Here is a 118,088-nt window from a genome sequence, read left to right on the forward strand (position 1 = left end):
GTGTGTGTGTGTGTGTGTGTGTGTATATGTGTGCGCACACGCCCATGCTGGGTGAGTGAGGGGGGAATAGAGAGACCTGTGACTCATAGCATATCAGGGGCTATTTTTACTTTGGTCCTCCATCAACTCTTGTTTTAGTACTTAGCTGTATCTGTTCATAGCCTGTGCTCACATCACTGCATTTTGTATTAAACACCTCCTACCTCCTACCTCCTACTTTTTATTTTCTTTCAAGAAGCATGTCTCTCTTGCCTTTGACATTTGGCTTCATTTTTCCTAGAGATTTTTCTGTCAATTTACTTCTAGATCATCTGCTTCTGAAGAAGATGACAAGGAAGATAGTGTGTGGGAGCCCCAAAAGAAAGTCGTCAGAAGTCGCAAGCAGCCTGTTCCCAAAGAATCCAAACCAAAGAGGGTGCCACGGGTAAAGAAGACCACACTACAGATCCGCGATGGCTCAGAAGGCATGGCTGTTAAGGAGGAGCTGGTAGGCGCTTTAGTTGGGTAAAGGGAACACTGTAGTGCCTTCCTAATTGGTGATGCTACTTTCTCCTTACAGAGAGCAGGACAGAGTAGGTAGTTGACAAAAGTACAGGGCAGTGGCATTCTCTACCATGGGCTCTAGTAGTATTTATCGTTAGACTCACTGTGTTCGAAGGGAAAGAATATTTGTCAACTGACATATTGATGTATTTTGCTATAAGCAAATGCTGTATCTATACAAATCTGGATTAAAACACAACAACAACAACAACAACAACAACAATAAATTATAGGCTTTGTTGCATTACAAAGAGTTGTGCATTTCCAAAATTATTCTCTGTGGTATTCCTTTAAGAAACTGCTTCCATGGTACATTTGAAATAATACTCTTTTAATATGGTTTAGAAGCCTGACTTTTCAGGGACACATTTATTGTGTACAGTAGAGGACATTATATCGTACCTTGCTCTGCTCTTAGATAGGGCTTTTATTTAAATCAGTCTTTCTCTTGTTATCCAGTACTTCTGTTTCTTCATCTTTATATACAAGCTTCTTACTGAACACATTTGAATGGGTGAGCAGGCTTTACCTAGAGCTGAGAAAGTATTGACTTCTATTATCTTATTGGCAAAATTTGGAGGTTTTTCATTAAGCGTGGTATGGTTGCACCTAAAAGTAGCTTGATTGCCTAACTTACGAAATATCTCTTAGTTCCGTGGTTTTTGGCATTAGGACCATAAAACCCTTGAGAATCTGATAAAAGTTATGAACCCTCTCTTCAGCAGAATGTACACATGCCTAGCTCCTAAATACTAACATATAGCTCAAGAAGGTATAGCTTAAGAACCCTTGTCATGGTGATTTCTTGATCCTTCCAGTGATGCTCAGTTATATGTGTATAAAAAAGAATTAGAATAGAAACTCTTTCACTTAAGAAACATTCTGGGGGGTTTTTAGAATTTCTTTCAGAATTGCCAAAATTCACACATTTTATACCTTAGCAAAAGCACATTGAGCATGTTAGAAGACTTTATTCCATTAGGTTTGGCGCTCTGATCTGCTGTAGCCACCACCGAACAAGATAATTGAAAACCTTATTTTGGGTAGAATGAGAATCAGTAGCCTCCTTTTAACTTTATTTTTAGCAAACATCACAGACAAAATTAATTGTTAGTCTCTTCCTCTCTATGTTGCTGGCATTTACCAACCTACTCGCCACACTGGTCACTGAAGACATTTGCTCAGCTCCATTTCTTATCTCCTCTCTGCCACTTTGTGCTGTTGTTCTTCGTGATTTCTCCTCCACTGGGATGCATTCCCTGATGCCTTTGTTCTTCGACCTCCTCATCTCCAGGGACCGTGTCTTCTTCTCTGCCTTTACCACCCCTCTCGTGAGCTCAGCCTGAATCTTGCCATCATCAGAAACTGTGCTATTGTCATTCCTTTCCAAGCATCCTGTGTTCGGAGCACCATCTCACCATTTCCTGTTCTCCTAGTTCACTGTTCAGGTGCCATCACGGCCACACTTTTATAGCCTTGTCACATCTTCTCCTTGGTAGCTCTCAACCCGGGGAGCTTGAAAAAATGCCCCTGTCCTAGATCATTTAAATCTGGAGAGAATCCTGAGGGTGGGGATGGGCCCAGGCCTCAGCGGTATTGTTTGCCTGAAGTTCCTCAGGTGACTTCTGTGGACAGCGGGGGCTGAGGGCTACGACCCAGTCCTTGGACTGTAGTGCTTCCCCAGATCTGCTTCATGGATCACCATCAGTCAGCCCTTTTCTTTTCCTACCCTACCTAGTCTTGACCACATAACCTCTCACTTAAACCACTTTTTATTAGTCTCACCAGTTTTGCCCTTCTTTCCTTCAGTCGCCCACGGCTGATCAGACCTGACACGGGGTGACCCGTTGCCTCTGCTCTGCCAGCACAGAGCAGCTGACTCTTGCTGAAACAACCTTGACCTAATTTGTTTTTCTTTATATTCATAATCTCAGACCTCAAAATTACACTAAAAATACCTGGTAGACCCATTTTTTTCCTCCGGCGGATTTGTTTTTCCAGTTTTTTCTTGTTTCTTAAACTTCTAAATTCCTTTCTCCCTCTCAGCTGATGACATTGCTTTTTACATACTTAAAAATTCATGAAGCTCCTCATTATCTCACAACCAGGCTAGCTATATTTGCGTTTTACGGTGGAGGAAATGTCATCCCCCCCGTCCAGGATTAGTCCCACCAGTGGGCTGTCATTGCTGTCCCCTCTTGCTCAAGGTCTGTGTGTCTTTAGTCATCCCCTTTCTTTTCTCTCGTCAACTTTTCTTCCAGTGACTCAATTGCTAAAGAGTATGAAAATGCTCTTTTAAATCTAATTTTTAAGAAGCCTCCCTTCAACTCCTTATCCCTCTCCAGTTATCTGTCGAGCTCACACAGTACAACACAAGCCAGGGCCAAGGCCTGCTGACTGATTTGACTGGAAAAGACACAATGAGCCACTTTTTTGCTTTAGACAGTTGACTGCTTTCAGAGATGGCAAAAAGAAGAATAGTCAAATTCTTCTTGGAGTCTTGGGTTTAGTCATAGGCTACATAATAACCATGTGGAGTGTTAAGGCTGATTAAAAAAAAAAACAGTGAGGGCAGAAGAAAATGAACTTTGATTATTCAGTCTGCCAAAGATTCAGGTTGAACATAAGGAAGAAAAATGTTCTCATGGAGGCTTACTAAACTTGAGATAGTTATAGAATCTTAGAAGCTTCATAAAATGGAGAGATATTTCCCTATGTTTTCAATAGTTTAGATCTACCTTTTTCAAACTTTTGGTCTTTGAACCCCTTTATACTCTTAAAACTTACTGAGGAACCCAAGGAACTTTTGGTTATGTGGGTTACTGATACTAATATTTACCATATAAAAGTTGAAAATGAGAAATTAAAATATTGATGAATTTTTTTAAAAACCTATTACATGTTAATGTAACTAAATTTTATTTTAATGAAAAATAAGTATATATTTTCCCAACCAACAACAAAAAAAATTAGTGAGAAGAATGACATTGTTTACATTTTTGCATATGTCTTTAATGTCTTATTTGACTTACTAGAATATAACTGAAATGTAAAAACAAAACCTGCTTCCACACAGATATGTCTTTGCAAAAGGGAGATGCATTTTAAAAGCTTATGTGATGCGGTACCAAAATTCAGTGAGTGGTAGTTTCTTAAAAGTTTGTTTCATTGTGAAATCTGAAACCATGTTAATGAACTTCTTGTACTCTACTACATTAAAATCCATGGGTTCGTGTTATTTGAATGGGTCTTTTACCCATGCATGATTTTGTGACATATATTGATCATTTGGAAAATACCGGTTCACTGATTTATGGAGATCTTGCGGATTTTTATCATCTTTCATTACCTGGTGTCAAAAAACCACATTTGTTAGTATAACCTCCAGTCTCATCACAGTGTTGGGAAGCTGTCAAGTTCAGAGAGGATACAATTTCCAAAATTCTAATTTTCACTATTAAAGCCTGAAATTTACTGTTAGTTGCAAATGTCAGGTGTTTCCTACAGGTGACAGTCACAGGTCATTTCTGGAAAAGTGTCCCAAGTCTGAATAACCATAGTTTTGTCAGTAATTATTTCAAGTAAAAATGCCTCTTTTTGGAAAAAGAAGCTGGTTCAGTTCACAACTGAAATGGTGCATGTGAGGTTTTGTTCGAGATGACCACTGCACATCTGTATGCCTTGGCGTGCAGCTTAAGTGTTCTATGTGTACTCACCATTCCAGCATGGAGTATTAAAAAGGTGTGTTTTCAAGGACTGAAACTATAAAAGTCAATAGTTTTTATCTATTTGTTTATTTATTTAATTTATTTTAATGTAGGCTCCACGCTCAGTGTAGGGCTTGAACACACCACTCTGAGGTCAAGAGGCATGTTCTCTACCAACTGAGCAAGCCAGGCACCCCTAAAAATGAGTAATTTTTAACTGCATTGTTAAGTGAAACTCACATCGTTTTACTCTAAGAGTGTGGCGGTGAAGGGAACAGTGACTTGGCCTTATTATGAATAGAGTGTGGCCTTGCAGAGCCCCTGAAAGGCTCTGCGGACAACACTGAGAAACAATAGGTAAATCTTGCCTGAAGACTCCAGAGAGGGTACCTTTCAAGTGTCTTTATGATTGTTGACTTTTCTTATTTTTCTCTCGGTCGTTGTACTTATTCTTCATTTCTTTGTCTAATTCCTTCTCTCTCTCCTAGGAGGTAGTCTAGATACGGTAGCAGTGGTACTGATGGTGGGATCTGCAGATGTTTTTGTGCTTCCTGTCAGCCAGGCAACATGCTTCACACTACGGCTGTGTGAACTTACTCAGTTCTCACCACCACCCCTCGAGGCGTGTGCTATTACCATCCTGATTTTATAGATGAGAAAGCCACAGCAAGAAATGTGAAGTGATTTGCTCATGGGTAATAGATAGTATGTGATGGAACTGGTTTCTAAGTTAGTGACATGATTTTGTCAGCATTTCAGAAACCGAAACATCTCTCGTGGGTGGTTTTACCTCAGCTGTGCTCGTAAGAGGGGTGTGCAAAACCAGAGTATTGATTTAATAATTAACGATTTGATATAATAATCACAAGGACATGAAATTTTTCTGACTGGTATTGTCTCTCCTCAGAGGCTGAAGTAAGTAGGCACTTAAATAAGAATCCGAGATTTACTCTATGAGCATGGATCCAGATTGGGAGAATTAGATAAATCCATTCTTTCAGATTTATTGAATGCCTCCTGTGGTCTAGGCCTTATGTTTGTCACAAGGACATCAGATGTTTTAAATGCTCGAATCTAAGGTCGTGTGATGGATTCATCTCAGGAGGGCTGTCTTACCATTGCGACCAAAATACTCAGAGTCTGTTTGCTAAGCTATCCTCTTCCTTTTACATTGCTTAGAAGAATGCTGATCATATTTGCTTTTTTACAATTCCTCTTGTTCTGCCCCTCTATGGTTGCAGCCCTCTGTATGGCTGACACCTTTCTTTTACTGTATCAAGTCATTTGATCAAGTTATTATCAACTCTTACGAACCTATGCGTCATTCTATTTTTATATCTCTGCTCTTATCCATTATGTTTCAGCTAAAAATGTAATACTCAGAGGGTTTCTAATGTACATCATCTCCAGGTTAGGTGGTGGTGGGTGAGTTTAAGGATGGGGAGGGATGTTGTAGTTCACAGTATTTTCAGTAGTCAGTAATTCTGGAAAAATACTTGATAGGAGAGAAAATTGAATTTTTGACTAAAAAATAGTTTGGGAGTAATTCTTTTAGTTGAGTTGGCACCATCAATGTCTATTTAGGTAACCAGAAACAGGCCGGCCTGTGAAACTGTGAACTCCATGCAGGTAGGGTCTTTTATGTTATTTATCACTCCAGTGCTGAAATGAATGCCAACTGTCATTCCTTCACACCTGAGCTGTTGCAAAGGCTGGGGGTGGTGGAGAGAGTGGCTCCTGGACACTAGTGTGGACTACTGTGTAGATTCCTCCTTAAAAAAATGCCTGACACCACTCTGCTGTCACGCTGTTTTCTGTTCCTAGTGTTCTGCATAAATTGGTGGCAGGTTTAGCCTGCTGTGTTTCCTGAGTATGCTAGTGTTACTTTTTTCCCCCAAAGGGTTGACTTTTGGTTGCAAGTTTTCTTTTTTATTTTTAAAAGATTTTATTTATTTATTTATTTGACAGTGAGAGACAGTGAAAGAGGGAAGGCAAGCAGGGGAAGTGAGAGAGGAAGAAGCAAGCTTCCCGCTGAGCGGGGATCCTGATGCAGGGCTCCATCCCAGGACCCTGGGATCATGACCTGAGCTGACGGCAGATACTTAATGACTGAGCCACCCAGGCGCCCCTCATTGCAAGTTTTAAATCTTGGGTTTTTTTCTAGCTTCCATAAACTTATCCTTTACTCATTTTTAAAAAATGAGACATTTTATTTCTAGATAATTATAGATTCACATGCAGTTGTAAAATATAATCCAGAGATTGTTGTACCCTTTAATTTCTTCCAACCGTTACATTTTACAAAACTGTAGTAAACTATCATAACCAGGATATTTACATTGACAAAATCCAGGGACCTTATGAGATTTCTCCAGTTTTTTTTGTATTCATTTATTTGTGTATTTCTGTATGTTTAGTTCTGTACAATTTTATCACCTGTATGCGTATGTGTATCCACCATCCAGAATGGTTCCATCACCACAAGCATCCCTAGTACTGCCTAGTATTTGCCTTTTTGTAGCCACACCTACCTCCCTTCGGACCCTTACCCCCCATCTCTGACCCTCCAGTAATCACTAATTTTTTCGGGAATGCTAAATAAAGCATTAATCATTAATGTTATGTAAATTTTAAAGTATGTAACTTTTTGCAATTGCCTTTTTCTCATTCAACATAATTTCCTTGAGGTTCTTCCACGTAATTGTGTGTATCAGTAATTTTTTTATTCCTGAATAATATTCCAGGATATTTAGTTTTTATCTTTTAATTTTCATGTTTTCTGTTTGTGGTTTGATAGAATAACTCTGTGGCTATTGCTGATGTTGATTTGGAAGACAGAAAAAATAAATTGGATAGCACGAAGACTCTGAAACCAGCAAAGACAAAACGGAAGAATTCAGCTCAGTCATCTTTGGGTCAGAGGACCAAAAAGCTGAAAGTTGATGAAGAAACCGACATGGCCAACCGTACAGAGATGCCATCCACGAGCACCGTGTGGGAAAGTGTGTGTAAGAAGGAAGAGAATGAAGATGACTTTACATTTGGTCAGTCCCCTTTAAAGAAAGTGAAGACTGAAGCATGTCCTCAGGGGCAGCCTGTGAGGTTTCCAGCAAATACCAACAGCATTAAAGAGGAGGTGGAAATGAACTGGGACATAGTACAGGTATGTGCAGTCATTTAGTTCGTGGGGTTCCTTTCTTTTTGATTAGGATAAGAATGGCATTGGCTAAGAAAGGGTTGGGAATTTTCAGGTCTCTTTTCAGTTTTTCTAGTGATTTCTGGAGGCTTTGGCCACTGATTCTTATCCTAGGTATGTGTTTCATTTTATAGCTCATCATCATCAGCTCTTGAGCTAAGAGCTGTGACTTCAGGCAGGGTGGGTTTCTGCCGTGGTGTTTGGGTGAACATGCACTGTATAGAGATCTTGCACCAACAGACCAGGCCCTCGTAAGTTCATTGTGAAGAATTTGTTTTGAACTTGGACTGTTTTTCCCGATCAAAGTAGTGTGAGTGATTAGGACATTGACCATTAGTACAGCTCCGATTCTTAATGTGATCTTATAATATACTGTGAACAGGGTCTAGAAATTTCTTAGGAAAAATCTAGCTGAATTCCAACTTGAGCTGCCTTGGATTTCTCCCAGTTTCTTGTTTGGCTTTGGGGATGGCAGAGAAGACCTGAAGAGTGACTTTTAAATGGTGATTCTCAACTTCTGTCTGTGCCAACACACTCTGGGGACATTTCACACTTAATTATGGTAGTGCCCTTCAGGGCAGATGCGAATGACCTCCCTCCCTCTTGTCTGTTTCATGGTGATTCTGATGGGTACTTCTTCCCCTTCTGTGAATTACTGCTCTAGAGCCCAGGGCCTAGGCTTGCTCCAGCTGCTACTTCTCAGTCTGGGATTAGCTGTGTGTTAACATTTTACTTCAGAGGAATTTTTTCCCCCGTGTTGTCTCTTCTGTTACCTGTTAGTAGGACATCACCGGTAACTTTTATTTTTGAATTTTCTCTTCTCTGGCCGACTAAGGAGTAGAATGTTGCCTCAGAGTTTTCTTCTCATCCTTGTTCCTGAACTAAACAGTCCAAAGTTTCTTGGAAAACAGTATATCATTAGGCTCCTTTCTGTACCATCGTTTTCTTTATTCACTTAGGCCTACAAGGACATGTTTTACTTTTTTTGTGTTTTCTCCCTATCCCCACCCCCTAAAAGGACATGTTTTAAAAGAATGGTCATGGACCACCTGCATCAGATTCACCTGCAGGCTTTCTTGAAAGGCAGACCCCTTGCTTAGTTCCAGTCCAGACTCAGAGGGGCAGGTGGGTGTTTCCCATTTCCCTTTCTTTTCACTAAGACTTAGAAGCTGATGTCTCTACTATTGACATAAATCTGCTTCTAATCTTGGACAGGCAGCAAGAAGGAGGGAAGAAGGTTTCAGAGACCACGAAATCTCTTGAAATACAGAGATAAGTTCTTCAAGGTTAAGGGCGGCTTACCCTATGACACTTTGCTTCACACCCATCCCCTAAGCTGAGTAACAGAGAAAGAGATGAAAATGGTCCTGCCTTAGCCCATTATCTCTTAATTATAAGTGATAGAAACATACTTCTAATGATTTGAAGCAGGAAAGAGTTTATTACCAAGGACATGGGGTCTTTCAAAGAATGGAAGGGACAAAGTGTGATCAAGTCTCCCAAAGGCCTTGAACCAGAAATTGGAAAACCGTGAGGATTCGAGGAAGGCTATTTCTTAGTTTTCTCTTTCTTTTCAGTTCCAAGTATTGTTTTCTCCTCCTCCTCCTTATTGGAAGTGATTTTTTGACAGTTCAAACAGGACTGCTCTTGGGATCTGGCACTCCTTGCTTGTGAGTTGGGAGAAATGACTGCTACAACTTCCACCTTCACCAGGCACCCTGACAACTAGTAAGCTCAGCATTTTCGGATGGCTTTAGGGGTTGCCTGGGAAACTTTAGGTGTGATTTGCATTTGGGTTTTTTTTGTTTAACCAGCTACAGTCTTCCTTGTCCAACATTCAGTTATTTTTTCAGACAGTTCTTGTGGTATATGTGGATTTCTTTTTCTTTCCTTTCTCATTCTTCCATAAACAGCAAAGAATACTTTTATCTTGGCACTGCATTCCTGCTTCCAAACATGGTTGACAGCAGTGGCAGGTGGCAGGTGGTAGGGGAGAGGAGACAGAAGAATGAGAGTCACCAGTGCTGAGTACGACAGTCAGGAAGGCCTTGACCCTTTGGATGAGGATTAGACTCATTGAAATGCCTGTGATATGTGTATATGTGGCCAAGTTCTTTGGGGAAATACTGAAAGATACCTAGTTAATAAGGTATTGTCAATGGAAATTAATTGTATAGAGATTATTAATCATTACTAATTGATCATGTGGGAGATGTCATTTCTATTTCCTTCATTTTGTGTGCAGTTCCCCATATCTGCTGTCCACCATGGGGTCATGATCCTTTGTTTTTTCCCTTCACGGTGTATTTCTCAACTCTGAAAATTCAGCTGCTTTTTCAGGAACATCACCATCTTGTTTGGGGAGAGAAAACTGCATTGCCAATACTTAAGTACTTAAGTTACTTATAGACTTTATGTGTAAACATACTTTGTGTCCATTTCTTACTCAGAAACAGGGATTTCCAGATCCCTTTGAGCAGACGCAACCTATTCTTCAGCCCTTTTCCCCAAACTGCAAATGTGTGGTCGCGATCCGAAATAGTTTTTGTTAAAGAACATTGTATAATTATGCAAATGTGATATAAATACCGTGACCTTTTTTAGAATTTGAAGAGGTGACTAGCTACAACCAGTTTTTGAGAAAATTAAATGCTTCAAAATGGTGATTGCTATTAGAGTCTCTTTATTTTGAGGGGGCTGGGAGTAAGAAGTGGAGTAGCCACATATGTTAGTAAGGTTTGCCAGATTAGAGAGGAAAAGCAAGCCAAACTCTCTTTATTAGCTATATTTCTTGCAAGAGATGATGGGAAATGGTGTGGGTGAAGAAGACCAGGGGATGACAAAATTAGGGAAAGAAGTGGGACTGCAAGGAGGTGAGTATGTCTGAGCTGGCTTTCTCACTGCAGGTCTGCATGTAAGCACACACCATCCATTAGGTTACCTGTTTGTTCCAGGAGTGATTAAGTGAAACAATTGCATTAGCTCTTTTTGTTTTTATGATTTAGCCGGTATTTGTTATGGGCTTTAAAACACATCTGTTTTTTTTTTTTTAATGATTTTATTTATTTGTCAGAGAGAGAGAGGGAGCACAAGCAGGGGGAGAGGCAGGCAGAGAGAAAAGCAGGCTCCCCGCTGAGCAGGGAGCCTCATGATGTGCGACTCAGTCCAAGGCTCTGGGATCATGACCTGAGCCTAAGGCAGACACTTAACTAACTGAGCCACCCAGGCATCCCCCCCCAAAAAATCTATTTTTTTTTTAAGATTTTTATTTATTTATTTGACAGAGAGAGAGAGATCCCAGGTAGGCAGAGCAGCAGGCAGAGAGAGAGGGGGAAGCAGGCTCCCTGCTGAGCAGAGAGCCTGATGCGGGGCTTGATCCCAGGACCCTGAGATCCCGACCTGAGCCGAAGGCAGTGGCTTAACCCACTGAGCCACCCAGGTGCCCCCAAAAATCTATTTTTGAGGTATATATACTTCTACTTTGAAGTATATATGCTATTTTGGAGTATATATAGCTTATTAATGTTCAAAAGTAACAAGCTTCCAGATGAAAAAACAGAACCTGATCAGCACCCTATAATCCCCTTTATATGGTTTTCCAGTCTCCTGTCCCCTTTCCTTTAACCACTTGTTTAACTTCTAACAGCATAGTTTTTCCTTTTGCAGTCTTTAAGGAAGCTTCTGCATGTGATAAGATAATTAATATAATAAAATAAATAGGCAGGGGTAAAGAGAACAGCAGGAATCAAAAACTTTTGAGAAAGGAGGTGTCGAACTGCTGATTGGGGAATGATTTTGAGTAGAGAGTTCTATCTTTCAGTTCTACTCATTAGAGTAGAATTTAATATAATTTTAGTTCTATTAAAATATAGGTGCTGCCAGGATGATTAAGGCTATAGTTTGTTGATACTCAGATACTTTCTTTTTTTAACTGAGGGAACTGGGATATAGAGGAGTAAATCTCAGGACACTTTGGGAGAAGTCCATTTTGTTGCAAGTTTTAGACACCAGAGGGCAGTATGAAGGCATGTTTCATCTGCAGTGGGATTCAAGAAGAGAAGTGAGGTTATTGTCTAACCTGTATTTTTGCCTGAAAAAAAAGTCATCTTGCTTTGCACACAAATCAGATTTTTTAAAAAGTAATGTAACTTGTGGTCCTTTGGGCAATTTACTTAACTTTTGGGGGCCTTAGTTTTTCTATCTATAAAATGGGAGTAATAATAACCTAGGCTCGTATAATTTGAGTTAATACTGAATATGTGAAGTGTGGAACACAGTAATCTCTATACAGGTGTTAGCTTCAAGCAACAGTCACAACAAGTGCCTCTCTTATTTAAGTGTTAGGGTTGAAAAAAGTCTTGAGACTGCCTTCCTTTTTACTTTACTCTCATTCCTAACCAGTTAACTGCAAATATTATTAAAGTAATAAATGAAAATCATTTAAAAGTAAAAACTGTAGTAGTTCTCTGCCTTACTCTTACACATCCCTAAAGTTTGATCTCTGCTTTTTTATGTCTTTGTTGTTTGCCTCATTTTTCTAGGCCCTACGCCAGAGGCGGTTCTTCAGTGGATCTGGGTGGGGCTCAATAATTTGCATTTCTGACAAGTTCCCAGGTGACGCTTATGTTACTGGTTTGGGGACTACACTTGTGAGACACTTTCTCTAGTCCACAGAGCTCATTGACTTGTAAAATGTCACAGGGAGGTTGACTCAATAGCTAAAATAAAGTAATGAGCAAATCATAACTGAGTGGCTTAATACTGAGTATAGAATAAAGCTCAAAGTCTACATGGAATTCACCATCTAGCTCTATCCACCTTTCCATTTCTCACCTCATCTCAATACCCCTTGTACGTTTTAGCATTGCTGAACTTACAGCAACTTAAAAAGTGTGCAGTGGTTTCTCATCAGTGTTTTTTTTAACTAATTAACTTATTTAAATTTTTTAAATTAACATATAATGTATTATTAGCCCCAGGGGTACAGGTCTGTGAATCGCCAGGTTTACATACTTCACAGCATTCACCATAGCACATACCCTCCCCAATGTCCATAACCCCACCCCTCCCTCAACCCCCCTCCCCCCGCAAACCTACGTTTGTTTTGTGAGATTAAGAGTCACTTATGGTTTGTCTCCCTCCCAATCCCATCTTGTTTCATTTATTCTTTTCCTACCCCCCAACCCCCTCCCACATTGCATCTCCACTTCCTCATATCAGGGAGATCATATGATCGTTGTCTTTCTCTGATTGACTTATCTCGCTCAGCATATATATATATATACATATATATATACACACACACACATATATATGTATATATATACACACACACATATATACACACAATGGAATACTATGCAGCCATCAAAAGAAATGAAATCTTGCCATTTGCTACGATGTGGATGGAACTAGAGGGTATTATGCTGAACGAAATAACTCATGAGTGTTTTTTGATATGCTGTTCTTTCTTCATGGAATTCCTGCCCCTATTTGGCTGCCTGGAAATACCTTCATTGTCTTTGTTGCTTTTCCATCGCTGCAGAATTAGATGTTTCTACCTCCCATGTGCTCTTGAAATAATCTATAGAAACAATCTATGTGCTTGTTGCAAGAGTACAGATCACAATATATTTTAACTACTTGTCTGTCTTCTTTCTAGCTTGTAAGCTCCTTGGAAAGAGGGACTTGGCATTTTACATTTTGTTTTCACTGGCTTGGTATGGTTATTGGCATATAATATGAGCTATATTGGCATATAATGTGTCAAATAAACATTTGACTAAATTAAGACAGGGAATTGGATGATCTGGAGACCCAAAAGTATAGACTGCTTATATGGGGTTTTGTTGTCTTCAATTTCAAGGAGCAAATCTACATAAGCAGCGGCGTACACTCCCTTAACATATATGATGCTTCTGGATTTGTTAGGACCACATATGACCCACATGTGGACCTTGGGCTATGTTTGAGCCCCTTTCAGTTAACAATAGCTGAGATAGTTTAGGCTGGTGGGAACCAATGGGTTTCTCTAACAATCACACAGTTCCAAAATGATGAGCATTTTGATCATTTTCATTTTTCATATCTGTCTTTTAGAATCTGGCCTGTCTTTCAAGGGCCAGTTGAAATGCTACTCCTGTAAAAAGCCTTCCTTGATTACCCCTGCGGGACCTTTCTCTTCCCTGAAAACAGTGTATCACTGGCACATCCTGTTTTATTTGTATTTATTTGCATTAACATTTACTTTCCCTTCTAGATTGTTTACTCCTATAAGACACTGCAATTTGGAACCACACTTAGGAAAATATTTTAAAACTATGCCATGGTGGTTGAACTTTTACCAGTATGTAGATAAAAGTTATTGGAGCTTCTGTTCAGAAGAAGAAAAAGAGAAAAAATACCTGATTTATTATATCTGTGTTTTAGAAACATAGTCAACAGTAATGCAGAGAGGCTGGGTGGAAAGCATAGAAAACAGAACTGCTCTGTGGTTCAGATAAAAAATGATATTAGCAGAAAGGGAACTTGAAGGGAAAGAACAGACATTTTAGAAATGCAGTTTGCTTCCTTAATGATAATTTATATGGTCATGATAGGGAGCTCACAGTGATACTGAGGACATCGACTAGAATGCTTTTTGGTTGCAGTAAGAGAAAACCCGTCTCAAACTAGCTTACACAATGAAGGTGATTTCTTGACCTCTGTAACAGGAAAAGTTTGATCAGTGCACTGAAACAGTCTTTCCATGATTCTCTTAGTACTGCCATTCTCAGCTTTAAGAGTCTATGTGTATAAACCATGTTTCTCTAGAAGAAACTGTACCTGGGTCCAGAGTTTCAACCCAAACCTTGAACTTCATGCTGACTGGACCAATCTTTCTGGCCACACTCTGGCTATTATATATAAAACAGTTGGATACTGAAAAAAATGCTGTGGAGGTAGAGTTCAAGTTAAGTTCTTTCAAGGTGCATAGCTAATACATAGTGGGAAGGTGGTGTTGGAGGAGATAGCCATAATATTCCTGAGAATTTCTGTTGTAGAAGACAATGTTAGTTGGAATAAGAAATAGGAAGAGGTACAGGTTTGAGAAAATACTAATGAGTCTGATTTTATAGGGGTCAGGGAAAATTACAAGCAAGAGCAGCATTTCTGGATGAGAGAGCAACTTCAGAAGGTCTCTAAAGAGGGAAACAACTGGGCTTGTTCTAGGAAATAAGATAAAGTCATTGGGACTGGCTTCTTTTTCTTCTTCTTCTTTTTTTTAAATTTTATTTATTTAACTGACAGCACAAGCAGGGGGAGCAGCAGTGGGAGAGGGAGAATCAGGCTCCCCACTGAGCAGAGAGTTCAGTGTGGGGCTCAATCCCAGGACCCCAGGATCATGACCTGAGCTGAAGGCAGATGCTTAATCAACTGAGCCACCCAGGCCACGCCCACTGGGTCAGGCTTCTAATGAGAGGAGGATTAGATAAGATGAGGTTGGCAGTAGGCTGATGTCTTTGGGTCATGGTAAGGAGTTTAGATTCTAAGTGCAATGGGAAATCATTGAAAGGTTTTAACTAGTTAAGTGACATGATTCAGTATATATTTTATCTTTTTTTTTAAAGATTTATTTATTTGAGAGAGTGCACACACGTGTGCATGCAGGCGGGATGGGGGGAGGGGCACTGAGGGAGAGGGACAAAGACAACCTTAGGCAGACTTACCGCTGAGCGTGGAGCCCGATGGGCATGGAGCGTGGGGCCCGAGCTCAGTCCCAAGATCCTAAGATCATGACCTGAGCTGAAATCAAGGGTTGTAACCCACTGAGCCACATAAGCACCCCCCAATATACATTTTAAAAAGATAATTCTTGTTGGTTTATGAAGACTGGAATAGATGGGATTGGAATGGGTGCAAGAATAGTTACAGGCTGTTGAGTAATCCTTGCTTGAACTAGACAGGTGTGGGGAGGAAGAAATGAAGAACAGTAATAGACTACAGAAATATTTTGTAGTTAGAGTTAATTAGTTCTTACGATAGAGCAGATTAAGAATTGAAGGAAACAAAAGGATTAGACTCTTAGTTTTGTGGCTTGAATTACTGTTTGGACATAATAAGGGGGAAAACTGGAGAAGGAATAAGTCTGAGAGGGAGATGACTTTGCAAAGCCAAGTTTGAGATGCCCATTATGTTTTCAAGAGAATATCGCAGGTAGTTGTCTAAATGAGTCTGGAGCTCATGTGAAAGAGAGCCAGGGCTGGAGATGTCAAGTTGGCGTTCTCACTCATCAGAGAGATGGTATTAATGCATCAAAATGTGGGAAGATGTGGGCCTCAGGATTTGAGATGGCTAGGAGAATGAGTACCCTCCCTCGATAATCTCTGGATTTCAGCTTCTTATTTCATCTGTAGTTTTGAAATTCATCCTGTTTTATATATTGACTTGATTTTGTTAATTAATTGATTCTGATAATTCTTTAAGTAACTTTTCTAGTTTTTTTTTCCCCCTTCCAATTTTGGCTGATCATGGGTATCAGGATTGAAATAATAATAAAATTTATGTCTTTTGTGCTGTACTCGAAAAATCTGCTTAGGTTTTGAGATCAGTTACTGAAATTGCCTTTCCTTCTTTCTCTTCTTCAGGCTGACTTCTCTAAACTTTTCTGCTTATGTGTACATTCTCCTGAAACCTATAGATTTGCTTTTTTAAAAATTAATTATTTTAAATATGCAGTATATGTGTATGATATGAAAATCGAAAGATACAGAAAAGTTTTCCTACCCTTACTCATCCATTACCTTTTCTGAAAGTAAGCCATGTTCCTAGGTCTCGTGAGTCATTCCGTTATCACTTCATATAAGATTAGTTGCATGGTATTCATTCTACTCTTATCATATCATGATTTATTTACCAGTTTCCTAGTATAGACTTAGGTTTTCGCTGATTTTTATTATGCTGGAAAAGGTTCTTCAAAAGATATCACTATAAATAGTATCATTTTCTAGGAGTATGAATATACCAGGATAAATTCCAGAGTGGAATTGCTGGGTCAAAGAGTTTATGCATTATAAATTTTGATAGATACTGCCAACTTGTTCTTCCTGCAGAGGTTATACCATTGCACTTTCTCACTAGCAGTGAGACAACACAGTGTCATGTGTTGACACTTGTCAACACAATGAGTTACCAACTCCTTGATCTTTGCTGCTAATCTTGAGAGGTGAAAAATGAGTCTTATTGAGTCCTGTAGAATTTGAATGATTACAGAGTGGCTTTGATTGGATTTTACTGAATTAATGAAATGATGGTTTTATGATTGTTAGTACATGTATGTATTTTTTCAAACCACCACAAGTGTTCCTAAGTGACTGAAGAACATTATTTGATTATATTTGAACCAGACATTATCATATAAATGTTTAAATCACTAAGTGTCCTTATTTGCAGGTTTTATCTGAGAGAACTAATATTGAACTTTGGGTTTGTGCCAACATTATTCGTCTCTTTAATGATGACAACACAATTCCCTTCATTATACGGTATCGAAAAGAGCTTATTAATAACCTCGATGCTGATTCCTTGAGAGAAGTTCGACAAACCTTGGAGGAGCTCCGGTAAGAAACCTGGGAAGGGAGGAGCCTACTATGAGTGGAAAGAGGCCTTGTGAGCCAGTGAGGAGAAACAGTGAGGAAGTGAATGACAGCATATTTCAACAGTCGCATTGTTTTGTCTTCTTGAATTATTGTAATTGAATGTAGTCGCCTTCTGACAGAGGAAGTCAGGTTCATTTTACTTCTTTAGGTGTGTACAGAGTCCCTCTGCTGGAGCATTTATGAATAGCTTGGGCACACATGAGCAAGAAGGAGGTTTGCCTTAAAAGTGTGTGCTTAAGAGTTTGACCTTCATATTCTCTCGTAGAAATAGTTGTGTGTAATGGCAAAGGAAGGAAACAGAAACAGAATCTTCCTCTTAATACTATGAAGTCCCTAAATGGCGAGCTTTTTCACAGTATAGAGTTTGGTGGCAAGTATGTATATTTCCTTTTTCTGATCTTTTAAAGAGCATGGTAATTTGATATTAGTGGGTTTTAAGTTTTGTATAGCTATAGAATGAAAAGCATCCTTTAAAAAATTATACCTCTGGACTTACTGTAATGACTCAGAAATAAGCATGCAAAGACTATAAGATTAACTGTATTTTTCAGTAGAGTTTATTTAAACATTCTTCACCATTCATGCATTTTTTTGCATGTCTCGTACATGCCAAGCACTGTGTTGTTAATGTGTTTGTTCTTCAACTCTACGACAAGGATCTGATAAAAATTGGATAGAATCTTACCTTCAAGCCATTCTAAAAGTGCTAAAAGTTATTTTTTACAAGCAGCCTAATAATCTTGTTGGGTGGGAGGAACCTGCATGTCACTAGTATTTCTATATCTTTTGTTGAAGTTCTTTTAGTGCCAGGAGGATTAAAATGCTAATAAGTGGAGAGTTCTATTTCCTTGAGAGGCAAAATCAATTAGCCAGCTCAGAAGTAAATAACTAGCTAATCAAGTGGTTTCAGATTTAAGTCTTCCAGGCCCAAGTTAGTATAATAAAGCATCAAGGGATACAAACTAGAAATCCTAACTCCTAAGAGGGGAAGCATCTACTCCAGCCAATGACTGACATGTGGGCTTCTCCACGCAGTTTGCCAGCTTGTCCTATTTTTTTTCCCCCCCAAAGAACCTGGTAATCTGAGTTTTTATATAAAAATTTTCAGGGCCAGGTGAAACCATCTACAGGCCACAAAATGAAGGCCAGTAGTTTACGAATTGGGAAGTAAACTTTCTGTTTGGTTGAAGGCAAGATAGTGAAGAAAATCTGAGGATTTGGGGATCTGAAATTGAGGAAAGTATCACAAACAAGGATAGTTTACTTTAAAAATTAAAGGTATTCTAATAATTTTTGGTTGTATGGGGGACAAATAGAAGCTTTATGTCAAGATTACTATTATTTCTTTTTCTGTTAATAAAAAAGCACTTCAGAAGTGTTCATTCCCTGGATATCTGTTAGTAGTGAAATACTTCAAATATTAGTGGAGGATATTTCTCTGAGTAAGTGGGGGCATTGACTGGGTCTTGGAAGATGTTTGTAGACCATGCAGAGATTTGGAAATGGGATATGGTCTCTATTTTTTTCTTTTTTTTTTTTAAAGATTTTATTTATTTATTTATTTGTCAGAGAGAGAGAAGGAGAGAGAGAGAGAGAGAGCGAGTGCACGGGAGAACACAAGCAGGCAGAGACAGAGAAAAAAGCAGGCTCCCCACTGAGCAAGGAGCCCGATGTGGGACTCGATCCCAGGACCCTGGGATCATGACCTGAGCCGAAGGCAGCGGCTTAACCAACAGAGCCACCCAGGCGTCCCTCTTTTTTTTTCTTAAGCTCAACATTTTCTATAACTAGAGCATTGATTTTCAATCTTTTAATTGCTATCTGTAAAGGAGCAGTGAAACTAATGTAGTGGGTCATTACCATTTTAACAAAAATTAAATAGAGAATAGAAAATGTAAGAGTATGATTTATGTAGTAAAAGTAAATATTGTTTCATGAAAATATTTACCATATGCTTATGTAACTATTACATATATTTATGTTATGTTTCTATAACTTTATCTAAAATTATTTACATGTATATGTGTAGTAGGTTGCAAGGTGAAAAATTTTTTACTGAGGGTCACTGTTAAAAATGTGAATAACAAAGGTTGATTATATATAGTAGGAAGAGCTTCCTATTTTCTCTAAAGATGCCTTTCCTCTTCCATATATGCAAGCCAGTAGGACACTGGCCTTTTGTCAAAATAACTGTGGTGGGCTTCAGCCCCTGAAAACGGTCTTGGACTGCCAGGAATGTAAAAGATACACAGGTTGTAATCTAAGTACTGCATATGCTTCCTATTTAATTTACAATCTTTTTTTTCTTTTCTGTAAGTAGATTTAATTTTTTTCTTATCAATCATTTCTAATAATCTATATTTTCATCTAACTTTTTCCCATCATTTTAGCAGTTCCAATTAGGCAGATGCTGTAAGTAGTAACAGGTATCAAAATAAGATGAGAGGCATTAGATATAACGATAGGATTTGTATTCATAGTACAAAATCATCATAAAATGGTGGTATGACTGTGCCCTTGCTCCTGCCCATGCATTGATTCCTGGAATCAGCTTTTTTTTGTGAAATCCTGGCTCTCTCCATTGGAGAATGGTATTTTGAAACCAGGTATGGGTGCTAGGTTTGCTGGTCCTGAGTGGTGATACCCAGTAGCAATGAGCACATCTAGCACCCATAACTTGGTTTCTATGTACTATTCACCTGATTCCAGGGCTGGGGCAAGGAAAGTAAAAGCCTGGAATATTGGGTGCCAGAGAATAAGGAAGTGCTCTAAGAATGATGGGGATATGTTAGAAGAACACAGAAACTAGCCTGGAGGGGTTACTTCCAGTCAAATTCAGAATAATTGAGCGTCAAAGTAAGTGTTCATAATGGATTATAACCATTAAATTAAAAACCCTGAGTTTGTGGTGATATAAATAAATCAGCAAATAAATTGAAAGTTTAATAAGGAGTGGGATAATTAAATAGTTTTCGAGTACCTTTCCAAAAAATACTTAATTATAAAGAAATAAAGTGGCTGCATGATAGAGAAACCCACAGACACTATCAGATGATCTAAGGTGATTAGTAATGTACAAGTGAAAACCATTTGCCCCCTAAAGTGAGGGGGTGATAAGAACACGGCATTACTTCTATAACATCAGAGAAACTCAAACTAGGACATTCTACAAAATAACTGGCCTGTAACATCTGAAGTATCAAAGCTTTGAAAATCAAAGGGACACTGAGGTACTGTTTTAGCTTGAAGGAGACCATAGACACATGGCAATTACATACAAGCCACTCTTAACAGAATTTGCTGTCAAGGACATTAATGAAACAGTTGGTGAAACTTGGGTGAGATCTGCGGATTAGAATATAATAATACATCTATATTCATTACCTCGTTTTGATGGCTATATTATGTAAGAGGAGATTCTTGTTTATAGAAAATATACACTAAAATATTTGGGTAATGGTAACTTATTCTTAAGTGGCTAGGAGGAGAAAAATGTTTTTAATCTCACCTACAACATTCCCGTAAGTTCGAGATAGCTCAAAAAGGAAGTTTTGACACATAAGTCTTGTATATTACAAAAGTTTTTATTTCCAGGGCTGTTGCAAAGAAGGTTCATAGTACAATCCATAAAATTAAGAAGGAGGGGAAGATGTCTGAGTGCTTGTTAAAAGCCTTGCTGAACTGTAAAACTTTTGAAGAACTAGAACATGTGGTAAGGAACTCTTTTAATGTTTTTTTTTTTTTTTTTAAGATTTTATTTATTTATTTGACAGAGAGACAGCAAAAGAGGGAACACAAGCAGGAGGAGTAGGAGAGGGAGGAGCAGGCTTCCTGCTAAGCATAGAGCCTGATGCGGGGCTCAATCCCAGGAACCCTGGGATCATGATCTGAGCTGAAGGCAGGTGCTTAACGACTGAGCCACCCAGGGTCCAGGGAACCCTTTTAATCTTTTTTTTTTTTTTTTTTAAGGATTATTTATTTATTTATTTATTTGAGGGACAGAGATCACAAGTAGGCAGAGAGGCAGGCTTGCTGCTGAGCACAGAGCCCAAGGCGGGGCTTGATCCCAGGACCCTGAGATCATGACCTGAGCCAAAGGCAGAGGCTTAACCCACTGAGCCACCCAGGTGCTCCTCTTCTAATCTTTTAATATAATACCTACCTAATTATATTATGATTTCGATCATTTTATAGTTAAATAAGATCTGGAAATAGAAAGCTAAAGGCATCAGCCATCATTATTTAATTCAATAAAGTGCTTATTCAGTAAATATCTATCAAATGCTTTTTTGTATGGTTTGCTAAGATAAATAATACAGACTTCTTGTCTCCAGGGCATTCTCAGTTGAGTGGGGAGACAAAGGAGTGTAGGTTATGGAATTGAGAATCCTAAAGGAGAGTGCTCAGCTGGAGGCCTAGCTGTGAGGGTCTTCAGCATGTAGTTGGTCTTTAGAACCATGAGAATGGAAGATTTCACTCTGGGAGAATTTGTGGATAACCAAGTCAGGATAGACCATTGAGGAACACTAACTTTTGAAGCATGGGTGGAGGAAGGGAGAACTGAAGAAGGAGACATGGAAAGAATGGTTAGGGAAATAGAAGAATCAGGAGTAATGACACCATGAAAAACTATAGGGAAGAGAGTCTGAGAAGAAGGTAATCATCATTTGTTAAGTAAATAAATGTAGCGGGAGATTTGGCAAGATAAGGACTGAAAAATGTATATTTGGTAAGTAGGGGATCATTGTGCCGCTTTGGGATACTGCTTTCAGCATGGTGTGAGGAGAGAAGCCCAATGGCTCAAGTTGAGGAGTGAATGTGTGTTAAGAAGTAGAAACATTATGTGTCGGTGGCTATTAGCTATTAGAGGAGCTCCCTTGGGTTGAGCAGAGGACCTTCTAGTCCTTATAATCCAGGCAGAGTTTTTAAGGTGAGTGACTACAAACAAATGACTAATGTGAAGTGAATAGAAAAGTGTAAAGAATCAGATAAGGAATGACCATCTTTGTTTAGCTGGTAGTCTCTGGTTAGTATTAATTCATCTCTGAAGGGAGAGGAAAGAGTTGAGAAAAGGATGTCTTTAGCATTCCCATCGTGTCTTCTAATTTTGTGTTTTAATTTTGACTTGCTTTTTAACTGAATGATATGGTATGTTTTTTGACTTTTTTTCCCCTTCTAGTCAGCTCCATATAAAACTGGGAGCAAAGGCACAAAAGCCCAAAGAGCTAAGCAGTTGGGATTAGAAGGAGCAGCCAAGACATTGCTTGAGAATCCAGGGGAGCTCAATCTGCTATCTTACATTAGACCCAATGTGAAAGGTACCAGCTTTACTTCAAGAGATTATCCTTGTTTCTTTTTCTTTTTCCTTTTTTAATTTGAAAACTATGTCAAAAAAATTGTTTCATTATGTAATGACTATACAAGAGTATTATAGCACATAAGGAATAAATAGCTCTAATAAAATAAACCCCTGTATACCTCCTGCCACCATTCAGCTTCCTCTTTTGATGAAGTGCCTGTTCTAGTCTTTTGCCCATTTTTATTGTGTTGTTTCTCTTTTTTTTAATTAATTTATAAGTACTTTTTAAGATAGTCTTTGTGTTATATGTATTACAGATCTTTTCTCCCAGTATGTAACTTCTTTTCACTTTCTTTATGCTGCCTATTAAATAAATAGAAAATAGAAGGTCTTAATTTTACTAGTTAGTTTATTAACCTTTTCAATTTTGCTAATCGTTTCTCTAAGATACTTGCTTTTTTTTTTCCTTTTTAGAGAAATTGCTTCATTTCCCAAGGTTTTAAAGAATGTCCTATATTGTCTTGTAAAACTTTGACTCTTTCTAAACATTTATTTCATTATAAAAGTCATCTGCTTTTTAAAAAGAATTTCAACAATTCTGACATAATTAGTTATAAAGTGAAGTTCTATTTCCACACTTCTACTCTCCAGGAGTAAAGGGTCCTTTTTCTGAAATGTATCTTCCTAACCTTTTATGTATGTATGCACAAGAATAAAAGAGATGGAAAGAGAGTAGGGGAGAGAGAATTTCTAAGAGAAACCCATGGAAAGTGACTACTGATACATGTCAAAATACATTGGTTTTATTGACAAAATAAGCCCTAGAGTGAGAGCTCTTTGAGGAAGAGTGGCTTTTTATAGGAGTGCTCTGACAGGATAGGATGGATGGGAAGATTGGTGCTCTCCTAAGTACTATGCTCATTCTAGTTTCTTTAGCCTTCTGTTTATTCTTTTGGCTAGGAGAACTAAGTGTCTATAGGGGGCAGTCTCTGATAAGAATATCCACATTCTGTACTACACTATAGAGAATGCTAGCATATTATAACCTGCTTTCATTTTAAACTATTCAGCAGTGTGAGTTTGCAATTAAAAGATTAAGGATGAGTGTCTAAAAATACAAATGTCTGTTCATATACAAATATACTCATCTTAATATTTGTTTTGAAAATGGCATTAATTGAAAGAAAAAGCACAGAAGTATTGAATTTAAAGATGGATTGAAATGAGTAAAACTCAAGTTTGTTTAATTTTTTAATGTCTATTTTTAATTGGATTTTCCAATGATGCAATTTTAATGTTTTACTAGTGGCTGAGACTGTAAAGCCAAGCATTAAGGTCAGCCACAGTGGGGACTTTCTTGCCCAGTGATAGTATGGTTTCTTAGAATCAAATACTGGAGTTTTCAGAATATCAGATACACAAAAGTGTATTGTCTGTTTTTACTCTTTTATGATTGATTTCCTTTCCTTTCACCTCCTTTGGTACAAAGTTTTCCTTAGTTTGCACACATACTGAGTTCCTACTGGGTAGGTTTGATAACTCTGCCTCTTTAAGGCATGGCTCTGTATGGTGATGCTCATGAACTACATGGCGATGGACACTTGGTGATACTTCTGATAATGGGGCTCCATCAGTGCTCAGTGCAGTTACGGAAGTACTAGCGCATATATTGAACTTCCTGTTTACTTTATTCCCTCCTCCTTTTACTCTGATCATAAATGTCGAAGAATTACAATTAATTCCAAACAAGTTAGATACTGGTTTTTAAGTTTGTTTGGATTGTTTTTTCTTTTCTCTGTCCCTTCATTGCTTGGGCTATACACATACTCATGATCATCCTCAATTCTCTTAGTTTTCTAAAGAAATATTTTTTATCATTCCTGTCATGTCTCAAAGAAATGTTTAAGAAACCAGCTATTTCACCGTGAAGTGGAGGACACCTCTTACTTGCCACAGACCAATAAGAACTTGGTCTGAATCAAAGAGATACACGTGCCACAAATGGACTATATCCTAGAATTTTCAGAATATCTCCATGTTGTTTAGAAGGAGGAGTAGCTGATTGCTCTGTTGTGTGGAATAAGAGGTATCCTTATTGCAGTTAAAGTGAAAAGAAGTGTTTGCCCTTCAATTTTCATTACAGTTGTGGAGCTTTGAAGAAACTGGCTGGGAAGTTTTTACTACAACAAAGGAGATACGATTTTCTGCTTCTCTGATCCTTATTTTCTCCTGATTTCATTGAGGTTCTAAACTTTTTGAACTCTTATTATTTTTGGCTGTCTTAAGCCCCAATGATCAATTCTGTGTGATGGAAAAAGATGCTTATTCAAACATACAAGATTCTTCCCAGTCCTTTCTCTTCCAAGTTGGGACTGAGAGGGAGGTAATATAATTTGGATGAGCTACCCAAGTGACTCTGATCATTTCTACCTCCCATTAGGAACCTCTGCTCTAGAGGTAGCTCAAGGTACCTCCCCAGCAGTGTTTTTTTGTTTTGTTTTGAACTTTAGTGGGTATCAAAATGATCTGGAATGCTCTGCAAGACAAAAATCCCCAAACTATACAAAATGTTGCTCTAGAGCTCTAGTGTAATTTTAATTATATAAGGTTTATTAATTATAAAAAATTTTCAAGTTGTATTTGCCAAAAATGATGGGGGCTTTTTAAAGGTCTCTTACTGTCATAATAAAATATGTAACTTCTTTTTTCTGTTCTCTCTCATTGATAATTCTCATTGGAGATACATTCCATCTTTACTTCTGACTTATTTCCTGGTATTTTTATTAAATTTTGTGTAATGATGCTGTAAGGTGCTTTGGAACTCCAGGAATTAGCGCATAGTGACTGGTTTTCTGAGATGAAGCCTGATAATAGGGAGAACCTCACCTGAATAGACATTTATTTACTGCTTACTATATGTCACAGCTGTTCTAGGTCCTTTACATATACAACCTTCTATCTCTCAAAAGTAATTCACTCCTGAAAATCCCCCTATAGGGAAACTCTCTTAAAATGTAAACAGAATTTGGGATGCCTGGGTGGCTCAGTTGGTTAAGCAGCTGCCTTCGGCTCAGGTCATGATCCCAGCGTTCTGGGATCGAGTCCCACATCGGGCTCCTTGCTCGGCAGGGAGCCTGCTTCTCCCTCTGCCTCTGCCTGCCATTCTGTCTGCCTGTGCTCTCTCGCTCTCCCTCTCTCTCTGACAAATAAATGAATAAAATCTAAAAAAAAAAAGGTAAACAATTTGTAGTAATTTTAATGGTTAAATTTCTTTAAAATAATTGTAGTTATTTTAATAGTTAGGATTAGTTATAACAAAATCCAACAAGGCATATCTCTTTTTTTTTTTTTTTAAAGATTTTATTTATTTATTTGTCAGAGACAGAGGGAGAGAGAGTGAGCGAGCACAGGCAGACAGAGAGGCAGGCAGAGGCAGAGGGAGAAGCAGGCTCCCTGCCGAGCAAGGAGCCCGATGTGGGACTCGATCCCAGGACGCCGGGATCATGACCTGAGCCGAAGGCAGCCGCTTAACCAACTGAGCCACCCAGGCGTCCCGGCATATCTCTTTATTAATGACTCCATAAGTCTGTCTTCTTACTCCCTTTGTCTTTTATATCTATTACTCATTAAAACTATGCTCTCAGAAAAACATTGTGATAGTTAGTGCTTGTGTATTTCAAACTTTAATACGAAAAGAAAAGCTTTAACGGATATAGAACTAAGACAAAATGGAAAAAAAGCAATGCAAATGATCTCTTTCAGTGTATATAGAAGTTGATATCACAGGGGCCATAATGTTCAAGAGTCACTGCTATAAATTAGCAAACCAGAAGCACTTGGAAAGAACTTAATGCACCATTGGTAGACAATTCAACTATGAAGATGAATGACATAATGGCTCTTGTTTGGTGCTCATGAGATTTGAGAAATTCAAATGGGTCATTAAAAATGTGAATAAATGCCTCATAAGTCAAAATAAGAATATCAACAAAATTACTTGTAAAGAGTAGTTTTTGTAACTGGTATGAAATAGTATACCTTAGGTTATAACTCTGCTAATACATATTTCCCATAGCACATTTATTCTTCATAAACACTTCATGAAGCAGGTGCTGTTATTCCATTTTTATAGGAAACTGAGGCACAGAGAGGTCAAGTAATTTTGTCCAAAGTTACACATTTGGTAACTGATGAAACTAGGATTTGACCAGGTGGCTGGCTCCAGAGCTGCATTTTTTTGCCACTAGGTTATATGGTATGTAAAGGTCTTGTGTTACTGCTTTAGAGACTTGTTATGTTTTTGCAGAGGTAAGCTAGTCACTGCTATGATACTTCTCTGTCTTAAGGTTTTCAATTTAAGGGTTTATTTCCACTGAAATAAATTTATTATGATTTAATTATCGACTTAAAAAACCAATCTGTAGTTCTTTCTTTGTTTTCCTCCTTACCCTTCTCCTAAAGGACTTTCAGCACTCCAGGATATTGAAACAGGAGTGCAGCATATTTTAGCAGACATGATTGCTAAAGACAAAGACACGCTTGACTTCATTCGGAAATTGTGAGTAACTCTTTTAGAGACTTTTCTGCTTTGTGGACTCATGCTGTTAAGGGTCATATGGTTAGTGCTAACACTAGTGTTCATTAAAATCTTTATTTTTAGACTCCTTTTTTGGTAGCAGAACTCTTTGTTCAAGCAACAGAACCCTAATATGTAAAACAGATAAAAGTAAAGTTGCTTTAATTGAATTCTAGGCAGGGAGCCTGGAACTCTGCCTGCTCATCCTCCTTATGCTGACACACCTCAGTGGAGGGCTCTGAGGAACAGTTGAAAAACCATTGCACTATACGATGTATGCTAGAGAGAGAGTCATATCCATTTAGACTGAGTGACATGCTTCTTAGACATACTGTGATGTATGTACTTTACATGTATTATAATATCTCATTTCTGGTATTAATAAGTGATTGAGTTAACTTGAGAATGCTTAATATCAGGTATAGATAAAAGTGCTGACCTCAAAATGAATTTCAGCTGATGGAGAGAGCTGCTTATCCATGGTATCATGGTCCATTTATAAGAGATTAAAACCTCATGACCTAGGCCCTACTTGGGCTTTTGGATTTTATGCCTCATTAAAAAAAGATATTATCTTAAAACCCTATTTTAATATGTTTTTTAGCTGTGTATCAGCAGAGAAGACAGGGTCTTGCCAGCAGTTTGCTCTTATTTCTCCATATCTCTGAGGTGTGCAGAGAGGAAAGTTAGAGATGAATCAGTTGACTGCAGTGACTTTTCAGGGTTTTTGTTAATACAGGGAGAGAAGTTTCCTATTTCCTCAGTAATAGTAATTCTTAGTAGGAATGAGTTAAAGGAAGAGAATCGCCTAGGTTTAAATGTGTTTATAAGTAATTATCCTCCCAAAATTTGTTTCAGTTTTATACAGCCTCCCTGGAAGCTGTCCTGCCATATCCTCGTTTCCCTTCTTTTTAGCTTTTACATGGCTCTGACTGCCTAACTCAGTGGTTAGAAAAGGTTGATCTCTAGAACAGAATTATTGATCTGGTATTTGTAGTTTTGGTCTCTTACATGACTGCAGATGAACTGATTTAGGCCTTGCATAGGAGGATTGGGTTGAGATATATAGATAGATAGATAGATAGATAGATATGGAGGACCTGTGCTAGCAGAGTCCTCTTTTCATGGGTCAATACGTTTTTATACTTGGGCATCATTAAAAAAAAAATCTCATTTGGTAATAGCAGAAATTTTTTGCTAACATTATTTCCATATAATGTGTTTCTTTACTAACGCACATATTAATAACTGCTTGCTTTTTGAATATTTGTTTATCTGGACAGGTGCCAAAATAGGTATATTTGTATCCAATCATCTCTGGCAAAGGTGTCCTCAAAAAAAGTAAATGAGAAGGATGTTGATAAGTTTCTGCTGTACCAGAATTTTTCATGCAACATAAGAAACATCCAGCATCATCAGGTAAATAAAGAAACTGCTTATCAATGCTGATAGTAATAATAATGATGATACTTTGGATTTGCCTATTACTTTACTTATTAAGGAATTGAAGAATTTTAAGGCAACCATTTTCTTCTTTTTTTTTTTCATATAAATTCTTATAATGTCCCATTTTTCCCATTTCACAATTGCGGAACTTAAGACCCAGAAAAGTTAATAAAACTGAGTATTATTAGCAGAGTTGACAATATACCACTTCAGATATCTTGACATTTTGGCTGGTGATCTTTCATAGTAGACTTTGCTTCTCACTGTGCTTGGCTTTGAGCTCAATACTGGATCTTTTCCTTATGACATACAAATTAGAGATAATCTGATTTAGAATAAAGTGTGAGATCTCACTTAGTTGTGTAAATTATAGTTATATATTTCTGTCCCTTAATATCATTTTTCAGTTTACTAATTTTTTCCTAATTGCTATATCTACAATGTGGAAAGTGGCTTTTATGTCATATAGGGGGGAAAAGATGATTTACAAACTGAAAATAAAATAATACTGGCTTTACATTTACTTAATTTTACCAGTGTTCTTTATTTCTTTGTATGCTTTTGAGTTACTGTCTACTGTCCTTTCATTTCTACCTGAAGGACTTCCTGTAACATTTCATGTAGGGCTGGTCTACTAGTGACAGACTCCCTCAGTGTTTATTTCTAAGGTCTTAAAATTTGTTTTTTTGAATTTATTTTTAATTGTGGTAAAATGCTAATGTATTTAACTTATAACTTTACCATCCTAACCATTTTTAAGTACATAGTTCAGTAATGTTAAGTATATTTACATTGTTGTGCAACCAATCCCCAGAACTTTTTCTAGGTGTAGAATTCTAGGTTGACAGTTTTTTCTTTCAGCTCTTTGATTTTATCATCCCACTGTCTTCTGGCCTCCATGGTTTTGATGAAGTATCAGCTATTAAACTTACCAAGTCCCTAACACATGATGAATTACTTCTCTTACTTCTTTCAGGATTCTCTGGCTTTAGGTTTTGACAGTTTGATTATAACGTGTCTCACTGTAGATCTCTTTGAATTTAATCCTTCTTAGGGTTCATTCTGATTCTTGGATGTGTTGGTTGTTTTTTATCAAAACTGAGAAATTTGGGTCATTATTTTTTCAAATATTCCTTCTGCCTCTTTCTTCTGTCCTGGGTCTCCTGTTATACATACGTTGGTATACTTGATAATGTCCCACAGGTTTCTTGAGCTGTTTCTTTCTTTCTTTTTTTCTTTCTTTTTTTTTTTCTTTTTCTTCTCAGACTGAATAATCGCAATTGACCTATCTTCAGGTTTGCTGATTCTTTCTTCTCCTTGCTCAAATGAACTATTGAACCTTTCAGTAAATTTTTCATTTTAGTCATTGTAGTTCTCAGCTCAGAATTTCTATTTGGTTTCTTTTTGTAATTCTCAGCTCTTTATTGATATTCTGTTTGTTGAGACCACAGTCTCCTGATTTTTTTTAAGTCTCTGTCTGTGATTTCCTTGAACTCTGAGCATATATAAGATAGTTGATTTAAAGTGGTCTGGTCGGGGCGCCTGGATGACTCAGTGGGTTAATCCTCTGCCTTCAGCTCAGATCATGATCTCAGGGTCCTGGGATCGAGCCCCACATTGGGCTCTCTGCTCAGCAGCAAGCCTGCTTCCCCCACTCTCTCTGCCTGCCACTCTGCCTACTTGTGATCTCTCTCTCTGTGTCAAATAAATGAAATCTTTAAAAATAAAATAAAATAAAATAAAGTGGTCTGGTAAGACCAATGACTGAGTTTCTTCAGGGATAGTTTCTGTTAGTTTCTTTTTTCCTGTAAATGCGTCATACTTTCTTGTTTCTTTGCATGTCTTATAATTTTATATTAAAAACTTGACATTTTGAATATTATAAGTTGGCAATACTGAAATCAGATCCTCCCCCTCCCTCAGTATTTGTTGTTGCTGCTGTTGGGGATTTTGTTGTTTGTTTAGTGCCTTGTAAACTATTTTTGAAATATCTTTATTCTTTGTTGTGTGATCACTGAAATCTCTTCCATTAGCTTAGTGGACCGCTAGTTATTTGATAGAGATTTTCATAATGCCTACATAGGCAAAACAAAAAAATACATTCTCCTAGTTCTTGCGGATTGACTCTTGGGGGGTAATCCTTCCACATTAGTATAGCAAGGCTGTTTACAGCTTTGCCCTTAACCTTCACTTCCTGTTTGCATGGTGCCCAAAGGTTAGTCAAAGGTGAAAGCTTAAGGTCTTTTCAGAACATGTGTCTAGACCCAAGCATGCATACAGACTCCCAAGATTCTCTGATTTGTGGAGGAACTTTAAAAAGCCCCTTTCCCCTCAAGTATCTAATATTTAAGCTTCTCTATCATCCAGGTTTTTTGGTCTGTTTGACTATAATCCCTGTAACAACCTGCTGTTGTTCCTTACCCCTCAACACTGTGACTAATTTATTTGCCTTTAAAAACTTTTGACAAATGCCACTGAAAGAAATGGCTTCTGTCCTGGGGAAACTCTGAGACAGGCAAAACAAAGGCAAGCCCTTGAGTCCATCCTTCAGGGAACCATGAGATAGATCAGAACACACAATCACAAATTTTTGAGAATAAAGTCCATGTTGCTCCCTTTGGCACTAGCAACCTGTGCTAGGGATGTATGAGCCACTGCTCATCTGCAGAGTAGAGGATGGCAAATGGGTAAATTAATTTTCTTTAAAAGTTCCTCTGATGGTTGTAAGCTTTTTGTTAGGTCCCAAAGTTCTGAAAAGGTTGATTTTGACAGTTTTGGTCAGTTTGTTACTGTTGTAGAGGGATAGACTTTTGGAGTTCCCTTCTTTATCGTGTTGGTGATGTCACACCTAACAGCATCTTTAAAGTGTGCTAACAGTCCTTGCTCTATTCCAAGACCAGAATGTGGCTTTACCATAAACTGTCTTTCTTTATCTTGTTTAATGGTTTTTAGGTTTAAGTTTACTGTGGTATCAGCATTGCAACCTGTATTTTCTTAATGGAAATCGCTTCCTCCCTTGTTTTAATCTTAGCCCTACAGTTACATGAAATGCTTGCCTTTAATCCTTTTGCCAGAACTTTCCAGTCTTTTGCTGTGATGAAGCTTATTCTTTAGTCCAGTAGGGAGTTGGCCAAGCTTTGCTGTAGAGGACCAGAGAATAAATTCTAAATTTTCTGAGCCAGCTAGCTTTTGCTGCAGTTACACAACTGCCATTGCAGCTGACAGTAGTCATAGATAATATAGAAACAAGGGCGCATAGATTTTAATTGAATTATATTTATGCAAGCAGAGGTTTGACTGGATTTGGCCCATGGACCATAGTTTACTGACTTCTGTATTTCTCAAGGAGGATGTATGTGTACAGTATTCTCTGAGTTTTAACACATTCACAGTTGTTTCCAATGGGTTTGATACATGAACCCCTTAGATCAGTATAATATGTTTTGTTTTTACTTTCTTTCTTTAACTTTCTTAAATATGTTGGTCTGTTGTTGCCTTGCTTTATATGTTGCTTGAGAGAAATCAGATGGCAATCTAGTTCTTTTCTCTAGAAATGCCAAAGATGTAGGTCCATGTTGTTTTATTTTCTTTATTAAGGTTTCATAGGAAGATGAGGGGGAGATTTGGGATCAAGAGATTGCCAGTGTTCTCCAAGCCTGGACGTCCTCAGTATGGCATTTTTAAAATTAATTTTTCCTTCCATCTGCATTTTACTGTTTAAAGAAAAGATAATGAAAAAAATTAGAGTGCATTACCTTTCATGTGATATTTTCCATCATTACAACTATTAATTTTTTAACTTAAACAGTGATATACAGACGTGAAAAGGTTTTTGTTTGTTTGGTTTAAGGTAACATGAAGAGTCATCAATTATCCCAAAATTTTTCTTGGACACTTACTATATATTGGTTCCTACTTGTATGGAGGTGACATGGCCTTTGCTCTTATTAGTTTTAAGAGTTACCTATCTGTTCTAGATCTAATTCTTTTATGTGATAAATGATTTGCAAAGCTTTTCTCCCATGCTGTGTATTCTTTTTTTACTTTCTGAATGGTGTCCTTTGATGTGTAATTTTATTGAAGTCTAGTCTATTTATTTTTTCTTTTGTTGATCATGCATGTAGTGTTACATGTAAGGTGTTACCTAACTCATAGTCATGAAGAATTTCTCTTACATTTTTTCCTAAGAGTTTAATAGCTTTATGTCTTATGTTAAGGTCTATGACCAGTTTTGAGTAATTTTTGTGTATGAGGATGTAAAGGAGTCCAGCTTCATTCTTTTGAACATAGCTATCCAGTCATCCCAGCATCACTTACTGAAAAGACTGTTTTTCCCAATGAATTGTCTTGGCATCCTTGTTGAAAATCAATTGATTGTAGGTGTATGGATTTATTTCTGAACTCTTAGTTTTATTCTGCTGATCTATGTGGCTGTCCTTATGCTAGTAGTACACACTTGTGATTACTATAGCTTTGTAATAAGTTTTGAAATCAGAAGGTAGGAGTACAACTTTTTTCTTCTTTTTCAAGATTGAATCTGGGTCCCTTGAATTTCTATATGACTCTTAGAATTTGTCAATTTCTGCAAAGAAACTAGGTGAGATTTGGTAGAAGTGCTTTGAATCTGTAAATTATTTGGGGTAGTATTTCTATTTTAGCAATAATTAAGATATTGCTAAACATGGGATATTTTTCCATTCTTTCAATTTCTTTTAGCAGTGTTTTGTAGTTTTCAGAGTGTGTGTTTTCCACTTCCTTTGTTATATTTATTCCTGAGTATGTTACTCCTTTTGGTGTTATGGTAAATGAGGGGTTTTTTTTTGTTTTTTGTTTTTTTAGAATGCTTATTGCTAGTGTATAGAAATTGATTATCCTGCAATCCTGCCAAATTCTTTATTAGTTCTAATAGTTCTATAGTGAATTCCTTAGGGTTCTCCATATATAAGTTCATATTATATGCAAATTGGGATAGTTTTCTTTCTTTTCAATCTAGATGTCTTCTATTTCTTCTTCTTGTCTAATTGCCCTGGCTATAACCTCCAGTATGATGTTGAATAGAAGTGGCAAGAGGAGACCCTTGTTATTTTAGAGGGAAAGTATTCAGTCTTTCACCATTAAATATGATACTATCTGTGGGGTTTTTATGTGATCTTTATCACATTGAAGAAGTTGTTTTCTTTTTCTAGTTTGTTGAGTGTTTTTGTTGTGAACAAACCTGGAATTTTGTCAAATATTCTTTCTGCATCTATTGTGTAAGAAGATTGTATGACTTTTCTTTTTTATATTATTGGTATGATATATCATGTTAATTGATATTTGGTTGTTAAACCAACCTTTTATTCCTGGAATAAGTCCCTCTTAGTCCTAGTGTGTAATCCCTTTTATATATTATGGATTTATATATTTATGGATATATATACATATATATATATATAAAATATATTTTATATATTTTATATATTTTTTTAATTGAGGATTTTTATATTTGTATTCGTAAGAGAGAATGGTTTTCATTTTTGCAATGTTCTTGTCCGGTTTGGGTATCAGGGTAAATGGAGTTGAGAACCTTTTTCTTCTATGGTATATTTTAGAAGAGTTTGGAAGAGTTGGTATATTTTAGAATAATTGATGTTAATTTTTTAAATGGTTGCTAGAATTCTGTGGTGAAGCCATCTGGGCTTGGACATTTTCTTGTGGGAAAATTTTAAATTACTAATTTAGTCTTCTTTACTTATTGTAGATCTTTTCAGATTTTCTGTTTCTGTTTTATTCTGTTTTGGCAGACTGTCTTTTTAAGAATTTTTCCATTTTATTTAAGTGATATAATTTGACATATGTTATTCATAGTATTCTTATGATCCTTTTTATTTCTATAACTTCCATAGTAATGGCCCCTCGTATTTTTGATTTTGGTAATTGGAAAGCTCCCCCCTTTTTTCTTGGTTTAGTGAAAGGCTTTTCAATTTTGTGATGTTTTCAAAAAAAAATTTTTGGTTTTGCTAGCATTATTTTGTTGTTTTTCTGTTCTTAATTTTTCCCATGTTCTTTATTATTTCCTTTATCCTACTTGCTTTGGGTTTGTGTACACTTCTTTAAAGGAATGTTTTTAATGTATCTTAAGACATTTGCTTTAAAGGAATGTTTTTAATGTATCTTAAGACATTTGCTTAAGAGACAGACAACCTGATCTGATTTTAAATTTTTATTTCACCTGTTATCTTTGTTATTTGGGATAAATTAGTTTAAAAAATTAATATGTAAAGTGAAGATAATATATATCCCCCTGTTAGCTTTGAAAGTTAAATGAGATAAATATTTAAAGGGCTGAGATAGTCCTCACAATTAGTAAATGCTTAATAAATGACAACAGTTAGTAGTTACTATTCCACTTGGGAATTTGCATGCATCCTTATCTTAGCAATATATTCTCACAAATATAGAAAGAAAATTTTGTAACTCCGGGTGATCAAAAATTTTTGATTAATCAAATCTGAAAAGATTTTTAGATCACCAAAGTCTCTTCCTGTGAATGTCATAGGCTTTGTACCTGTATTTTATTTAAAAAAAGACTTTTTGAAAAAAGTTTAAAGAAATGATTATTTTTAAATACATGTTTGGTAAATAAATTAATAAAAAATTGATACAGCTGTAGGCTGGATAACCACTCTGTTTATTTCACCAGTGTTGACTGGTTAAATTGACCATTTACCTATTTAGTAGATCATCAGTCTTTGCTATATATGTGTGCATTCAGATTCTGGCAATTAACCGTGGAGAAAATTTGAAGATACTGACTGTCAAAGTCAACATTTCTGATGGAATAAAGAATGAATTCTGCAGGTGGTGCATCCAAAACAGGTCTGTTTATAGAGGTTTACAGAATTTTCTGTCTTCCATTTCTAACATACCATACTGAGATCTATATGTACTGATACGGGAAATTGTCCATTCTGTTAAACAAATAGATACTGACAGACAATGGATATGTGTCCTTTTTACATTAAAAAAGTAGAAATGTTGTGTATGTTTAAATAGGAAACAGGATATATTAAATATTAAAATAAATTATTAATAGTGGTTATCTCTCGGGAAAGGGACTTTTACATTAATACTTTTTTGTACCATTAGAACCATATACAGAGTGTTTTCTCTTATGAAAAGCTAAATTAACAAAAACATAGTGCATATGGCATATCTGTAATCTTTTGATCATTAAGGATAATTGAAACAATTTATTAGATATGACAATATAAGTCTCTAAACATAGATGCAATTTACTTAAAAGTTTTGTACATTAAGGATGATTGAAACAACCATTAAGTTTATTGGATATTTCAGAGAATTGTCCAAACATATAACTCTTTATTATTTTCATTTGCTAAGGGAACATTTTAAAATAGCACTACAGATTTGTATAGAACTCCTAACTTTTAGTTTTGACTTTTCAGAGTGTATTTGATCCTTACAATAATCTGTTCAGTGAGTAGAGCAGATTTGTAGCTGCCATTTGACCAATGAGAAAATTGGTGCAAAGGTAAAAAAGCTTGCCTAGAAGTTACGACGTGTAGATTTGGGGTATGCCCCTCAAAAGCTAGTTCTGTGTAACCTTAATTTAGGGAGATTGCTGGGAAAGCTCTCTGAAGAGGTGGATGAATTTTTCTTTGGGAGGAACAAGTGCTATATTTTTTGGAAGTTAGCTCTCTTGTCCAATATTGTTCTTTCATCAATTGATTGGAAACCAGTTTGCCAAAATCCAATTCCATGAAGGATCAGCTTGTTTAATGACCAAATAATGCTAACCAAGGACCCATCAAGTGAAACAACTATGTCAATATTAGTCAGTACATAAATTGTAAAAGCCATATAAACCAATTATGTTATATCCATTCAGTGGAATTCTATGCAGCCATCTTAAGAAAGTTGAGATAGAGCTAAAATTGAGATATAAATATGTCTTATTAAGTTAAAAGACGGTTTATAATTAGTATTTATAGAATGGTCTCATTAATGGCAAAAAATAGGTCTCTCTGTATGTGTAAGAAGATTTTTGAAAAAATAGAGATGATCTATTTCATAGCTCTTGTGTGAGATTTTAATTTTCTGTTGTATAGTCCCCTGTAGAGTTTTCTTTAAATGAATGCTTATTTCTTGTGTAAACAAACAAATTTTGTTAAAAATAAAAGGAAATAAATACCTAAAAGATATTATAGATTTAAACAATTGTATAAAGAAATTAGATAATTTTAATTTAAAATATGATGAAGTTCCAAGAGAGTTTCATAAAAAGAACAAAATCCTAGAAATGGATATATCTAAGTTTGAATTCCAGTTATATGACTTCTTATTCTTGTGACTATGAGCACATTACTTAATTTCTTTCAGTTTCCTTATTGTCAAAGTGATGAGTAATACCTTTTCACAGATTTAAGAGAATTAAATGCTATTCCATGTAATTGTGTAGCCTTCGGTGGTATCTTGCTACTATAAGTGGGATTGCTGTATGAAACTCCTTTTTAGAAATGGCCTTTGTAAATAGATCACAGTAAATTGGAGACAACTTCTAATTTTCCTATGAATGTTCATAATACACAGTATCAGAGTCTGTAGTTAAGGCACTTATTATTTAGGCTTTAAACTGTTACCTTCACACTAAATAAATGTTAAGGAATGATTTCCTTGGAGAGATATAAATGGTTTTTCTTGGCTCATCTATATTTTATTTCATTCAGTTCTCCTCCAGTTGAATCATTAATATTATGTGACTTAAGCTATACATTACTATGGTATAGTGATACAAGTTTCAGTTACATTCTAGAAGTTTCTCTTCATATAGATAATTGAAGAAACTCTTCTATGGGAACTAAAGAACTACAACAAGAGCCAGCTAAAATACTTCTGGGAACCAAAGAACCATTCTCAAGGCATTGTTTTCATTTTTTAAACACATTTGAATGACTGGAGATACTCAAATCTTTTCTTCTTCCTCCTCCTCTTTTTTGTTTTACTCTCTTTGTCCCTACTTCTTCCACCTTTCTCATGTATTCATTTATTCAGGTTTATGCTAGATGCTGGAGATTCACCTATAAATCAGACAGATATGTTGCTTGTCCTTGGTGACAATGTAGTTTAATGGAGAAGAGCCTGAGCAAATAGTTAAAGAGTATTTTAAAGGGCAAGTGCCGTGTTTCATGAGTTTGTAACAGGGAGCCCTAATGTAGTCTGGATTTTGTGCATGTGTAGGTCAGAGACAGAAGGAGACGAACAGGAAGCAATAAGAAATGAGGATTGACTTGTAGGCATTGATCAGATCATACTTAATTTTCTAGACAGGGCAAGGATTTTATTCTTAAGAGTAATGAAAAGCCAGTAAAGGGTTTAAACAGAGGATTGTCATGATCACTTTGTATTTTAAGATCACTCTGGCTGCAGTATAGGGAATTATTTGGAAGGAACCCAGAGTAGATGTGGGGGCAGGAGCTAGATTTGTGAAAAACTATTGAAGCTTCCAGAGGGATTGGGCAAACAATATTAAGGATTTCTGTGTTTCTCCTACTAGCAATGGGGGAACCTAAGTTTGGTCTTCAAGGGCATGACCCCCAGCAGATATCCAACACATACATTTAAAAAATCACTCCAGGGGCGCCTGGGTGGCTCATTGGGTTAAGCCTCTGCCTTTGGCTCAGGTCCTGGGATCGAACTCTACATCAGGCTCTCTACTCAGCAGAGAGCCTGCCCCCCCCACCCCCTCCACCCTCGCCGGCTGCCTCTCTGCCTACTTGTGATCTCTGTCAAATAAATAAATAAAATCTTAAAAAAAAAGGGTCTTCTGGCCTCTAAGGATTATCTTCCAGGCATATTGTCCCATGACCCAGGACTGTGTTCTCTCCTAACTTGCCAAGCTCCATACCATGCTGTATAAGACCTTTAATGATCTGGCCACTTCCATATTTTCTAGCCCCATCTTCCTCCCACCTGATCCTGACAGTTATACTCTAGCAGTACTAGTCTTCTTGAAAGGACTCATTATGTTCTTTCATGCCTGTATGCTTTTCCATGTGCTATGGTTTCTTACGGTACGCTTTTTTTTCTGGGTCTTGTTTGGTAAAGCACAATTCATTTTTTAAAACCCATCTCACATGTTTCTTCTGGGACGTCTTTCATGACATTGGGTTCTCCAAATTAATAATAATAACAACAGCAATAACAGTAACAACAGTAGTATTAATTGTAATGTTAATAATGGATGTCTGAATCATCTACTCCTTCCTAACCATCATGCTTTCGGGAGAAGGTGACAGTAGTGAGTAACAGGGATTTGAGTGGAAGGATGTATGTCTTGAAAGCACTTTCATTCAAATTTAAAAAACTGTTCTACTCAGATAATAACCTTCTGTGGCAAGGATTCAATTAGGTGTTACTATGAAACGTTGCTTAAATGTTTGTCCACTGAAATTTAGTTTATTTCCTACCCAGAATAAGTAAGAGAGATGAGAGTGTTCCAAGGGTATATTAATGGTTTATTTTATTGTGATTTATAAAATAGATATTTTATTAATGGTTTCTCAAGGGTCGTTGAAGGGCAAGGGCAGAGATGCTATAGATGGATGGAAACATGGAAGGGCTTGAGCAAATTTGTCCTTTTTAGCTTGTGTTTTTCTTACTGTTCTTTATCCAGTGCCCACTGCCATTCAGTTCTCTGACATTTATATCCATCGGCATGCATTCAGATACACTGCGTTATAGAGCACTGTAGCCTGAGCAGTAGAATGAGTTCTGCTAAGGAATGGCAAGAGGCAAAGGTTAAAATAGAGTTCCTCCTTTGCTCAGTTTGCTTTAATTCAGGAAGAGATCAAGGAATAGGCAAAGAAGGTTACATGTTGTCTTAGCTTTGCTGCCATAACAAAATACCATAGACTGAGCAGCTTAAACAACAGAAATTTATTAACTCCTAGTTCTGGAGGTCATAAAGTCCAAGGTCAAGATACATGCTGATTTGGTTCCTGGTGAGAACCCTTTTCTTGGTGTGTGGACTGCTGCCTTCTCACTGTGTCCTCACCCTGCTGGCAGAGAGGGGGATAGAGAGAGGGTAGGGTCTCTGATTTTTTCTTCTAAGGGCACTAATCCCATCATGATGGCCCTGTCAGGATACCTCTAATCCTAATTATCTCCCAAAGGCCCCATCTCCAAATATAATGTCATTGGGGGTTGGGGCTTCAACATACTAATTTTAGGGGATATAATTTAGTTAATAGCAGTGCGTTTGTTGTTTTCTGGTGACTTTCTTATGTCTTAAGATTTTCACCATTAATAATAATGGTCTGGAGACTTTTCCCAGAAGAAGAAAGGTTTTTCCTCCCTTACGTTTTCTATGTGACTGTGGTTACCAGGTTTTTAAAAATAAGAACTCCAGATGTCATAATAATAATTTCCAGACATTACAGTCTTTCCTCACAGATTATGTTACTTTGGCTTCAATAAAGTTTTTCCCCCTTTTCTGTTCCACTTCCTCTCCCCTCTTCTAGGAGTCCTTTCATGCTCTTATTATTACTACATGGGTTTTAGTGTAGGCTTTTCTTTTTTGCAGGTGGAGACCACGTGGCTTTGCAAGGCCAGAGTTAATGAAGATCTTACACAATTCACTCGATGATTCTTTCAAACGCCTTATTTATCCTCTCCTCTGTAGAGAGTTCAGGTACGTATCTTGTCGTAGTTAATTTTATGCACTGTTTATTATTATTTATGGTAATAGGCCCATTAAAGCCTGATGTAAATATTCATTGACCCATTAACCCATCCGAAGAACTGAGTCAGGATCACAAAGCAATTATATAGTTAAGCCTAGAGTTCAGTCTGTAGAGGCATTCACATGTATAAACCACAAAACAGAGGTCTTAATTTTTTCAAATCTTGACCAGTTAATGTGTATCCCTTCCAGTCCTATAGTACCAGTTTTGCAGATTGACAGCCAGGACAAATGAATGGTTTTATTGATGAGAGGTTTAGCTTGGGGTAATAAACTAAGAAGTTAATGGAGAATTTAGTTGGAAGCAGTTTTTGGAGGTAAGAGAACCAAAACAGCATGAGAAATTCATCATGTGCTCAGTGGGTCACATGATAAATTTATTACTATGAATTTATTCCTAGGAAGAGAGAAAGCCAATATATGTTTCTAATTCTAAGTGGGAGTTGTGTAAGTGAATAATTATCAGCAGCGATGAGCACATATTAGAGGAGATGATTAAAACGACCATCTAGGGGCGCCTGGGTGGCTAAGTGGGTTAAAGCCTCTGCCTTCGGCTCAGGTCATGATCCCAGGGTCCTAGGATCGAGCCCCGCATCAGGCTCTCTGCTCCGCAGGGAGCCTGCTTCCTCTTCTCTCTCTGCCTGCCTCTCTGCCTACTTATGATCTCTGTCAAATAAATAAATGAAATCTAAAAAAAAAAAGTGACCATCTAAATGGACTATTGGAAGGATTAAGTTACAAAGAAGAACTGCAAAAGAGCTGAGGGGCAGATTGTGGGTTTTTATAGGGTAAGAGATGGAACGAAGTTTGAGGAGGCAAAAACCCTCTTTTCTGCTTATCTCTAGCCTGTCTTTGTAGTCAGTCTTCAAACTAGCCATTCCCTGATATATTCCTTTCTATGTGTTGCAGACTTTCTTCATTTTCTCTTATACGGATTTTAGCAAGGGTTACTTGAAAACTCTAGATTTCTAGCCATCTCTTCAAGCCTATGAGAATAGATAGCAGCTTTTAGAATGTTTGCCTATTTTTCTTTTACTGGACTTGGCCATTGACTTTGGAGGTGTTGACAACAGGGACTGAGGAGGTAGTATAAAAAAAACACAAAGCTTCTTTGACAGGCTTCTTTTTATCAAAGTCATTCATTCTCTTGATTCATCCTTCATAGCTCAGTTGTCCCTTAACAATATTGTTTCTCTTCAAATCCTATTTCGTTTCAAGTCTGCGTGAGGTAACATCTCTTGCTTTTGAGTGCTGGGGCATAAAATTTAAAAATAAGGGGTTTTGTTCACAAGGAAAAAGAGAAGGTTACCTTATTCAAAATTTTGTTTCCTCTTGTTTTTCTTTATCTTGGTTTTTCGTGGAGCATATAATGTCCAGTGGTGCTTTTTTCCCCCCCAGTGGTGCTTTTGACAGTTTTGCATACATTCGACTTGAGGAGCTTCACTGCCTCTGGAATGACTTCATTGTGATTTGATGTAAGCGATTTGGTGTGGGACTGTTTAATGTTTAATCCTTTTTTGACTTCTTTTAGCAGTGAGCAAACAAGAGCACTTCTCTTCTCTTTTTCTAAATTGCCTTTAGTTAAAACAATATATCTTATTTTAGTCTGTAAGTCAGTTTGCAGATGCTATCTACAGATGTGTCTCTTGATAGAAATACTTATAATTACCTAAACAGCAGTTGAGGGAGAAAACTCCCAGTTGATTTTTCTTTAAAGAAAATTACTTTGATTCTCTAATTAAAAAGAAATTTGTCCTAATGTAGAAAAATTGAAAGAATCGGTAAAACACTAAGGAAAAAAACCCACAAAATTTCACTTCCTGAAGATAATCACTGTTAACCAGACCTTTCTCCATTCATGTGTGAGTACTTAAAACAACCATACAGACTCTATTATTTTGCAGACATTTGATTCAATTGACTATACACTATGCAGTCTACTTTGGATTTCTTATTTCTGTAACAAGATGATTCATCCTTGTGTTGTTTTTCATAGCTACCTCTTTCATCAAATCTGTGTTGTCCGTTACCAAGTGCTGCCTGTTTTCCCATCCTTTATTATACCTTGAATTTTGCCACTTTTTGGTGTCTGTGGTTACTGTTTTAGTTCAGGGTATGATAATTTCTTTTCTGGATTACTGTTCTAGCATCACAGATGATCTCTGTCTTGTTTTGCCATACTACACCTTTCACATCGCCATCCTTAAACTCCCGTCTGATTATTTCATACTCTTCTACTTAAAATTCTCCAGTGGCTCTTCTTTGTCTTTAGAATTAAATCAAAGCTCTTTAGAAGACCATGCATAGCCTTTTGTGGTCTGATTTCATTTTGGCTCTACAGCCTTATGTCTTGGTATTTTTTACTTTAGCGTATGAAATTACTTGCTTCTTCTATAATGAGTCACGTTAATGTATGGTTCTTCCATTGCCTGCAACATTTTCTCTATGCCTTCATTCTATTCTCTCTGCTTTTGTTGGCTTAACTCTTGCTTACTCTTCTTGATTGACCTGAGTAGACGTCTCTTTTAGAGAGTTTTGTGGTTTAATGTCCTTCCCATATGTTCTCATTAAGCATCGCACTTAACCATTGTTTATACTTACCTGATTATTTTGCTGTTTCTTCCACTCTGCAGTCATGTTCAGAGCAGGGATCTTGTCTTCAGCTTTGTATCTCACACTGATCAGGGTACTTTATATAAGACTGACAGCAAACATTTGCTTTATAAATAAAGTTAAAAGTGAAGATTCAGAAATACCAATCATGATATTTTTCATGTTGCTTGGCTGAATGTGGGAGAAGGAAGTGAAAAGATGAGAGGAAGCCTTAAGAAACTGACTCAGACACAAAAAGCAGACTTTAGTTAGCTGCGTGTGCCTTCAGATATATAGATAATTCTACCCCATCACTGATATGAAATGTACTTTGAATGGTTTTTGTACTGTCGGTTTTCTTGTGACCATGGCGTAAATGTCTTTACCTGTTCTAAGGGAGAAGACATACTTTTTATGTCTTCTTATAAAATTCACAAGAATTTCAGGAGATAATATGTTAAGAGCTTTTGTTAAGAAGATGAATGGTGTTAAGGGGCACCTGACTGGCTCAGTCAGAAAAGTGTGTGACTCTTAATCTCTGGGTCTTGAGTTCGAGCACCACATTGTGTGGTGTGTGTGTGGATTACTTAAATAAGTAAATACTTAAAAAAAAAGTGAATGGTGTTACAATTTAGTTTTTAGATGCCTTTAATTCCTTTATAGACATATATTTTTATCCTAAAAAAAGTTTTAAAATTAGAATTCTAATAACTTCTCTGGAGAAAACCTGGGAAATTGTATGCATGAGGCATGGTTCTGGACTGATTACTAATATCCTTGGTCATGTCACATCTCTGTGACAATGACAAGGTGGGGGCTCAATGTGGAGAACTGAACAGAGTAAGAAGATGACATTGTGATTTGTATGGGTAAAAGTGTAAAGCTAAGTACTGATGGAAGAGACTACTTAGGATTCAATACTTTATCACTAATCTTGTGTTTATATTTTTAATCACCTAATAAACTTTAACTTGACTTGTTACATGATGTCCAGGTCTTTATATACTCTGTTTCTCTCACATACACAGATATTTATACATATAGATTTCGTATATAAAAGGGCAGATAGAAAAGGAATATAGGTATGACACTGAGATTTGCTTCAGAATTGTTTGTGGTTTCATGTATTATTGCAGTTAGCAAAAATAGACTCAGTATAATTTTATATATGATCTTTTCTCCTTTATTTTGTTATAAAAGTTACTCCTGTGAGGAATAAGTGTACAGAAAGAATTCTGTTCTTTGCAGGAAGAAACTTGAGGTGAATAAAAAAACTGAATACTTTCTCTTTTTCCTTTTATTTTTTGGTTTCTAAAGAGCCAAACTAACATCAGATGCAGAGAAGGAATCAGTAATGATGTTTGGACGTAACCTTCGTCAGCTGCTTTTAACAAGCCCTGTTCCAGGGCGCACCTTGATGGGAGTGGATCCTGGTTACAAACATGGTTGCAAATTAGCTATAATTTCTCCTACCAGTAAGTATATCTTTCAGCTCTTCAATGAAAAGTTGTTTGGTTGGGCCTAAGTTTCACATCATACATACTGTGAGGATTTGAAATAATGTTAATTTTTGAGAAATTAAAATTTCTCAAATGGTTTTCTCACACACTGTAGTGTGGGAACTAGAAAATCAAATTTCATGTTTGTCTTATTTGTTGATCAAAAATCTCAACATGTTACTATCATTTATACTGTGCCTTTCCCTGTGTCATAGTGGAGATGTTGAAGATTAACTAGGCTCAAGCTTGAAAAACTATTCCCCATCAACTTCTATTTATTATGATGCATTTTAACTCTGTGTATTTTAACTACCAGACATTTTTGTTTTGCCGAGCATTTTTCCCCTTATTTACTATCTACCCTTTCTATTGCCCTTCATTTCTTGCTGCATTTCTGTGTCTACATTTGAGATTATTTTCTCTGCTTGACCTTCTAACCTGTTACATTTAATATGGGGTCAGCTGGTGAGAAATTGTGTTAGTTTTTTCCTAAAATGTTTCTGATTTGCCCTCATTTATGAAGGATATTTTTGCTGGGTATAGAATTCATGACTGGCAGTTATTTTCAGTACTTTATAGGTGTCATTTCATTTTTTGTTTGTGTTCTTTCCCCCTCTGGCTACTACACTTTTTGTTGAGAATGAGAACTCAAACAAAAACCTTATTATTGCTCTTTTGAAGGTAATGATTTCTTTTTTCCTAAGGCTGCTAAGATTTTCTGTTGTGGTTTTCAGAGGTTTTCTTACGATGTGCTTAGCTCTGTGTGTGGTTGTGTGTTTTGTGTGTGTGTGTGTGTTGTGTGTTTGGTTTTCTGAGGTTTTTTTACATGAATTCTTCTTGGGATTTGTAGAGCTTCTTGGTATTTCTTTCTGGAATTCCAATTACATATATATTAGACCTTTCAATTTGCTGTTTTTCTGTTTTTCATTCTTTTCTATTTTATACTGTTTGTCTTTATATTAATTAAGCCTCTATTCTGCTATGTCTGATCTGCAATTAAAGCTATCCATTGAGTTTCTTATTTAAATTATGGTGTTTTCAAGTTTTTGAATTTCCATTTGGTACCTACAAAAAATAGATTTCAGTTCTCTAATGAACTTTATCACTTTCAGTTTTTTGGAGCTTTTGTATTTTCCTTATTTTTACCTTAAAGTTCTCTTATTATTTTTATATTATTATATTATGGACTATTACTATATGTTATATACAATAACATATACTATATATTATATACATTATATACATATATATTATATACAATAATATATACTATTACATTTATTTGTTCGTTGTTTCTTTTGGTTTAGATTTTTCTTTCTGAAATAACTTTGATTTTTTTTAAACGATTTATTTATTTGAAAGAGAGAGGGAGCATGAGAAAGAGCACAAGCTTGGAGTAGGGGCAGAGGGAGAGAGAGAAGCAGGCTTCCCACAGAGCAGGGAGGCTGATAGGGGACTCGATCCCAGGACCCTGGGATCAAGACCTGGGCTGAAGGCAGATGCTTAACTGACTGAGCCACCTAGGTGCTCCTGAAATAACTTTCATGTCTAATTCAGTTTTGAGTTCTCACATGTTATTTCTGGGGTTTTCTTTTCTTTCTTTTTTTTTTTTTTTTAAAGATTTTATTTATTTATTTGATAGAGAGATCACAAGCAGGCAGAGAGGCAGGCAGAGAGAGAGGAGGAAGCAGGCTCCCTGCTGAGCAGAGAGCCCGATGCGGGGCTCGATCCCAGGACTCCGAGATCATGACCTGAGCCGAAGGCAGCGGCTTAACCCACTGAGCCACCCAGGCGCCCCAATTTCTGGGGTTTTCTAATTCTGATTTATGTTATTCTCATTTTCTTTCTTTCTTTTTTTTTTGGTAGCTCATTCTTTAAGTTACAATTTTTCTCTGCGTTTTGTGAGCACATCTTTCTGTAAAGACATACTAGTCTTTGTTTTTAACTTACTGTTTTAAAAAATAGTCATTCTATATGGAATTTGACCGTCATCCTTTTCTGTTGCTTAGGTTTACGTAAAATTCATTTTCCTCAGCTTTTAGGGTAGAAGACCAGGTCAGGAAAGATTTTCTAGCTGTATATCTCTAGAACTGTCCCTTCTTTTTTCCCCAAATTACTGGCGTTGGGGGGAAAGCACTGTAGTATCTCTATGAATAAAGAGATAGCCTTCTACTTTCTTGAATCTGTTTTCCTGATGCTTTCTCCATTTTACCTGGACTTCTTTCTCCTTTGACCATTTTATCCTTATCTTACTCAGGGGGGATATGATTTCCAACAGTTTCTCAGTTGGGGTTTTTGTCTTGAAAAGGATATTCTGCCTGGGTTTCACAAGTTCATAGAGACCAAAGTTTTCCAATCCTTCCAAAACTCAATGGGCAGACTTTCTACTGAATTATAAATTGTAGTATGCAGAGGTCTTTCCCACACTACAGGGAAGTACCTTTTGATATTTTCTGGTCTGTGAGATACTTCATTGCTTGTCTCTTCTTGCTCCCACAAAAGTGCCAGTGCATGTAGGTCTTGGTAGTTGCATTGTTCCCACTTGTTCATCTTTTGAGTTTTGTAGAATACTTTGCTACAGATAGCCTTGGGTTTTTGGTTTTGCTGTCCTAGTTGCTCTTTTTTTATTATGCTATACATTTTTACAGTAAATGGGAAGCATATTTTACCAATATCTTTTCCTGAATCTCTTGAGATACCATACGTGTTCGTATTTGGATCTGATATTATTTGTATTACTTACAGGATGACTTTTTAAAAATACTGTATGCACTCCCACATATATATGTATGTATCTTCTATCTGTTTGGTACGACATTTCCAAGAATTTATCCATTCCAACATTTAAATTAACATGAAATTGTTCATAATAGTCTTTATATCTTTTTTTAAATTTTATTATTTTTCTGTCTTTATATCTTTTTAATCTGTGCTAAAGCTCTAGTTGTATCCTCTTTTCATGTCTAATATGATTTATTTCTCTTTTTTTTATTTATCTATAACTTCTTTCTTTTTCTTGATTGGTATTGTTAAAAGTATATGTTTTTCTTAAGTGATTTTTAATTTTAAACTTTACCAGTCCTCTTCATTACATATATATTTTTCTATTTTGTTAATTTCTGCTTTTAACTTCATTAATTCCTTCCTTCTGCTCTCTTTGACATTATTCTCTTGTTCTTTTCATAGCTTCCTAAGTTGGTCACTTAGCTCATTATTTCTGTTCTTGAGGTTGTTATCCTCAAATGTTGAATTTATTTTTCACTGAAATATAATATAGAGAAACACCAAAGTCATAAATATGCAGCTTAAGAATTATGCAGGGAAAGAAATGCACGTATCTACAACCCAAAGAAGAAATAGAATAGTATTACAACATTGTCTGGCATTTGGTACATATTCAGTAAATGTTAGCTCAGTGTTAAGTGTTATTAAAAACCATTTCTCTTTTAGGTATCATGGCATATAATCTAGTTAATAATGATAAGTAGCAAAGTAGTGTCCTTATAACTTCGGAGGTAACAAAATTTCAGAGTGGAAGAATCTGATTTAGTGAATATGAATGATTCATCCTGCATTTTTAAGACAAAGGAGTTCCCTTGTCTAGTATAAATTACTTAATCAAATCATCTTTGTGTTGTGTTTTGTGATTTCTTACAAAATGGCTTATTCTTTTCATTTTCTCTAAGGTCAGATACTTCATACCGATGTGGTTTACTTGCATTGTGGACAAGGCTTCCGAGAGGCAGAGAAAATAAAGAGGCTTTTGCTGAATTTCAAGTATGAAAATAAGTAACCTTTTGAGTACTTCACTGGCTCAGCCAATCAGAGATACCTTTGAAGCTCCTAATTTGGAGGGAGGGATTAAGGGAATTGCCTTGGTGAGAGAGAAGGAATCATGTAAAACAATGCTGGGGCAAATTGCTGGAGAACTCTACATTTGGAGACTCTGGAGGGATGCTTCTCCCTTCCTGTGCCACCTTCACTAAACAAAAGGTGGTAATATGAGCAAAAGTGAGCATTGAATTCTTTTATTTGGGCTTTCTCTCTCTCTCTTTCTCTCTTTCTCTCACACCCGTTCTTCCTCCCTTCCCTCCCTTCCTCCCTGCCTTCTTTCCTTCCTTTTTTGGATCTGAGGAGTGGATGTGATAGTAGTTTGAAGCTTCAGGGATTATTTGGCACTGTATCACGTAATTCAGTCATGATGTCTTTATTGTGGCATAGAATGCTTCAGAGTTTATTATTTATTTGTAAATTTGGTTCCTTCTAGATGGGAAGAAAGCTGACTGTTCTTGATGGTATGACAGTAAAATACTTCTCCGTTGCCTCCCATACCAAATGTAGGGGCATTGTCCTTTATTCTACAAAAGTCTGTCCCTCCATTGTGAGATTGTGGAGATGTTGCTTGGCTATATGAGAGAATAAGATCATCCTGTGATAGTATTTGTGCATTTTGTGCATTTTCTCCTGATTGACTTAGAAGCATGCCTTGAGCTCATTCCATTTCTCATCTTGTTTATCCCTTGAAGCTGCAGCACAGTGGTGATTGGAAATGGAACTGCCTGCCGGGAAACAGAAGCTTACTTTGCTGACCTGATAATGAAAAATTACTTTGCACCACTGGATGTTGTTTACTGGTAAGGATGTTAGGAATGTTTGTTTTCTTTGAGAGGCAAAGGAACTTCTCCAGTTCCTTCTGTGATAAATTCTCTCTTCTCTTTTTATGATATGCATCTTCTTTGCCCGCAGACCACCTCTTGCTGTCCACAAGTACTTTGTAGTACGACATAAAGTGTCTGTCTCCTAGAGAAATTTGAGTTTCAGTATCCTGAAAACTCTCACAGAAATAGCAAGCGAGGGCTTACTTGGTTTCATGGGGTTTTCTAGGCTGTGCCTTGTGTGAGAGCTCTAGTTAATTATTAACTAGTACATAGAACTGTGGATAACTTAGCTTTTTTTTCTTCCAAAGTTCTGAGGCCTATAAATTGTTGGTTTTCAGAACTGACAGCCAAGGGTAAGTATTACCAGTTAAAGCACTTCTGATATTCCTTTCTTGTTCGTGTCTTCATTGCAAGCTTTCATTTTATATAGACATCCAGTTAACTTCTGAATAGCTTTGGATTAGCATGACCCATTTCTGTAGTCCTACCCCTAGATCTGTTGTAGTTCTGCTTTTGTTCACCATCGTTTCCTTACTTTCTCTTTGGACCTCAGGTAGCCAGGGTTATCTTTTTCTTTTCTTTCTTTTCCTTTTTTCCTTTTTAGATTTTATTTTTTTATTCGACAGGGAGAGAGAGAAAGAGCACAAGCAGGGGGAGCAGGAGAGGGAGAAGCTGGCTCCCCATTGAGCAGGGAGCAGGACACGGGGCTTGATCCCAGAACCCTGGGATCATGACCCCAGGCAAAGGCAGATGCTTAACCCACTGAGCCACCCAGGTGCCCCCACACTTACCTTTTTCAAGCTACAGTAGAATATTAAGTTCTTAAGGGTTTAATTTTACGACAGAAGACAATTACGATAGCTGGTATCTTCGGAAGAGTGCACAAGCACCATCTTCCACTGCTGGAAGTCAGCTGATGAGTATGTGACTAACAGGATCAACAAACAAAACCCAACACAGGAAGAAGAATCCTAAGATTCTTTTTAGGCCGAAAGAGGAGGGCTTTGTATTTAGTGTAGTGTTCCATATTCCAAGAGGATAATCAAGATGTCAAGAAAACAAATGCAGGGTAACCAAAGGGGTTTAGGAGGTCAGGGACAAGCTGTAGGTACCACAGGGCCGTGGTTCAGGAAAGGACCAGATTGAAAAATCCACCTCAGCTTTTCTTCCCCCTCTCTTCCTCTTCTTGTTCAGGTTGGTCTGGGGAGTACTGTGGATCTTCCCTATTCCAGAAACTGTGCACATGCATCCAGTCCTTTTGAGAATGTGGTACAAGGACCCGATATAGCTGATTCAGTTTATTTCAGGCAAATAAACTTTTTTGTCTGATTTTTTTTAACTTGTTCATGTTAATTTAATATAAATATCTACAAATATTTATCTAATATAAATCTGTAGTACTTAGAACTTTCAGATCATTAAATTATTAAATGTGCTAGTGTGCTAGTATGATTCGCTATTTTCAATCCTCTGGCGCATAGTAGGCACTCATGTTATTTTTTGAATATCTAAATATTTGTTTCCATTCATGTTAAATTATTATACTTGACTTTTTTTTCCTGCTTTTGTCTTGGTTTTTCCTTTTGTAAAAAAAGTAGTGTTTTTGTTTTGTTTTGTTTTATAGAAGTGGTAAAATTTATTGAAATGTAGAAATGGCTAGCTCCTTTGAGACATGCTTATGAGCAGTGTATCTAGTTTCTCCCAAACTGAAACCTTCTTAAATCAGGGATCATGTTTTATTTATCTCTACCTCCTTCCCATTAAACATAACATCTGTACTTACAGGTCCATCTCAACAAATACTTACTAATTTAGATTCTTAAACATTAAGCTTTAAATTATTTTTAACCAGATAAATCTTTTCAAGCTATTGACCAGAATTACAATATGGAACAACTGTAGACAATTTCCCCTCTGCTTAATGCTCTGGTAAATCTATGACTTACTGTTTTCTCTCTTTTTTCATTGATAGAGAAATTTGCATTTGGTAGATTAGAGGCTATATTTTACCCAAGATAAATGATAGTTTCTGAAATAAAAATATTACATGGTTAGAGTTACATATTTATTTAATGAACTGTGAGAGAATTAAAAGAAGTCTTTAATATTTGCCATCTTGTATTTCAAACTATGGTTGGCACACTTTATACTGGTAGCGGAAACATTGCTAGAAATTACAGCATTGTGGGCATTCTGTAGAATTACATGAGACCACATAAAAACCTGGGAGCAGCAAATGTAAAGGAAAATTTTGTGCTGTTAATTCAGACCCTGCACTTCATGCTTCTGCCCTGAAAACTGCAGTATACAGTGAGTTTGAGCAGGCAAATACAGAAAACAGGAGAAAAGAAATTAATTTTGCTTCCCAATGCCCTAGTTCATTAGGATAATGAATCAAGTAACAGAGTGACCTGAGGAGGTGTGATGTGTGATGAGAGAATGAGAAAAGGGAACGGGTGCTGTGAGAGAGGTATGGGGTTGTGGGTTTGAGGTTAGATGTAGACCAGCAGGCTTTGCCATTGAAGCATAAGCAGACGGCTAGATCGTATTAGGAAAAGGGGGTTGGCACTGGATGTCTGTAAAGTACACACTAGACCTCTCTCTTCTTTTATTCTAGAAGAGTACCCATCATTTAATAGAAAATATAATTTAAGAAATCATGATTTTGTTGCTTGAGATTAGTTGTCTCTTCCAGAGTCTAACTTAATTGAATTGTTTGAGCCTCAAAGGGTTAATTCCTTTGTGAAAAATGCCTAAGAATGAAGCTAATGAAAATCTTTTGGTTTAAAATTAAAAGACAAACATTATTTCTTTAAAGGTGTTAATAATACTTATTATTACTGCAGATTGGAAAACACAGACAAGTGATAGGCTTTTCTGTTAGCTCGATTGTTAGTTATATTTGGGAGCATATTTCTAGATTGTGTGTGTTATAAAAAAAGAAACTCACACTGTACATGTTTTACAGCATTTCCTGTACTTACTATATTCCCATGCCAATAGATGGACTTCACAAAGTCGTTTAAAATTACTACGGATAAACTCTTCTATGATCTTGTATTTTAGTCAGTCCTCATTGTGTGACAGCTGGCTTTTTCTAATCGTCACCATTACCCACAAAACTATAATGAATGTTTTTGTGCTTAAATCTTTGCACATACCTTTATTGCCTTCGAATCCGTTCCAAGAAGTGGGCTGTAGGTTTAAGAGTTAACTTACCACTGCTTCTGAACTGCAAAGCGCTTAATTACCAAACCCAATCTATTACTGAGATTATTTCAATGCTATTTCTCCCTCTTATGAGCATGTTGGCTAATTTGGGATGTCTTTACTTAAAAATATTTATATTACAAGTATATATAAAAGTCCCAATAAAAAGGGAAGAAAATAAAGCACTTTTTAGTGTGAAATAGATCTAAAGAGTACAGAACTTCTATATACAGTTTGAAGAATAAAATGAGTGTCCTTGTTCCCAGCTTTTAGGCTTCTTGTGTGTTTTTTCCTTGGAGCGCCTCCACTCCAATGTAATCATTGTAACTGGGTTGTATGAATTATTGCTTGTTTGAGAAAATTAATTTTCAAACTGCCTATTTGTAGGGCTTTTGAAGTACATTGCTGTGCTATCTTCCAGAATGACTATGCCAATTAATACTCTTATCTACAGATGTCTCTACTCCCCTTTTTCTGGGACTTTGAGTATTATTACAATGCATGTTTGTTCTGTCATTTTTGTTTTAATTGCATATTGATATCCCAACAGCACTGATTCTTAACTAATTGTGTGATCTTGGACAAATTACCTAACCCTCTGTATTTCAGGTTCATCATCTGTAAAAGGGGATGATAATAGTATCTATCGTAGAGAATTATTGTGGAGGTTAAATGAGTTAGTATCTATAAATTGCTTGGAATAGCACTTAGCATATACTTGCTGTTATTATTAATGGAGTCAGATATATTTTTGTATGCTCACTGGCCATTTCTGGACTTCTTTGTGTATCTGTGATTGGCTTGTATCCTTTGCTCATTTTTTTTCTGTTGGAGGTTTTTGTCTGGTTCATAATGTTTTAAAATGTTTTTTTATATTAATTATTGATCCATTTGTTACAACAAATTTTAGCAGATTATGCAAGAAATTCTCTCCATTTTGTGTTTAAATTCAAGCTTTATTTTGTATAGAATGCTAAATTTTATCTTTTAAGGTTTATCTGTCTATTTTTCTTTATGGCTTTTGAGTTTCTTATTATTCTTGAGCCTAGAATATTAGAAAATATATTAGTTTTTGTAGAAAATAGGAATCTCTTATATGTCCAAGAATATTAAGGTTTTTTGTTTTCTTTCTTTCTTTTTTTTTTTTTTTTAAAATGCAGGCTTCCCTCAAGTTTTTATTTCTTTAACTTTTCTTTAAGTCTTCTCACTTTTCTCTGTAAAACCATAAAACCTCATTATCATCTCAGTTACAGTTATGATTGCTTTGAAGCTTTTTTATTCTCCCAAGAAACCAAAAATTAACCAGAGAACCTTAATCAGCTTAGGTAACAGAAATAGAATAGAAAGCTGTTAATTAGTTTTGAGAGTAGTTTTGAAAAAAGAATGGATGCTGATTTTTCCCTTTCTTTCTTAAGGTCTTTATTGCCAGCTGTCGCGTTTTGTAAACAGCAGAGCCACCTGATTTCTTCCCTTTCCACCCTTCCTCTCCTTTTCTCTTTCTCCTTCCTCATCTTTTCTCTCCTTTCCTCTCTCCTTTTTCTTCTTTAATTCTCTTGTTTGGTAGCACCATATTTTAGTTATCTATTGTTTGACAACTGGTTATTTTCGATCTTTGATATATCTTTAGTTTTAAACCTATGGGTACAGACTAATCAGCTGTAATTTCAGTATTTATTTGCAGGCACATTTAGTATGGGATTTGTCTATAACCCATTTAAAGTTAGCTTTTATATATGGTATGAAGTTCTTTTTTTGCTTATGACTGGATTATTCCAGTACCATTTGTGAAAGATATTCCTTTCCCCATTGAGCTGCTTTGGTATGTTCATGGAAAATCAACTGACCATATACATGTGAATTTATTTCTGGAGTCTGTTCTGTTTAATTGATCTTGTATGTCTTAACACTAATAAGTTATTAAATTAGATAGTGTAAGTCCTTCAATTTCATTCTTTTTCAAAATTGTTTTGGCTATTACAGGATTCTTATGCTTCTACATAAACTGTAGAATCAGCCTTTTGGTTTCTGCAAATGGTCCTGCTGGGATTTTGATTGGGATTAAATTGGCTCTACAGTTTATTTTGTGGAGAATTGACATCCATCCGTGTAATTTTTTTTTTTTTTAGTGTTGTTGACACATGATGTTACATTAGTTTCAGGCACACAGTATAGTGATCCAACAACTGTACGTTATGCTATTCTCATGAGTGTAGCTGCCATCTGTTTCAATTTTTAACTTCAGTTTTATTTTTCATTTCTAGAAGCTCTGTGTTTTTTCATATCCACTTGTTCATTCTTATAGTCTTTTACTTTTCCTGAATAAATTTTCACACCTATTTTTTATTTCCTTAACCATACCAACCATTGCTGTTTTATAGTTTGTGTGATAATTCTAGTATTGAAAATCCTTGGAAGTCTATTTCTGCTCTCTGTTGTTACTGCTGGTTCTGCTGCTTTATTTCCTTTTCTGTTACTTAATTTTTATTGAAAACTCCTTATTTTCATGGAACTTTATCTGTGGGAATTCATTGAGGCCTGCGTTGATTGTGAGACACTCCAAAAAGGGTTTGCATTTGCTTCTCTCAGGCTCTTGTAGACACTCTGAGTTTGGAATCACTTAAATTAAATTCTCAGTTTGAGTTTTTTTTCTGGCCACCCAGGTAGTATGAATTTAGGCTGCACACTAGAGAGATAGCTTATGGTTCCGTGTTCTTATCAGAGATTCCCCCTGTAACAAGGTTTGAGATAGTCCATTTTCAACACAATATCCTTGGGATAGGGTGCAGTGAGCTTATTTCTCTTTGACCTTTAAACTGGGGGTTTAACCCTTTGGGGTATGTCTGTGTGGGGGTTTAACTCCTTGGGATATATATACTTTGGGATATTAAACCAGGGGTTTAACCCCGTATTTTGTTTGTTTGTTTGTTTGTTTAAGATTTCATTTGTTTGACAGGGAGACAAGAGAACACAAGCAGGGGGAGTGGGGGAGAGAGAAGCAGGTTCCTGATGAGCAGGTAGTCCAATGCAGGGCTCCATCCCAGGACCCTCAGATCATGACCTGAGCTGAAGGTAGGTGCTTAACCTACTAAGCCAAGCAGGAACCCTACTTTGGGGATTTTATATGTGTAAGAGTAGTTGGGGGAATCTTTTATTAACCCATATCATAGGTGGACCCTGGGTTTTGTCTTCTAGTCTTCCATTTGTGTGAAACTTTGTGAGATGGAAAATAAAATTCACCTGGTTCAACAGATGCCCTCAAATGAAAGTCAGCTTCAGAAATCAAGGTTCCCACATTCACTTCACTTTTTTTAGGTTGAACATTTCTTTCTTGCCAACTCACTTCTTAAATAAGATGTATTACATCTAGGACTTCTCATTGTTTTCAATAAAATTGACATTTTAGGTCCAGGTAACTGATCTTCCATATTACTGGCAAACAGGGTCACAACTTTATCTTCTATTTTTCTTTCCCTCCCTCCACTTGATTTTCAGTTTTTTACCTACTATAAATTTAAAATTTGGTGTTTTCAGATATTGAAGACAAAACATAAGGTAAAATTAGGTGATCATTTTTAATCATCTACATTTATACTTTTGAATTAAGAATTAGCTTTTTATTTACTTTATGAATGTGCACTAAAACATGTGAAACATTGTTTTCTGGCAATTTAGGTGGTTTTGTTTTGTTTTTTTGAAGCTTAAAAGAGATCTTGAAAAATCTGGGAAAATATAAAGAGGAAAATAAAAATAATTTGTAATCTCACTAGGGAATGGTCTCAACATTTTTACATATTTTATTTGTGTGTTCTCATTCATTCCACATTATTTATCATGTATAAGTGTTTCATTGAATGAGATTGACTCACTCAGTAAGGAGCAAGAAGACAACTGCTTATTTTACTATCCCATTCCTATTCAGCTCGTGCTTGAGTAGTTCTTCCATCCCTGGCTGTGATAAGGGTCTCTGCTCTTTCAGTCCCTTTTAGTCTGGAGAACAGTCTCATTTCAACAATCGAAATACCTCCTTTAATAATCAAGGCTCCAAACTTGATGTGCATTCTGTGTCAGTTCTGTTTCATTCCGGGGAAACTCCACTTCTTCACTCTAGGGGTTTGCAGGGGCATGGTTAGCTTCCTTGCTTTTCCCTCCTTGTTATTCTTCTCTTTCTGCCCAACTCACCAGCTGAATTTCCAGATTACTTTAAGTATAGTCTTCAGAGTTGAGAAGAGGGAAAAGGAGCCATAGTATTATCACACACTGGGGACAGTTGCAGTCTGAGGATAAGGCCCTTTGGGTGGCCTACATGCAATTGTAGATTCATTCTTCCATGAAGAACTTTTGAAGAATTTGGTTTTTATTTTTGTTTCCTGAGATCTTCTCCAACAGGATCCTTGAATTGTTTCTGTGACTTTGCAGATAGGTTCTCAGGCTGACCGTGACCCTCCTTCAGTCCTGGGTTTCAGGCAGGCTACTCTTTTTTTAGATTTTTTTTGGGGGGAACAGAGATCACAAGTAGGCAGAGAGAGAGTAAGGGAAGCAGGCTCCCCGCCGAGCAGAGAGCCAGACGCCGGCCCGATCCCAGGATCCTGGGACCATGACCCAAGCGGAAGGCAGAGGCCCCAACCCACTGAGCCACCCAGGCACCCCCAGGCGGACTACTCTTATCTGAATCACTTTGCTACACATTCATCTTGGACAGAATCTCTTTAGAGCTCCCTCACACTGCCTCCTACAGGCCTGTTTGGTTCATACATCCTTGTCTTCTCTCATAGTGGGGATCAGTAACTTATCCCTAGTGTGGCTCTCTCCCTTTGTTATTCTCTCTCTCTATCTCTCACCCCCCCCCATTTTTTCTCCCTCCTCCCTTTATGTTTGTGTTTACATCTGTGCTCTTTCTTATGTCACACTCACATATTGGTCCCAGGGAAGCTCCTCTTACCTGGCATGGGGTGAGTGGGACATTCCTCCACATGAGATGTTCAGGCAGCAGGAAAAATGCCACAGCATTCCAACGGTCTTCTTGAAGAAATGTTCTCTTTCGGCTCCAAGGCCCTCCTGTCCTTCTCAAACACACACCCCCTTTTATAGGTGATTGATTCTAGTGGCACAATAGACTTTTAGGACTTAAGCCTGAATAAAAACATCCCATTACACGTTCTTTCATATGGTCAGCAAAGTACTGTTAGCACTCAGACTGTGTGGCCGACGAAGTACTGTTCTGGGAGATACTTGACTTGACTTCTATTCTCTCTCTCTCTCTTTTTTTTAAGATTTTATTTATTTATTTGTCAGAGAAAGAAACAGCGAGAGAGGGACCACAAGCAGGGGGAGTGGGAGGGGGAGAAGTAGGCTTCCCACTGAGCAGGGAGCCCAAGGCAGGGCTCAATCCCAGGACCTTGGGCTCATGACTTGAGTCGAAGGCAGACACTTAACAACTGAGCCACCAAGGCACTCCTTAACTTGACTTCTTGAAGCTTTTACCTAGTGGGGAAAATAGATGAAAAGATAAGTGTATGTGTTTGTTTATATATATTATGCTAATTAGTGATGAATTCTGTATGGAGAATTAAAAGCAAGGTAAGAAGATAAAGTAACAAGTGCAGTTGTAGGTAGATCTAGATATAACACATATTGTTATCTATTAGTGATAGAAATTCTTTCCATGTGTTATGGTATAAAGGCTGAAGAAAAGCATGATGAGTTTATGCCCCTCATTTATCCGCATCCACATTCATGTCCTCATTACCCTTATCTTTCCATGTCATATGAGCTCTCTAGAGCCATGGTTTCACATTGTGGGGTGCAATCCATTGGAGGAAGGTGACATCCATGTAGTGGGTCCCAATCAGCACTTAAAAAAAAAAAAATTAAAGAAGGATAAAAAGTAGAGTGTATCTCATGTTATTAAATCTAGGTATTGTTCCATGAATATAGGTTTTGGGTATATACATGTAAAGTATATTTCTTATTGTCCATAATAGAAAAGTTTGAAAAATATTGCTATATGAAATCCCATATTTGAACCTTTAAAAATGCAAAGTTGAGAGGCTCACTGCACCTGGGTGGCTCAGCCAGTTATATGTCAGACTCTGTATCTCAGCCCAGGACTTGATCTCAGAGTCATGAGTTTAAGCCCTGTGTTCAGCTCCACAGCATACTTTAAAAATAAAAAGGCAAAGTTAAGAGGTAAGATTATAGGAGTCCCTAATGATACTGTTGGGATACTCTTAGAAATGTAATTCAGATTACCCTAAAAATTGCAAAGGATCCTCTTAAGGAAAGAAAATAAGGCAGCAGTCCTCAGCACATTAGAAAATGTAAGCTGGACTAATGTGCTTCACCACTAAAATTCTGAACTACGATTCTTTCCAAATTCTGTGGAAAAAGTTAATGGATAGAATTTTCTCAGTTAAAATTCCTCATGTCGAAGAAAACTTTCTGAACACCTCATTTACATATGTCAGTTTTTTGGTAATCTTCTTGCAAAGGAAAAGTCTTCTAGTCGGCCAATTCAGAGATTCACTCTTGGTTACAAAATTCTGTAGGAAAATGAGAATGTAGGATAATTACGTTAGAAAAGAAGATCATTTGGGTGTCTGGTTTGCTAAGTCTTATACCCATTAAAGTATATGAAAATAGCTCGCACATTCTATGAAGAATGCCCCCCACCACCACCCCCAGAAGGAGGCTGTAAATTACATTATACAAGAATGGTTCTTTGCCAAACCAAGTTTGGAACAATTTTTATTTTACACTGATATATTTTTCTTAATTTTTTGATGTCTGCTATTATCTAGTATTTGATTTAGGCCTGTATATTCAATCATAGGTTTAAAATTCACATATTCCATCATGTTCTAAATGGAGCACTTTGACTTCCAGGGGCTCTACCATCAGAAAAAGATTGGGAAGTAAATCAGTTTGTGTGAGTTGGCTGCAAACTTTCAATTAGTTGTATATTTTACAAGGTCAAATGCAAAGCTGATAAAAAGTACCCCTGAAACAAATAATTCATTATGTGTTAATAAAATAAAAATAAATAAATAAAAATAAAATAAATAAAGCTTTAAAAAAAAAAAGGAAGTGACCAAGAGTGTATAAAAGAAGAGTCACTGGTCTGCCAAAAATAGTACAGGAAGACCAAGGCATCAGGCCTGAATCCCTCTATTGCCTCCCCACAAATGTTAAGTGTAGCATAAAAGATTTATAATGATTATCTTAGGAAGGAGTGAGTGAAGGAAGAGAGCCCACTGCTTGTACATAATGTCATCCTCCTTACCAGGGACTGTCAGAGAGTGGAAGTGCTCAACTCTTCTTTCGATTGGTGAGATAGAATGATTGGGGGCTAAGAATATAGAATAAAGATCACCAAAGAAAACCAGAATGTAACTAAAATAGGGCATTAGTAAGAGAGTTTACTTTCTCATTTCATCTTCTGGCACAGATTAAAATATTTTCTGGAGTTCTGGGTGGACTTGGGAATAAAATTTTGGTGACACTATTGGTTAATTATTAAATTATGGAAGCTTGGAGAGGGGCGGATGGTATTTAATGTTCCAAAAGGGAATTCAGATGCAAATGACTGTTGAGTGTGATCTTGATCAGGCAAGGTTATTATGAAATCAGAAAAGGATGGTTAATGAGCACCTAGGAAGGGACAATATAACATACCTACTGGAAATCAGCACATACTTCCTATAAATAAAACATTTTTGGCTTTATTCCATTTCATTTTCTGTTTAGAAAAACGAGAACTGGTAGGCACATCTAGATCTCAGTACAACTTTGAAGTCTCTTGATACTTGAATGCAGAAACTAGAGAAATACAGATTTGGTTATGTGGCTCCCAAAAGGATGTCAATTAGCTACTGGATTGATGGTCTGGTGTGAGGTCTCTAGGGGCTTGCCACAGATGCTGTAATGAGTTAACATTCTACTCAGTGATTTAGTCAAGATCTTCAAGTTTGTGGATGGTGAGATGTATTAGAGTCAGGATCAGGAAAGTTTTTGAAACTCTTGAGTTGTTGAACCCAGTTTAACAAGATGAACTGGCACAGGGGCAAATGACTTCTGTGATGCTAAAGGAATTTTCAGTAGAGATTTTGTTAGGGTGATTTCTAAGGTTTCCTTGAAATCTGACCATTGAGGACTCTATCACAGTAAAATGTAGCAGATCTCCTGAACCACCTGGACTTAATATTTTGGTTTTGTTTCAAAAAAATTTACTTCCCATCTAATAAATATGCTTAGCTGTGTGATTTAAGATACATCTAGCTATGTAAAGCTCATTATGTTGTGAAGTTAAAAATATTTTATATGGAGGAAAAGTTGTGGTTGCTGTTATTTATTTAATTATTTAATTAGTTATTTTAAAGATTTATTTATTTTAGAGAGCACACATGCTCATGCGAGCTGGGGGAGGGGCAGAGAGAGAAAGAGAGAAGCCCAAGCAAACTCCAGGTTGAATGTGGAACCCAACACAGGGCTCAGTCCTGGAACCCCAACATCATGACCTGAACCAAAATCAAGAGTTGGCCTCCCAACTGATTGAGCCACCCAGGTGCCCCCTCCCATTATTTATTTTTGACTAGTGCAATAATTTCTGCTTTTCATGTAAGATCAATTTCTTTATATTTCAAAACACTGTCTCCTCTATCTCCATTTTATAGAAGTGATGAAGGCCGTGAATTGACCTTGAAACCTGGGACAGCCTAAGAGAGTTTTTTTGGATATTAGTTTGAATACTATGCTTAATGACAAGTTAAGGTGATAGAATATTTGTCTCCTTTCTTTCTACACTGATGGCTTGAGAAAATGTACTGGGATATTCCAGGATTTTGGTATCCTTCACCTATTGGCTGGTAATCCGCTTTTCATTTCTTTGACTATCATAAACACTAGACTTGTTTATAAGGCTTCCTTTCTGGGATATTTGTGACATTAAATACATTTTAAAGTAAAATTATTTTACAGCCCATATAAATTTATGTTCATTTTGTGGAAATGGCCAGAATGCTTTTATAAATATATATTTAAATAGACCATTTCAATGAGATATGTTGGAAAGGAGGCATAAGGGACGAATAATTATGGATGTGTGTCTGTGTGTGTGTGTGTGTGTATGTGTGGTTTTGAAATACTATTTTGGATTCAGATTCAGTTTGACAGTTTTCAATCAAAATAAAATATTTTTTTACCAGTTTTGTAACCCATGTGTTTCTGTATCTCTAAGTCCAATTTAAATATCTGCAGGAGTTACCCCAACCCCCCTTTACTGTAGCCCTTCTTGCAGATCTTTGTTTATTGACTTAGATTAGAACTGGCCTAGAGCCCAGTGATGGTCATTTCTAGTTTTAAGGTTTTTGGTTACAAATCTGTTTTTGTTGCCAGATCCAATAAAGATTCGTGATTGTTTTTGTTAGTTTTATTACAAGTTCTTGCCAAAGATACAATGTATTATAACCAAAACAGATGTTCTATTTAGACAAGTGTGTTTGCTATAACAGAACCTAAAATGTAAATTAAAAACAATAGTATGTTCTGCATTAATGTAACAAGTGATGAACTCTGGGATTTTACAAGTACTTTTGATAACCTTTAGAAATGGAAGGAACAATGCCTTATTTTAAGCTATTGTTTTACATTTTTTCTCTATCCCAGTTTGTGTATGTACAGTCTTCACTCCAAGATCCTCCTCCAAGCTAACATTTTACTGTGAATTCGCCATTTTCATCTGTTCACAGTTCTGTTATTAAAATACATATGTCAGGTAAATACTATTTTCTGTCATAGAGACATCAGTTGCATTGAACAATTTTTAAGATTCTAATGTTTATAGGGTTGCCTGACTTGGTTAAGCATCTGACTTCAGCTTGGGTCATCATCTCAGGAACCTAGGATGAGCCCTGTGTTGGGCTTTGTGTTCAGTGGGGAGTCTGTTCTCCCTGTCCCTCTGCCCTTGTCCCCGCTTGTGCTCCCTCCCTCAAATAAATAAAATCTTTAAAAAAATACTCTAATGTTTATAAATAAGTAGATGAAATAAATTTTTACAGACCTTTCATAAATGCTTTACTTTGTAAAGATAGGAATTATGTTATAAAGTTGTATTGTAGATCTTTTGGTATACTAAGTAACTGTCTTTGTGCTTAGGGCCCAGAGCAATCTGGATTCATGCTGAATTTTCTGTTGTAGTGAACACAGACATGTAGTGAGTACAAGATAAATGTGTTTATATTATGTATTTTAACTATTTTTAAAGTTGTAGTCCCTCAATAAATTAGATATGTAAAGAATAAGACTATATTATCAACAAATTACTAATGGATGAGTTTTACCTTGAGATTGTTAACTCCTTGGCCCATTCTGAGTCTTATTTTCCTCTTTTCTTTGGCATTAAAGGGCCCTTGGTCGGAATTTTAAAAAACAAGTTCAGTTGATTATTTGGGAGCATGTAAGGGTTTTTTTAATTCTTTTTTTGTTTTTTAATTAGAGAAGTTTGGGTAGTACAGAAACACTGTGATTCTGTCTCTCATTTCATTTGCACTAGGAGAATGCAAAATTGCTAGAATTATTTGTTTTTGAGATCCTTTTCATTTGATTGCATGGGACTTGAAGATTCTGGGACCAGAAACTTTTACTTGCAAACAGTTTTTTAATCCAACTTGTTTGTCTTTTATATGTTTTTTGTTGTTGTCGTTGTCGTTGTTTTTGTTTTTGATGGAGGAACCTTTTGAGTCTAATGTATTTTATGTGGCTAAATCTTTGTATTATGCTCTTCTAACTTATTGAAATACCACTTTCAAGTTCCCCCACATCCGTACATTTCTAAGGTTACACCCAGCTTAATTCCCATTACTTTTCTGCTTCACAGCACTTGCATTTTGAAGGGACCCTAACATTTGGGTTCACATTATGATAATTAGGTTTCAGGGGCATGGGGGATTAAAGATGTCTCAGGTCTAGTTGCAGAATAAAGTTCAGAAGCACTTGTAAAACTTGCCTGATTGGTGGGTGGAGGTGCTTTTATTTATTCACTACTCATGCAGCATTAATCCGTATTTCATCAGGTACCTACAGTGCTGTAATTCTAGATGTGACCTTGGGACTTGATTTACTTCAGCTCCGTTTTCTTTATTAATGTGCCATGAAAGAGGTACATGAAAGATAGCCAACATCAAAGTACCTTTTAAAGTAAAATGGTTGGTAGGAATTCCCTGGTATTTAACACTGTCTGTCAAATGTTTCAGCTGGTTTGCATCCTTTTACAAGCTATTGCTTGTTGCACTCAAAGAGATTTAAAGCAGTTGTTTCAAGTCTTTTGTGGGGGGACTGGTTATGGTGGTGGCTGGTGTGGTGGTGGTTGGGTGGCAATAGTTAGCTACAGAAGGGAGTAAACGAGAAGTTACGGACATACTCTTTTTCAGCTCTCCTCCTCCCAAGATGGTTTGGTTTTGTGTTTTTCTTTGGGTTGGGGAATCTTTATTCCAAAGTGGCACTTACAATTAGAATTGAGAAGACACTCCTTTTGGTTATAAGGAGATTGAAGAGGGTGGCCAGAGAAAATTCATCAAACCTCCATGAAAGACACAGTAAATGGCAAAGTCAGGGTCTTACTCAGCTTGTTTTACCTGTTTAACTTCACAGCCTGTTCATTCTTTACTGACCCATCTGAGAAAAAGCTTTTAAACATAATAATGCGGGAAACTGAGTCTTAAGAACAAAAGAAACAGGACTCAGACAAGTTTTGCCATATGTATTGTGGAATATTTATTTTCCTGTAAATGCATATTTTAGAGGCTGTTGTCTCTGTTCTAGGCTAAATATATGGGGGTAGAATTCTTGTAGCTCAGTTTTGAAACCGATTCCTTCTTTGGTTCCCAAGCATGTGTTGGATGTTTCTCTCTGTTTAAGAAAAAATGTTTAAAAGCATTTTCCTTTTCAGATATGGATTATCCATAGATCTATTTCTAACATCTTTACCACAGAACTGTCTTAATCTAAATAGTGAAAAAGAGAAATCAGAGAATGTTTTAGAAAATGAAATCTGCTTTCAAATTTATACTTTTTTCCAATTACTTAATCTTGACTTATAGAAGTCTTTTAAAATCTATTGTAATAAAAACTTTTTGTAATTGATTTTTGTTAAAATGTATTGGTGTAGTATTAAAATGCTTTAAAAATAGCATATTCTCTTAATATCCAGTAATTTTGTTTGCACTTACCTGCTTAACATTTTATTCATATATGGCAGGAGAATAAATTCAACCCACCAATTTATCTTGCAATTTATTGAACTAAACTCTTTGACCTGTAAAGTGTAGAAACCAACAGTATAACTAACACAGAGGAGTTTGGTAACAGCCTTTCTCACTATCAGCGTAGTGCTACAGAGGTCTCCTGAAGATGGCTTGTGGGGAGTGAGCAATGTATGCAGTTTACTTGGCATTTGAGTCTATGATTAGGAAGGTAGTAGAAGAGGTACATCTTGCCCATTTTCTGATACAGGAAATGCAGAACGTCTTGCTACCACTGCTGTGCACCATTATATGGCTAACCTCTGGCATTAGGAAGGGTGACTGAGGGTTGAGAAGGGTGGATATTAGGAAATCGGTAGTAGAATGAAGGCTGGAAGATGTGTATCTTTCCATTCATGCCACGTTTTCCTATCCCCCTTCACAGTTAACAGCAATCTTTTTTTGCATAGAAGATATGTTCCTTTAAGAATTTGGTATGACTCATCATAGTGCCAGGGAATTGGGAAACAAAGAAATGTTATCCTGCCTAAAAGATCATCACAGTCTTACCTTGCAAGCTTTTTAGCTTTCGTGAGGCAGAGTAGTGTGGGGTCCTTTGTTTGGCATAGTGATGCATGCCCTTTTGGTTTTTTTCCCTTAATTCTGAGGTTTTGTGTATCCTATCTAATTTGGGGTCAGTGTAGTTAAAGCACATGAATTAGCTCTAATATTGTATATTTAATCATTCAAACATGAACTATAAATTAGTCTTAGGCTTGATTGAAAGGATCAACAGAGTCAAGGATTATAAATTTATCAATTAGTGATAAGCAAGTTGAGCTTGCAAATGAGTCACCGGTTTTCGGTTGATTCGTATGTTTTCCACTGACTTTTTTGTTTCCTTAGTTACTGTTTATCTAAAACTCCTCTTATTCTTCAAAGCATTTTATTTTTCCTCTCAACAGAATGATTTTTGTGAATCTAGGAATATAAGGGACCACAAGACATGTGATAGACTGCCCTCCTGACTCCCAACAGGTTTAGATTCAGGCAGTTCCACGGTTCCATCTTGAAACCGTTGCCATTGTAATGTTCTACTCGCTATTTTAAGTTCCACTTAATATATTTTAAGTAATACATTGCGGATGTCTCTTGGCTCTGAATTCAGATGTTGGTGTGGCCAAAATGCTAAAACTTTGAAGAGGGATACAGGTGTGAAGAAGCTTCTGTAGTGTCTTCAGTGTATGAGAAATACTTTGAACATGTGCATTTCTATTTCAGATCATATGCGCTGATTTCTAAGGATCAGTGATTTCCTTCTCTTCCAGGTCCTAGGCTTATTTTGAATTAAAATTCACTGGTTGGGATGCCAGGGTGGCTCATAAGGTTAAGCGTCTGCCTTTGGCTCAGGTCGGGATCTTGGGGTCCTGGGATCAAGCCCTGTGAGTGGGGCTCCCTGCTCAGCAGGGAGTCTCCTTCTCGCTCTCTCTCTCACTCACTCTCTCTCTCAAATAAATAAATAAAATCTTTTAAAAAATTTTTTTAAAAAGTTCACTGTTTATGTAAGAGGAACCCAGGTATCTTTTTACTTTCTTACCTCCACTTTTTTATCGGGTGGGTTGGGCTGCGGCTTTCCCTATCAGGCTCTTTAGGTGATTCTGTATCTCATTCTAAATATGAAATGCTACTTTTAGGTGGTTTTGACTTCGGTGGGAAAAATAATAAGTAAAAAAAATTTTTTTTAAGATTTTTTTTTTTTAATTTATTTGACAGAGATCACAAGTAGGCAGAGAGGCAGGCAGAGAGAGAGGAGGAAGCAGGCTCCCCGCCAAGCAGAGAGCCCGGTGTGGGGCTCAGTCCCAGAATCCTGGGATCATGATGTGAGCCAAAGGCAGAGGCTTAACCCACTGAGCCACCCAGGTGCCCCAATAAGTAAAATTTTTACCAAGAGATCAGTCTTTTTTATGTTTCAATAAATTTTGTTGGGTGTAGAGATACTGAAAGGATATTAGAGACTCCTGCCTAAATGTTCAGATGAGATTGATATTTTTCTTATTCATGGTTTTTGGCAGAGGAGTATGAGAAGTGGATAAAAAAGCTGCCTGGGGAATCTGGTAACTGTTGGACTTTTGAAGTATCTTAGACCTTTCAGGTTTGATTTCCTTCCACTCTTCATTTTTCTTATTGGCTTTTTTTTGGGGGGGGGGTCATCTTCTCCTTCTGGCTACCTTTCCTTAGTGAGAAGTGACAGGTTTGTGTTAAGTGGGAAAATGTAAAATATATCTGTCTTGTTGAATTTAATAACTTGGAGGGAAGTTTGTCCCCCAAATCCAGTGTAAGCACAGTATCCTTTATTTGTTTTTATACAGAAGTGATCGTTTTCATTTACTATTTGGTCCAGCTCATCTAGACTCTTTTTCCGTTTCATATGTTGCTATTTCTCCCACCTCTTTTCAATAATCTACTTTCTACTTCTCATAACTCTTTTTCTATGCACCCTTGCACCTCTTCTTTGCTCTTCAACTTAGTGCTCCAAATAATTTCTTCATTCCCTTTTTCTTCTCTGTAGATATTCTTTCCTTGATAATTTCTCCATCCACTTGTGGGGCTTCATCTTTTGTATCTGTGGATTCTAAATGTACATCCTTAGTTTGAATTTCTCTCCAGAGATCTGGACTCAAGTTTCAGTGGCTTGCTGCCAGTCATTTTGAGTATCCCTCTGGTGCCTCACATTCAGCCAAATTTAACTCCGTGCTTTGGCTCCTAAAACTCTTTTTCTTCATGTGTTTCTGTTCTTTTATAAGCCTCTACTTTGCTAGCAATTCCATTGGGCACAATATTGATAATCTTTGATTTCTTATTCGGCAATATACTCCATTCAAATTGCTATCAAATCCTGTTGATTCTCCCTCTGGAATGTTTCTACTATTTCTTTCCTTCAGTGTCTCCTGTTGCCATTCTTCTTCCTTTGAGAGTTTGAGCCTTTCATGAGCTGGCCTCAATCTACATTTCCAAGATAATCTCTTAATATTCCCTTCTCAACCCAAGGCATGGTGTTCATCATTCAAGCACTTGTAATCTGAGTCTGCATAGTTCTTTTGTTATGCCACTGATGCCATTCATTAAGGAATCATATAAGTTAACATTCCTTATAGGAATTAACACCAAGTTATAATTTATACATTTATATTTTATTAAAAATAGCTAAAATAAGTCCATTTTCAATATTTTGTTTTATTTTTCAAAGTAATCTCATTTAAATCTTCCTCTGATCTGCTTCCAGTATTTGTAGTGAGATTGTGGTTCCTGTTTTCAGTGGATTCTACTTATATGCCCTTTCCTCTCAGAACAGGTATTCTCAGATATCAGAAATTCTTATATGCCAGGGAAATTGGAATATTTGTTCTTTGAACTTGTGTGGGTTTCTTTTTCTACTTCCTAGTTAAGAAAAACAGTCTGTGGAGCCAGGTTCAAATTACAGCTCCATCCCTTACTGCTACAGTGAGTATAGTCAAATCACTTAATCTTTTGGTCTCTTTGTCTCTAAAAGTGGGAATGATACTATCTTCCAGAAGATTGGGTGAAGGTGAAGTGGGGTGATACACTTAAAAATACTTAGAATGGGGGTCAGCACATAATATGTAATCAGTGAACGTTGGTATAAGGGTCCCTGGCTGTACAATGTGGCCACCTCTTTGCTCATACCACCACCTTACCTCACACCCCACCCCTTAGAAACTAAACTTTGGTCTTGTTAGCTCAGGGAAGAGAAGGCCTTTATTTACCAAAGGAAAAGAGGAACCAAACCTTCATCTGGCCTGTTGTGCTTCCAGGTGACCATTTAAGGAGTTTATAAGGTTATCTTTGGTTAAGCACATTTTCTTTGTACCCCATCTCCTCCATTGTATACTCTATTTCCTTAAATATATTCAGCATACATGCACTATATTCTTCATGTGATAATTCCAACAGCTGTGTTTGTTGGTTCAAAAGCAAGTTTTGTCACTTCCGCTGACTTAGGCACATGCATTATGTGATTTTTTAAAAATTGTGTATTCATTTTCCCTGGAATTTTAACTCTAGAATCTTTGATGCCTGGATTTAATGTGTTTTTCTTCAGGAAGGATGGAATTTGCCTCTCATATAGCGGTGGTGCAATCTTTTAAATACTTTGATACATTAACTCATTTAATCCTTGCAGCAACCTTGTAAAGTTGCTCTTCATGTTTAAAAAAATATATGTAAACACTAGTCACAGAAATGACTAAAGTAAAAGGATGGAAAATTATAACCCAGGCAATTACTAGTCAAAAGAAAGCATTTCCAGATGTCAAAGGGGGCCCATCAGGCAGCCAGCAGTGAGCAATACAGAAGCAGCAACAGACCCTATGGCCTCAGTGGTACTTACGTGCTGTTGCTGGTTCGAATCAGGCATGTGCCTGCAGGAATCTATCTGCTCAAGCTCTGAATCTGGTTTCACTGGACAGCATCTGGAAGAGATACTCCTTCAGCCTGGGATGCCTTGTGAGAAAGTGGATTCACACCTGTTCACACAGACTGCCAAAGAGCACTTTGTTTTTTTGGCATCTTTGATGACAGCTAGAAGATCTCCACATTTACCACGAGGATGCAGCCAAAAACCTGCAGAAATCTAGAGAAGCAGCAGAAGAGAGTGCCGCTTAAAGAATTTTATGTAAAGAACTCCTACAGCTTGGTACCAGAAGGCCAGACATCCTAAATAAAAATGAATAAACAACTTGAATAGACATTTCTCCAAAGAAGAGATACAAAAAACCGGTAAGTACATGAAGAAGCCAGACACAAGACAAATACTGCATGATTCCACTTATATAAGGTACTCAGAATAGGCAATCTTTATAAAGACAAAAAGGGAATAAAGGCTAACAGGAGGAGGGGTGGGAGGAAAGGTGGTAGGGCATATAATTATTTAATGGGCATAAAGTTTTGGTTGGATATGATGAAGAGGTTCTGGATATAGACACTGGTAATTATTAAACATTTAACAATGTATTTAATGCCACTGACTTGTACATTTATAAGTGGTTAAAATAATTAAAAATATGTTACAGATACTTTACCACAATAAAGACAAAATTCAAAGCAGTGATGCTGATAAACAAAATATAAGAGGATACAAACAGTACAAAGTATGTTCTATAAACACAATGGAATGAAAATAGGAAGAAATTTGGGTAATTTACAAATATATGGAAATTGAACAATACTAACTTATTAATCCTAAATAATTAATTATGAAGAAATAAAAAAATTAGAAGACACATTGAATGAAAATGAAAACATAACATACCAATCTTTATGGGATACAGCTAAAGCAGTGTTGGGAGGAAAGCTTATAACTAACTGTAAATGTTTGTGTTGAAAAAGAAGTCTCAAATAAAAAAACTAAACCTTCCACATGACACTGAATAAAGAAAAACAAACTAAAAACAGGGGAGAGAAAGTGATAAGAAAGAAGAAGAAAGGAAATAATAAAGAATAGAACATAAATTGATGAAATATAGAAAAGAAAAATATAATGAAATCAAAAGTTGGTTCTTAGAAAGTATCGACAGCATGGACAGGTCATTAACTAGACTCAGAAAAAAAGAAGACTAAAATCAGAAATAGAAAAGAGGACATTAGTACTAATTTTATAAAAATAAAAATTATTTTAAAGGAATAAGAAAAATTGTATACCTATAAGTTAGGTAACTTAGATGAAATGGACATATCCTGAAAAGACACAAACTACTAAAAATGGCTCAAGGAAAAAGGGATTATCTGAATAGACCTATAACTAATAAAGATGGTGAATTAGTGCAAAAAACAAAACAAAAAACTAACCGCAAAGAAAATCAGGTCCAGGTCCAGATGGCTTCACCACTGAATTCTACCATATATTAAAATGAACAGACAACCATATTGAATCCTCACACACTCCTCTAAAATGCAGTAGGAACACTTCTGAGGCCTTATTCTCTGAGGCCAGTATTACTCCGATACCAAAACCAGACCAAGAAAACTGCAGACCGGTATCAGTTATGAATATGAGTGTAAAAATTCTGAACCACATATTGGCAAACCAAATCTAGCAACCTAAAAAGCAATACACCATGACCAAGAGAGACTTATCCCAAGAATGTAAAGTTGGTTAGAAACATCAAAAATCAGTTAATGTAATAAATAATATGAACAGAATAAAAAACAAAATTCATATGATTACTTCAGTAGACACAGAAAAAGCTTTTGATAAAATCTAACATCTTGTGATAATAATACCAAGAAAACAAAGATTAGGAGAACTTCCTCAACCAGATGAATGGCATGCGAAAAAATTCACAGCTAACATCACAGTTAATGATGAAAGGCTAGATACTTTTCCCTACAACCAGGACAAGATAAGGATTCTATTCTGACCACTTCTTTTCAGCATTGTATTGGGTTCTAGCAAGGGCAGTTAGGCAAAATATAAATAAACAATATCCAGATGGGAAAAGATGAACTAAAACTATCTCTGTTCAGAGATGACATGATCTTATTTGTAGAAAACACTAAAGAATATACTAAAAAAAAATGTTCAACTAATGAAAATGTTCAGCAGGGCTGCAAGATAAAAGACCAAATGCCACTTGGCAATTATATTTCTCTACATCTGAACAATCCAAAAATGAAGTAAGAAAATTCCATTTACAATAGCATCCAGAAGAATAAAATACCTAGCAATGAATTTGACAAAAGAAGTATAAAACTCATTCTGAAAACTACAAAACATTGAAAGAAATTTCAGAAGGTCTAAATTAATGGAAAGACCTCACAAGTTCATGGATTGGAGGACCTATTGTTAAAACGGCAGTATTCCCCAGACTGATGGACTTATTCAGTGCAATCCCTATCTGAATCTCAGCTGACTTCTTTGTAGAAATTGACAAGCAATTCTAAAATTCATATGGAATTGCAAAGGATCCTGAATAGCCAAAACAACTTGAAAAAGAACAAAGTGGAAGAAAGACTCATATTTTCTGATTTCAGAACTTGGTATAAAAGAATGATCATCAAGACAATGTGCTAAGTGGCACAAGGAGAGACCTATATATAAATCAATGGAGTAGAGCCGAGAGTCCATAGATAAATCTTCATTTCTCTGACCAACCGATGTCAGCAAGAGTGCCAAGATCATTCAGTGGGGCAAAATAGTCTTTTCAACAAATGGCAGTGGCACAACTGGATAGCTATGTGCAGAAGAATGAACTTCAACACTTAACTTATGGCACATACCCATATTAACTTAAAATGGATCAAAGACCTGAATATAAAAGCTAGAACTATGAAACTCTTAGATGAAAACATAGCAATGACAAAAACATAGGAGTAGATCTTCTTGACTTTGAATTTGGCAGAGAACTCTTAACATATGACCCCCAAAAGCATGAGCAACAGAAGAAAAAATTAGATAAATTGGACTTCATCAAAATAAGTCTCCTAGCAAGTGCTCAAAGAAGTCGGGAAGTATTGTGGGTAATTAGTTAAATATTCAGTAGATTCCTTGAAGAGTCTGTATTGCATAGAAGAGCCAGAGGCAGAGAAATAAGTATCACAATGATTGGTGAGAGGTTGTGGTGGTGGAGGAGTATCTACCCCTTTAGTAGCGTGAGACCTCTAGTGCTAAGTCTGGGGGTGTAGACTTCAGATTCCTACAGTCTCAGGTTTGAACCTCAGCTCTGCTCCTTGCTAGCTGTCTGACTTTGGGAAAGTTTCTTTATTCTGAGCTACAGTTTTCTAATTAGAAAAATTAGAATAATATCTGCCTCTCAGGAATATGAAGATTAATGATATCTGCATTTTGTTGAATATAAGACATAGCTCAAAACAATGGCTAAAGAATATGGCTCTTGGGGCACCTGGGTGGCTCAGTTGGTTAAAGCCTCTGCCTTCGGTTCAGGTCATGATCCCAGAGTCCTGGGATCGAGCCCCACGAAGGGCTCTCTGTTCAGCAGGGACCCTGCTTCCCCTCCCCCCACCTCTCTGTCTGCCTCTCTGCCTACTTATGATCTCTGTCCGTCAAATAAATAAATAAAATCTTAAAAAAAAAAAAACAAAAGAATATGGGCCCTTAGGTGACACTATGTGTTTTTATTGTAACTTTGCCACTGACTAGTTGTATAAACATCAGCAAATTGCCCAACCTCTCTGTACCTCCGTTTCCTCAGCTGTTAGTATGGGATAACACTAGGGTTGTTATGACAATTAAAGAAAACTAATATATACTATAGCACAACAGTGTTGAGAACTGTAAGTGCTACTACTCAGTAACTCATAAGAAGTCCCATTTCATTCTGAAGTGCCTCCACACTTCATGTCCATAGGGTATCATCTCATCTACTCTTAGGCCCAGATTCTCACCAAATTTGCTATTCTTGAGTTTAAAGCACTGTTGGTTTCTAAATGTCTCAGTCATCTTGCTCAGTAGTATGTTTTCTTGTGAGGTACGGAAATTCCTTTTAAGATGAAAGAGTGACATCCAGTGATAGAAGGACCAAATAAAGATAACTTGGTAAAGAATATGGTCTGTCATAGCTATTCATAATCTAAGACAGACATGGAGTTTTGGGTTGAAAATGCTTTGAAAATTGTTAGTGCTATAACATTTGAAGGTATAAGGAAGTTGTTAGTGATTTTTAAAATTGGAACACTTTGAGAGATTGTGATGAAAATAGATATTTCCTCTGGAAACCTGAGTCAGACTATTATTCATTGATTTCCATAATGATGGAGCCAGAAGGTCTCAGACAGTTCTAATATCCCCTATTCCATTTTATTCTTGCTGTAGAGGGTCCAGAAGTATGATGTTCATTTATTTTCATTCCAATCATGGATTATGTAGGCATGTAAGAAAATTGTTTTTCTGCCTAGTTTTAGCCTAGAAGCTAGCTAAACTAAGTCATAGTTTACTTATTTGTGTTGGGATGTGTTTCTGAATGGTGTTTTTGCATTTTAGGAAATAATGTATGGCAGTAAAATAACCTTTTCTTTTTCCTTTTCTTTCATAAGTGAGTTGCTACATAAATTTTATTTCTTACATGTTTTTTGAGATTTCATACACATTAGTTATACTTGTATTATTTAGTATTGCTGATTAGCCAAGATGCTACCTCACCACAACAAAGTATTCCTGCTTATTTGCTTTGTCAGTAGGTCATTGCTTTGTGGATTGTGATTTCATGAACTGGGAATTATTCTCAATAAGAATTTCAGATTGGCATAGAAGAAAGGTTACTTCAGTCAAAAATCAGGAAACTTGCTTTCAAACACTGACTTCAGGAGTTTTATTTGTAAAATATTTCTACTTTGTAGTAAATCATTTTATATTATAATGTGTATTTCTAACTTAACTCATGATGTCTTTTTCTTACAGGTAAAAAAAAGTAGATTTTAGTAAATTCTTTAATTCAGACATTTTTGTAATACTATCCTGTGGGTTTTCTACTGTGTACTACTTTCACGTACCTTTGCACTGATTCTTACTCATTTCTAACAGGAAGCCCCTGGTTGTTAAGTATTACTTGCATTTTACCAATGAGGAAACTGGACTACAGGCCAGTATGGATCAAAGACTTAGTGGAATGGAGACTTAGAACCAGGTTATCTGATCTTAAATCTCATGCTATTTCCTGGACTCATGTTTTTTTTATCTCTTTATTGTTTAAATATAGTAGGTGTTGAAGCGCCTGGGTGGCTCAGTCAGTTAAGTGACAACCTTCGGCTCAGGTCACGATCCTGGAGTCCCGGGATCGAGTTCCGCTCAGTGGGGAGTCTGCTTCTCCTTCTGCCCCTCGCTTCACTCGTGCTCTCTCTCTCACTCTATCTCAAATAAATAAAATAGTTAAATCTGGTAGGTGTTTCTGAAAAGTTTGTCTTAAGAGAATAAACTTAACCAATTTTTAACACTCTTAATTTAATATTTTATCTTTGATTATTCATTTGGAAAAGATGGATCGCAAAAAACTTCTAAACAAGGCTGAGTTTATATTCAGATTAATCCATTTTCATCTGTTTTTTAGCATTAATTTCCCCAAATCATGCATTGTACAGTTTTGGAGTCAGAATACCCTCAAAGACCTCATCCAAGTCCTCATGTCCCAGAAGGGACATGAGACTCAGTGAACAAGCCAGCTAGATTTTGTTCTTTGTGGATCCTCGAATAGTATTTTATTACAATAGTGGAATAGAACCTCTTGAGTTTCCCATCCTCTTCCACTTTTAAATGTTTTAGAATTCAGTATGAACTAAGGTGGTCTCAGTGCTAAGTTGCAACTATTTCAACTGGTCATTTTTTTAAGAAAGCATTCAGGAGGATTGGACTTTCAGGGGTAAACTAGCCCATGTTATATAACTTGGCAGTTTTGGGTCCAGAAATCTCAGCAGCTGATAGGAAGTAATCACTGACTGATCAACTTTGGTTTCACATAGTTTTATATGATGAAGAATGCGGAGGGAAGAATAAGATCTCTCCACCACTTTTGGTGTGGTGTCCTGTGGATATGACCTTGCTGGAGCTATGGGTTAAGTATTATGTAAGAATAGTGGCATGACCAGGAAGGTAGAGTTGATTTCTTGGCTTTGTTGAGGAGAGAAAACTTTTCCTTGACTCTCTTAAAGTCCCTAGCTGGGTCTGAAAATTAAACTGACAAAGACAGATTAACAGAGAAAAGCATGCATGGTTATTTCATATAAGTTTTACATGACACATGAGCTCTCATAAGGGAATGAAGACCCAAAGAATTGGTTAAGACTGAGTGTTTTTATACTAGGTTTGATGAAAATGGAAATAGGACAACAAGGGTTTGGGCTTAGGGTAGTAAACTCGTGAAACCTTAGCAAGACCTGTGTGTTGGGTTTCCAGGCATCCCTCCATCTTCAGAGATAAGTTTCTTTCCTCAGATACAGGGAAGACAGCTCTGACGTGAGTCTTATGACCTGCTTCATTCATGTTGGGGGAGGTTAGAGATTCCTTCCTGTACCTGCTATTCCTCAGATTCCTTCAGCTTAAAATAATTATTCTGTTAAAGTGGCAAATTTGGGGGTGACATACCTTGATTCCCTTCACTTTCAGATTTCGCTTCCTTTTAGCTGAGGGGGTGTGCTCCAAGGGTACTTTGTGAGTGGTTATTATATTCTTGCTTGGTCATGCTCAAGAGGAGGTTTTTAACCTCTTCCCATTTCCCTTGGGAATCTAAACTAGCTGTAGGTTAAGGGGGACGTACCTTTGTGTCTTATAACAGTAAAACACAGAGGTTCATGTTTCCATAATTCATATAGGTATGATACAGGCTTAAAGAAAAGTATAATTCAATTATGCAAATTCTAAACAGAAAATCACAAGTTAAAACCTCATAATGGAGGGGATGATCAGTTGCTTTACCAATTAATTTTTTGCACTATTAAAATTTCACTTTTTCCTTTATCTAGTGAGCTTTCTTGTTACATTTAAAATGGATATTGACTTAGGAAAATACAGGTTAAAAGCGGATTTTCATGAATCCACCTACACATAAAGCAAAATCATCCTCTTTTTGTTCAAAACCCAGGTTGATTGTCACTTGGAAATAGTAGAGACTTGGATATATGCTCTTGGCATAAATGCCTGAATTTGATGTGCCGGAGTATTGTGTTATTCTTTGAAATTTAAAAAGATCTCTTCAGCAGATAAGTGTAGTTTAGTATGTTGATAGGATTATTTTTTATGGATTCAGGTTTTCTTTCCATCTGGGTTAAGTGATGGGTATTCTTCTTGAATAAACCAGACTGAGAGTTTCTAAGTCCAGAATTGTGGTTAGCAATAGGGCTCTGGAAATTAGGTATACTCAGGTCATGCATATATATGTAAACTGAGGAAGATAGGTAGAAAACTTGGGGAGATAAGAGTCAATAACATGAAGATTTTTTTTTTTTCCTATTCTTTAAACGGCCTTCAGGTTTAGAAGCATACTTAGAAAAAGTGTTTTAACCATGAAAACCCTTTTGTCAAGACTCAGGTCTTGACAAAAGCATGTGGGTCCGTATGCTGCTTTGCATAAGAGATGGATGGTAGTGATGGGGGTGAAGAGAAAAGATTCAAGTGTATTTCAGCTGCTTTGCAGGATAAGGCAAAGTGAAGAAAATAGCCATGCTGTGTGTCTCAAAGGGCCCTTGTGTGGGTATTTCAACTTGAAAGGGGATTAGCATTGGAAGTCTGTGATCATGTCAAACATTTGTAATTGAAGGTGGCTGTTGAAAATAATTCTTAACATAACTGGATTCTAGCAGTCTTGTTGATGATGAGGTAAGTGGAGTGAATAGGAAATGATCTGTTTGTCATCTCTTGAGCTACAATGCCAGGAAACTTAGTCCCTGGGAATGGAGACTTTAGGAAGCAACAACATTGGGAAATGTTTGATATTTCAAATCAAAGAAGCTTTCAGTGAAAAGTGCAGAAGGCATATATATACATAGAAATATATACCATTGACTTTTTGCTTCTAACATTGTCTCTTGCCACAGTTAAAATCAAACCTTTTGATTACTTTAGTAGCCACAGGTCATACAATGACTATTGCCAAATTGTAAGCCTAGATAACTGAAGTGTGTACCTCATGTAAGCAGTTCCATTCCGTGAGCTTGTTTGTCCTGTTGCTTTTATTTCTGTCCTTTGAAATCAAGTTTTAGAACTTTTGGGGGGGAAGTTCATGGACGGGCAGTAGCTCTTTCTAATGGACAAACATGACTTCTACTTCTGTGAGTAAATTACAGATAATTGTACTATATAAATTCATCAGGACTTCCAGGTAAAAAAAGATAGAATATGATTGGCTACCAGAGAACATCAATTACATCTGCACACTTACACTCCTAACAAATGAACACTTCCACAAGGCAGTTTGAGTGACATGAAGCTTTCGGAAAACAACCGAGTGAACAGGAAATATTTTCCTTAGAGGATTTTATTTGCTCATCCAAGGCAATAGAGAAACATTAAATGATTGTGGTGGATTTTATGTTCCTGAAGCACCTTCTATAACTTGAAATTCAATCAGTTATTGTGCTAAGGGATGGGTGCACTGACCTTGTCAAAAGAGTGAGCAAGGATTTCATTTGACTTTGGTTTGTTAGTTCACAATACTCATGTATATCTGGGTCTCTAACCTTGGCTTTTTATAACTCAGTAATCCTAGGCAGTCATTCACTATGAAAACACTTGTGTTTCTCTTTTTTCTTTGTATTTGTTCATTTGAAAAGCCTTTCAAAAGGAATTGCAGCCTGCATGTGATTATAGCTATCAGTAGCACTTAAACTAACTGCTGAGATGAAACTTTTCTTTTTGGACCCTGCTAATTTCAGTTATCTATAGAAAAAGAAATTTTTTCCCTATTAAAAGGCCAGGCTGTACTAATTGGTAGCTGCTCTTTGGGTTGAGCCTACATTCCTTAGGGACAGTATTTGACAGAATAATTTTTGACATTTTAATTTGACAAGAAACAATTCAGAAAAATGACTTAGACATGGGCCTGAATTGAAGTCTTCTCTTGCTAGGGTTGTGATACTCGGTGCCGAGCATGCCTTTGAACATCTGTTCACTTTGTAAGCCCTGTGATCCATTTAATATGATAGCTCAAGCTTCTTGGCAGGTGTTTTCGTAGGAGCTCTCCTAAATTATTCTTACACAATTGAAAGACCCCCCCCCCCAACAGATATTAAGATGTGGGGACTGATGCCGTAAATTCTTAACCTTTGTGATGAAAACACAGCTTTCCATAAGAACAATAAATTTAGGTATAAAATGTGTAAATTTTATGCCTCTTTATTCTTTAATTGTATTATAATCTACCTCTTTCCAACTCAGAAGTATTACTTGCTTAAAAATTTTGCTCCTGAAAAAATAAATAAAATAAAATAAAATTTTGCTCCTAGCACTTGAAAGTGGTAATTGCAGATACAAGTGATCTGCTGTGTCTCTCTGTGTAATGGCAGATTTACATTTTTAAATGGTGAAGTTCAAGCTTGAAGCAGATATAAAATGCACACACACAACACACAAGCATGCATGCTCATTATTTTTAAAAATTATCTGAAAAGCCTGCATTTCTCCAAGTATATTGGGGAATATTTAAAGGGCCAAATTGGAACTGAAGTGGGTGTTTGAAAAATATCTGTTGACAGAAGCCTGGTTTCTAAGCCTGGGAACCATAGGTTGGAAGAAAAGGAAAAGGTGATTTTTTAGTTTCTTCTTTGTGTGTGCGTGTGTTTCTAATATGTGAGGTTTTGTTTTTTAACCACCAGATAAGGTTAGAAATGGATACTCTCAAACTTGTTCATGACGATAGTGATTTATTCCAGGTGAGGAAATGCATTCATTTTACTATCAGTATATCCCCCTGAGAGTGGAGTGGGTCGATGCTTTGGCAAAGTAGACTGCTTCAGGTCAATTGGTTACATTCTGTTACTTCTTTACAGGCCATTATTAGTTTGTATCCTACATATTTTAGTGGGGAAAAAAAGCCCTTTTTTAATGAATTTGCCAGTCATGTACATGTATGTGTGTACTCGCTCTCTTTGTCTCTCTCTCTCCTGAAAACATTTATCTGTCTAATTCTCTTGCCTTCCCTCCCTCCATTTCTCTCCTTTCTTTTTTTTTTTTTTCTTTTCCCTCCCATTTAAATATGGGGAAAAAGTTAACATCTTCCATATCACTGTGTAGGAGTGCCTCTGTCTATAATTTGTTTTGTTTCCTAAAGACTTACGATTTAAATCGTTTTTGTATCTATTTTTAGTAAAGTCATTTATTACATGTAGCAATCCAGTGTTTATAATTATAAAATAATTATAAAAAAGAAACAGTTCTATCCAATTTTCCTCTGAGAATTAAAAAGTCGTAGTTACATTAACATACATACACTTGGGTTTGTTTCTATTCTAACATTTTTGTTTTTGTTTTTATAACTTTAAAATGAAAATGATGTTGGAATATGACTCCAAGTATGTGGTGTGCTACATTAACATTACTTTAGTGATTGTAATTTAACTAACAGTCATCCTAAGTTTAAATTAGAAAACTTGAAATTAACAGAAAAAATTCATTGGAGCCCTTTGATATAAAATACATTTTTAGAACAACATCCAGTCATTTAAAATTTACTTTGGAATAGAGACTTCATACTTAAACTTAGGGAAAATAAAATAATTTTAAAAGTTCTTTCAGCCATTGTGTAGTTACTGTTGGAAGTGATTGCCAGCACTGGAGAATCAGGAAGTCTGTAGTTTAAATTCTTCAGGATCAGATTATATCTCAGATTTTCTTTACACATGGTGTTAAGTACATATTAAGTGACAGCTGTAACTTTCTTTTCCTTTCTTACCTTGGGGAATCTCAAGAACACAGCTTTAGCTTTCTTCTCTTTTGTGTTATTTTTAGATTGTTTTAATTTTGAAGAGTATATATTATATACCTGTAGGTTACAGTATGACTAAACATCTGAACAACCCAACTTTAGTATATTGTGTTTTTTAAAATTATGTAAATGTCTAGTGGCCAGGATTTAAAAATTGGGGGCAGGAAATTTTATGAAGGTATCGGGGAGATACCATTATTTTTAGGTAAGATGAGACCAGAAGGTTGTGTTTATTCATTTATTGGTTTTAGTGTCCTTTCTTCCTGCTTATGGTTTTCTTTCTTTTTTTTTTTAAGATTTTATTTATTTATTTGAGAGAGAGAGAGAGAGAGAATGAGAGAGAGAGCATGAGAGGAGAGAGGTCAGCTGGAGAAGCAGACTCCCTGCTGAGTAGGGAGCCCAATGTGGGATTCGATCCTTGGACTCCAGGATCATGGCCCGAGCCAAAGGCAGTTACTCAACCAACTGAGCCACCCATGCACCCTCTGCTTATAATTTTCTTAACATCGAGGATTGTTGAGATAAAAAAACATTTGCCAAAAATAAGGCCCAGTATTTAAACTGGCCAGGGAGACCATCAGAGGTATTAGAAAATTTTAGAGATCCAAAGAGATAATTGGCTGCATATGGATTTATTTTTAAGTTGCAGAGACCAGTCAATGATTTTTATAAGCCTTTTCCTTTGTTCTTCTGCTTAGTTGAAGAGATTGCATCATTAGCCAACTAACATTGAAATGCCTGAGTTTGTGCTGACTCTTTTGGGGAGAGAAACTGATGACTGTTTTCATGACACTGAAAATTATGAGATACCTGTATATGGCTTGTCTTAGTTCTGCTTGTATTTCAGTTGAAATTGTGCCAGATCTAATTCTAGTGCAGTGTGTCCATTTCATGTGTCTGTTTACCATTTGCATGATTTTTGAGCAATCATTCTTTGACAAGGAACTTTGTTTTTACCAACCCTCATCTTTGCTGTACCTCAAATGTGAACACGGACTGGTTGTTATTTACGTAAATCCAAAAAAACAAATCCCTGTATTTCAGTGAGGAAAGCAGAAAAATATAAGTTGCTGGGAAGTTTAAGAATCAATTAAGTTTGGTGAAAAAACAATGAATACTATTACACTGAAAAGAAATAAAAAATAAAAAATTTTTAAAAAAAAAAAAAAGAATCAACTAAGTTAGCAAAGTATATAGGAAGAAAGATAGCAGACATGGAAAATAATCATATCAAAATAACTTGTTTTACAAAAATGAAAACCTTCAGATTAATGATGAGCAAGAAGTTAATTTAGAAACTTTTACTTTTATTTAATTTATTTTTAAATTGTATTTAATACGCTTGATTTCAAATAGTAAATATATATGTGAGAGTACTCTTAGTCCTTATGTGAATGTGGATGTGTGTTGATATTTACTTTTATCTTTTACATAAGAATAAGATCTGAATATAGATCAGAATAAGATCTAAAAATATGAAATTGAGAAATTATGTGAGCAACTGCCCACAGTTGAAAAATAGTACTTGCTGGTTGCTTAGAAGGCAAGATGAGATAGTGAAGATTCCAGTGAATTGTTTTAGTGTGGAAACAGCCACAAATATATGGCAAACAAACTAATTTCAGTGGTGTAGCCATAGTAAGGAAAAACGTTGTAGAAAAAAAAAAAAAAAAACCTCTAACTTGAATCCAAGTGAAGTCCTGAAGTCTATATGCTTTGTCCTTTGAGGTATGGGAGCAAATTAGTGTTTTGACATAACAATCTTTGGCACAGTGATCCCTTTGTATATGCAAATAGAGCATAAAATTCTAATGATAATGGATTTTCTTTTTTAGGGATTATATCATTATATTGTGTACTGCTCTCTGAAAATCCTAGTTTGTTTAGTTTCTGATGTATCTAACCAGATGACCTGATCGTGAATGTTCCACCCTAAACAATTTATGTATTTGTGTGCTTCTCCAGCATCTCCTGCTTTGAATATTCCTCAGAAATCATTACTGTTTCTTAAGAGTCAGATCTGAGAAGAAACAGAGACCATCATGCAAATTACATTAACCTCTGGGAACGAAATGCTTATTGATTGACCTTCACAAACAACTTTGAAAAGGTTCCAAAACTTTCTTATTATTGGGAAAACCTGTGAAAAGACGACTGGGAGGGAGGAACAGACAGAGAGTAGATATCTAAACAGAAAGAAGTCTGGCCGAACAGTTCTGGAGCTTACTTTTTCTTTTTAAGGCTTGGTTTCAGATGATCTTGGCCTAATTTGAGTTCTTTGATTCTCTCTTACTCCATAGGTAAAATGAAGAGGTACTTGTGATCCTGACTCCCTTATAGGAAGTTAGAGTTAGTAGATCTTAAAGCACTTTCAAAAAGCTATAATTATGCAAATGCAGGAGATTTGTATTATTACTTTAGAATAACTGAAAAGGGCCTTGCTAAAATAATACCCGTCTGTAGAGTAAGCAAAGCATTCTGTGGCCATTTTCTTTTCTGCATGGAAGATCCAGTTTGACCAAATTATCAGACGGACAGGATATGGACAGGTGCCATTGCACTCGGCTGTTTTCTCTTTTGTGAGACTCTTGAGTTGAATGTTTCTCTGGGCAGCTAATCTTTGGCAGTGAGGCTTTGTTCTAGTAGCGGCATCTGGCACTAGATTGATTTAACCACGTCTGAGGTTTGCTCTTTTCAGAATGTGCTCTCTAGGCAGCTTCTGTGCGTCTCTGACATGACCACATGCTGCTGCTGCTTTTCCTGCCTTCTAGCACCACATGTGAGGCTAAGGCCTCCTGACACCTGCCATTTGGAACTTTTACTTGCTGAAAAATGTCAAGATTAGCAGACAAGATGAGGACATATATAACTGATCACTCTTCCCTTTCTCAGGAATCGAGCGCATTTATTCATCCATGGATAAATTGCTGAAATGGTACAGTTCTCTTAGCTTTGGAGAGCACACGGGGTTTGTGTAGAAGTTTGTATGTCTTGGCGTGTTCTTACTCTCCTTTATACTTATTTGGTGTGTTACTAATTTGCTATTTGTGTAAGCAAAGGTTTTAGTGATTATTTTATGGATTTCACTGGGTAAATGGTGAGGGTCAGCCAGAGAACTCCTCCACATTCCTCATTTTTATTAAGAATCTCACTAGGAAATTGCAGATCTTCAAGGATGAGCTTCTGTTATGATCATATTTCCGTATATGTATGCACACACTAATGATTGTCAAATCTTAAATGGCCAGGAGTAAGACATCCTGTTTGAGGTCCCTGGTGGTTCCTTTTTTTTTTTTTTTTTCCTACCTTGAGCCACCCAGAGGAAAGATGGGGGAATAAAGGAAGAGCTAACCTAATTAGTCTGTTCCATGTAGGGACTGGCATCTAAATGACTGAGGAAAGAAACTGAACTCTGGGACAAAATGAAGGCTTAAAACACTATTTTGCTTATTGTTACCTTTCAGTTGTATGGATAAATCATAATTGGCTGTGTGCTACTGAGTAGACTCTTCTGTTTCTCTTATCTTGATCTTCATGTTGGATCTCAAGTCCATAACATCACAGAGATGGTGATGCCCTAACTTGGTAGAGTTTGAGTGAGAAGTTCTACTGACTCTAGGTATTTTGAACTGCAAAAAAATATAAAAGAGTTGGGTGAGAAGATGCCTAAAAGTGAAGTTATGGGGAGCCAGACCATGTTCAGAGGCTGTGGATCACCTGTGAAACTCATCTTCTGGCCTCTCTTTGGACAGCTTCCTTTGAAGTGGCTTGAAGTGGCTCAGTGGAAAAGGGAGGATGAATATTGGCTAATGGGCTTATTCTTTGTAATGTAATATATGAAAGTTAGTAGAAATAAAAAATCCATCCCCAGCAATTAGAAGGCAGTGAGGACTAATGACTTTTATGTTACCAACAATATCCATGTATTAGAACATAAATATTTGAAAGCATTTTACTGGAAGCCTGGTAGTTCTACAGTGAACAAAGCTTTTTGCTTCACATCCTGTGTTAACTTGAATTATATAAAGAAGGACTCTTTTTGCAAACCTAAATGGATTTTCTTCATCTTTTAACTTAACTTTTAACTTAAATCCTTCCTATTGTTAAGGTTTCTCCATAAAAATCACAGAGTATGTGGCTTAGGTCATGGTTGTAGAAATAATGTTCAGTAAGCTTCTTTTTTTTTTTTTTTTAAAGATTTTATTTATTTATTTGACAGGCAGAGATCACAAGTAGGCAGAAAGGCAGGCAGAGAGAGAGAGGGAAGCAGGCTCCCCACTGAGCAGAGAGCCCCGATGTGGGGCTCAATCCCAGGACCCTGGGATCATGACCTGAGCCGAAGGCAGAGGCTTTAACCCACTGAGCCACCCAGGCGCCCCTGTTCAGTAAGCTTCTTAACCTTAGATTTCATTTGGGGATGTGGATAATTATCAAGGAGTAAACATGGAGTATTTTGGGTTTCACCTTAGAAACTGCTAATCTTACTGTTGCTTCTTCCTGAATTAAACCTTTCTGATATATTTTTTTGAAGTATGTTTCATACATTGCAAGTTATGGTCCTAGACAAGATTAGAACTTTGGTTGCCACCTTTGGCTTCTTTTAATTTAAAGTTAATTTAGAGTTCAATAACTTTTCAACAAAGAAAGGGCCGTAATGATACGTGAATTGTTTTTAAATCTTTAGTGAAGAAGGCTATAAAATTAGACAAAAATATCAGAGGGGAGATGAACCATGAGAGACTGCGGACTATGAGAAACAAACTGAGGGTTTCAGAGAAGACGGGGACTGGGGAGATGGGTTAAGCCAGTGATGGGTATTAAGAAGGGCATGTATTGCATGGAGCACTGTGTGTTATATGCAAATAATGAATCATGGAACACTACATCAAAAACTAGTGATGTACTGTATGGTGACTAACAAAATAAAAAAGAAATAAATGCTAGCCCTTTAACAGGATAAAAAAATATCAAAATAAATCATACGTATCTCAGGGAATTCTCTTTTCTCTATATCCTCTACTATGGTGCACTGTTTATCTTTGTTTCCATTATTCTGTAGAGTAGACATATTTCTTACAGCTTTAAATATGGCATTAAAAGCCATAGGCCTGATCAGTGATTCTGAAAACACTGGCTCAGAAGTTCATATTCTTTTGTGCTAGCATTCTCTCCACTTTTCTCAGTTGATACCTCAGGCCTGTTTGCAGCTGAATTTATCCATTCCATAATAATACTAAAGCCAGTTAGTTGCAAATTTTCTTTTCCTCCTGAAAATGATGAGCATATTTAGGATGATAGTTGTAATAGGCTTTGCTAAAAGGAAACAAAACAGGAAAGTGGATATGAGTGACATTTATATTTGCTTATGCAGATGGGAAACCACTAAGCTTTCACATTTTTCAAGGGTTTGTTATTTCTTTTGAATTTGTGAAGCTTTAGAACAGTGGTTCTCAAAGTATAGTTCCAGTCTTCATCAAAATTAAAAACTGTTTTGTTACCAAAGACCATTAAGAAAATGACCGGGCAAGCCAAAATTTGGGAGAAGATGTATGCAAATCACGTGCCTGATAAAGACTTATATTTATATATATTTATATGCTTATAAATATATGTTTATAATACATAAAGAACACTTATGACTCGATAACAAGCAAATGAGCCAATTAAAAATCGGCAACAGATTTAGATAGGTATTTCACTAAAGAAGATTAGGAAAGGCCAACATATACATTGAATAAATGCTCAGCATCATTAATTAAAGAAATGTAAATTAAATTATAAGTAAAAAGATACCACTTAGTAACTACTAGAATAGCTATTCAAAAAGACACTAACAAGTATCATCATGGAAATGAATAAACTGCAGCGAGGCAGTTTCTTTTGAAATTAAGCATAAATTTATACTTTAGCATTTCTACTCCTGGGAACCTAAGAGAAATGAAATGTGTGTCCAACATAAAGATTTGTACATGGATATTTATAGCAGCATTCTTCCTAATAACAGAAAACTGTAATGAACCCCAGAGTCCATTGACTGATGAACAGATAAATAAAATGTGCTATATCTAGAACAGTGGAATAGTTTTCATCAATAAAAAGGAAACAGTGATGCTCAACATGGAGGAATCTCAAAAACATCACAAGTGAAGAAGCCGGACATAGAAGACCACTGCTTTTATTATTATAGTTATGCAAAATGTCCAGGTGAGGTGAATATATAGAGACAGAATAATAGAAAGTAGATACCTGGGCTGGAGGTAGGAATGAGAACTGTAAATGGGCACACACTATCTCGGGGATGGAGATGTTCTGAGATTGGATTTTGGTGATGGTTATATAACATTTACTAAAAGTCAATGAATTATATACTTAAATTGGGTGAATTTTATGAACTATAAATTATACCTCAATAAAACCATAAAACAAAAAGTATGGTCCCAGGACTAGCAGCATCAGCACAACCAGAGAATTTGTTAGTAATGCAAATTCTTGGCCCCAGTGAAGCAGAAACTCTGGGGGTGGGGCCCAGCTCGCTGCGGTTTAACAGCCTGCAACAGATTGTGATGCAGGATCAAGTTGGAGAACCATTGTTCTAGAAACATACTTGGCGATCATGAAGGTCACATGGAGATGGGGGTAGTTTGAGGTATAGTTTGTAGACATTCTGTCTACTCTGTTCCTGTAGCTTCAGGAAAGATTTGAATTAAGGAATGTTGTAGTAGAGCTAAAGAAAATTACAGGGCAATGGTAGTAAAAATAAACTGGCCTTTCATGTTCTTGCTATGTCCCCACAAGAAGCTTTATGATTGTGATGTTTGTGTACCACATATGTTAGTAAATTCCTGTGTTCTTTTAGGCTTGCTGTTATTTAACAAACATAGCATAAACAGGTTCATTTGCCATAACGACAGTGGAAGTTTAGATCCTTGAAAGGAATTATTTCTCCTAAATACTTACACAGTGTAATATAGCAGAGCCAGAAATGTGCAGTGATCCCCAAAAAGTAAAGATCTGACTATAGATAAAGAAGTAAACAGAGTAGTCAGCTGAACTGAAATTTGTTCTCTCCCTCCATCTGTTCAGTGTACCTTTAAAAACCACGATTAGGGGGCGCCTGGGTGGCTCAGTGGGGTTGAAGCCTCTGCCTTCGGCTCAGGTCATGATCCCGGGGTCCTGGGATCGAGCCCCGCATCGGGCTGTCTGCTCAGCAGGGAGCTTGCTTCCCCCCCAACTCTCTGCCGGTCTCTCTGCCTACTTGTGATCTCTGTCAAATAAATAAATAAAATCTTTAAAAAAAAAAACCAAACAAACAAACACGATTAGGGGGCGCCTGGATGGCTCAGTGGGTTAAAGCCTCTGCCTTCCACTCAGGTCATGATCCCAGAGTCCTGGGATCGAGGTCTGCATTAGGCTCTTTGCTTGGCAGGGAGCCTGCTTCCTCTTCTCTCTCTCTTTGCCTGCCTCTCTGCCTACTTGTGATCTCTGTCTGTCAAATAAATAAATAAAATCTATTAAAAAAAAAAAAACAGCCTTTTTTTTTTTAATAGATTTTATTTATTTGTCAGAGAGAGAGAGAGAGAGAGCACAAGCAGGCAGAGGTGGAGAGAGAAGCAGGCTCCCCACTGAGCAAGGAGCCCGATGCGGGACTCGATCTCAGACCCTGGGATCATGACCTGAGCCGAAGGCAGCGGCTTAACCCACTGAGCCACCCAGGCATACCACCCCCCGCAAAAAATAAAACAAAAACCACGATTAGAAAATTTGTTGATCTAGAGTAGTATCGTATGCCTGGCTTGTATGTTTAAGTTAGTCCCTCCACCCCTCCAAGCATCTGGGTGGCCAGAGGAAATTTTGAAGGCTGTGGCTACTCAGGCTGCTATCTGGTGCATGTGTAAGATGAAGTTCGTAGATAGGGTCTCTCTTAACAGGGGCAAGGGAGCCGGGACGATGACTTCTGCCAAGGTGTAAATTCACTTCAGAGGAAAATAGGGGTGTGGAGGGTTAGGAATAAAACTAATATGAGAAGGGAGAAAAGTAGGAATGGGTGACAAGGTATGAAAGCTGATCAAGCCGATCAATATGCGTCATTTATTAGCAGAGTTCGCTGAGGTTATCAGTGGTAATATTTAGAAGAGTATTAGGGAATGTAGCATAAACCATTACTGTTTCCTTGGGACGTCTCGGTGGCTCAGTCATTTAAGCTGCTGCCTTAGGCTCAGGTCATGATCCCGGGATCCTGGGATCAAGTCCCGCATCGAGATATTTGCTGAGCAGGGAGCCTGCTTCTCTCTCTGCCTCTGCCTCCCACTCTGCCTGCTTGTGCTCTCTTTCTCTCTCTCTGACAAATAAGTAAATAAATAAAATCTTTAAGAACACACACACACACACACACACACACACAAAGAAAAAACCATTGCTGTTTCCCAAACTTTATTCTAGTGTGGCTAAAAAGAGCTGAGCTACTACTCACTGGCAAAGTAAGTCTCAGCCTCTGTCTTTTTAGTTATTGTTAATGTTATTATTTTACTTTTAATTGTCTCATTTCCTTTGCTTCTCTCCTTTTTTGTTATTATTGTTCTTTCTTAAAACTTAATAATTAGAATGACATTATTGAATACTTATTATTAGCAAAATATGAGAATATTAAATCCTCTTAATTGGTAATTTCGATTCTGACTTCTGTTATTGGATGGATAATAAAAGAATAAAGTATGCTAACAATCTGCACTCTTTATATTTACTAGTGGATAAACTTGCAGACGTATATAAGCTAGAAAAGGTGAAAAGATGAGTTAATGAGGCAAATTTTTCCCTTTGTAAGAAAATTCAACACAATTCTCTATGCAACTCTCAAATTTATATCTGAATAGAACTGCATTTGAAAAAGAGTAAACAAATACAGATAACTGGTTATTATATGAATAAGTAAAAATTGGGCAGTAAAAAATGGACAGTTTTGGAGTTAAATGTAAGAATCAGGAGAAGCATACTTTTTGGTGTGGGGTGGGGTGTTGGCTGGTAGGTTGACATCATGTTCTTTAGATCAGTACATTTCAAAATGTTGATCAGAGGACATTTTCACTGTAAAATCAGGTCAGTCTTTTATTCCCTGCCCTCTTAGTTTTTGTGTCTTTTCAGTCATGAACATGGAATGTCTATAGTACTTCCGCAGACAGCCCTTTCTTCTGTAGTTGGTGTTCCTCTCTTTGCCTGATTTTCTTGTCTTGGAGGCAGGGGGCCCTGTCCTTTTGCTTATAGTCTGACACGACTCGGGCTCCCAGCCTTGTGATTGGTTGCTCCTGTGGCAGCTTTTTCTTGAGCTCCCTTAGTGGTACCATGCAGTACTTGCAACAACTTCTTATTAGTCTCAAATGTCGATGGGGGGGGGGGGCGGAGAAATAAAGGAGGGATTTTTTAAAAGGAAAGCAGGTGAAGGGAAGGGAAAGAGAGACTAAAAGCGATGCTTACTGTGTAAAGTAGCGGTCATTTCTGCTGGTGCCATTCTTGGTTAGAAATAGCTTCTACCTCAGTGGAGGGACCCAACCTCCAGATAGGAGGCAAGCTCGCCATCCTCTTTGTTTCTCAATTTGTTGATTTGCTTTCCCCATAACAGCGTTTGAAGATACCAGTGATTTTTGTCTTCTCTGTTGTTGGATGGCCCAGGGCCAGCAGCAATAGTGATGTCAGTGTAGTGTTTTGCCACACTGTGGTTCGCTGTAGAGGCTCAGCATCACTGTGCATATAAACGGCTGATGCTGAAGAGCAGAATCAGAGTCTCTCGTGAGTACTCTTGGTGTATTTCTAGCATGGACAGATAGGTAGCTGGTGCTTTGTGGAACCTTAAACTCCAAATTAAAGTTCTGCTGCATAGTCACTAATTTGGGTCTACCTTTTTTGGGTTTCCTTTGTGGCCAGAAAGTATTCTTTTCATCTGCTGTGGTATGGGGCACTGAAGGAAAGGTAGCCGAGGGAATTCTGTACTGTTGCAATCTTGCTCTGTGGCTAAGATACAGTAAGATGTGCATCTGGGAGTACATACACCTTTGGGAGACATTTTAAGTTCTCCCAGGCTTATTATGGTCCTCCGTGTGATTAGTGTACTATTGCTAGGCTTATTCTCTTTGAAAAATGCTCATCTTCTGAAAGAAGGTTTAGAATTCTTGTTTCTTTCTTTTTAAACTGGTAATTGAATTCTTTCTAACTGGTCTTCCACCAGATGGTGCTAGTGTTACATAGCTGAAGATAAACTTGGCGGCTTTGAAATTTTGAGCTTGTATGCCTTCTGCCTTTCTCCTTCACCCTACTTCATTTTTAGTGTTTTATCCACATACACCGCTTTCCTAGCACGCTGCTGTGTCATCTCACATCTTGTATGTTGCAGGTAGTGAATTGATATTTCCTTGGCGATCATGAAGGATAACTTAGGTGGTGGGTTCAGAGGCCAGGGACTGAGTAAAACTTAAAGATATACAGTATGTAATTTCTTGTAAAATTTTTATCATACATTTGTTTCTTATCTGGTCTGTATGTACAAATTGAGACCTTACTCTTGACTTTTCTGCTTGGCCACCTTTTATGTTACAGCAATATCATAAAATGTTACCGTTTGAGATCTAGAAGCCATGTTTGGAAGTTTTTACTAACAAGTGACATGTTTACCCAGATTAAGTTCAAAATAACTTTAATTACTATGCAAAACAGTTTGGTAGAATAAAAGAAAATGTTGGGCATTATGTGATATCAGATTTCCTGGGCAATTAACAATTGTTATTTTAGACTTAATTTCTAAACTTTTTCTGTTTACAAATATTACATGGCTATTGCCAAAAAATCTAGAGTTAAAGGAATAACTCATTTAAATACTATTAACATTATATACATAAGCCTTCTCTTTTCTTCTTTTTATATAGATCTATATTTTAAAATATCAGAGTTGTTTTCATATCATAGTCATATAACCAGTTTTTTTCACCTAGTATTTTGTAACCAATTTTTAGCGACAGTATAGGTTTTCATTTAATGAACCCTTTAATGATAGGTGTTTTGATTTTCAGTTTCTTTCAGTAAAAGCTTGACTAGCACTTTTTCATTTTTTGTGTATTTTAAGATCTCTTTTATATGAATTCTTAAAAATGTAATAGCTGATTCAGAAAGAATGCATGTTTTTGTAACTTGATCTATATTTTCAAGGTACCATCTGAAAGAATTCTATAGTTTAAACGTCTTCAGCAGCAAATGATTTTCCTTGTTTCTTTGCTTCCTTATCACCAGGTTACCCTGGTTTTTAAAGCAACTAGTTACTGTTCATTTGAGACTCCCTGAAATGGCAGTTCATCACTAAATTCTAGAACCTAAAATTGTTTTGATATTTTCTTAGAAATAAGCTTTATCCTTTAAACATTAAATCCTAGACCCCCTTTTTTTCACGGTGGTTTGGTTTTGGCTTTGTCTCCTACCCCCTAAAAGTACAACAGCCATCCTTTCATACTTCAGAATGGGTTATCTCTTGTGCAAAGCACAGAATCAAGGTCTCTGTTGGCTGTTTTAGCACTTTCTGTTACTTGTTGGGAAACTTAGCTCAAGCCATTACTCTTTCCGTATGAATGTTCCTTAGTCTGAAAATTTGGAAGAATGGTTTTTAGATAAATTGTTTTTAAAAGCTTTAGTGAAATTAATTGTGCATTTAATGTAGTAGCTATTTAGTGCATGTTTTTTGGTGGCAGAAGGAAGAAAAGAAAGCTTGTTACGTAACAGTAAATTTTGAAGAATTCTAATGTACTTTTGAAAAGAAGAACACATCAGTTTTTGTTTTTGTTTTTTTAAAGATTTTATTTATTTGACAGAGATCACAAGTAGGCGGGGGGGGGGGGAGAGCAGACTCGCCGCTAAGCAAAGAGCCCAATGTGGGGCTCCATCCCAGGACCCTGAGATCATGACCTGAGCTGAAGGCAAAGGCTTAACCCACTGAGTCACCCAGGCACCCCAAGAACATATCAGTTTTTTTTGATTTAAGCTCTCTATCTTGGCTGATTTTGATATCTTAATAAAAAACTGCATTTTCATTTAAATAGATTACCTTTGAATTGAATTTCTCCTGTTAACATAAGGAAGCATGTGATTTATTTTAAAATAAGAGAAAACACCAAAGCTATTTTTGTATTTGGGAAATGGGGAGAAGAGAGGAGATATCATGGAACTTTGTAAATGAATGTAAAAAGTATTAGTCTAATAACTTAAAAAAACAAACGGCTGGTTTTCCTGTCTCATGAAAAGAGTCCCCACCCAACCCCATCTCAATTTGGTAAAAGAAATTGCCATTCTCCAAAAAAAAAAAAAAAAAAGAAAAAAAATTGCCATTCTCTTTATTGTCAGAACAAATAGTCACTATAAGAAAACTACTTTCAAACTGGGTTTTATTTTTTTTTAAGATTTTATTTATTTATTTGACAGAGAGGTCACAAGTAGGCAGAGAGGCAGACAGAGAGGGGGGAAAGCAAGCTCCCTGCTGAGCAGAGAGCCTGATGTGGGCTTGATCCCAGGACCCTGAGATCATGACCTGAGCCAAAGGCAGAGGCTTAACCCATTGAGCCACCCAGGTGCCCCAACAAATTGGGTTTTAAAAGATTCATCAACATACAATGTTTTCGCAGAAGACACTTATAAATTCTGTAATTTAAACATATCTTTCCAAAAAATAAAATTAAAATGATAAATGATCAGTTTATGTAATGTCATTGAATTTAACTTGAGATATAACAATTTAGCATTTTTAATGTAAATTAAAATGATAAATGATCAGTTTATGTAATGTCATTGAATTTAACTTGAGATATAACAATTTAGCATTTTTAATGTAGAGTTTATTAAAATTTTTAAAACTGAATTTAAAAGTATATGCATCCATATACTGGGCATTTCACTTACTTTTTAGTTTTGGCTGTGTGGTTTGTATTTTTTTTTTTTTAATTAAAAAAAGACCCTAAAATCGTGTGAATTTGATTGTTTTTAGAAATACATATTCAATTATAGACTATTAGCGCATTAACATATATATTAAGTAAAATGTAAGTCTGGTGGTAGCTTCTGAAATTTACCTACATATTTTTAACACTTGAGATACTGTATGTATATATTTAAGTATTTGTGTGCACTAGCAATTTGAAGGGGCTTCAGATCACTGTAATAATATTGAACCTTCAGTTCATTTACAACTATGTCAGTTAAATTCCCCCCAAATAATAAATTCTGCTCAGAATCTTGTCTGGTTTATGGCAAAATAAATAAAGCAATCAAATTGCTAAGATTATGCACCCAGTTTCTTTACACCTGAGAGAAATTAGTTTTGTGGAATGTAATATTTATTAAATCGTGAGCTGTCTGAATTTTATGTAAAGTTCATTTTTGCTTTTCTCAAAATATATAGAGATAATTGGAATACTTTTCCATAGCCTATTGGGAAACTTGCAATAAACAGAAAGTGGCTTAGAAAATCTAGCATATTTTTTGAGTGTCTATCTTTGACATCCAAATGGGAATGAACAAAATGGGGGTGGGAGCATTATAAACACTTAATCTTTGTAAATTCTCCTGGAAAAAATCATCACCACTCCCAGCTTGATTTGTTTCATTTAGTTCTTGCCACATAAACTTCTTAGGTCCTTATATGTTGTATATTGAAGAAATCAGTGTTGAGGGTTTTTTGTTCATTTAGGTATTGGAGCATTCTGTTCTATGCTTAGAAGTGACCTGTTTATTGGACCCATGCTATCTAATAACTAAAGCATATGAAATTTACTATGTTTTGTATTGATTTAATATTAACATTAATCTAAAATATTTCAGTGCAGTGTGTCACATCTGTTTTGTATTCCTCTGTTTAAAAGAAGTGGCAGTGTGGTATTTGGAGGAATATTTATTATCTGAGTGTTTTTCTTTGCAACAGTTTCCCTCAGTCTATTGAGAATTATAACTTCCAAGAGACAGTGAATCACCCAGCAAATTCTCAGGTACCAAACTGCTAAAAGCCACAGTTAACTGGAATTTTTATTTACCACTTCATTACCCTTTACTTAACAGTGGCAATTTTGAAGACTTTTTAAAATGATAGAAAATAAATCTGTGGTGAAATATTTTAAAATATTCTTTCCCTTAATAATCAGTCCAGCCTATACTTCATGGATACTCTAGGTTTTTTCAAGAAAAAAACTTTGTTAGACTGTTGATTTGTGTTTGAAACCAGTTTTCCATGACCAGTGACTGAATATTCTTACCCTGTGATGGTGCTTCCTAACTTTTTGAGGGGTTATGGGTTTTAAGTAATCACTGAAAACTATACTCCCGTTTCCTAAACAAAAATGCATAGACACCATATTTTGTATGCAGTTTTAGTTAATCCTGTTTCTCCCTACCCAGAAGATCATGAGCCTCTGGTTAGAAACTGCCACTATAATGGAACTGAAAAATCCCTTCTAGAGTGTTGGTTTTAACATCCTGTTACGCCACATTAAGAGTTTTCTTCACTTCAAGCTTTATTTAACATTATGTTTTCTCCTTCATCATTACATAGTAGAAGTTAAGCGGAATCTATATCTTATTTTGGAGAAAAAGCACAATTACCTTTTAATTTTAAAGTGCATATCTGAAACTGTAGAATATATTTGGCCTTCTAGGTGCTTTAGATTCTACCTTAGATACATAAGAAAGGAAGAAGATGGTTTTTCCGTAAAAAGGTTGTTATTACACTTATTGTTTAGCACAACAGTATGGGTTTTCATTTTAATGAGAGGTTTAAAGCTATTCACGGGGCACCTGGGTGGCTCAGTGGGTTAAGCCTCTGCCTTCAGCTCAGGGCATGATCTCAGGGTCCTGGGATCGAGTCCCACATCGGGCTCTCTGCTCAGCGGGGAGCCTGCTTCCTCCTCTCTCTCTCTGCCTGCCTCTCTGCCTACTCGTGATCTCTCTCTTTGTCAAATAAATAAATAAAATCTTAAAAAAAAAAAGCTATTCAGAAGTTGTTTCTGTGCTGGTTAAGAGTGTAACTTAGGTTTAAAGCAGATTAGGGTTCAAATTCAACTCAGTAGTTTACCAACCACGTGACCTTGGGCATATTACTTATCTGTTAAAAAAAAATCACCATAAAAGGATTAAATGAGATAAAGTCTATAAAGTGGTTGATTTTGTACTTTGTGTGTAATATGCACTCAGTTACCTCTTTCTGTACGATGATGGTAGTATTGATGATGGTAAACAATTACAGAGTGTTCATTTTTCTTATTAGGAAATTGAGGACAGTAGACTTGGTTGCAAAAAATACATATAAATCTTCATATTCCCCAAAATAATCTTCTGAAGTCTTGATGGCTTGTAATTGTTGTCAAAGTTTAGTCAAGAATTCTTCAAAGATGGGTAGCAAACTAACTATTTTCATACTTTTCTTATCAGTGTTCAGCTGTTACAGTGAGGCAATATGTTAAAAGTGACCCACTAAACTTGTCTCACAATTAAAGTAAATATTGAGGAACAGAGAAAGGAAGACGTTTCTAAGAGTGGATTAAAAAGCACAAACATGTTTTTGAGTCTTGACACCTGGCTGGTCTCATGGTAAAGCCACAGGTATCATGAATACTTCGGGTAGATAATGTTCCTTTGCATATTATGTCATAAAGAATACCTCCAACTTAGGGGCACCTGGGTGGCTTAGTTGGTTAAGTGTCTAACTTCAGCTCAAGCCATGATCTCAGGGTCCTGGGATCGAGCCCTGTCTCTGGCTCCCCGCTCAGTGGGGCGTCTGCTTCTCCCTCTCTCTCTGTCCCTCCCCCCACTTATGTGCTCACATATGTCTATTTCTCTAAGAAATAAATAAAATCTGAAAAAAAGAATACTTGTAATTTAAAAATGTTGAAGGAGTGAAGGAGTGATGTCAACCACTGTATACTTGTCCACTGTAAAAGAGTGTTCCCACCGTGGTTTGAAAAGTATTTGGAGCCGAAGAAGAAGAGGATAATGTGTATTATGTTTTGATTAAATAATGGTTTAATACCTGCCTGAAGTGAAAGGCTTCAAGTTTACTAAAAGGATGATTTCAGGCCCTCCTGAAAAGAAGTGGGATAATATCCTGTCTGATCCGTTTCCTATTCACATTTGTGGTTGTTCATTATAATTGAGTAATAATCATGGCAGTGTTTATGGCAGTGATTTTTTATATACCCATATGTGCACATATCCACTCACATGTATGTGTTCTCCATGATACTTTAGAATGATTAATTCAGTTGGGAGTCATAGTAACAGATTATGAACAGAAGAGAATCTCAGTATATTCTAGAAATTCAAAGTTTGCATTAGGGGAAAGGGTCCATTGTGTTCATCTATAAACTGTGTCCTTACTACTGACAGGAAACAACTCAATGAATTTGTTATGGATTTAAACCTGTGTATTTCCTCTGTGAAGAACACAAACCTTACTTGATCACTTTATGAAAAATTATATGCTACAGGTACCACTGAAATATAAAGAAAGCACTTTGCACTGCAATTCTTTTTCTTATAATGCCCAGTCTTATTCATTAATTTTCTTTGACAGGGAGAAAGTTTGGAAAATCATATCTCCCCTTTTCTTTCTTCTCAGTATCGTCAGTGAAGCAGGGGCGTCTATCTACAGTGTCAGCCCTGAAGCTAACAAAGAGATGCCAGGGCTGGACCCTAATTTGAGAAGTGCAGGTAAGAAACTATAGGCCATCACAAAGGTGTGTGGTTTTGATATTTTGAAGGACTTTTATTTTTAGCAAGCAAGAAAATTTAGAAGATATATGTATACAAATTAGCATGTTAGAAAATGGTTGATTGGAATAGTAGTTAAAATTATGGAAAAGAAGAGGAAGAATACTGTTTTTAAAGAGTATAGTAAGGGGCGCTTGGGTGGCTCAGTTGTTAAGCATCTGCCTTTGGCTTAGGTCATGATCCCGGAGTCCTGCGATGGAGCCTCGATTACATTCCTTGCTCAGTGGAGAGCCTGCTTCTCCTTCTACCACTCCTCCTGCCTATGTTCCCTCTCTCACTGTCTCTCTCTCTGTCAAATAAATAAAATCTTTAAAAAAAAAAAAAGGTATAATAAAAAATTAGTCCAAAACATCTTTAGTAAAATTAGGTGCTTAAGTATTAATAATAAAATTAATAAAATACTCCAGATCTCTTATTACTACTACAAAATATTTATTACAGCTTTTTATTGACAAAAAATAATATATTAACCTAAATATACATAAACACGCACAGCTTCTTGCTATTTGTCGAATGATCAGTTTCTCTTATCTTGCTAATGGGGCAGTCATTAATGTTTAAAACAGCCTACTTTGATTTTAGTTGTATTAGGTTGCTTTGGTTTCTGTTTTGTGGAATAGTTAAAATCTTGTGTGTGAAGAAATTGAGATACTTTCATACATCTAGTGAAAGTAATTTGTATTATAAGCAAATTATTAAATCTGGTAGAGCATCTCTCTGTGTGATAGTGGGGTATTTAGACTACTTTGTTAGAAGGGACTTTTTCATTTAAAATTTTTCCTTAAGGGGCATCTGGGTGGCTCAGTTGATTAAGCGTCTGCCTTTGGCTTTGGTCTTGATCCTGGAGTCTGGAGATAGAGCCCCACATTGGGTTCCCTGCTCAGCAGGGAGTCTGCTTCTCCCTCCTCTGTCCCTTACCCTCTCTTGTGTTCTTGTGCACTTTCTTTCTCTCTCAAATAAGTAAAATCTTTAAAAAAGTAAAATTTTCCTTAAATATTCTCATCAGGTTTCATTGGCTGTTCTTGAAATCTATACTTGGAGATACATATTTGAAAATTTTTGCATTATCTGAGGCTAAAAACCTATTTCTTACATTCAAAAGAGTTTATAGTTTCCCTTCAGTTGTTTGTTCCATGATATCCTCTGTCTAAAATGATCATCTTCTCAAACTCAGATCCCAGCTCAAAATCTTGGTCCTTCTGTGAAGCTTTTTCCTATCACAACAGCTCAGTGTGGTCTCTGCCTGCTTGCCTGTGCTCTTCTGGTACTGACCTTGTAATAACAATAGTAATAATAGTAGTAGGAGGAGATACAGTAATCATAGTGGCAGCTGCTAATACTAATCTTTTAAAGCACTTAATGTAGGTGAAACATTGTGGTAAATGCATTACCAGGATTATTTTGTTTTATTCTTATAAACCAAGGCTTAAATTGTCCACATAATCAATAAGTGCATATATAATCCTTGTGTACTTGTATAATAAAAGGATACTTTTTTAAATTAAAAGATAAAATTCAGGGGTGCCTGGGTGGCTCAGTCAGTTGTGTCCAACTCTTGATTTTGGCTCAGGTCATGATCTCAGGGTTCCGAGATCGAGCCCCACGTTGGGGTCCACACTGAGTGTGGAGACTGTTAAAGATTCTCTCTTCCTCTCCCTCTGCCCCTCCCCCACTCTCTCTCTGTCAAAAAATAAATTAAAATTCAATTCAGAACCTTTCAAGTTGGCACTGAAAGGGAATCTTCCAAAAGAACATTTGAAAGAAATATTGCCTAGGGAGTGGCAGTCTCTCAGACCTCCCCCTGCTAAGGGGGCTACTGTTTCCTCTTCACCACTGGCCTATGTGGGTGCGTAACTGTCAACGGTGTTACAGGTGAGACAAGATTGTAACATTCCAACAGGACTGTCTGAAAATAGGGGATAATAAAAAGATTATTATATGGCCCGAATTACTCAGATTCCAAAGTCTGTTTGTGTCTTCAATTTGGGATTCACTGCAGGTATGCCTTCCTGCTATGTCTCAGCTTGCTTTCACCTGGCAATGACTATGTTGATCCCTGTCAACTCAAAACATCCACATAGACATTTTGAGCCTTCAAGAACTGATCCTGGAAGCAATTACTAAAAGAAGGTCAGAGTTTCCATGCTAGGTTTTCTAGAGTTCACTTCTTCCTCAGTTCTTCATTTCTAGTGATTGATGGCAGGGATGACTTTATAATTCATATGAGACCTGTCCTACCTATGGGTGTGGGTTTTCCTTTTCAGCCCTCCATAAGTTTACTATAGCAGAATATAACAGAACCTTAACATTCATGCAGTGTTAAACATATGTAAGAAGATGACCTTCATATTACTGTATCTTCTTGACCAGTTTGTCAGCTTACTGAGAGCAGAGGTTATCCTTATATATTCTTACAGTCCCCCATAATAAGTTCATTATACTGGAGAGGCATTTACATTAGATAGAATAGTAGGTAGGTGATACTAAAATGCTTATTATGGATTTCTGATTTAAAATAGAAGATTGAGTATTCCTTTACTCCCTTCTGAACTCCCATAAAAGTGACAGTAGCGTGATGGAAAGAAGGCACAAACTTACTAGGGCAAAGAAGGGAGAGGAAAGAACAGCAATAATCGTTTTGAAATGGGAAAGCAAATGGCTGAATAATAAGTGATCTAGCCAACTTGAGAAAGTTGAATACTAACACAGCATTGTAGAAAACCAAGAACTAATCTGAAATGATCATGGAATCCTTATAGGTTTGGGAAATGCATGCACCAAGTTACCTTTAGAAGTATCTTGGGAGGGCTGCAGGTAGGCCTAAGTGAGAGGATTGATTGAAAGTTCTGTGTAGAAAGCAGTTGGATGCAATTAAACACAGAATACCATTTAACCCAGCAATTCCACTCCTCAGTATGTACTCAAAAGAGTTGAAAACAAGGACTCAAACGAATACGTGTACGCAGTGCTCATAGCGCACTATTCACATAGCCAAAAGCTGGAAACAACCCAAATGTCCATCACTGGATGGATGGATAAACGAAAGGTGATATATCCATACAACGAGCTATTATTTTTAGTCACAACAAAGAATGAGCACTGACGTGTGCCATAACGTGGGTGAACCTTGAAAACATGCTAAATGAAAGAAGCCAAACACAAAAGGCCACATACTGTATGGTTACATTTATATGAAATGTCTAGAATAAGGCTAACCTATAGATGCAGAAAGCAGGCACTGGGAAGAGGAGAAAATGAAGAGGGACTACTTTAATGGGTATAGGGTTTTCTTCTGGGGCACTAAAACCGTTTTGGAACTTGGTAGAAGTGGTGGTGTGTACAATAGTGTTAAGTGTAATAAATGCCACTGAATTGTACACTTGGAAATAGTTAATTTTATGTTATGTGAATTTCACATCAATTTAAAAAACCAAAATTGTTAGATCTCCTGTTCCACACAGTTGAGTGATTCTCCTTCTTTCATCTTTGTAGAAGACTGGAGATTTTTTTCCTCTGGAGAGGGTTAAATAGAAAGTCTCTCTGCTGGAGGACACAGGTTATACATAATAATGGGGACAGCTGCTGAAAAAAGACAGATTAAATAATTATTTACATGCTGATGTAGAGATCTTACTACTAAATCTTCCATGCAGGAGATAGGGGAATACTGACCTGCACAAGAGAAAATACCTAATGAAACTGAGATCAGAGGGCCACAAGAAATGAGCCAAATCACCATAAAATGAAGCCCACAGTTGATAAACGTCACATTTAGGCAAAGCACTTACAGTCAGCTTTTTGGTACCCTTGCCCTGGTGGACAGTCAAGGGTCACCTATTATGTGAGGAGACTTAACACTGTTGAAGACAGATGTGGCGGTAGTGCAAAAGCCACTGAGAGGAAGTAAAGACTATATAGAAGGAAGGAAAACTTTTACATCCTTAGAGAAAAGAAAGGTATTTTATTCACTTAAATGAACTTGACATAAAGTAATATTCACCCTTTTTAGGTGAATTCTTGAATTTATCTGTGAATTTTGAAAAGCTTAAACTAATCAGGTTACCACAACCACTGACACTACAATTAAGATAAAGAATATTTTTATCTGGCCAACAGATTAGTCTGCTTCTTGTTCAAAAATGAAATTATTAATTAGGGGATCAAGATCATTTATTGAAACAACATTTTAATAAGTTTTATAATGAAAAAATTCTTATTTGGAATTGCTGAATGAAAAAACAGCATGGGAAGTCTTATCTGCCTCTATTGCTATCTGATGGCAAGGAGAAGGGGAAATTGAGGGGAGTATGGGACTTTTTTTAACAAATAAAAATTTTCACTTTGATATTCCTAGATAACAAAATAAGGTAAATTTTTAGGAGAATGAAGTTTAGTACAGTCTTTCAAGCATTAAGTTTATTTGCTTTAGAATGGCTTTTAGATTCTAGATATTTCAGAGTACTGAAGACCAAAACCCATAGAACCCTTTTTCTCCTTTGGATAGAAGATACATTTTGAATGAGGGGGGTGGTGCTTTCAGGGTCACGTCATGTGGTTGTGCAGGTCTGTGCACCAGACATCCTGCCTAACCCTAGGAGGTAGCTCTGCTTACGGACCTATGAGAGCACTCAGTCTCTCACCCCTCCTTTGGGTATAACTAACCTATTTTTTTCCTCTAATGCTTAACTTTTTGTTCAGTAGCAGTTTAGTTGTCTCCCTTTCCCCACTGAGTTACATTATTACCATTTAACAGATTACCGTACATTAAAGATGAAATTCCTATGTGTATTTTTAGTCCTCTTTTCCTTGGTCTCACTTTGCCACAGTGTAAGACTCTCAAGTTATGGTGGCTTATGATGTGACTTGCTTTAATCTTTTTTTAATTGTACTTTTCTTATGCATTTCCTTTTTTCCATATACACTTTGGAGCCATTTAATTGAAATTCTGTTAAATTGGCACCTTTATCCAAGTTCTGTACACTTTATTACTCACAGGCAGCACACACACACACACACACACACACAGAGTAAATGGATTGCCCTTCACAATATTTTCTTACTGGTTTTTGATGGCATATGGTACTCTATCAGTTATTGCCTGGGTGTTTTTATTTTTATTTATTTATTTATTTATTTATTTATTAAAGATTTTTATTTATTTGACAGATCACAAGTAGGCAGAGAGAGAGAGAGCTGAGCAGAGAGCCCGATGCGGGGATCGATCCCAGGACCCTGAGACCATGACCTGAGCTGAAGGCAGAGGCTTTAACCCACTGAGCCACCCAGGCACCCTGCCTGGGTGTTTTTAAACCAGCCAATTGAAGTCTGAGTTCTGATATTTTTTCATTTGACTTGTTCGGGTTTTCTAAAGCGGTCAAACATCATCAGTAAATAGTAATCTAGTTTTAATCTGTAAGGACCTATTTAGCCAGAGCGATGCTATCGATGCCATCCAGTTAAACAGTGATTTTGTTATTTATGCAGTAAAACTTAAACTGACCCTGCCCTCCCCGCCCTTCCTTACTTAAAAGCAAGTCCTGGAAACCAGTCCCAGGTAACAGAGCCCAAATACAAGGGTGAGTCAGGCTAGGTGGAGACATCCAAACAGTGGGGCACACATACTGTCTCCCTAGCTACCGAGGAGTGTGGGCCCCACCTTTCGGGTGCCAATTCTGACCAAGGTAATAGGCTAGTTCAAATATCTACTATAGCGTAAATTGTGATTCAATTGGTCACTTGTGTGTGACCTAGCATGACTGGGCAGCTTTCTCTGTGTGTTGCAATCTCATTGGCCACCTGTGTGTGGCCAGGCTCAACCACATGGCCTTTGCCCTTTAAAAGTTAGTCAGCAAGGCAGAGAGGGGTCACCCTCTCTGTAAGTGGCGGCCCTGACCTGTCGGTTTGATTCTTTTTTTTTTTTTTTTTTAAAGATTTTATTTATTTATTTGACAGAGAGAGATCACAAGTAGACAGAGAAGCAGGCAGAGAGAGAGAGGGAAGCAGACTCCCTGCTGAGCAGGGAGCCCGATGCGGGACTCGATCCCAGGACCCTGAGATCATGACCTGAGCCGAAGGCAGCGCTTAACCCACTGAGCCACCCAGGCGCCCCTGTCGGTTTGATTCTTGATGCTTGGTGTGAAATAAACCTTTGCTTGACCTTCGCTTTGTATCAGTCTCACTCCTTTGATTACGGTCCCATCAAATCTTTTCAGTAATGATACCATCTTTTTTTCCTTGTCCAGTTGTACTGACTAGAATTTTCTGAACAATGGTGAATAGTAAAAGTGACATAGAGATATATTGACATCATGTGGGCAAAATAGTATTGGTATATGCTTAGATATACTACATTAAAAAAACATATAACAGCTTCATTGAGATATAATTTAATAGCATAAAATTTGCCCTTTTAAAGTGTGTAAGTCAGTGTTTTTTAGTACAGTCAGAATGTGCAGCCATCGCCACTATCCAATTTTAGAACATTTTCATCACTCCAAATAGATACCCAGCACCCATTAGCAGTTGGTCCCCCTTGCCCTCTTCCCCCACCCTCTGATAAATACTGATCTACTTCCCGTCTCTATGGATTTGCCTACTGCAGACATTTCATATAAATGGAATCATTACAACATGTGGTCTTTTGTAACTGGCTTCTTTCACTATCATAATGTTTTCGGAGTTCATTCACACTGTAGCATGTATCAGCACTTCATCCCTTCCCATTGCCAAATAATTTTCCATTATTTGGGTATACCATATTTTGTTCATCCATTTATCTGCTGATGGGCATTTGGGTTGTTTTCACTTTTTTGGCTGTTATAAATCATGCTGCTATGAACATTCATATACAGAATTTTATGTGGACATATGTTTTCATTTTTCTTGAATATATACCACACAGTAGTAAAAATTTGCGGACATATGGTTACTATGCTAAACATTTCTAGACTTTTTTTTTTTTTACTTCTGTTGCTACTTTCCTCACTGTTTAGTTTCACCCTCTTTCACTGTGTCCATCTTTTCTTCTCTATCTCACAATGTGCACATGCCCTCAACTTTTGGGCTGTGACTCTTCCTTAGTCTTCGTTCTCTATATCAGCACTCTATAAGACTTCTTTTACCTGAGCTACCTATCTGTATCCTAATTTCAGGAATCTTTTGTCAGCCCGATCATTCTCAACCTACGGGTGTGCATTACTACTGTTAATCCCTTTCTTGTTTACCCTGCCAGCACCATCTTCTCTTGAAAGCCTGGACATACAGCTTTCCAATTTTCCTTTAAACCGTGTTTAGATTCCTCCTTCGTGAACAATGAACATCCTTCCGATGAACAATGTTCATTTTCCTCTTCTATCTCCCATCTCTTCTATGCTTGCTTGAGTTTTTATGCTCTGCAGAGTGAGTAGCATCTGAAAGCAAAATACCAGTTCTAGAAACATTAGGGTCTATGTAGAGGTTGTTTACTGGGGATGTTGTAACTCCAGAGGCTCTTAGGACTTCCTGGAGAATTAATGTGTCATCTAGAAACTGTCATTTAGCAAATCAGTATGAACAAAGGAGATGCTAGCAGTGAACCTATTAGGAGGAACCAGGTAGAAAATAGGTCAAAGTCCTTTTCTATACTTAAAAAAATTTTTTTAAAAGAGAAACCTATTCACACTTAACAAATTATGCAACTGCTCTAACCAGTTTTTAAGTTTAGATTTTCGTAATGTGGGTTTTCCTGGAGGGGTAGATTTGAGAGATTTATCTATTATTAATACCTGTTTTTTGAATTTTTGGTACCTGATGCTTGTGTCTTTCACTTGGTTTCCTGTTGTGGGTTGTTGTGTTTTGTTTGTTTTGTTTTGTTTTTAACCTGAAAGTATTTTGGCAATGTATGTATATGAAAATCAGTCTTATTGGATTATATTTTTGAAGATTAGAATAAAGAAATGATCTTTCCTTCCAGAGACTATCAGATGTTTCCCTGGTGGTATCTACTCTCACTGTGTAATTATACATGTGATTACTGGGGGAAGCAGTTCCCCTGTAACCTGCAGCACTTGCACTCATTAACCTGTTGTGAGGTTTGACAAGAAAATGTATGTGAAGGCCTTGAAGCCTGGAGTCTGCATCTTCTTCAGTGGGGAAATAGGCAGTTTGTATGACACCAGCTTATTGCTCTCTAAGCTGGCTTTGCAAGCTGCCATTGTCACTGTTTGTGAGAAGTAATAATAAAATACATGAAAAAGACTTGAATGTCCATGCAGTGAACTGAATGCTCAGAGTAGAGCTTATCTCTGATGAAGAGGTTGTACAAATCAGTATCCGATAGTCACTTGCAAGTGGTGGCTTCTGTTGCCAGACCTTGAACAGTTTAATAACACAAGAACAGGCATGGGATCTCCTTTGATGGCCTTAAAGTTTTCACTGAATGGGTTTATATTTCATCCAACTTTCTGTGTGAGAAGATGACACTGACTAGCTTTCCGGCATTTACAAAATGAAAGCTGTTGACCCAATGTAACTGTACCACTTGGGAAAAGAAAAAAAAAAAGAGCTACCCTTGGACGTATCCTTAATATTCATACCAAATTTCGGGCGCCTGGGTGGCTCAGTGGGTTAAGCTGCTGCCTTCGGCTCGGGTCGTGATCTCGGGGTCCTGGGATCGAGTCCCGCGTCGGGCTCTCTGCTCAGTGGGGAGCCTGCTTCTCTCTCTCTCTCTCTCTCTGTCTCTGCCTGCCTCTCCATCTACTTGTGATCTCTCTGTCAAATGAGTAAATAAAATCTTTAAAAAATATATATATATTCATACCAAATTTCTTTTCTCCAGCTAAATCTATCTTATAAGTTAAATTAGGTATGAAATTTTGTTACCATTTCGTAAGAAAAAGATGAGAAATGATGACCAAGTAAAAACATGACAACAGATAAAGGGATGTTGGAAGCTAACTCAGACCTCTTGACTGTGGATTGTTATGGTCAGGAAAGGGATGTGATTTAGAACTGTGAGTGAGTGTGTTCAGAGACAAGCAGCTGAGATTCAGATCACTTCACAGTTACTCTTGCAATGACATCTAAGGCAATACAAGTGTGTTCATGAGCCAACTGACTTGGTCTCCAGTTGCAGTAAGGTATGATTCCATCCATTACTCATTACTATCAGGACCTAGTCCTAATAACATATTTGATTTGCAAATATATGTCATAATAATGCAGGATTATTTAAAAGTGAAACAAATACCGACTTGTTCGTTAAAGTGTGAGGTGCGCTGATATGCTCTGGTTGAAGAATGAACAGGTGATTATTTAAGTATAGCAAGTAAGTGTTATATCTCTTTTTCTAGATGTATTAACCTTTCAGTCTATTTGTGCTCCGGAATGCCTACAGATTCTGGTAACAAAAGTAATCCTGAAATTTTGCATTCACTTCTTTTGTGTGAAAAAAGGAAACTGAAATTTAGTCAAATTGTTGGTTTCTTTGTGTGGGAGAAGAAGGAAGGAATTAAATACTTGAATTATGAAGGCCTAACTAAGTTATTATTTGGATACTGCTTTTCACATTAAGCCATACTTATTTTCTGTTTTTTCAGTTTCCATAGCAAGGCGTGTACAAGACCCATTAGCTGAGCTGGTGAAAATCGAGCCGAAGCACATTGGAGTTGGAATGTACCAGGTAAAGCAGTGTGGGTCATTTACTTTGTGAAACCTGTCAATAGTATGCAGACTTGGCATAGTAATTAAGTGTCGGTGGGAATACCTTCCCATTTTCAGAGGTTACACAGTTGATGGGAAGGTAGTTAGGAGTTATGTTACTAGAGAAGGGGGGAGTTTTTCTTTTTTTTCTTTTCCTCTTTTGGTGTTTATGGTTTGGATTAAGATTTAGAATGGACTGTAGTCATATTTAAAGACTATTAAAACATTAGATCAGACTAGTAACGTAATCCAGAGAGCCTCTCCCTTTACCATTATTGTAAAAAAAGAGAGTAAATGGAGCAAGGGGGTATGTTGGTTCTTTGTGTAAGCCAGTATGAAATATTGATCTTTATTGATCTTTCAGGAAAAAGCCTTTGGTACCTACTGTGCCTTATTTCTTTTTCTGGTTCCTATTTCTATTTGATTATTATAATGAGTTTTTGCTCATTATCCAGTATGATCTAGAGCCTTTCAGTTGTTACTGTGTAGCAGTAGTAGTAGTGGCGCTTATTACTATCACTGTATTTTCAGTTCTTGAGGTTGTGTGTGTGTTCATTGGGCAATGAGGACAACACTAAATCTTGGCAAAGTGAATCCATGATATCTTGTCTTCAGAAACCTCAAGTTGAATTATTTTTCTTTTCAATGAAAGTCTTTTTAGAATCTGAAATAAAATATTATCTTCTGTATAATTTTCATGGGACTTGAATGATAGGTTCTGTACTATTCTCTAAGAAATGTATTAGGTCATGGATCTGTGACCACAAGAAATAGAAGAGATCTTAGAAATCATATAACCCTACCCCTTCATTTGACAGAAAAGGAAGCTGTGTCCCAGAGTAGTTAGGATTTTTACCCAGATTCACACATTGACAAAGCCTAGACTAACTTGTCACATATTGAATTTAACTGGGAGTATTCCCATTTTATAGCAAATTAGACTAAGAGGCACCTAGACCTTTGACTTGACTCGTTCATTTGGGAAGGATAGTTGCTGAAGGGGAGATCTAGCTATATAGCTAGGTAGGAATGCCTAGTATCTAAAGAGTATAACTTTAACAGTTTTATTACATAGGTATTTTAGTTAAGAGGAATTATAACTATTAATTCAAGACGAAGTTATGGAATACCTCAGCAAGGTAGTAGAACAAAGAAAAGAAAAGGAGAAGTCAAACTCATAGAACCAAGGCAGGCTAATAAGCTATTGACATCAAAGAAGTCTTTAGTAAATAGCAGAGACTTAGACTCCAGATTCTTCGGAGATATAGCATTTAACATGAAAGAGTTCATCGTTCCAACAGCAGTAAGAAGAAATGGAAGAGCTTTAAGCAAGGGAATGTTATGATCTGATTTTTATTTTTAAACATTGGCTCTGGCTAATCTGGGGAGAATGACGTAGAAAGGAAGAAGAGAAGCAGTAAGACCAATTCAGAGGCTGTTATACTAGTTCAGGTGAGAGATGGTGGTGGCTCGGACAAAGTTAATAGCGGTAGAAATGGAAAGCAGTTAAATCTGTTTTGTAAGGCCTACTTGGTAATAAGTGGAGGAAAGGGAGTTTGCTCCAGGAGTCCTAGTATGTGGATGATGCCTGACAGAACAGATTTGGTGGGGATAAGATCAGTAATTCAGTTTTGGACATGTTAAGTTGAGATGCCTGTAAGAAATCCAAAAGATGTCAAGTAGAAGTTGGATATGCAAGTCTGAGATATAAAGGAATAGCCATATTAACATTAGAGTACAGACTTTTCTGCAAATAATGACACTGAGAAAGTGATCAAGATGGTAAGCTGAGCTTATGATATCCTTTAGTTCTGCCACCACTATTACTGGCATATCCATGATTCCACCTTCTTTAAGATGACAGAGAAGGTGCACATGTATATTTGTATCCATATAATAAACACATATGAATAAGTTGATAACCTGGGAATAAAAGGGTTGGTGGATGGAAATTTCAGGAATTCCTGAGAGATAGTAAAAATAAAGAATCACATTCATGGAAAAATAAAACCTGATGGAGCTGCAGCTTAAAATGCACAGATCAGGGGCACCTGGGTGGCTCAGTGGTTTAAAGCCTCTGCCTTTGGCTCAGGTCATGATCCCAGGGTCCTAGGATCGAGCCCTGCATCGGGCTCTCTGCTTAGCAGGGAGCCTGCTTCCTCTTCTCTCTCTCTCTGCCTACTTGTGATCTCTGTCAAATAAATAAATAAAATCTTTTTTAAAAACGGTACAGATCAATAGTGTTCTCAAACGAGAATCACGTTCAAGTAGTGGGGAGGGGACCTGTAGTGTTAGAGAAGGAGGTGCATGTGGAACAACTAGGCCCATCATGACCCCTTCCCTCCACATCCTGTGAATCCAAGCTCAAGCACTAGGTATAACCCAGAGACCAGAGGGAGGCTGAGAGATCCCTCAAGTAGCCTTTGGTTGTGAGGAAGTTCAAGGAGTCTCGTGCCAGGAAGACAAACTTTTGGCACATCCCTGACCCCTGGCATCATATCCCACATCAATGGATTCCAATGCTGGTAAACAAAAACAGCATACACAGACAGTTGGGGACTCTGAAATGATCTTCTGCTAAGAATCACAGAACATTTGAGGAAAACTTGTCTTAGCAAAATGAGGCACCAAATATAATGAGCAAAAAATAACAATGAATAGGCAGCAGGCTTTGAAATAAGTAAAATTAATATTCACAGAGAGAAAAGAGAAGTTATTGCATATGTAAAACAAATCTAGGATAAAATGAATTAAGTCTGTCTTAGAATTAAAAAATCTGCTTGTCAAGATGGAAAAAACCAAATGGTCTAAATAGAGTGGACACAGCTTAAAAACAAATTAATGAATTGAATGATTGAGCTAGGAGATTCTTTAGAATACAGTCTTAAATTGAGAAAGTTGGACAGTATGAATAAAATGTTGTATGATACAGAGGCCATTTTAAAGCTTCAACATTCAACTCATAGCAAATTCAAATAAAGAGACTGGAGGAGGGTTACAATCACAGAAATAATAGGAAGAAATTTCTTCATGCTGAAGACAGACAAGTTTTGAAAAGGCCCAGTAGTATTGAATAAAAGGATAACTAAAGATCTACACTCAGACATCTTCATATGAAATTTCAGAATGCTAGTGATAAAAAAAGAACTGACTAAAAGCTTCTAGAGAGCAAACAGTTCACCTACAAAGGAAAGAAGCAGTCCTGTTATTGGTAAAAACAAGTAATAGAAGATAGAAGCAGTAGTTTTGAAGTGTGAGAAAGATGTTATTTGAACCCATAATTCTATATTTGGACAACTCAGCAATTTGATGTGAGAAGAAAATAAAAACATTTTTGGACCTGCAGTGATCTACCTTTTTGGAATGTTACAAATCTTCTTTGAAAGAATTATTTATGAAAATACTCCTGACCCCAAAAAAGCGGGAGTGGGGATGAAAAAAGGGAAAGGAGTGTCGTGAAGGCACAGTATTGAGGTGAAGAAACAGTGGAGAGCTTTTTATAGTACACACATGTGCAGTAAAATGTTAGTTGAGCCTCAGAGTGTTTTATCTATGATGTTAATCTTTAAATATATCAATCTGGGCCAGATCAGTTTAACATGGGAGAATAGAAGAAAACGAAGTTTTACAAGATTCTTTTTCAGGAAAATAATTAAGATGTAGATTAACTTTATATTTCATTAGAAAAACATAATCTGAAATATATGAAGAATAATCACAAATAGGATATTTAATGCACATCATGAGAATAAAAAATTAAAAGCTCATCATCCCAGCCAAAGGCACAGAAAACAAGGAAGTATAGTAAATAAATAAAATACATGATGACAGGAATAAGTATAGGTGATAGATATATGATGAATGGGTTAAATTCCCCAGTTAGTAGAATCTCATACTTTTAAAAATAAAATACAGCTCTAAGTTGTATATGTATGCAAGATGTTTCTAAAGAATAAAAGCAACCTTGTAATTAGAAATTTGGAGAAAAATATTCCACACAAATGAAAAAGAAAGTCCTAGTACTGCTAATATCAGACGAAACAGAATTTAAGGCAAAATGCATTGAACAGGTCAAGGGGGGCTATTTTATATTAATAACAGTTTCCCAAGAAGATATAATTGTCCTGAACATTCTGTGTTACCTAACAACATAGCTTCAAAAATTATGCTGTTTAAAAAATTCTAAAATTAGAGCAAGAGACATGGGCACCTGGGTGGCTCAGTGGGCTAAGCTGCTGCCTTCGGCTTGGGTCATGATCTCAGGGTCCTGGGATTGAGCCCTACATCAGGCTCTTTGCTCAGCGGGGAGCCTGCTTTTCTCTCTCTCTCTCTCTCTCTCTTTCTCTCTGCCTGCCTCTCTGCCTACTTAGGATCTTTCTCTGTCAAATAAATAAATAAAATCTTTTAAAAAAATCAGAGCAAGAGATTTTTGTACATCTTAATAGACTATAGTATATTGACGTTTCGAATATTTGAACATTTTCATCACGCCAAAATGAAACCCGGAATCCATTAGCAGTCACTGTCTACCACCCCCTCCTTCCCAGTCCTAGGCAATTACTCATCTACTTTGTTTCTATAGATATGTCTGTTCTGGGTATTTCATATAAATAGAATCACAATATTTGGTCTTTTGTAACTGGTTTCTTTCGTTAGCATAATATTTTCAAGGTTCATCCATTACAAGTCATTACTTCATTCTTTTTTATGGGCAAATTGTATTTCATTGTATGTATATAATACAACATTTTGTCTATCCATTCATCAGTTTGGGTTATTTCCACTTTGGGGCTATTATGAATAATGCTATTATGAACATTCTATACAAATTTTTATGATGCATGTTTTCATTTCTCTTGGCTATATACCTGGGAGTATGTTTGCTAGGTCATTTAACATATAAATTTAAAGCCAGATGATGAACTAGAGAAATTATTTGCCACAAATCTGTATGTATGCAACTATCTATTTTATTATTAAGGTTTTGGTGTTTTCTTATTGATTTGTATACAATTATATGTTGGTTTAAATAAAACATTTACAAAAGACATATAGAGAGCATTTAGACACCCATTTATCATAGACGAAATAAAAATTTTTCTTTATCAAAGAAACCCAAATTAAGCAAAGGGATATTATTTCAATCTAACAATTGAGTAAAGTTATAATAAAATGATAAACATCTCTGCAAGTGAGGATACAGTGAAATGATTATTCACATACACAGCTGGTGGAAGTATAAATTGTTATATCTAACAAATAGTCAGTACCTGTCAAGATGTACTTTTAAAGAGTGTGTGCCATTGACCTGGTAGTTCTCCCTTTAGGCATCTCTTCTAAGGCGGTATTAAGAACCATTGATAAGATTTATATACACGTTTGCTGTTATAACAAAATTATTGGAAGCAACTACAATAGAATAGTATATCCATCAGTTGAAATATTATACAGCCATTAAAAACACAGGCTTTCAGGGAGGATTTAATGACATGAGAAATTTCTTTATTTTTATTTTTTTTAATTTTTTAAATATTTTTATAAACATATAATGCATTATTAGCCCCAGGGGTGCAGGTCTGTGAATCGCCAGGTTTACACACTTCACAGCACTCACCATAGCACATACCCTCCCCAATGTCTTTATTTATAAGTTGCGATGAAGTTATTGATACAGAATAAAACCAATTTCTGTTTTAAAAATATAGATATACATTTACACTGAAGAAAAGCCTGGCTAGTGACTGATATTTATATTTTTGATGGTGTGATTAGGGGTTTTTTATTTCCTTTTTTACTTTTTTTTTTTTCCAAACTTTCTATAGTGAATATGTATTAGGAAGAAATTGTAAAATACATATCCATGTCCATATCCCAATCAATGTCCTACTTAATTTTAAGTCTTGATATGATAGACTTCGATATAACCAGAGTGGGACTGAATTTCTTTTTTAGTTGGGGCCTCTAAATGCTTTCGGTATAAATTTAATACTCATATTTATTCTGATTTAATACTCTATTCTGATTTTTCCAGTAGCTGGACAAACATTTGTTGACTTTAAAAATGAAAGCTATTCAAAGAAAGAATGTTGAATACCTAAATGAAATAATAGAAGCTATAATATTATCATTTCGATAGAAACTAAAATACTTTTGGTTTAATAACAGCTAAAATGCTAAAGGCAGCACTCCAGTTCTTGTCTTAGAAAATGGGGAGACCTGATTTTAAAAACACATGCCTGTCATAATTTCTGGAGAGAGAGGCAGCCAATGTGGTTGAATGACAACATATCCCTAACTGACCCCTAAAGACTTTGCTGGAAAGTGGCTTGGTGTTGCTCCCACGAAAACACTCCAGGGTGAGAGCAGGATGATGCAGCGTTGGCTCTGTCGAGTTCTGTGGGACATGGCGAGTGTGGTTTAGCTTGGCCTTGTCATATCCTGAGAGGAGAACTTAAGTAAGTTGGATTTACTTGCTATTTATTTCTTTTTTGCACCATGTTTGAGATACTTTTGTGCTCATTAACACCTCCATTTGTTAATGAGCATGCACAGTAAAGTGAGAAAGACAAAACAGTCCTCTTCCTCCTCTCCTGCCTATTAGATCATTTGATGATTTTAGAGAACAAGATGGTGTTCCAAAATGAGTTTTTGGAACCCTTAGTGTATTTTCTATATCCTGGCATCTTTATTCCTCATTATTATGGTTAATGGAGAAGTCACTGTAAAAGGAAAATCATCGCCCCAGCTGAATTTTTCATGGTAAAACCTCAAAGGTGGGAATTTGTATCTTATTTCCCAACCTGCTCTGTGGGATCAGTTATCAGTAAAAACAAAAAATCAACTCTTCAGTGGTGATATTATTAAAGTTTTTAAAACTATTTTATAGGTAGCATGGAGGGATTATGAAATGTATTTGTAAAAATAAAAGTAAGAATCCTCTGTTTTATATTGTTTGCCTAAATCCTTTTGGATATTTTAATCCCTTAATTATTTGTTATTGTAGAATGGGATAATAGGAAAGAGTCTTCCCCATGGACAGTTAGATGACTTTTATCTGGATTTTTGCCCCCTTACACTAAAGCAGTATTTTTAAATAGATAAAACACAAAAATAAAACACAGAGGAAATTTGTTCTAAAAATCAGGCATCACTTACATAGATGAGTTCCTTGCCAAAGTGTTTTTACAATCTTGTCCCTTAACTGTACGTCCTAGCTTGTATTTGAATCTGTGCTTTACCCAGTATTATAAATGAAAATCAAACTTAACCTTGCAATTATTTCATTCATTTGTGACTGTAACTGAACCATTTTTGTAACTGAAAAAGAACAAGTAATTGACTTTGACTGGGAGTATGAATAAACTCATCTATTAGAATTTGTTAATTATTCGTTAAACTTAATTTTAAAATCTCTATTCCGGGTGGTTTTTTTTTTTTTTTTCCTCACTTCAGGATGAATTGTGCCTCTTCCGTTGACGTATGGACTTCAGTTTTCTCAGGTTCTTAGAAATCACCAACAGTGTAATAAGTCGTGTATATATACACACACTCTAGTATAACACCATATTTATTTTTAAAAGAAATGGGAAGATGATTTGAAGAAATTTTTACCAGTAATTCCTTAAATTATTAATGATGAAGTATCTAATTTCCTTTATCTTTTTTTCTTACTTTTTGTGTGTCATTGACCTTGGACAATGAAGCTAGGTCAATTTCAGTTTCTACTCATGTTCATCTTTTAGTTTTCATACAGCAGCACAAAGTGCTAGGATTCCTAAAACATTAAGCTATCTTTACAGTGTTTAAAACTGGTAATTATCATGGATGATTAAAAAAATTACCCAAGACATTTAAATTACTACTATAAAAGGAAAAGATTAATAAACATTAACTGCATTAGCATCTAAAACATCTCTGAATCATTAAATAATATGTAGAAAATCCACAGACTGGGAGAAGGTATTTGCAAAACCTATAACCTATAAAAGACCCAGAATATATAAAGATCTACAAATCAAGAGGAAAAAAGAAAAATAGGGAAGGGATATGAACAGGCCATTGACAGAAGCAGTCAAAAAGGACAAAAATATTTTTTAAATGATCACTTTCACAGTAACTGGGGAAATGCAAACTAAAGTCAGTATAGGAAACCTTTCAGGTTGCCAAAACTTAGTCTGAAAATTTGGATGTTAGCAACCATGTGGAACATTGGGAATCTTGTATATAACTTACAGGAGAATAAACTGGTACAAAGTCTTTGGAGAGCAATTGGACATTAACAGAGTTGGAGATTGGGATTCTCTTCAAGTCAACAATTCTGTTGCTGTATATGTATATATATATATATATATATATATATATATAGCCTTGAAATTTTCCTGAAATGTGCACAGGAAGGTATTTATTAGACTCATTGAAGCACTATTTATAGCAGTGAAAATTTGGAAAAAGTATTCACCATCCTGAAAACAAAAATAAACTACTATACTCAGTGGAATATTATATGGGAGTGAAGATTATCTAGTTAGAGTTATCTGTATTAATATGGATAAACCTTATAAGATACATTAAGACAGAAAGCAAGTTGCAGAATATGTACAGTATTATGTGATAGGTATAAAATTTTAAGATATGAAAAATAATGTATACTATTTGTAAATACCAACATACAAATACATACATACATATGTATGTGTGTATGTATTATATGTATATAATATATAGTATGAATATAGAAATAAGCACTGGAATTTATGATTGTGGTTACCCTTGGTGGGGTATGGAATGGGAGAATAGGAACTGGGAGTAGTATACCAGGAGTTTCAACTATATAGTATTTTGTTTCAACCATATGTATAATATTTTATTTCTTAAGTTTTTGGTGGGTACATGGTATTCCTTATACACTATAACTTTTTGTTAAATAAATCACAGTTTTATAAAAAGATGCAGGAAACCTTAGTCAAATGCTAAAGGTGTTTTATCTTAGGGACTTTGGCTTTCAGTTGGTTTTAATTTCTTACACTTGTGTGCATGCATGTGTATGTCAGTAAGGATTTACAGTCAGAAAAAAGCTATTTTCAATTTTTAGTGAAAATGAAAAAAACACATTTAATATTAAGTACATTTCTCTTTGTGATATTCCTTGAAATTTTCATCTTTCAGACCCTAATTTTGCACCAAATTAAATACTTTTTAAAAAATTTTATTTATTTATTTTAGAGAGAAAGGGTGGGGAGGGGCCGAGGGAGAGAGAAACTTTAGCAGACTCCACCTTGAACGTGGAGCCCAACTTGGGGTTCAGTCTCAAGACCCTGAGATCACCACCTGAGCCAAACCCAAGAGTCGGACACTTAATCGACTCTGCCCTTCAGGTACCCCTCAAATACTTTTTAACACAAAATTCTAACACTATCTTTCAATTGTCTTTTTCATTTGACAAATAATAGATTTTTCTTCTGTGAGTTTTAAAAGTGAAGTATCATTTGTTTGGTCCTATTATTTGAAATGGTAATTTCAGAGATATGGCCTAGGACAAAACTGTGGGTGATTATCTTTCTAGTGACTATTTACCGGGCAGAGTTAGGTAGAATCGATGTTTAAGGAATGTTATTACAATGGTACCATAATATGACTAGCATTCATCCTATACTGTTTTCTTTTCAAGACTAACTACTCCCACAACACACCTCTAAATTATCTAAATTAGGAACCTTAAGATCAAGCAGGGGAGCTTTTAAAAATAACTAGCCCAGGCCACATCCTTAGAGATTTTCGTTTAATTGTTTGGAGGGTGGACCAGACATCAACAAGCACGTTAAAATTCTGCAGGTGATTCTAATGTACAGGCCATGTTGAGAACCATTGGTTCTTAAAGTGTGGTTTCTGGACGAGCAGCATCAATATCACCTACGAACTTGTTAGAAATGCATATTCTTGCACCCACTTCCCAGGCTTATAGAATCATAAATTCTGGGATGGGATGCTGTCAAGCTTGAATGGGCATATAAAACCCTTTGGAGTCTCGTTAAAATGCAGATTCTGGTTCTGTTGGTCTAGGGTGGGGCATGAGATTCTGTGTTTCTTATAAACTCCCAGGTTATACCAATGCTGTTGGTCTGAGGATTACACCGGAGTAGCAGCAAGAGACCCTACTGAAAGCCTCTTGGACCCCAGCCCAGGCCTATTGAATCAGATTCTGATTTTAACAAGATTTCCAGGTATTTTGAATGCATATTACTGTATATGCAATGTAAGAGGAAAATTAGGATATACCAATATCTAAAGGATATGAGAATTTGAAGAAGCAAAAATCAGTATTCTAAAACACTACGAAGATAAAGGTAGGATAAAAACTGAAAATGGGCTTTCATGTTTAATTTTTTAAAAAAGGTGGTGGTGGCCGTAATGAGAATAGTTTCATTGGAGTGGTGGAGACAGATGTCAGATAAAAGCATATTGAAAGCCGAATGAAAGATGAGCACTCAGAGACAAGTGTGTACACATCCCTAAAGAAGAGACGTTTTTAAGGAGGTCAGGATTTGAATGTGCTTAAATGTTGATAGGAAGAAGGTAGAAGTAGTTAGGGAGAAGTTGAAGATGCTCAAGAGGCAGAGGCTAGATGCCTGACCAGATGATGCCTAGAGCTTGCCTAAGGAAGGAAATGGACAAGAGTTCCGAAAAGAAGCTCCCAGAGTGGCGGATGGCTGGAAAGCGATGGAAGAGAGCAGGACTGGGAGGGGTTGCTTCCCCTAACCTGGATAGTTTTCTTTTTCTGTGAAGTAGGAGCTTCCTGTTCTATACCCCTTCTCCCAGAAGAACAGAGAATTTTTTATTTTCTGAAATCATTGTATTATTTTGTTTACTGTCTGTCTCTTCTAATGGAATGTAAACCCTTCTGTGAGGACAGGGAGTTTCTACCAGTGTATCCGCAGCTCCCACGACCTGGCACATGGTAGATACTCAGTTAAGTATTTGCTGAGTGAATGAATGGTAGAGTATCGGTTTAGTTGCTCTTTTATTGTATTTTTTAACTCTGCTGTGAACACACCATAAAATTTTGTAGCTTCTCACTAAAAATTTTTGTGGTGTATACTTGAAATGTGAGTTACTAGTATTTTTTTTTTTTTAATGAATCTCTTTTCAGGCAAAGTGTGAATTTCAGAGCAGAGAGCGTTAGCGTAGCCAAGTGATTGCAGTGAGATGACTGAAAAGTGAAGAAGGGTTGCTATGGCCAAAGGAACCAGAGTTCCTCAGTTTAACACCTATTGCTCCATTCCTTTCTTGCTCCACGATGCATTTTCTATTCTCAGTGGAGATAATTCTCACAGAGACAGATCAAGGAGAGCACTTACAGAGGAGTGTTCTTTGTGACAAAATTAGTCTTTCTAAGGACCTCTAAGTAATACAGTGTGAAATCTTAATCAAAGAAAAACCTTTGTTGCAGGGGGATTCATTGATGTAGAATCTTTAAAGTGAAATTACCTACTAAAATGTACATTTATGAAAGTTCTTAATAATGTTATTTTTGTTGGCACAAAGCCTTAAGGAAGTTTTTGGTACACCAGTTAGGTCTCATATTGATTGTGCAGATGGATAGTCTACAGGCTAAAAATAGTATAAGATTATTCTAAAAATGTTCAATTCTGACATTCAAAGAGATTACTTTCTGTTTTGCTGAGTATTTGTGTGTAATTAATGTGGATAATAAAAGAATCTAGAATCTAATTCTTAGTGCAAAAACTGTATAATATAATAATGTTCATATTGGAAAGGATTCTTGAAAATTATAGCAATCAGGTAGAGAAATAAAATGTGTAAATATTAGGAGGACCACTTCTGATAACTT

At 36.5% G+C, this 118,088-nt stretch overlaps 1 protein-coding gene across 1 annotated transcript; it reads left to right on the forward strand.

Annotated features, from left to right (window-relative positions):
• Positions 1-306: 306 nt before the first annotated feature.
• On the forward strand, positions 307-106,273 carry LOC116862912 (S1 RNA-binding domain-containing protein 1-like; the record flags this gene model as incomplete). The annotated part of the gene is made up of 14 exons (XM_032850367.1): positions 307-487; positions 7,048-7,413; positions 16,879-17,045; positions 20,679-20,796; positions 22,264-22,402; positions 26,845-26,941; positions 28,243-28,378; positions 35,160-35,263; positions 39,990-40,097; positions 44,058-44,215; positions 47,926-48,016; positions 48,766-48,873; positions 96,411-96,502; positions 106,138-106,273. Coding segments are annotated over 14 exons (1,978 nt in total), but the record flags the coding sequence as incomplete, so codon positions are not given.
• Between the last annotated feature and the right edge of the window lie 11,815 nt (positions 106,274-118,088).

Source organism: Lontra canadensis, unplaced genomic scaffold (assembly GCF_010015895.1).
Source record: "Lontra canadensis isolate GAN:19392208 unplaced genomic scaffold, GSC_riverotter_1.0 scaffold377, whole genome shotgun sequence".
In the NCBI taxonomy this organism is placed as follows: domain Eukaryota; kingdom Metazoa; phylum Chordata; class Mammalia; order Carnivora; family Mustelidae; genus Lontra; species Lontra canadensis.